Source organism: Manis javanica, chromosome 17 (assembly GCF_040802235.1).
Source record: "Manis javanica isolate MJ-LG chromosome 17, MJ_LKY, whole genome shotgun sequence".
Taxonomy (NCBI): Eukaryota; Metazoa; Chordata; class Mammalia; order Pholidota; family Manidae; genus Manis; species Manis javanica.
Window position 1 is genome coordinate 7,555,502 of NC_133172.1, and position 115,885 is coordinate 7,671,386.

Genomic DNA, 115,885 nt, shown 5'->3' on the forward strand with positions numbered 1-115,885 from the left:
AAACAGAAAAGACCAACTATATGACAGAAAAAAATCAAAATATATCAGTAATGACACATACATTATACCGTCCAATTAATGTGCAATAGCAGATTGGGAAAAAAAGGATGTATTTTATTTATCCCTAATACAGAAAAACACAGAAACACATGTATGATTTTGAAATAAAAGAGAAATTTAAAAGTGTGCAGGTGTAACTCCAGGGAGGAAAATCCTGGGGCAAAATATCTTTGAAACCAAAATCAGTCAAAGGGAGAAATAAAGTGGGAGACACCTGTTTATTTCTTACAAGCAGTCGTCCACTTCTGCTCTCCCGTGTCTCTGGTGACCCAGCTGCAGAAGAAGGGACCCCACCCAACCTCTCCCATCCAGATAAGCCCTCCCTGGCCCCTGTAATCACCCATTGACATGGAGATGGTTACTTCTCTCCACCCCTTGGAAACACCTATTGATATGGAGATGCACTAAGGCCAGGGGAGAGATTCTGGAAATATTGCAATTTTACCCACAGTACCTCACAAAAAGAATCAGAACCTGACATTTAGATTCTACCATTTGACCCTGCCATTTTATATCCTTCCCAGCTCTCTCTTGATCCGTGTTTGCATGGAGTACCTCTTTCTATCCATTTACTTTTAGCCAACTTATTTCGTTATATTTGAAGTGAGTTCCTAGAAGATAGCATATAGTTGGGGCATTTGATTCTTTTTTACCCATTTTGACAATCTCTGCTTTTAATTGTGTGTTTGGCCATTTACATTTAATATAATTATTGATGTTAGAGTTTAGCCTACAGCAGCCATTTTCTTTTCTTTCTGTTTTTTCCTTTATTTACATAAATAATGTAGGGGAGATTTTTACATCAAATTTGGTGGGGGGTGCTTTTTTATTGAAGGATAGTTGACATGCAATATTATATTGGTTTCAGGTATATCCACATTATTAAATGTTCACCCCAGTAAGTGTAGTTATCATCTGTCAACATACAAAGATATTACAATATTATCCACTATACTCCCTCTGCTGTACTTTCATCCCTGTAACTCATTTATATTATAATTGGAATTGTGTGTTTCTTTATCCCCTTTAGGAATTCTTTTAGAGAATATCTCTTGACTACAGATTCATTTAATGAATCTTCTTCATCTAAAGATGTCTTCGTATTACCTTTACTTATGCAGGTATTTTTTCTGGATATAATGGCAGTTCTTTTATTTCTGGTTTCCATGGTTCCTAATGAGAAATCTGCAATCAATCAAATTGTTGTTTCCCTATAGGTAATGTTTCTCTGGCTGTCTTCAAGATTTTTCTTTAGTTTTCAGCAATTTGATTTTGATATATCTGGGTATATATTTCTTTGGGTTTATCCTGTTTGGGATTTAATCAGTTTCTTAAGTTTGTAGGTTTATGTTTTTCACCAAACTTGGATATTTTCAGATATTATTTCTTTAAATATTTTTTTTCAGCCTTGCATTTCTTTCTCCTCTCTCTGGGACTCTGATGAAATAGTTAGATTTTTGTTGTTATCCCATTGGTCTCTGAGACTCTATTAATTTTTTTCCCTATCTTTTCTTCTTTCTGTTGTTCTGAATGGTTAATTCCTACTGATCTGTCTTCAAGTTCACTGGCTCTTTCATCTGTCATCTTTATTCTTCTAGTGCATCCATTTGCTGAATTTTAAATTGTGGTGTTTACATTTTTCAGTTCTAAACTTTCCATTTGGGTGTTCTCTATATTTTCTATTTCATATATTTTATGTTTCACATATTTTTATATTGTGCAAATGTGTTAACAATTGCTTGTTAGAACATTTTTTAAGTATTTCCTTAAAGTCTTTGTCAGATAAACTCCCTGGAAAGGGAAGAAACCGAAGAAACTAACCAGCGTACATCCAAGATAAACACGTCTGGAAGGAGGTGGTAGTGTGGTGTATTCCCACTGGGAATAATGAAATTTCTTGGTGTTTGTGAAAGAAGAGGCAGTGGTGCTACCCTGCTCTCCTCAAGAGGGGGCTCCCCAGTTGGTCTACACAAGAGATGGATATGGTTGTGAAGGGTCCCCACCAGTAAGATGGCAAACTTCCGGCTTCTCTTCGGGGTCCTCAGTTCCCGCCGGCGCCACCTGAAGCCCAATCACCTCTCGCCCCCCTCCCAATCCCAGCACCTAGCCAACAGCCACCAGCCCCGTAGAAGTGACACCTCAATCAATTCATGCCCCCTCCTATATAACCCAGCACCTTTCCCTAATAAAGCAGAACTCTCCGGTGAATTGCTGCTATGTGTCGCTCCTTTCCTTTCAGGTTGTACCAAGGTCCTGAACCCAGCATTCTGCACAAGAGGCCCCAGATGATCCCTGATTGGCTTAAGTCAATCATCCCTCGAGTGAACCCATAGTTGTGATTATGGAATGGAGTGTCCTTGGAGGACTGGCTCTCTTGATGTGTATAGGAGGTGTGAGGAGGGAGTGGATGTCGGAAATAAAACATGGGTACGTTCAAGAAATGGAATGGAGATGAGTGCTATGAAGACAACCAAGAAATACCTATCACCGAGTTCCAGGTGTTGAGCATCTGCCTCTGCCCACTGGAATGTTAAGTTTCATAGTAGCAGGCATCTCATTCATTGCTGGAACCTCAGCACGTAGCACAGAACAGGCTGTCATGAACATTAGCATACCAAACTAAAGAAGGAATGAATCCTACCAACCACTCCCTAAGAAAAATGGATGTCCCAACTTCATCAATGGGTTAAAATAAATTAACTTGAAAATTAAATATTACATATGGGTCCAGTTGGCAAATACCTGTAACCATAAAAATAATATCATAAAACCATTGTCCGTCTCCCATTCTCTTTCTCTTCCTACCTGCCTGTGTGGGCAGTCTGTCTTTCAGGCTGAGCTGGCATTGTCCAGATCACCTCGCTAACCTTCTGCCTCCTGGGTAACAGGGATGAGATGAGCAGTTATTTTATGGAGGTGTTGTAAGGATGAAGTAAGACTATGTATAGAAAGCATTAGCAGAACTCTAGACTGGTGGGGTGTTCAGTAAACAATGGCAGCAACAATAATCATTGAGATCTGATTCGTTTGATTTCTCAGCAAACATTGATCGAGCACCTGTGTGGACCTGGCCTTGTGCTGGGCACTGGGGATGCAGGGACTAAGCCTGGGCCCCTCAAGGAGTGTACAGACGCACAGGCCCACAGTTATAATATCGTGAGATTACACCCTATACAGAGATGTGATGCATGATGGATTAAAAGCAGAGAGAAAGGACCCTAAAGTTTCCTAAATTTCCCTAAGCCATTATGTTGAAGCTAAAGGGTTTGGGTGTGTCCAGGAAAGGAGCTGAGGGGAATTCTAGATGCAGAATACAGCAGGTCAGTGTTGCTACAGTAAGCAAGGAGAAGCCCAAAGGTCATAACAAACTCATGCATTATTCTGTAACAAAATCGCTCTCTCTGAAATTTGCTGACCACTGGTTCTACCTCTCTAGCTCTCCCCCTCTCTCTCTCACTGTATAATTCTATTCTCAAAAAGATAAAACTGTAATGATGGACAGATCAGTGGTTGCCAGGGTTTAAAGGTGGGAGAATGGTGTGTCTATAAAGGCACAGCATGAGGGAGATTTGGGGAAAATGGAACTGTTCTATATCCCGACTGTGGTCATATAAACCTATATATACATGATATGCTCATAGCACCATACACTCAAGAGTCAGTGTCACTGTATGTTCACTTAAAAAATCTGTTAAGACACTGTATGTGTAGAAACAATTTACTCTTATGTCCTGAAGCACCATTATTATCCCATTTGATAGAAGAGGCAAATGCACAGAATGGGTAAGTAACTTGGCCAACATCACAAGCCACAAGCAGCCGATCTGGGATTTGAACCTAATGGTCGGCCTGCAGGGCCCGTGGTCTTAACCACTTCAGAGGGGACCACCAAAGCAGGTTGGAGATGGTGGGGCTGTTGGAGCCACTGCTTGTCCTCCCTGAGCCCATGGATGAGCTAGAACAGTAGAGTTCCAGCAGCCAAAGGGAGGGTGTTGCTAACTATGTCTTGGGCAACGTGGTGATTGATATATGGCTTATTTCTCACGCCCATCCTCAACTCAGTCCAGAGGTAACTCAGTTCAGGACAGGGCACAATGCCCGTCAGAGCTGATGACATCCTCTTCCTCTCCTGGCCACTGGAGCCACAGGTCCTGAGGCTGAGTTTTAATATGAAGAGGGCTCTTCCCACCCCATGGTCTCCATTAATTGGAAGTTGGTAATTTTGAATTTTGTACAGACTGAGGCAAAGTTTAAGTTGGAAAAGTACTGATCATATCCAGAGAGAGTATTGCAGGAGGAAGGGGAAGGCTCTAGGCCTTGGGCATCCATCGCAGTAGAAGGTTCTCGGCCATGTCCAGGATAGAAATCGAATGTGAGCCAGGTACGGTCAGCACGAGGCAGATTTGTTGCAGGTATAGCTTAGACAGCAACGCGGAGACTACTTGGTAGGCGGAGTAGCCCCTCCCTGGTGGAGTACGTAAAGCAGGGGACAGAACAGTCATGGTTTCTCTGGGGAGAGTCCTACGAGAGGGGGTCTTTTCATTATTAGGTCTCTTTCAGGGGTTGTCATGAGAATTGGAAACTGTCGTGGCACTGATGGGCGTCATTTTTACAATGTGAATGAGATTTTAATGAAGTTAGAGGTCTGTTCTTGGGTCAAATTGGATGTCAACTCGGTTTGATCTGGTTCCACCCAGTTTCTACCCATTTTGTTTATCAGTCTCAGGCCACAGTGCCACTGCTCCGTGTCCAGCTAGTTGAGCTGGCGCAGGCCCTGGTCTGCTTCACCCCATGTCCCTTTCCTACCTCACAAGGTACTCACTCACACTTGGTAAGTACTTGAGCAGTTGGGAAGGGGCTGGGGGTGGGGGTAGCCGGACCCTGTATTGGCACTCGTGTAATTTACGACCCCTAAATTTTGGGATGGAGTTTTGGACTTTTGACATATATGACATCTTTGTGTACACTGTAATCCAAGTCAGCTCTTTGGCCTAAGCAAAAGTTCTCAAGGGTTCTCTGGAGACCACTGGGCTGTACAGAACCGATATAATGGCCCCAAAGTGTACTTTCAATCCTGTATAATGTGCAACTCTCGTTATGGAATATACAACTGGTTTGTGTTGACATCCCTTGAGTTAATTAAGATGCGCTCCCAAACTGGCCACAAGGATAATTCCTAACCTAGGATAGATGGAGTGAGGAGGGGAGGGGGGCAGGTTTAAGCGAAAGTGTTTTACAGGCTATTTGATAAATGTTAGCTGAGGCCAGACCAAGAGGTGGGAGAGGGAGAGTGGAAGGTGTTCTGGAAATGTCCCAGGTCACCAGGAAGATTGCAGCTCCAGGGACCTCAAAAGAACTCCTCATGCCGCACTATGTCCACAGGGTGACCCCTCCAAAAGCAGATCTGGGAGTGGGATGTGAGCAGGTGGAAGGCAATGATGTTCTGAAAAATCCTGCACACTACCCAGGAGACGTCTTCAGCACCAGCAACATGGTACCCGGGATTTATTGGCTTTAAAAAATACCACCCACCGAGCTGGTCTCAGGGCACGGTCCAGGAGAGTGTCCCCATCCGAAGTTGAGGTACATGGAGTTGATGCTGGGGTGGAGGGAACACTGCAAATGATCTAGAAAGGCTTCAAACCATCACACACCGATCTACCAGATGGGGCCCAAGAAGCGGTCGGTTGGAGATGGGACCTTGCAGGTTGCACCAACATCTGGAGCAAAACTTGACTGTTCCTCAAGTGCCAAACGCCATCATCCGGAGGAGCTCAGCACCAGTGGTTTTACTGTCCTAGGCCTGCAGGGACAAAACCCAATGAGGAGAGTCACCCACACAACTGCCAATATCTAAAAATGCAATGAGCGCCATTGGGACGGCCTCAGCACCAGAGGTCTCTGTGCAGGTGGTGGAGCAGGATCCAGAAGTGCTCCTGGATTCAGGAAAGCCTCCTGCAGCAGCCACCTGCCTTTGGGGTTACCCAGATGTTCCCTCTGCCACAAACCACCAGCGGGAAGTCTCTGCTGCAGGATGACCTCATTACCAATGGTTTTGGTAGAGGCCATCTGCAAAGTCCTTCTCAGGAGTATTTTGTGGCTCATGTGGGCATGCGTGGCAATTCTTCAAATGTCACAAACCACTGCTGGGGACCCCTCACCACCACTGACTGTCTTCATGCCTCAGACCTACGCCATCAGCAGCTAACCATTTAACTTTAAGTCAGTTAAAATTAAGGAAGCTTCAAAATTCATTTCCATTTTGGTGAAGTCTGAATAAAGTGTGTACCTGAGTTAAGATAATTGATCCTGACACGAATTTCTTGATTTTCGACAATGTCTATGGTTATCTAAAATATTATCAGTGGGGGAAGCTGGGGGAAGGGTATATGGGAAGGCTCTGTGCTGTTTTTGCAACGTTGTGTGGGTCTTAAATTGTTTCAGAGTAAGAAGTTACCAAAAAAAAGAAAAGAAAAAAACGGCAGTGACGCTAGTCATGATTCAAATGCAGGAGGACCACATGGCCCGGTGCTTAGCCAGGACCACATATGGGGCAGCACAAATTGATAACGTTCTATGGGACAGTGCTGCCCTAAATAGGGCCTCAACTGGGCATGGGTACCCCTCCTTCTGCAGTCCCGATTCCAGCTCCAGGGTACCAGGCCCTCCTTGGTCCCCACCGCCCGGCCCTCAGCCCTCACCCATCGCGGTGTGCCCTCTGGTGCTGCAGCAGGTTGCTGGGATGTGCGAAGCCCTTGCGGCAGACGCTGCACTTATACGGCGTGTCCCCCGTGTGCACCTTCTCGTGGACAGCGCGGTAGGCCAGGTCCTTGAAGAGCTTGGGGCAGAAGCGGCAGGCATAAGGGCGCCCGGGGCTGTGCACGCGGCGGTGCTGCAGCAGCAGCGAGGGCCTGGAGAAGGCCTTGCCGCAGGCGTCGCAGGGGTAGGGCCGCTCGCCCGTGTGCGCGCGCTGGTGCACCGCCAAGTAGGACGACTGCTTGAAGGCCTTGCCGCAGGTGGCGCACCCGTAGGGCCGCTCGCCCGAGTGCACGCGGCGGTGAGAGGCCAGCGCGTTAGACTGCTTGAAGGCCTTGGCACACAGCGGGCAGACGAAGGGCCGGTCGCCCGTGTGCACGCGCTCGTGCACCCGCAGGCTGTGCCCGTAGGTGAAGCGCTTGCCGCACACCCCGCACTCGTGGGGCTTGTCGTCGCAGTGCTGCCGCCGGTGTAGAAGAAGGGCATGCCCGGCTGCGAAGATCTTGCCACAGTCCTGGCAGGTGAAGGGCCGCGAAGGCGCGTGCAGAGGCTCGTGGCGGTGCAGCTCGTAGGGGCTCTTGAAGCGCTTCGGGCAGGACGCACAGGGGAAGGGGCGCTCACCGGTGTGGATGCGCCGGTGCTCCTGCGGCCGGGGAGGCACGGTGAGGCGCAGAGGCTCACTCTGCAGGCCTCACCTCCCCAGGGAGACCCCTCCCTCATATCCGAAGGCCCCAGGCAGGTGCCAAATGGAGGTGCACATACCATATGTCTAACCGTTTTCAAATTACTAAGTCAAAGTGCTACCAACTAAGTATGCTCTTTCTCCTTTGACAAATAGACCTTCACAATCACCTGGAAGGCCAGGTTCAAATCTATAATATTTGTAACCCTCGGAACCTGGTGCCCCAGGAGAGCTGGCCCGGGCCTCCCAGCCCTCGGAGGATACCGCAGGCACAGACAGGCAGCCCAGCCCCACGCCCAAGCCTCCCCGCCGCCCGTCCAGCCTACAGTGGCCCCGTGGGTAGGGCAGAGAGCAGCCTCGGGATGGAGCTCTGGAAGCAGCCTTGGGGCTCCTTGGGCAGGTAGTTCCAAGGTCTCCTGCCCTCTTGGCCACACGAGGGGCACCAGGAGAGGGTCGGGGCAGCACCCACAAAGTGAGGGATGCGGGGCCGGCCTGGAGAGCGCAGCTGCCGCCCGGCTAACGCCAGGCCTCTCCTTTCCCTCCCTCCCGGCCCCCAGCACACCTCCCCGCCCCTCCTCACCCACACTGCCTCCCTTTCAGTTCTCTCTCCTCCAAATCTGACCCCCTTCTCCTTCCTACCCTCTTCGAAAACCCATCCCCATTTTCTATCACCTCATGACCATCCCAACCGCATGTCCCCCCGTGGCAAGTCTTTCTCTAGGCCTCCCCCCATCACGTCTTTTCTGGGACTCTCCCACCTCCCGGCCCACCTCCACGCCTCCAGGCGCAGCCCTGCTCTCATCCTCGCCCTCCCACTCCGCCTCTCCCACCCGCTCCACTCACTTTTAGCGAAACCGTCAGGTTTACCTATTCCCAGGAAGCTCCACCCCTCCCTCCAGGCCCCGCCCACCTCTGGTACCCCGCCCTCTTCCCGCAGACCCCGCCCCACATCAAAGCCCCGCCCCTCCATCAAACCCCGCTCCCCGCAGTTACCCTGCGTTGCCCGCTTCCCGCAGGCCCGCCTCTCCTCGGCCCCGCCCCCCGCCGAAGGTCCCGCCCACCCTCGGTTCCCGGCCCTTCCCGCAGGTCCGCCTCTCTCCCGCCCCGCCCCGAGCCCAGCGCACCGCTCTCCACCTGCAGGTTGCTGGCTCGCTTGAAGCGCTTGCCACAGGCGTCGCAGCCGTGGGGCCGCTCGTCGCTGTGCACCAACCGGTGGCTCTTGCAGTCCGAGTGGCGCTTGAAGGCGGCCGCGCACAGGCCGCAGCGGAAGGGCCGCGCCGCGGTGTGCACCACCTCGTGGCTCAGCAGCTCCCACGCGCGCTTGAAGGCTTTTCCGCAGGTCGCGCAGCCGAAGGGCCTGGCCTGTGCCAGCCCCTCCGGGTCCACTGGGCCTTCAGGGAACGAACCCGGCGCCGCCCCTTTGGCGGAGCGCTCGTCGGGGACCAGGCGCGCGGTCGAATACGCCCCGTGCTCGTCGATGAGCTGCACCAGGACCGGAGCCTCAGCCTCGGCTCCTCCGGGCGCCTGGGAGAGGAGGGTGGACTCAGTTCCCGGGTCATCCCCATCCCATCGCTGCCCGGCCGTGTGACACTGGGCTTGGGGCCGCAGCTGCCTCATCTGCAAAATGGGGGGATAACGGGACCTTCCTCCTGGAGCAGCGATACGGCTCAAATAGGTTAATACCGAAATGCTGATCCTCCGCCTCCCCAGCTCCTCCTGCCGGCTTCATTGCAGCACAGGGCAGCTCCTTTCCTTCCAAGTGCTCAGGGAAAGAACCTGACCCCTCTGTGTCACACGCCTTCATGCAATCCCTCAGCAAAACTCTTTGACTCTATCTTGAAAATACATCCAGTGTCCAAGCACTTGTCACCATCTCCACAGCCGCCACCATCCTCCTCTAAGCCCAAATCCTCTCTCCACTGAGCTGCTCAGTTGCCTGCTGTCTGGGCTCCCTACCTCGCCTAAGCCCTCCACGCCCGCAGCGTATTCCCCACGGGCCACCAGTGTGCCTGTTAACCCCGGAGTCAGCTCAGCCATCCCCCTTTTTCTCTAACTCAGAGGAAAGCCCAAGTCCTCGCCACGATGCAGGCGGCGCTGGGTGCCCTCTCCCATATCTTCTCTCCCATTCAAGCCCTGGCTCTCACTGGGCTCTGGCCACACTGGCATCCTCACGGTTCCACACCAGCCTGGGCGCCTGGAACCGTCTGGGAGATGGCCGCTCAGCTCGTGCTTCACCTGTGCCACGGCTTTGCTCAAATATCACTTCTCACAGAGGTCTCAGGCTACCCCTCCGACTCACCCTACCCTTCCTGTCTGTTCTCAAGAGCACTTATCTTTGGATGTGAGCCTGCAGCTGTCTGTGTTCAACTTCTGCACTGCGTTGGAAAAATCAGCCTAGCAGTGAAATTGTCCTAGAAGCAAAACAGCTCCAAGAGAAGGAGAGACAGCTTCTGGATGAGCACCTAGATCCAGATATACCTGAAGCATCATCTCCTCAACTTTCTGGTTAGGTGAGGCAGTTAACAACCTTTTGTTGCTTAAGCAGTTTGAGCTGCGTTTGCTGCTCTGGGGTAGGCTGAATAATGGCCTCCAAATGCATCCAGGTCCTAGATCCTTGGGACTTGTGTTACCTTAAATGGTAACAGGGACTTTTCAGATGTGGTTAAGTTAAGGATGTTGCAATAGGGAGATTACCCTGGATTATCTGAGCGGCCTCAAGTGTAGTCACATGTGTTCTTGTAAGAGGGAAGCAGAGAGAGATTTGATGCAGAAGAGGGCAGTGTGACCATTGAAACTGTCCTGCTGGCACTGAAGATGGAGGAAGGGGCCAGGGACCAAGAAGTACGAGGCATGCAGCTCTAGAAGCTGCAAAAGGCAAGGAAATGGTCTCTCCCCTCAAGCCGTCCAGGAGTACAGCCCTGCTGACACTTGGATTTTGGCCTAGTGAAACTGAGTTCAAACTTCTAGTCTCCAGACTGTAAGAGAATCAAGGTGTATGGTCTTAAGTTATCAGGTTTGTGGCAATTTACTATAGCAGCCACAGGAAACTCATACGTACCTTTTGCAGCCAAGACTGAACACAGAGGGGGCACTGTGAATGAAAACAGCTGATACGGAATTTACTTCGCCCTTTCTGTAACCAGCCACCATCCTCAGTGCTCACAACACCAGACAGAGAGACTGAAGGTCAGAGAGGGTGAGTCACTTGCCCAAGTGGAAGAGTCAGGGTTTGAATCTGGAAAGCTGGACTCTGAAGTCCGCCCTCACAAGTCTGTACTCGCCCACTTACTTGGGATATTCACAGAATTCTATGTGATGGTGTTAGAGATAATGTTATCAGCCAGGATGTATTGGACACTTAGAGGTTGTGGGAAGTGTTCTGGCAATCATGTGGATTAATCATGTGGATGACTACCGCCGCTGCCAGATGAGAAAACTGAGATATAGAGATTAAGCAATATCTGGATAAGATCACACAGTTAGTAAGAGGCCGAGGTAGGATCTGACCCTATTATATCCTGCCCTCTGTAATGATGAATCCCCACTTGATACATAGGGACCTGAAGGCAAAGACAGATGCGGGAATGATTCCAACATCACTTAGCAATGGCTGGCTTCTCCTGGGTTGGGACCCAGGCCAGGTTGCTTCCACTGCTGTTGATGCACTGTGTGAGCTCAGGGAAGTCAAGATTCCTCTCTGGACATCAATTTCCTCACCTGATAAGTGAGAGGGCTGGGCTGGAGCAAAGTGAGGTCCTCAGGGCACCCCCATCAGAATCACAGGGGAAGCCTGGTGAAACATATGGACACATGAGTGCCACCCATAGCAGATTCCTGAATCAGGAGCTCTCAGAGAGGGGTCACTCTGCTCACCATTCAACAGCCTGGCTGCCGGCCATATGCCATGCATACAGTGAACCACACAGGCAAAACTCCCTGCCCTCTACTGTGGCCCAGCAGGAAATAAACAAGTAAAATACTGAGTGCATAGACCACACAGGCAAAACTCCCTGCCCTCTACTGTGGCCCAGCAGGAAATAAACAAGTAAAATACTGAGTGCATAGGATGAGTTTTCATCAAGACTAGTTTGAATGCAACAGTTTTCATGAGTACTGTCTTATGCACAATGACTTAGAATGCGCGATATCCAACAGTTTTCTTTGAAACAAGTTTGTATATCCAGAGTGTTCACTAAAACCATCTTTTACAGGAGTTGTGATGAACCTGAGCTAATATACAACTTTTCCACTTAAGATAGCATATGCAGATGAGTTTTTATGAAGACCAGTTTGAAGGGAACGGTTTCGTTAAAAACAGAGAAGGTAAGTGGGAAAAGGGGAGGGGAAATGCTAGGATGTTACTTTAGAGGGGCTGATCTGGGAGGGCTCACTGAGGTGACACTGAAGCAAAGACCTGAAAGATGTACGGGGAGGAGGAAGTGGGTGTGTCCTCATTTTCCCAAATGCCTCTCAAGTGTGAGCGCCAGCAGGATCATACCTCTATCACTGCCTCCTGTTCTAGGTTCAAAAATAATGAACACATCTGTTGCACAATTGCTCTGCATCAGCACCATCTCTTGGATCCTCACAACAGGAAAGGTGCCAGTTCAAGGAAGCAGAGACTGAGGCTCAGAGCAGGGTGTCTGTGGGCCAAGTCACAAAGCCAGGAAGTGGTAGTGCTGGGACTCAAACCCACAGCTGCCTGAATCTCTATTCCTCCTGAGACACGACTTCTGGGGCGGGAGCGGGGGGCTCACCTCAGGCTCCTCAGGGTGCATCCTCAGTTGAGATGGATCAAACCCCTGACAGTCTGGGGGGTCTCCAGGCCCCACTTCTCCATCTCCCGCCTTCATGGGGTGGGGTCTGTCCCTGACCCGACCCTTGGGCTCCGGATGCCAAAGTGAGGGTGTGGCGCCTGCTGTTGGCCAGCTCCAGGTGAGGGGGCAAAGGAGACTGAAGGAGACAGAAAGGGAGTCTCATGCTGCTGGTTTTGGTATCTCCTTCCAGGTCTCATCTGCCCAAGCGGCCTGGGGAGGCCATCTCTCTCCCTGACGCTTCCGGAGCGGGGGTAATGATGGATATTCCCATGGTCTTAATCATGAATTAAACACTGTTCTCTCCATCCCCACAGCCCTGAACCCAGCTCAAGTGTGTCCTCACCAGTGTCCTCTCTGGCCTCTCTGTCTCCAGGTTCCCCTCTCCAGTCTATTCCCCATGTGGCCCAGAGGAGTCTTTCTATCCTCCAAGCTGCCCCGCTCCTTTCCTGTTCACACTCCTTCCATGGCTCCCTAGCACCCCCTGTAGAAAAATGAGCCCCTCTACCTGGCATTCAAAGCCCTTCCCAATATGACCTCTTGAACTGAACTTTGCCTTCTTCATGTGACTTCCCTCCCCGAGTTAGCTCAGCTACTTTCACATGCTGAGGACCGATTACAGCTGACAGTACCAGGACCTCCCTCCTGAGCTCCGTGGATGACGTGGAGGCCCCTCACACTCACAACACCTACACTGACTTCAGAGTCTTCCTCCAAACCCATTCCTCTTCCCAGGATCCCCATCTGTGCGTGGCCTCATTGTCCATCCATCACTCAGCCAGATCTCCAGGAAGGTTCTCCCCCTTGCCTCCTACTCCTCACTACCTCCTCCCCAACCTGCCGTTCCGCAGGCCCCACCCCTCCTGCCCTTTATCCTCCCCTCTGTCCCCATGGCCCCTACCCCGGCCCAGGTCTCCTCCTCTCTCCTTGGATCATCACCCCAGCCTCCTCTCCGGCCTCCCCACTCCACCCATCCCCCACATGGCCGCAGACGGGTCTTTCTTCACCCAGATCTGATCTTGCCCCTCTCCTGCTCATAGCCCCTCCCATGGCTCCCCAGCACCCTGGGACAGCATCAGGCCCCTCAGCCTGGCAGCCCAGGCCTCTGCATACTCTTCAGCCACATTCTTGGTGTATCAGCCTGTGAATCTTCCGTTCCTGTGCTGTATTAGCCTGTGGATCTTCATTAGCAGCTTCCCTTCCCTCTGCAGGGAGGTCCTTAACTCGTCCGCCAAGGGTCATTTGCACCTGTTGCTCCCCCACATCTGACATACCCACTCAGAGCCTCTATGAGAATCCAACTCCCCCTTCGAGGCACAATTCAAACCTGTCAAACCACGCACAAACTCAGCCGGACCCTTCCCATTCTCACGCGCCAGGGGTCACGATGCCCGAACCTCCCCATACAAACGAGGGTGTCTCCTACCCAATTTCATCTTCTTCACTTGGACACATAATAAACTCGCCCACCCCAGCCTCCCACTTCCCCACCCAGCAAAACTCTCCCATCCCGAGCTCCCCCTTTCTTTTTCTGACAAAGGTTTCCCAAGCCCCACTCCACGCATCAAACTAGTGTCTCCTGAAGGCCTCTTCTCTTCCAACTGTTTGGCCCACTTGACAACCTCGCTCCACTTGCCCCAAATTTCTGTGACAATGGTTCCGCCCGTTGAATGGTCCCTTCGGCACCCAGGTCCTCTCCCCCATCCCTCTGTTGGAAACTTGGTATGTCCCGGAGTGGCAGAAGAGAAGGGAATCGGGCGAGACCATTCCCCAAGGAGGGGGCAGGAGGCATGAAGGGAGCCCCTGTTCAACTAGGGACTGACCGGACCGCTGGCTCCCCCGGTGCAGTTCAGATTCGATCGGTGTCTCCCCAGATTCCGCCGCCTCCCCACAAGCTCCCGCACACCCACTGAGGACGGTGCACTTCACCATTCCGGACAGGTATACATCCGGTTTACAGGAGTCGCCCCGGGGTTGGGGGGAACTCGGGGCAGCAACTCTTCCGGCCCCCGAGTGCGCATGCGTAATGCGTTTGTGGGCCCAAAACTGGTATTGTTAGGATGACTGGGTTTAACGCAAATGACGAGAGACCCTCTCCCCGCAGCGTCATCAAATTTCCCTCAAATGTCAACCCGCAGTTTAAGTCTTTCAAAAAGGAAAGGGGAGGGTTTATATGTAATAACAAATTACTGATATGCTTAGCATGTGCCAGACAGCATAAGCATATTATTTTCAATTCTTAACACAGCCCTAATGAATTAATATTGTTCCCATTGCCTGTATGAAGAAACTGAGGCTCAGAGAGACGGAGCCTCGGCAAGTGCGTGACAGAGCCGTACTGGGAGCCAGTTGTGTGTGACTCCAGCACGCATTTTGCTAAAATTAGAGCATTGAAAGTGCAGGGGCGGAGTTTGGGGCGGGGGAGGACTCTCCTCTGCTGTGTCCTTAGGCAAGTCACTGAACCTCTCTGATTTAATTTCCGCATCTGGACAATGAGCACAATGCCCACTTCCCGGGGTGTTTGGGGTGGTCATATAGTCAAACTATCTGGCACAGTGTAGTTCAGGGCTAGTTAAATGTCAGCATGGAGCGGGTTTGGGACTGATGAATGAAGGCTGCTGGGGAGCTGTGAAGATGGAGTTCTGTGCCATCTGCACAGAAGGGCTGCTGCTGCTGCACATCTGCCAACTGTTGCCACAAAAAACACAGGCCCAGTGTAGCCAGATAATCTGTCTTGAGACGACCTGCTTCAGAGTGGATTTCAAACCATTTTTCAGAACCCAAGGGCTCTTCCCAGTTTCAGAGAGGCCACGTAGGGGCACTGGATGAGGTAAGGAGGTAAGCCTATGTACGCCAACTTTAATAATAATTTTCATGATTGGCAGGCAGTGCTCTAAACACAGTCCATGTGTTTCCGCATTTGATCCTCAACCAAACCTTTGAGATAGATGCTATTGGTATTCCTGTTTTACAGATGAGGGAACTGACGCACAGAGAGGGTCAGTCACTTGCCCCAGGTAACAAAGCAAGTAAGTAGCAGAACTGGAATTAGAACCTTGGTCATCTGCGTTTAATTCATGGCTGAGTTGCACTTTATCTACCTCTTTAAAACATGTATTTAATGCTAATCTTCCCGCATGGGACTTGTGTTTCTCAGAGTGTCCTGTGCATTCTCCCTCCAAGCATCTCTTGAATCCACATGCGTCCCTTTATCCCTACTAGCACTGCTACCTTACTTGAGGGCACCATCATCCTGACATCTTGTAAAGGCTTCACTCCTTTCAGGTTCCTGGACTGATTCCAATGTGTGTGTTGGCGGGGGGTGGAGGACTGCTCTTCCCATACACACACCAAGCAATTCTCGGACACCAGCATGGTGTCTGAGAATTCAACTCAATTCTCAGTTCTGATGGTATCTGCCCAGAGACAGCACCAGATTCTCCAGGTTAAGGGCTCTGTCCTATAAGACTGCCTGCCCTCCATCCCCGTCAACTCAGTTCCCTGTGTTTCTGACCTACCGGCTACAGATTGGAGCTTCCCCTTAGATTCGATTAATTTGCTAGAGCGGCTCACAGAACTCAGGAAAACACTTATGTTTTACCAGTTTAATAAAGGATACCATAAAGGATACAGGTTAACAGCCAGATGAGATACATGAGGCAAGTTCTCAGATAATGGAGCTTCTGTCCCTGTGGAGCTTGGGGCCTGGCTTGGTGGCACGTGGGAGCATTCTGTTCCCTAAGCATAGAGATTCTCTCTCCTACAGAGAAGCAGGACCCAGGAGAGAAGAGAGAGAGAGAAGCTCTTCTCAGGGGTTTTTGTGAGGGTTTCCTTACATAGTCATGATTGACTAAATTATTCACCATTGGCTGATTCAACCTCCAGCTCCTGCCCAGGGTCCAAAAGTCTCTCATTAACATGACAAGAAACCCATTTCACTTTTAAGACTCTGCAGTGTTTTCAGGAACTGTGGATGGAGACCAAATATACCTGGGAAATATGTATTTTGTCATATGCATGAGCAAATTTTTATTTCTTATGACCCATTATATTGCACATCTCCATGAAGAATGCCTGTAATGGCCTTCTCACTGCTTCCAACCTTACAGTCTGTTCTCACAGAAACTTGAGGGGTGTTCTTAAAAGCAGGTTATCCTTGCATAAAATCACCTGACTGCTTTGCAAAATATTTGGAATAATGCCCAACTCCCTACCTTGGCATGTGAGATCCTGCACAGTCTTATATTATTATCACCCTCTCACTCCAAGGAAGTCATACTGGCCTTCTACCAGTTCTGTGAACTTTGACAGACCTTCTCTGGGTTCCTGGTTATTTCAGTTATCTGCTGCTATGTAAGAAATCACCCCCAAAAATACTCACTTAAAACAAGTTTATTATGTTTCTAGATATTATGGATTGGTAGATTGGCTGGGCAATTCTCCTGATTCATGAAGTGCTGGACTGTGTGTTGGAACAGTTGGAAGGTCCAAAAAGACCATACAAAGCTACTAGTTGGACAGCCGTTTGGTTAGGGTCTCAGCTGTGGCTCAGCCAAGCGGGACTCAGTCCTCCATGTAGGCCTTTCTTCAGGGCTGCTTGGGCTTCTTTACATCGTGGCAGCCGAGTTCTAAGGAGTATTCTGAGCAGTGAAGATGGACGCTGTGCACCTCTCCAGGGTCCAGCTTTGAAGTTATGTAGCATCATTCCGCTCTAGTCTTTGTCAGAGATGCAGGATCAGATACCAGGGGAAGGGAGATAGACTTGGCCTGATGGGAGGGGCAACCAAGAGTCTACAGTCTTTAATCTACCACTTAGGCCTTTGTGTGATCAAAGCTGATCGCACGCCCAGCTGGGCAATATGTGACAGAAAAGTGCTCAAGGGGCTGAAGAAAAGACACAGAGGCAGCGTATGAGACATGAGAGTTTATTGGGACTTATAGGGACTTAAATTATATTTAATAATGCTACAATAATTTCCATAGACCATCTGTTACTGGCTGAGATGCTGTTTTTCTTAGGATCTTGTCTTAGAGGTGATGAGGAATGAAACCAGCAGATAAGAATGTGGAGTAACTAGTAAAGATTTCAATGAGAACTGAAAAGAAAGTGACTCTTGCTAATCGGGCGCGGCTGTGAGGGAGGATGCTGTCAGGGATGTAGTGCTTAGGGTTTATATAGCTTCCTGAAGTGACTGGCTGCATGAGGTTGTACACTGCTCCTATGAGCAGAGGGGGAAGTGTTTATATGGGGTAAAAGGACAAAGACTACACATGTGCCAGGAAAGGGTATATGATTAATGACTGCTCTACGTATTAATCAGAACAAGTTGTTCTTGTGTGGCCAGCACTTGAAGGACCCAAGCCTTCATCAGAGGGGCCTGGCATTTCTTTAATCAATATGTTTCCATAGAAAGGGAGAAATTCTGGGCTGATTAGATCTCAACTATTAACATATCATACACTTGGCTAATCACCCATAGGAAAGGGACATGGGAACACATGGGTAAGATAGCACAAAAGGTTACCAGCGGACAGTGTTGGTTCCCACAGCCTTTGACTTTAGTGTTTCTTCTGCTTGGTAGGCTCTTCCCCAGATCTTCCCATGGCTAGCTCCTAATCCTAGAGGCCTCAGCTCAAATGCCACCTCCTGAGGGGTGTGCCCTACCTACCTCACCTAAAGCAGCTTTCCTCAGTCATGATTTCATTACCCAGTTTGCTTTCTTCCTTCCATGCATGACAGTCTTGCTCCCCTGTGCCTGGCACAGTGCTGGGGATGCAGGAGGCGCTGCATGACAAGCTGAATACGTCTTAGGCTTCTCTTCAGGTATTTTAAAGCAGAAGCCAAAGAGGAACAAAATATTGCACCTCAGTGCTCCAAATAAGGTAAACAAACCAATACTGTCTTGAGGGAAATAGTAGAAGGTGCCAAAGAAAAAAAAGACCAGAAGCATGAGGGTTCCTTTAATACTGGTGACCATAACAAATGAGTAGGTGGGAAAATCAGTTTTGTGAGTTGCCATTTGTATTTTATATCCTGCCGACTATCCCCCGACAGATGTTCAGTAAGTATAGCTGGTGAAAGGGTGAATAAACGAAGGGGCAAATACCATAGTGAACACTTCCTATGGGCAGCTCTGGATTCAATGGTGGGGGGGGGCAGGTTAAGGAAAAACTAAATACACATTCAAAGAGCCACTGCTCTAAGCAAGATCTGGTTTGGGGAAAAAAAAGATCAAGAAATTCAAATTAATTGACCACTGACTAAATACCAGATCTTTGCATAGTTCTTTCAGTCTAATCCAAACCACGATCCCCTTACTCTTTTGGCAGTACCTGCCAAAGACCTTAATTATCCCAAAAGATCTTAACTGAACAATAACAGCACCAGCAATCACGTTTATTTTAATCACGTTTATTTAATAAAATAAATTATTTTATTTAATTAACTAGCTAACATGAATACAGTAGTTACAATGTACCAGGTACTATTAGAAATATAAATTTATATAATCTCCATAATATGCTTGTGAGACAGATACTAACTACTTTTAACTTATTTTACAGATGAGGAAACTGACGTGTTGGGAGTTTAATAATGCTACAATAATTTCCATAGACCATCTGTTAATGGCTGAGATGCTGTTTTTCTTAGGATCTTGTCTTGGAGGTGATGAGGAATGAAACCAGCAGATAAGAATGTGGAGTAACTAGTAAAGATTTCAATGAGAACTGAAAAGAAAGTGACTCTTGCTAATCGGGCGCGGCTGTGAGGGAGGATGCTGTCAGGGATGTAGTGCTTAGGGTTTATATACCTTCCTGAAGGAAGAAGTCTTAGCTCTATTGACTTAATAGACAGTTGAACTAATGACATTGCAACGCACTCCTGATTGGCTGAAAGTACAATGCTTCATTTGCACAGAGCATAATTTATCAGAGCTGAGGTTTATCTAAGTGTGCTTTTCAATGGCTGATTAGATTGGTGCTTTTTAAAACTTATAAGGGCTGTGAAATTTACAGGAGCTGTAAACTCCATCTGTTTGCTTCTTACTACCACTTGCTTCAATCCCAAATCTTCTACCACCCCTCACTCCTTTCCATCATCTTTCTTACCCCTTTGTGCCCCAATTCCTCCTTCACCAAATTCCTGGTATCAGTTCCAATGTCCTCCCAATAACACCCCAATCTTCCCTGTAATATCACTAACCTCAAATTCTGACTAGCCTCTATTTATTTAATCAGCATAATTTATGGAGACTCTCCTCAGTGCCAGGCACTGTTCCGGACACTGGAATTTTCCATGGTGAACAGCACTAGGACTCCCCCTAGTGGGGAAGATGGACACTTGAAATGTAAATGATGAATGAGATCATTGTAGGTACTGTTAAGATTTCTGGAAGAATACAGGAGGATGGGATAGTTGCTGGTGCTGCTGCCTTAAGACAGGGCAGTTTTTGGCTGATTACCATAAAGTATGTTAGGCATCTTACCTCCTAACTCCCTTTCTTCCAGTGTGTGTACTTTTTGCCTGAAATAAAACCTTCTCACTGCTCAACTTACTGGGTTTTGTCTGCGCTCTCTCAATGGTAAATGTCTGTCATTTTGCTATTTCATCCAATGTTCTAGACTTAAGCACAAGTCTTCCCTCTCTCTGTCCTACTTCAGACAAGTAGGGAAGGGCTACTGAGCTCTCTGATTTGGGCTTGCAAGTGCCCGTTGCCTGGGGGACCCGGACAGGACTGCAGTTGTAGGATCCATGCTCTTTAGCATCTTGTCTGAAATATCTTTTCTTTGCTTTGGGAAGTTCTCAGAACATAAACTCACTCCACCCAGTGCTCTGCAGCTCCCCCAAATCCTGGGGGTGGTAGGGGCTTAGTTCCCATGCCATGCAGATTGAAGTGGACGATGGATACCAGGTGATCCTGGCTTCAGGAGTTGGCAATGGATTTGACCTGTGCCGAGCAGGAGTCCAGTGAGCTTCCCTTTCCTCTCTCTGCTCTTTCTTGCTCTCTGCTGCTTGCACGGCTGCTGCCATCCACTACTACTCCTACTTCAACGAATTCCTTCCTTACCTACACTCATCTGACCTCTGGGGAATTGCTCCTCCTTCAGAGTCAGGAACCCTCCCCAGACACACACTCCCACTCCTTCAAAGCACTAAAATGCCCCAACTCCCCTGATCTCAAACCGATTCCTCCATCACACTCTCCATGATCAGACCAGCTCCCTCACTCCACCCTGGCTGTTACTCTAATTCCTCCCACCAAGTTCTCTGAACCCCTTCCTCTCACCCGCCCCACTTCCGCTCTAGAGTTACTATGGCAACGCCCACCTTTGGCTTCCCCTCCATTCCTCCCTCAGCAATTCCTGAGCACAGAGCCTGACCCGTCACCATGGAAACGGCTCTCCTTCCTGCAGAGATAGCGGTCCTGGGACACACCCCCCTCCGATCAGGAGAGCCGGGAGAGATAAGGACGGGGGGCGGGGTGCCTCACTACGCTCAAAGAGCAAAGGGCCCTCCTTATTCCTCTGCACCCGTACAACAAAGCACCCTGCAGCCTCGGGCCCAGACAGTGGATTCTACTGCGCAGGCGCTAACAGGGAGGCGCTGGCGGCGCGGAGCCTTCTGGGAGTTGTAGTTTTCTGGCGCTAGAGCCAGTTCCTCACGCTGGAAATGTTCGAGCAGGCTCGATTGTCGCCGTAGCACTAGCCCTACCAACCAGTCTGCCATTTACGTCTTATCTTTCTTACTCAGTGCTTATTTTGCACCAAGCACTGTTTTAGGTCCTGGAGATACAATGGGAAACAAAGTTTATGTTTTGGTGGTGGGAGACTATGAGTAACACCGGTGAACACAAATCAGTGGACAAAACAGCATGTTAATAGGTCATTAAGATGCTTTGGGAAATGCAGGCAATGTGAGAACATTGGTGTACACGCGAATTCATCTATCCACACGAGGCTCTCCAAGATAGGTACTATTACTGTACACAAACTAACATAGATTAAGCAACAGGAGGGCACCTAGCAAGTTAGTGGAGCTGGGATTTGAACTGAGAATGTCTCCATACTCTGAGTTTAACCACAGTGCTAAACTGGCAAAGAGCTACATGGTGTAATTTCCCATAGTAGTAAGTGTGAAGAAAAAAATAGAGAAAGGGGATGGGGTGACTTTAAATGGACTATTCAGGGATGGCCTTTAGGAGAGATGACATTTGAGCACAGGCCTGAGGGAATTGTGCTGGGCTTGTGGGACAGGTAGAGGTTCAAGGGTCACTGACCATTGTTTCTTTTCTCTCACCTTCTTAAAGGGCAAAATACTGTTACATAGGCTGTTCCCTCTGCCAAGAAGCCACTTTCCCATTCTCCTTTCCTGCTATAAACACATCCTTTAAGATTCAGTTCTGTGAAGCACGTTTTCTGTTTTGCTCACCATAAATCTCTTTTTCTGGACTCACATGTGGTACACTTGCCTCAATTCAGCTGCCCGGGGTGGTTCTATTTTTGTACATCCAATCAAGCCATGTCCCTGCTTTCAAATTTTTGAATGGCTTCCCAAAGGACTCACCTCCTCCTGTACCTGTAAGGCCCACTGACGTCACTATCCACATCTCTCCTCCTCTCACATGCTGACCCACCTCCACTGGCCCTTCTTCAATTTATATTATGAACCAGGTTCTTCCCTTCCCAGGTACCCTCCCCCACCCACTGGAGAGGTTTTGGATGTTGGTCTGTGCTGAACCCCTGTTGTGTTTGTCTGCCCAGGATTCCTCCTGCCTGCCTTCTTTGATGACCCTCCCCACCAATTCTCTGTACTCCTGTACATTCTGTCTGCCCTGTCCAACTGTTACAGGAATGGGTATGTGTCCAGAATGACTGATCAGAGCAGCGATTTTCCAAGTGTGGTCTTTGAACCAGTATCATCAGCATCAATTGTGAACTTATTAGACATGCAAATTCTCAGACCTTACCTCAGACCTATTCAATCAGAAGCCCAGGGAATGGAATCCCCCAGTCTGTTTTAACAAGATCTCTGGGTAGTCAATCTCCTGAGGTTCACTCAAGTTTGAGCACATATACCGTCAACAATAAAAGACAGAAAAACAATAAATGCTTGTTGCTAAATACCTTTGTGAAGTGTTAAGGTTGTTACACAGCACTAGTGTAACCATAGATAACCCGTACACTTAGTAAATCCAATCTGCTTCTTCTTTGAGATTTGATACTTGGATGCTGGTAGAGAGGTCTTTCTGGATCAAGATTTGAGGATATGAGGTTGGGGCTTCAAGTAGCTCCTTCTCAGCAGAAAGGGAGCTTTCTTTTGAAGGAAGTATGACACAAAGGGCAGGGGCACAAGGGAGAAACCTGACATTGAAACCCTCGATTCAACTGGACTTGAAGGCTTTGATTTCCCAGGGTGTCTTTGAATGGCTGAATGACCTTAAACTTCTTTGTTGCTGTTCAAAGTGTTCTCCACAGCACAGCAGAAACTGTATCAGAGAGCTTTCTAGAATTTCAGGCTCCACCACAGATCTACTGACCCTCAGTGCTGGCTTCATACGCACACTCTGTCAAGACACTTGCAAGCGGGTCTGGTCCTGACTGTCTCCTTCTGGGGCTTAGGATTGAGAGAACCTTTAGAAGCTTCCTGTCCTGAGCAGACCCATTGGCCAGGATCAGGTCACAGGCCCGTTCTTAAGCCAACCCCTGGGTGGCAGAGATTCTCATGGACTCAGCATTTGAGGGTAGAAACCAGAGATGTTGGCAAGTTGTCACCACGGCCTTGGAGGATGCAAGGTGGCCGGGCAAAGGAGGATGAGGTCTGAGCTGCCATGGAGATGGATTCATCTTGGCTCCATTCCATCTGGCTCCATTAAGCCTTGTTGACAGAAATAATGAAGGAATGCTGGACCATTTCCATTTCCCTCCGGCTCTGGGCCCCCCACTCTCCCCCAGAAGCCAAGCACACAGCACAGAAACCAAAATAATACTGTTTTATTCCAATCTTGAAGCACAACAGTCGGGACGGCTTCCCTCCCCACTGCAGAGCCTGCAGCCCTTCCCAGCGCCCCTGCTTGTTCTGTCTTTTCTGGGAATGACCAACCAGAAGGCCAAGGGGAGCCAGGCCTCCAGGCCTTGGAGAAGTGCCAAAACCACCCCCCCATTCCTTCTCTCTCCGTCTCCCATCCCTCTCTTCGCTGTGTCTTCTTCCTTCCCCTTACCCCATCCTCACCTCCTTCTCCCCCTCCTTTGCCCCCCTCTCCTCTTCTGCCTCCCCCTGCTTTTCCCTGTTCCCCTCCATTTCTTGCCTCCATTTCTGGCCCCTGCTACCTTTCCTCCCTTTGCCTCCCCTTCATTTCCCCTTGACTTTCTCCACTGTTTCTCCCTTTGCCCCCGCACTCCCTGGACCACCCATTCTGCGCCTGCCTGGCTCCCCCCACCGACCTGCGTCTTGCCCTCCCCCTCCTTCCTTCTGGCCCTGCCTGACTCGATCTGCCCCTCTCATCACACACGGTCCTCTTCGAGGGAAGCCCTCAGCATCCACCCTGGCCACTACCACCATCCACTGCTGCGGCTCCAGGACTTGAGACCACCGCTGGTTTCCCCTTGGGCCCAGAGGGGCAAACTGCCCAGATGAGGTCTCTGTACGACCCAGGAGGCGGCCCGAGGGACCTGGGTGGCCTCCTTGGCCTCAGCCCTGTTATCTTTGGGATCGAAGAAGGCCCTCCCACTCTCTCAGCGGAGGGTGGTGGGCGGGGACCCGAAGGGTCAGGGCTCTGGGGCTCTCCCCCAGCAATCCCTGAGCAGGTCCATGTGGAATAAGGCTGCCCCGGTGAGGAGGCGCGCTGCAAAGAGGTGACGGCAGGGCAGACGTCGGGCCGCGTGGATGGAGCAGCTGCAGCGCGTCAGGGCTCCGTCCAGGAAGAAGTCCGAGGTGCCGTCCTTAAGGGCAAAGCCAGCTCCAGTCCAGTGGAACCCCCGTGTCCCGTGCTGCCTGGCAAAGGCCAGCTCCTCGGCCACCAGGTCTGCCAGCTCTGGCCCGCACGCTGCTCGGAACTTGGACAGGGGCTCCCAGTCCAGCCCCTCCTCTCTGGGCGAGCAGCAAGGCCTCTTGGGTTCCCTTAGGCCTTCTCCTCCCCCTTCCTGCAGGTTCTCCCCCACAGCCAGGTACGCTCTCCTCGCCACTGCCCACTCGGGGTCACCCTCAAGCCCAGTCCCCATGGGGGTGCTGCACATAACTCCATTCCCGGGCTCTACACACCTAACTCCTGGGTCCCCACACTCCACCACTTGCCCGCTTCTGCTCTTGGGGCCTGCAGAACGGGCTCCGCCTCCCCCTCCATTCTCCAGGCCTGTCACCCTCGTGTCCCCCAGCTGGACCAGGATTACATCCTCCAGGTCCCTTCTCTTCACTCCCAGCCTCACTCCTCTCTCTTCCCTAATCTCTGACCCTCTCTGCCTCTCATCTCTCCACTGGGGCCCCCTTTGGTCTCCGTTCTCAGGGACCAACTCTGGGGGCCTCTCCAGATGTAACACCCGCCAGTTTCTCGCCTCGGGTCCCCTTCCCTTTTCGGCTTCCAACTGAGGCCCCTTCCAATCTCTGGATTTCAGTCCACTTGCCCTTTCATCGTGCAACGATGCCCCCCTCCAAGGGCCCCCTTCAAGACTCCTGGCCCTGTCACAGTCAAACGGGAGCCCCCTCCGGTCTGTGGCCTCCAGCACCCTAATCCTTCCATCCTCCAACTGGGTCATCCTCCAGGCGTACCCCTCCCATCCTCTCTGCCCCTGGTCCTCCAGCCGGCCTCCTCTCCAAACACAACCTTCCAGCCCCCAATCTTTCTCACCTTCCAGTGGGGCCCCCCTCCAGTCCCTGATCTCTGGCCCCCTCAAGTATTCCTTCTCCAACTGGGATCCTCTCCGCACACTCCCTTCCAGCCCTCTTACCTTCTGGCTCTGCAGATGAACCCCTCTCCAGTCTCGGATTTGCAGGCGTCTCTCCCTCTCCCTTTCTAACTGCGCCCCTTCCCGGTCTCTGGTCTCCAGTCCTCTGACCCACTCTTTCCCCAGCTGGCTGCCTCTCCACATACTTCCTTCTTTTGGGACTCCTCCCCAGTCCCCGCTCTCCAGGCCCTTCACCCTCTCGTTCTCCACCTGCGCTCCCCTTTTTGGTTCCCCCTCTAGCCAAGGTCCTCCGCCATCGGAGACATCAGGCACCGCCTCCCCGGCCGCATCGGCCCATTGTATGGCCACGAGGTCTCGAAGGCACTGAGCAACGCTGCGCGAGGGGCTCAGGCGCCGCAGCAGACGCCGGCGGTGGCCGCGCACCAGGGCGCACGCGTCCAGGTCGCGGGCCGCCTCGAAGGCGCGGAAGCGCACCCACATGTCGCGGCGCGGCGCCCAGTTGCGCTCGAAGTAGTCGACGAAGGCGGCTGGGCCGTGGGCGCGCAGCTCGGCCAGGGCCTCGGCGTAGGCTGCGGGGGAGGACGCGCCGGCCAGGCGGCACAGGCGCGGCCACAGCCCCGGGTCCTCGCGGCCGACGCCGCCCAGCTCCTGCGCTTTGCTGAAGAGCGTCTCGAGGCCCTGCGCGCGGCAGATCTGCACGCGCGCGCCCGGCAGCAGCTGGCGCACGGCGGGCAGCTGCGCGGCCACCTCGGGCCCGGCGGTCAGGCAGCGCACGCGGCCCTTGACGTCGGGCGCGCTCTGCAGCAGCGAGGCCAGCGCGAAGCGCAGCAGGCTCGGTGTGCCTGGGCGCGCCACGCAGCAGGCGGCCTGGCGCGCGCGGCCTGCGCCGTCCACGCACAGCACCGCCAGCAGGTCCAGCGCGCCCTGCAGCCCGGGCAGCCGGTCCACCAGGAGCATGCGCGGGAAGCGCCGCAGCAGCGCCCGGGTGCGCGATGTCAGGAAGAACACAGTCTCCACCACCGCCTGGTCCTCCACGAACACCAGCTTCACCTGCGGGCCGGACAGGAAGGCAAGGAAGGAGGTCAGAGGACGCCGGGGTCGCCCGCCCAGCTCTCGGATCGCGGTTTCCACTCTGGGGAAATGGGAATCCATTTATTCATGGCGTACATGCATTTCTTCTTTTGACCGGCAGGAGGCGGTGCCTGGGAATGGTTACAGATGCAAACAGGAAGCGGATTGTCTGGGTGTGAGATCCCGGCACCATCATCTAAAGGCTGTGTGATTTTTGCACACTAGACGACCTCTCTAAGCCTCAGTTTACCTACTGGGAACTGGGTATTCACCCTTTCATGCACTGAGACGCAGTCCAGGACAAAGGCTCTCAGAGTGTAGGCCCTGGCCCAGCATATCCTCAGGCCCATCCCAGACTTGCTGAGTCTGAAACTCCAGGGGAGAGGCCCAGCAACCTGTGCTTGACAAGCCCTCCAGGGGATTCCTACGACCGCTCAAGTCTGAGAGCCCCGGGTCCTCCGGTAAAGCGCATAGACCATGGAGCCAGGTTGCCTACTTTTGAAGCCGGGTCCCACCACTTTCTAACCTTGTGACTTAACCTCTCTGTCCCTCAGTTTCCTCCTTAGCCTCCTTGTTCCCCAGTTTCCCCATCTGGAAACTGACTATTCATTCCTTCATGCCCAGAGAGCCAGGTCCGGGCAGGTCATCTGGAGCCAGCCTGCCTGGGCTGAGACCCTGGAGCCCCACGTCCTGGCTGTGCGCCTTCCACCAGCTTCCCTGACCTCCATCTTATTTGTGAAATGATGGTGATGAGAGTATCCCTGTGACTGGAAGGCTGTAATGAGTTAAAGCATTGAGAACATTGCCTGGCACAAATACTACTGCTACTACTCAACACTCCCTTAACGAATGGTGCTCTCCAAGTGTTACTGCCATAATTACCATCCCTGCACATAGACCACGTCCTCATAAAGATCTGCTCTGACCATCCCATCTAAGCAAAAGTCCCAGCTCTCCCACACCGCTTTTGGCCATGGCACTTACTACCCTGAGGCACATCACACCTTTCCATGCTGATTTGCCTACTGCTTGTTTGCCCTCCTGAAGGCACAAGCCCCATGAGGTCAGGGATGTTGTTATTATTATTTTTTGCATCCCTGATGCTTTAAATAGCACCTGGCCCAGAACAGCAGCTCCATACATCCTGAGTTAATGAATGCATGGTGTGTGCTGCTATCCATTGGCCAAGTCTTTGGAGTGGAGGTGCAAGGAAGAGTCACACTAGCTGTGTGACTCTGGGTGAGTGACTTTCCCTTTCTGAGCCTCACTTCCCTTGTCTGCAAAATGGGGATAATGTCTATTTAACAGGGTTGTATAAGGCTCAGATGAGATCATGTGTGTCCAAAGCTTGGAATGATGTCTGGTATGTATCAAATCCCTACTACCACTACTGCTTTCCTGGAACATGGGTCTCTCTTGGCTTCTGTCACCCTGAAAAGTCCTGGCTTTCCTTCTTCCTCAGGCATCGCCTACACAGGGTCCTTTGCTTGCCCTCCCTCCTCTGCTCCGCTTCTCAGTGTCACTGAGCCGCAGAGCCTGTCCTAGCCTTCTCCTCTCGCCTTCGCTCTCTGCAGGCTCTGCCAAGGTGAGCTATCCAGACACATGGTCTTCACCACCTCTAGGCCAGTGACGCTCAGTTCTGTATCCTAGGCTCCAGGTCCACCTACTTAACTACTTGGATGGCTCATGTGCCCCTGGAGACTAGTGGCCTGACGTCACACCCGGTTCTCGCTCCCACCAGCCTACCCCTCCTTGGTCGGTCCATCCCCAACAGTGGCTCTACATCCAGTCTGTAGCTCAGGCCCCAGCCCTCCTGGCTAATTCTTGGCGTCTCTCTTTCTCCCCACTGGCATGCAATCCATCACTAGCTCCTAGAAGTGACCTTCAAAATAAGGCCACAATGTGACCACTTCTCTGTACCCCTGTGGCCACTGTCCTGGTCGGAGGCACCACCACCTCTCACTTGGATTATTGAGCCACCTGGGCTTCCTGTCACCATCCAAGCCCCCTTGTCTGTCCCACCAAAGGGGCATTTTCAAAACTCCAATCAGATCATCCCACCCCTACCCCTACCCTCCTTGAAAACCTTTCCCAGGACATCCTGTCATACTTCCCAGAGTTCACACCGTGCTATGGGCTGGGTGATCAGGCACTTGAACTTCATCTTCTGTCCCTCTTGTCCTCCTTGACCTCAGCCCCTCTGGCCTCATTACTATTGCACAAAATCCACTTAATGGGGCAGGGACATGAGCAGTTCTGAGCTAGGGCCCCCTCTCCCTGGCAGGCAGCCTCCTTCAGCCAGTCCCTGTCAGAGCTGACCACAGCTGTACAACCAGGATCTGAATACCGTTTAAGCACAGATTTCTCCACAAACCATTCTGCCATAATCCAACCTCATCCTACAAGACTGGTTAAAACTCACTGCAAGATTCTCAGCTTTCAAGGGGGAAAAAAAATCCTCTGTTAAAAGAAAAGGCCTAGTAGAGTCCAAATAGAACAAAGAGATTGCTTTGCTAACCCCGAAATCATACACCCAGTACCTTAAATAGTATTGGAATTCACTACATTTTATGAAAAAAAGGTATTTTTTATCTGAGAGGATTTTTCAATCTAGAAATGCTCTGTCCAATATGGTAACCACTAGCCCCATGTAACTATTTAAATTTGAATTAAGATTTAACAGTATATAAAAATTGAGTTCCTCAGTCACACTAGTTATATTTCAAGTGCTGAGTGGCCACCCAAGGCTAGTGCCTTTTCTACTGGATGTTGCAGATATAGGACATTTCCAATATCACAGAAAACTCTATTTGATGGCACTGGTCTAAAAATTATCAAAAGATAAAATTTGTAATAGGTGTAACGGGTTAAAAAATCTTATGCATTTCCAAGTTCTTATTTTTTTCTCCTTGGAATTCAGGAATAGAATAAATGTAAATGCAGCACAGTGACTGCACTGGGGTATGGGTGGGGACTTGATAATATGGGTAACTGTAGTAACCACATTGTCTTTTCATGTGAAACCTTCATAAGAGTGTATATCAATCGTACCTTAATAAAAAATTTTTAAAAAATGTAAATGCAGCAAAATGTATTTGCCCTGAGACTCCTCCAGGGCTGGCAAGCACTTGACTAATTAGAAGTTGACTTCCATTCTTGAAGGGACACCTCTGATTTCTGATCTTGGGTTTTCTTCCTACAGAGGGCACAGAAACTTTCCTGGCACCGCGATTTGTTCATTAAACAGCATTTATTGAGCACCTACTGTGCGCCTGACGCTGTGCTAGACCTTGAGGAGAGAGAAGGGACTGAGGCAGTTCTAAGGCCTGCCCTGTTGTACCGGCTGAGTCTCCATGAGCAACAGCATAACCGTATGGACGGGGTAGTTAGGTGTTCCTGGATCCTTCACTAGGGATCCAAGCCCAGCCCCTTCCTCCTCCTAGCTGTGTGAGTTTACACACCAGCTGTGTGACTTAGAGTGTCTGGACTCCTCTATGCCTCAGTTGTCCCCATCTGCAAAGGTAGGGAGGTAATGGCACTGAACTTGTGAAACTGCTGTGAGCATGAAATGGGTCAGCCTGCATGGAGCAGGTGCAATGGTGCCCGGTCAGTGGTCACCATTTATTATCAGCTGTTGATATTATTATTGTTACCTGAGAGTGAAGGGCGTGCTAAAAAGAAAGGTTAGCAGAGCCGACTCACAGACACCGAGAAGGGACTAAGTGATTACCAAAGGGAGTGGTTGGGGAGAGTGGGCGGGGAAGGAGAAGGGGAATAAAGGACACTGTAATTCGCAATCACAGTGTAGGTAGGTCACGGGAAAGGCAGTGCAGCACGGAGAAGACAGTTAAGGACTGTATAGAATCTTACTGCACTGATAGACAGTGACCGCGACAGAGGGGATAAGGACTTGACAATATGGGTGAATGTTGAAACTACAGTGTTGTTTATGTGAAACCATCATAAGATTGTGTATCAATGATACTTTAATTAAAAAAAAAAAAGGCTAACAGGACGACTAAACTTTGTGTAGGGCCTTCTGATTGAGTGAAGGGTATTGCTGAGTGGGAATCATTATTTTCCAGATATGGAAACTGAGGCTGGGAGAGTCCAGGGATGCAGAAGGGATGTGCCCAACAGGGCTAGGTTGTCCAAACTGCACATTCCAAAGAAAGGTTCGGCTCTTGCCCAGCTCCTGGGTGATAGCCTTTAAGTCCTTGGAATCTTGCCCGATAAAGAGTCACTTGTTTATCGGTGGGGGGCTTGGGCCATGTGGAAGCAGTTTAACTTCCAGAGGGGCTGGAGACACAGCTTAGCCGCTCAGGCAGTCAGACGCAGCTGTGTGACCACCCAATAAAAACCCTGCCCACTGAGGCTCAGCTGGGTGCCCTTGGTTGGCAGCCCCCCGTGGTGCTGTCACACATCCCTGCTGGGAGAACGTCATATTGTCCATTCAGCCCCACTGGGAGAGACAACTGGAAGCTCACACCTGGCCTCTCCTGGACTCCCCCCCACGCACCTCTTCCCTTTGCTGTTTCTAATCTGCATCCTTTCACTGCAATAAGCTGTAGCCGTGAGCACAGCAGCTTTGCTGAGTCTGTGAGTCCTCACAGGGCCTCGGGGTGGTCCCAGGGACCCCAACTACACCAGTGGCATGACCTGCCAAAGGCCATATTGCTAACATGAGTGGCCTGGAATCCAAGACCAGGTCATTAAGAACGATTGAAAAAAATAACAAGGAGGGGAGGAAGATGTGTGGGTGACACTGAGAGGCTGTGGTGGCATTTGATTGGGGTGGGTGACATTTGATGAGGGTGCGGGACACATCAATGAGTGGATTTATCTGCCAAATATTTACTGAGCAACTCTGATGTGCCAAGCGCTGGCTCAGGCCCGGAGAAGTCAATAAGACTCCTCAGAGTGGGAGGTGACACCTGCAAACCAAGGTAAATATATGCAAGATGATTCAGGTGTGTGAAGTGGTTTCTCCACGCCAGCACAACTCTGAGGCATTAACTCTTTCAATCCTCACAGCGATCCTGTAAAATGGGTAGTATTGTCACCATCCCCATTTTCCAGACGGTAAGTGGAGGCACGGTTTCTTGTCTGGGGTCACATGGATAGGGAGTAGCAGAGCTGGGATTTGAGCCCAAGCAGTTTGGATCTGGGGTCCATGCTCCTGACCACTCCTCTCGCATGGCTTTGCACGAAAGTATCACACAGGCCTGACTCAGAGTTTTCTATCTTGAACACACGGCAAGAGGAGATGGGGCAGATCTGAAGACCTGAATGGGCGCGGGTGTCATCCCAGACACACAAATGGGTGGCACTGGGATGCATCAGCCATAGATGGCGGGTTCTACAAGTGTGGACATCAGAAACCACGCCACTTGACGCTTTCCGTCCACTCCTCTGCCTGTATGTGAGCACACGTCCTCCTTTATCACATGATCGGAGTAATACTATGCTCCAGGCTACCCTGAAGAAAAAATTGTGGGGATAAAAATAATATCTTAATAGCTCAAACATATAGGGCATCCTACTTTCCGAGCACTGTTCTTCACACACACACTCAGACACCCACACATTTAATCCTTATAAAAACAACCTCAACAGTCTTATGAAATAGTATCCATGATCATCCCATCCCCATTCTACAGATGAACAAACTAGGGGTTGGAGAAATTAAGCAACTTGTCCACAGCTTATTGAATGCCCCACAATCAGAAAACTAGAATTCTATACAAATTCTAGGCACAGCTAGAATGTATATAAAGCTTTTAGCATATGGCAATATAAATAAAATCAAATTTTTAGCTGTTAACTGCAGCACCCCGAAAATGGCTGTCTTGATGTAAAAAGAGGCTCTGGGCATAGAGAAGATTCCCTTTGGGAGCCGGGACAAGAGAGAGGATAGAGAGGTCTGTGTCACCACATGGTGGGGACATGAGATTGAGGCAGGGCTCTGGAAGACCCGGGTGAAACGATCCTCTCTCTGCCTGTGGCCCTTTCGCCCTGTGCCACATAGTCGCAGCTTTCCCTGTCTCAGGCACCTCTCTGCTCTCTTGCAGTTAGGAAGGGACATGTGACTTGCTTTGTCACACCAACTGCGTATGAGTGGAAGGGACCTGGCCTGGTGAGTCCCTTGTGGGCAGAAGCCTTAACAGCCCTTCCCGACAGGCATGGCGATTACGCGGGGATGGATCCCCCACCTTCCTGGGTCCCTGGGTGACTCAGATGAGCAGTACTTCCCCCAATGACTCACGGTGGGCATGGACCATGGAGCAGGAGCAAGAATGAACTCCAGCGAGGTATGGCACTGAGATCTGAGCGCTGCTGTTACTATGCCAATCCCAGGCCTCCCTGACCGACACAGTCTTAAGACACTCTGTCACTCACCCCTCATTTTTCTTTTCTAGAAACAGATTGGTGTGGCACATTGGGAATACTGTCTGTTTTTCACCTTTTCTTTTAATGTGGATTATTGGAATGTGCAAAAATCCACAGGATCCAAAAGTCAAATCCTGTACAGCTATATAGCAACAAGGCCCTCTACCCACCTGCTTTCTAACCACTCCGTTCCATTTGCAATTCCTACACCCATCCACACCTCTCAGTATTCTTCTAGAGTTTCTTTAAGTGAATATGAGCAAGCACACCCTACATAATATATCACTTGCTTAGTCTTCTTTTCTCCATTTCATATATAAAGCAACATATATTATGGACTGTTTTGCATCTTGCTTTTTTTTTAACTTAAGATTCTATCTGAGAGATCCGTTCAGGTCAGTTCCTAGAGTTGGCCTCATTCTTGTTTAAGGCTGCATAGTATTCCGGGACTAGATGGTCCACAGGTTGTGTAACCATTACCCATTGGTGGGGATTTGGTTATTTCCAATCTTTTGCTTTCAGGACTGACCCTGGTTAACCTTGCACGTGAGTCATTCTGTAATCATGGCTGCAGGATAAATTCCCAGTGGCGGGAGAGCAGGTCGAAGGGTGTGTTTTGGCCATTTGGACAGATATTGCCGAACTGTCCTTTGTTGAGGTTGTACCAGTTCTCCATTTAATATTGTTAAAAGTAGCACCCTCAGATCAAAATTCACTTTTCTCAGAAGGCAATGCAACCTTGTAAGAAAAGGCGGCAACTTTTCTGTGCGAGGCCCGTCTCTGCCCAGAAAGCTGGCTGGCTCGCTTGTTACCCTGGAGCCTGGCACAAATGAGATAATGGAGACAGGGTTGGACACCTCAGCCCCTCTGCACTGTCTCGGGCTTATTATTAAAGGTCTTAACACCTCACTGGTTGAGTAACCACTCAGTCTTGTCCACAGACTATGGCTGCAGCTTTTGGGGACACTCCTCTTGTCTGATTCCCTCCCAAGACTAAGTGCGCCACCTCAGGGGGTCCCAGATATTCAGCTTTTCAAAGTGATCCCTCCTTCAGGAGACTGCTGGGAAGAGAAGAGAATAAGTGGGTGGTGGTTAGCCTAGTCTTGGGATGAGGATAAAGAATCCTTTATTATTTTGAGATATTCATAATACAGAACTCTTTCAATATATCCTGTAAGTGAAAAAAGCCAGGTGAACCCTCTATTTATGTGACAGGCTGAACACACCCCTTCAATTTCACTCTTTCCTGAGCCTCAGTTACATCTGCAGAAAGGGGATTTGTTTATTTATTTATTTAAGGGCAGAGACAATAGGAAAGGAGACCGTGGGAACCAAACTTTGGAAGCTGGAAAGCAGATGGACAAGGTGACCTCTCTCCACAAAGAGAGAAACGGCAGAGTGCTCGAAAAGAATTGACAGGCCTAGGCTGGGGAGGTTAAAACAGACAAATTGAGGGCTGTTTACGAAGCAGTTAGGTCTGTAACCCTTGTTTCCCTCCCCCTCAGATGGCTGGAGGCTGAGTCTATAAAGACGGAAAAAAAGAAAGGGTCCTGGCTTTGGGGACACGGGGCCCACTCAATGGGGAAGCTCCTCAGCCCTCTCCCCACCACGCAGCTCCCAGGAGCTGGTGGCCCGGCCTCTCCCCCTAGGCAGGAGGTTGGCGTTTTCTCAAGGGGATCTGCCCAGCCACAGAGGAAGCTGGAAGATGCTGACACCTGGCATGTCCCCGCCCATAAATCAAGATGCAAAAAAGGATGTATAATAAGCTCCCTTGTTGGAGGAGGGGGCAAGGGGAAATAAGGTTAAAAATAAAGATACATACATGTATCTGAATACATATAGGGCTGTGCTGTTCAATACAGAAGCCACCAGCCACAAGGCGCTGTTTAAATTTCAATTAGTGAGTTCAACTGAAAAGTTAGCTCCTCGGCTATACTGACCATGAGAGCCTGGGGGCTACTGTGCTGGATGCGGTCATTCCCATCATGACAGAAGGTCACGGGATAGCACTGGGCCCGAGGGTAGAAAGATACGGAAGCTGGGAAGCTGGGTAAGCCACTGACGCTCTGGTGGCCTCTGAGGAGGGCACTCGGGGGACAGCAGGTGACAAGGGGACTTTTCATTACATATTCCTTTGTACCTGCTGATTTTAGAACCATGTGAATGTATTGCCTATTCAAAGAGTCAGTATTTAGATGTTAAAAAAAAGTATAACCCATTTTCTAGTCTCTCTTTTGGTTTTCCAGAACGCCTTCCTCATTTGTAAAGTGCTAAGGTGGACCAGAACACAGCCCCAGGCGCTGCGCTTGGTTAGCCTAGGTCCCCTGACAGCCTCTAGACTGGAAGCCACGAGGACAATCCCTCTGCCCCTGGGGGCTTTCCTTTCTGAACTTGCTGGTGTTTCCAGGGAAGACAGAGAGGTTTATTTATTTCGTGGTGGAGGTTGGAGAACAGTGAATAGCTCAGCAAAAACCAGTGGGGTGGGGGGTGCCTGTGTGCATTCTCCCACTTTACAGAGCAGCAAACTGACTTGGGTAGAGCCCTCAACTCTGCAGAGACTAGAGCTGATGGGAAGGGGCCCAAGCCTCGTTGACAGCATGGCCCTGGATCCACACTGCGTAGGTCTGAAATCCAGCTTCATCATTATGTGGCTGTGTGACCTCCAGCTAGTTACTTGACCTCTCTGTGCTTCCAGTTCTTTGTTTATGAAATGGAGATGAGAATGGTGGCCTTTTTCCTCACAGCATTCTGGTGAGATTTAAGTGAATTACAATACAGAAAGCACTTAAAGGTGGGGCCTGGCTCATATAAGTGCTTGATAAACGGTAGCTAATGTATTGTCGATATTACATGTGTGGATAGAGGCTGGGTTTGGTGATTTGGATGAAGGCTGGTTACCGAGCATGAGATGGAGATGGGGAGAATGCTCCAGACCTGATTCTGGAGAGTGGGTTCACATCTCATCGTTACCTCTTCCACACATGAGCGGAAAGCACAGCCAGTGGGGGGAAACCAGTCTGCCTGCCTTCCTGCTTTCCTTCCATCCCTCCTTCCTTTCAAATTCACCCGGGCCCTGAAGCTGGATCAGAACTGCAGAAAGATTCCTCCTGGAGGAGCAGCATTCGCACTGTTGCTCCAGCCTCTGAACCTTTGCACTGGCTATTCCTTCTGCCTGGAACTCGCTTTCCTCTGAAGACAGAAGGGGAGTCCCCTGCTTCCATTCTCTCTCCTCTGATTCACCATTTCCTTAGAGAGACCTTCCCCCACCATGCAAATTAAAACACCCTTACAACTAACCATTCCTCTCCACGCCCTCACCTTTAAAATACTCATTTCATCACATGATGTAACACAGCACCCTCACGTCTAAATCTCGATCTGGGTGGAGGGTAAGGGATGTTCTCACTTTGTGGACATTTATCAAATGATATACTTCTCCTTTGTGCATTTTCCGTCTGTGTAGTTCAGTTTAAAAGATGTTTAATGCACTTTCCAGCACTTGAATCCTTTTTCCCAGCTGCAGCCCTCTTCACGCTCCCCTTTGGATGCCTATTGGCTTCTCCCACTACAGCTGCGAGCTAGTTCTAGCAGTTACCTCTGCAAGGTAGCCCACGGCCCCAAGTGGCTATTTAAATTTCAGGTAGTTAAAATGAAGTGCAATTAAAAATTCAGCTCCTCAGTTGTACTGGCCACATTTCAAGTGCTTAGTGGCCACGTGTGGCTGTGCGCTACCACGTGGACAGCACAGAATCCCAGAGGCTTTCCCCGGAGGGAGGAAGCACTCCTGGAGGTGCTGCCTAGCAGGCGAGCTCCCTGCGCCGGGACCACACGCGTCCGGGAGGCAGCTGCCTCCCCAGTGCCTCCGTAAGTACTTATGGAAGGAACGCACAAGGAATGAAGGAGAAAGGAGCGCATGGATGAGTGGGCGGATGAATGAATGGGTGCCCCGGTGTCTTAGGCGTGGCTCTCCCCCGCCCCAGCACTGCCTTTCCCAAGACCCCACCTTGGCCTCGGGGTCGGTGCGGAAGAGACCCTCGAGCACGTGCAGGGCGTCCAGGACGCCGTGGTCGCGGCCCTTGCAGTAGGAGAGCAGGCGGCGCACGTCAGCCGGGGCCACAAACTGCTTGGAGATCTTGTTGGTGGTGCGCACGGGCAGGCAGGCGTTGGCTAGCAGGTGGCCCGGGCGGAAGTAGTAGGCAAACTCCAGCGGGCAGGCGGGGTGCGAGTGGGTCAGCTGGCACTCCGTCACCACGAGGCGGTCCCGCAGCGGGCTCAGCTTGACGATGATGAAGGCCGGGCAGCCGGGCTGGGGGGGCCTGCGGGAGGAACGACCACCGCAGCGGTCACATCAGCCTGCTGCCCTCTTCTGCCTTCTCTCTCTTCTTTTTTTAAAGCACTTTTAAAAAATTAAGGATTGTTCCAAACACAGAGAAGAGAGAGGGCTTTGAGAATGTGCCAGCTATGTGACCTTAGGTGAGTCACTTCAAGTCTCTGTGCCTCAGTTTCCTCATATGTAAAAAGGGAGGTAACAATCCTAATACCTTTCTCATAGGCTGTTGTGAGGATTGAAAGAGTTGATATATGCAAAGCACTTAAAAACTGTGTCTGGAAGATCGTGAGTGCTATGTTTGCTATAATGCTGTATTTACCACCCCAATCTCTATAAAAAATGAATGGTTTATTATATTTACTCAATTTAAAAAAATAAGACACTTCAGTACTCTTGCATGCATTTCTGATTTAGCAAAACACAAGTCCGAGCCCTCTGTGAACTGCCCCAACAAAGTCTCCAAAGTTAGCTACTACACAAATAGTGTGTTTAGCATGACTGCCTCTGTTTCCGGTAGGTTCCTAAGTTTTAAAACTTTGTGTACATGAAAAGGTGTTAATCACAAAGGAAATACAGATTAAAACCCTAAGGAAATGCCACTACACACCACCAGATGACCGAGTAAGAGAGACTGATAACATCAAGTGTCGATGAGGACTGGAGCAACTGGAACTCTCATTTATCCTTGATGGGAATGGAAAATGGTAAATCCCTTTTGTAAAACTGTGTGGCAGTATCTCCTAAAGCCAATCACGTGCCACCTGATGATGACCCAGTATCTCCCTTCGAGACAAATGCCTGCAGATGGTCACCGAAAGACATGTACTACAGTGTTCACAGCAGCACTACTCATATTGGCCCAGTACTGGAAACAAGCCAAGTATTGAACAGAAGAGTACGAGAATAAGCTGCGCCACCCCCTTCGAACACGATGTCGATCAACAATAAGAATGAACGAACCATTACTGTCCCTAACAATGCGGATGAATATAACGTGGATGGACACAAACCTGCCGTGTGAAAGAAGCCAGACACAAAAGAGGATGAACCACCACATGGTTCCCATTTATAGAAACTTCAACAAGAGGCAGCATTAACTTCTGCTGTCAAGAGACTAGATAATGGTTACCTGTTAGTGGTTAACCTTATGAGGGGGCCAAGGGGGCCTCTTGGCACTAGGCATGTTCTGGTTGCTGGTTATATACGCATTTTATTTTGGGAAAATTCATAAGTTGCACATGTATAATAATGTGAGCACTACTCTGAATGTATGTTACACTTTCAAAAAGTTTAACTAGGAAAACTTTGCTTTCTAGCATATGATAGGTGGAATAACAGCCCCCCCAAGATGTTCGTATCCTAGGTGCTGAACTGTGCAATGTTACTGTATACGGCCAAAGCGACTTTACAGATGTGATTAAATTAGGATCTTCCGATGAGATCATCCTGGGTTATCCAGGTGGGTCCAATGCAGTCACAAGGACCTTAAGAGGAAGGGAGAACAAGAGGGTCAAAGTCCAAGACAGAATGAAAACTGGTGCCGGCGGAGAGGCTGCACACCAAGGAGTGTGAGCCGCTTCCAGAAGCTGGACGAGGAAGGAAACAGATTCTTTCCTACAGCCTCCGGAAGGAATACAGCCCTGCAGAAACCCCTTGATTGCAGCCCAGCAAGACCTGTGTTGGACTCCTGACCTTCAGAGCTGTAGGGATCACACAGCTCATTGTTTCAAGGCACAACATTTGAGATAATTTGTCAGCAACAGGAGACTAATACAAGCGTGACAGTCACAGAAACCTTTGCGGTTTTTCACTCATCAGCTTTTCGAGATTGTTTCGTTCCTCTGGCTGCCTGATATTTCACTCTGCAGCTCTGCCAACTGTTAGGTTGACTCCAGTTCTCTCTTCTTACAAACAATGCCTGGTGAACACTCTCTTATACATCTCTGTGTGCAAGTCAGTCTGGGACAGTGGTTCTCAAGCTGCAGGGCAGGGCCTAACTACCTGAAATCAGTTTAAGGAGTTGCAACCAGCATTGTAGAAAGTGGAAGAGAATAGACAAAAAAAATCACAGGGCATTTCCCCGTTAATGCTGCTTAAATTGACTTTGCTTTCTAAAAAGGGGGTTCCGTGTGTCTCCATGGCTTGGGGGGCAACATCAGCACTTCTGGTAGGAGGTTTTTAGGTTTATAGACAAGGGATCAGCAAACTTTTTCTGCACTAAGCCACATAGTAAATATATTCTGTTGCTATGTTGCAAACACAACCATAGATAATATGTGAATGAATGAGCATGGATGTGTTCCAATAAAACTTTATTTACAGAAAATAGGCTGCAGGGTGGACTTGGCCTAAAGGCCTCCTAATTTGTCCACCCTTGTAACATAGACTGTCCAGGGGTCAGCATGTAATTAAGAAGCCTGACTCCCAGGTTGTAAATGCCAGTAACACCCCCGCCCCCAGCCAAAACGCTCCCACGTTGTTTCCAAATGGCCCCTGAGAGGGTAAACCTCCTCAGAACCCACCCAGAGGAATTCTGGTATGCGTACAGAGAGAATTGTTTTTGTTAAACCAGAAGGGGATCCCTGACATGCATTTCCTCCTCCTTGCACGAGGTAAAGTAAAACCCGGCAGCGTGCCAGATTTTAAAAATCTACATAAAGGGCTTGAGGCTTTTTGCCTTAATGTAACAAAAATAACGCAAATCTAGAAAAATTCTAAGTGTACAAATCATTAGAAATACAATACAAATGCAGAACCACCCTGGTGGTATCAGGTGGAGCTCAAAGAAACCCCTGATATGCAGCCATTTGTGAGCTACCACCTCAGCAAGTTCACAGGCTCCCACAACACCCATTTCCCTAGGATAACCCCTGGGCTTCTGATCTGCTCTTTTGGTCCAGGTGTTTTAGCTCCTGGAACAAGCCCTCCAGTCAGGGGTGGTCATCCGTTCTGTGAACCCATCCATCTTGCCAGAGACTAGCATATCCCTTCTGGGGCCCAGTTATCTCACAGAGCTGTCTACTGCAGCCTCCACATGCCACTGCTGCGACCTCTCTCTACCTAGCTGGGGGAATAATGCCACCCCCTCTAAGTGTAAACTCCACATGGGCAGGGTTTCATCCATTTTGTTCACTGGTGTATTCCCAGCACCTAGAACCGCCCCTGACCCCTGGCAGTGCTCAGTAAATCTGTGATGAATGAATGACCAAATCTCTCAGTATGAACCACAGGCACCCAGGCACTCCACTCACCCACCTAACCACTCTAGTCCTCCCCGATCGTGCCTTCTACACTCGCCAGACCATCCACTTTTTCCTATTCCCATGGCCACCAACCTACTCTTAAGTTCTTTCCTTCATGAAACATCCTTCTCCCTTCTTGTCACCTAGTTAACTCCTACTCATCCATCACACATCAGAGCCCCTGTCACCTCCTCCAGGAAGCCTTCCCCAAGCATTCCTGGGCTAGGGCAGATTTCATCATGCCTTGGGGTGATGACTGGATTGCCGCCCATCTGTAATGTGGGCTCTCCACTGAAGGGGCAGCTCTTCCACTGAGACCCCAGCATCCAAAACATATTCGCCTGCACGTCGCAGTGCTCAAAACAAACCTCTTGGATACATGGACACATGGCATGGCACCTAGGACCAAAAAATCTTTAGGGTCCCGTTACATTCCACTCTGATATTGGTAATCCATGACTGAAATAAGGATGAGGGGAAGAGGAGGAAGAGAGAGAGAGGGAAAGAGAGGACAGTAATTCAAATTTGTGATTGACTGTATAGTCCAAATCCTGTTTTCCCTCTGAGCTGTGTTCTCTCTCTCTCTGTGCCTCAGTTTTCGCATCTGGAAGTTGGGGCCAATCATAATAATACCAACCCCACAGGTTCATTAAGAGGCCTAAATAAGAGGATAAAATTATGTAAAATAGTTAGAAAAGGGCCTGGTGCATAGCAAGCACTTAAAAAGTGGCCACTCTTTTCACACTTTTTTCCTTCTAAAAGTATCACTGCCACGATTTGTTCTGTAATCTCTGCACCCATTACTTCTTGATTTCAGGCTCTCAAGCTCTCTGTGTCTTCTTCACAGGCTGGCCTGTACTGGGCAAGGGTGAGCAGTCCCGTTCTGGTGAGGGAAGTATGAGAGAGGCCGGGGAGGGCGCGGGACAGAGTGAGAGAGGGGAGGATGCAGGTGGCGGCCTGGAGAACGTGGCTGTGCAACATCTGGGAAAGGGGGGTGGCCAGGAAGGAGGCCCTTGCTTATGCTCTCTGGACCCTCAGCCCCAGCCTCCTCCCCGGCCTCTTGTCTTTCTCCTCCAGTCCGTCACCCACATGGCCCCAGAGGGGCTTCCTACCCCTCGAGGTGACCCTCCTCACAGCCCTGCCAGCGCTGCCCAGCACCCCCAGGATGAAGTTGCAGCCCCTGGACTCAGCCCTGTGGGTCCAGACCTTGACACCCCTTCAACCGCATCTCCCCCCTTTTCTCACACCCTCGACCCCGGCCTAGGACGTTGCTGTATGTGCTGTTGCTGGGCTATGATACCAGAGAGGCCCTGCCTGAGCAGCTGGGGACACAGAGGGCCTCAGAAGCGATGGGCCCTAAGTCATCACCCCGAGCCATCTCACCAACCACCCCCACACCCGGGCTCCCCATCTAGCGACCACCCACTCTTTCCCCAGTCACCAGGCCCAAGCCCAGGGCATCCTGCCCACCCCCTCCACCGCCTGTCAGTCCCCCATCCTGCTTGGTCCCTGGCTCCTCCTGATATTTGTAAAGTGCTTGGGGCAGTGTCTGCAGATAGCCAAGTGCCATGGGTTGTTTTGTCAAAAACTTAACATATATAAATATATAAACAAATAAAATCCTTGAAGATTCTGCCTCCTGATCACCTCTTCCAGGAAGCCTTCCAGAACCATCAGCTGTCAGGTGGAACCAAACACTCTTCATCCTCCTCCATCTCTTTCTTCAACCTCTCTCTCACTACTAAATTGGGCTGCTATTTCCAATTTTTTATCTTTGTCTCCTCCATTAGGTTCTGAGCTGCTCAAGGGCAGAGACCAGCTCTGGGCTCAGCAAATGCCCAGCAAAGAGCATGCCCACAGTAGGTGCTTAATAAGTGTTTGTTACTTTGAATTGGGTTCAGTTAACAAAGGGATTCCAGATTGGGCCTAAACTTCCTGCAAGTTCTCATGTTCCAGATTTCTGTGTGAGGATATGTGTGTGATGTTGTTTTGCTTCCTGACCTCTGGGTCTGTTTCTGGAATAAGCAGTGAGGAAACGATCATACATAGTCATCTCACAATAAATGTCTAAGTAATTACTGGTGATAACTGCCGTGAGAAAGTACTCCATGCTGGATACTCTTCCGCGCAATTTGCACGTTAGCTCCTGTAATCCTCACAAAACCTATGAGGTCGCTACTCTCCCACTTTCCAACTGAGGAAACTGAGGTCCAAAAGGTGAAGTCACTTGCCCAATGTCACTGGCTAATCAGCAGCAGAGCCACGGTTTGCACCCAGGCTGCGGGCTCCCAAGTGTGTGCTCTTCACTCCTGTAACAGCTGTCATTTACCCAGATGCCCTGTGGTTCAGGCACTGGGTAAGTGCCTTTCTGTGCACGACCTCACAACAGCCCCACAAAGCAGGTGCTGCCATAACCCCATTACAGAGATGAGAAAATCGAGGCTCAGGGAGGTGACGTCTGTTGCCCAAAAACTCCCACCCAGGAAGTGATGGTGCCCGTCTCAAGCAGCCTGAAGGCAGAGCCTGTGCCGTTAAGCACTCCACTCTTGTCTGTGGCTCCCCTACTGAGGGTCTCACACTCATGTACCTATGGGACCCAGGTAGGAGACAAGGACGTGGCAGTGTTACGTATGAGGTGGCAGAGAGCGGTGGGGTCTGGGGGAACAGGAGCGCCAATGCAGGGTCTAACTGGAGTGGCCGTCTGCCGCACAGGAGCAAGGGCTCAGCCTCTTCCCATGTCTGAAAGGAAGCTAGAAAGCAAACAGTGTATGGGGAACATTCCTGCTTTAAAATTGGAGTCAATTAAAACACCCTTGGCTACCTGAATTGTTTCTTAGCTCTCTTTTGAATTTTTCACTTGCCCCTTGTAGCATTATATTTGTAGGGAACTATTTGTGAGCTTGTTCACATGTCAGTCTTCCTGTCTAGTCTGAAGGTTCCAGAAGGGCAGTCAGTACCTTTGTCTTGATCGACATCTCCTCTTCCCCAGTGAAGTGTCCTTAACCCCTGGCATGGGACCTGGCCCTGTATTTACTGAGTGGATGGATTTTTCTCTCTGTCCTGTGGCTTTCCCTGCAGCCCAGTCTGTCACTGACCTCTTGTATGTGGCTAAACCCTGGCTCTCACCTGTTTTTCTTGCTCTGTCTTTGGCTCTGTCTCCATGTTCGAGAATGTTCTTTTTTTTTTTTTTTTGAGGGGTGGGATCTCTTGGACATGTTTATTTCACTCTGCCTCTGGGTGGGTCTCGATTACAATCCATTTACAGTGTAAGCAGAGCCCACCCTGTCCCTCACCGTGCGCTCCTGCTCCCTGGCTCTGTCTCCCTCTCTCACTCAGTAAACTCCTCCTCGACTCTCTTGGCCTCACGAGGTGTTTTTGGCTGTTTCAGTTGGCGTGTCCCCTCCCAGTCACCGGGGGGCTCTCTGCCTCCCTCTCCCACTTGCTCCCCCGCCTCCCAGCACCCAGCAGGGCAGCCGCTCAGTTCACGCACCCCACGGCAGGCCGGCTGGGCGCGCGCACGTCCTTGCACACGAGCCGCACGTAGCTGTACTTGAGCACGTCGATGAGTGTGTAGAGCGGGGGTGCGCTGGCCCAGCGGCAGCGCGCCAGGTGCATGGAGCTCTTGACGAAGAAGAGCGCCAGCCGCTGCTGGCACCACGCGTCGAAGAAGCGGCTGAACTCGGCCCAGGAGAAGAAGGCCCGTTCCCGCAGCTCCTGCTCCTCCTGCCCCGCCGCCGTGCCCGTGCTGGGTGGGGGCTCCATGCTGGGGCGCCTGAGTGGAAGGGTGGGGGACATGTGGATATCAGACCCATCCCCACCCGAGGTATCCCGCTTCTTCCATTCTGGGCCTCTCCGGCGCTGGCGCCTCTCTCCAGCTGGGACCTGGGGCGGGATGCTCCCCTGTCAATCAGTGGACATGAACCCCCACTTCATCTTTGGCCTCCTCCCACCCCCTGCATTATTCCTTGGGCAGTTGGAGCCTGTCATCCTGATCCTTGATTCCAACTCTGGTCCTCTCCTCTGTAGATGCGACTCCTAGGTACAGTTGGGGCCTCTCTTCCAAAATAAAACCCTTAAGCTCCCCTGTAGACACTTCCTCAAATGTGTTCCCATTTTTCGACTTCCTCCCTCTCCAGATGTGTCTTCCACACTTGATGGTAACCTCTAGTGCTTCCATTCTTATGGGACTCCCCCTTCCGTGAGTCTACACCTGGCTCTAACTGACATCCATCTGCACCCCCCCGTCTAAGGATGTTTCATCTCCCGATGTGCTCCCACATCCACTTACAGGCTCCTCATCCCCAGTCATGCTCTTCACGTGCCTGTGGCTCCTCCCTCCTCAAATGTGTCTCCCATATGCACCTGTTGCCCCTTCCCCAGACGTGACTACTATGGGTCGCCACATCCAGCTGCGATCCCTGCATCCCAGAGACGCTCCCACATCCAGATGTCCGCCCCACATCCAGTGTGTACTCTTTGCTTACAGGTGTGTGTCCCATTCACTCGTGGCCAATTCTCAGAAGTGTCACCAATATTCCTCTGTGGCCCCTCCTCCCATCTACAGCTATCATCCACCCACCCCATATGTGTGTCCCTCGTCCTCAGATGGGCTTCATTGCCCTATTTACTCCCCAATGTCCGGCTGCGCCTCCCCTCCTCATACAGCCCCTTCCCAGCCCGCTCCCGCCTCCCCAACCCCTCGCAGCCCCGCCCGCCGCTGCCCCACCCATCTCCACGGTCCCACCCAGCTGTGCCTCTCCCCTCCCCCAGATGTGCACCCTTCCCGCCCCTCCCCACTCACCTACCCGCCCCGGAGCGGCGTCCACCTCCCACAATGCCCCGCGCCGAGTCCGGCCAGGCCCTTGTTCCCGGGATGCCGCGCGCGGATTCCCGCCTCTCTTCCCGCCGTGCCTCGCGCAGCGGCTTCTATCGAATCTTGCCCTTTTCCCGCTAGTCACTTCTCGGACCCACAGCCAAATCCGCCCACCCAGAGCGAGGTTAGGCTCGGGCCGTTTCCCGGCGTGCTCTGCGGGAGGGCTTGCCTCACGTCATCCCCTTTCCTGGACGCCTGCCGTCGAGAAGACTACAACTCCCAGCGTCCTTCGTGAAGCTGAGGCGGCGCGACGTCTCCCGACCCCTGCAGTCTGGGCGCGAATTCCGTGGCGCGAATTTGAGACTTCAGTCGAGCGCCGAGCGGTTCCGGGTGTGACGCCCAGGAGAGCGGCGCACGGGGCCGACAAGAGGCAAGTCGTGCTGCCCGCGAGGGTCTGAGGGGCTGCGCGCGTGTTGTACGCTCGGGGCCCATTATACGCTCGGGGCTCATAGCATGGCTGGTTGGCCGGCTGCAGAGGCACGGGCGTAAAGGACGCTGAGGCGGCGGGGAGGGAAGAGCGCCGGCACCGGGCCGCTGGAGCGGGCGGGGGCATCTGTCGGAGGGAGAGAGCCAGGTAGAGGGTGGACGAGGACAGGAGCCAATTGAACCAGACAGGGTTTGAGAAGAGGCCTGGAGGAGCGGTGGCACTTGGAAGGGGGCGGGGTCCTAGAAGGATGAGGGCTGGGCCAGGGTAAGGCTTGGGTGGGCGGGGCCACCGGAAACTGGAAGACCGGGGAGGCGGGCCTACCTGGAAGTGGGTGGGGCCAGGGGAAGCGGGTGACGAGGTCGCTTTTAAAGCGGAGGCCCACGTGGACGGAGGTGGGGCCCAGGAGAGACCGCAGGGAAGATCTAGGGCTTGGCAAAGGCAACCTGGAAATGAAGAGGTCTGCCCTGGTGTATGCCTGATGAAGGGACGGGCTACACTTCTTGGTCGTCCTGAGAAGGGGTGAAGGGGTGGGGCTATAGAAGTTTTGTGGGAATGGGGCCTAGGAGAGTAGTGATATATTTGGGTTTTATGTTGCCGTGAGGGTTACTGGAAGGACCAAAGGTGCCAGGCGAGGGAAGCGAGAAAGATGTTGAGGTCCTTCGTTAAGGGGGAAGGAACTTGGCGGGGGAGAAGGGAGGGGCATTTGTGCTGGTGTGTAGAGGTGCGTAGCGACCACCACAATCAAGGTGCACAGAAGTTAAATCACCCTTAAAAATGTGTCTCTCTTTGGTAGTCAACCCTTCCTCCGGGCAGCCACTGACCCTCTCCATCCTTGTAGTGTGTTAGTAGATGATTCATTTTGCGCATCTGCGAGTGTGGGACCCGTAAGCTTTTTCAAGAGCAGGTACTGGATTTCCTTTATTATTTGTCCCCAGAGACCAAAAGTCTTAGGAGATGCGTTCAGTGAATTCTGTGCAAGGTTCTGTTCTGGGTGTGGAGATGAATGCAGGGACTCTGACTGCTGGGAAGAAAAGATCCCACATTTGCAAATAATTAATGTGCAGGATAGATGATAACTTTCTGAAACGAGAGGCTCATACCAATACTTGATATTTTTGAGGGGGTTCATTCCCTACATTACTGATTTTCCTGAAGTCTGACCTGTGAGCTATATGCTCAAATTATATTTTTATTCCTAATTAAGTTACTTTTTAAAAATTTGATTTATAAATATTTTCAAACTTACTGAAAATTAAAGCAGCTAAGATAATACTATGTCATCATTTTGATTTTGCAACTGTTAACTTTTTTGCTATTTGCATAATCTAATTTCCTGGAAGAAATTTTTATGTTGTAGAAGTTTTAAACATAAACAAAAGTATATTGAATCCATATGTATTCATTACCCAACCCCAGGAATTATCAAAATACATTCATTCTTATTTCATCTATATTCTTCCTTCCCCTTGAAAAAAAACCCTGAGTTATTTTAAAGTAAATTTTAGGCATATGCTGAAATATTTTAAGTAATTGTCATCATGACATGACATTTTGTCCCTATTTATTTCAGCGTGCTTCTTTAAGCAATAAAAGCATTTTCTGTATGTGTTTCACATGTAAAATTACCACATACTTAAGGAAACTTGAAGTGGTGTGTATGGATATGACATTAAATAATATAACTCATAATAAAGTAATCCCTTTGTCATCTTTTTCAGTTTGTCTTAAAGAGAAAGGCTCAGTTTGGTGCCAAGGTGCCTTTCACGTCTCTCCAGCACTTGGCTACTTACCACTTTGAACAGAGAGCAGCAGGCCTCAGCTCACAGTCTTCAGCCCCCAACCCTGTTTAACTAGAACCTAATAATTCGGCTTTGTTCCTTTTATTTTTGTGGCTGTCTCTTATGATAAGTGATGCTGTCCTTCTATCAATGGGAGTGACAGAAATGGGAGTGTGGAATGCCTAGAACCTGGAGCCAGGTGGTCTGGATTTGGGTTCCCCCCTTTGCCACCTGTGAGCTCTGTGATTCAGGGCAAGTGATACGACCTTTCTGTGCCTCAGTTTCCTCGTTCATGAAATGGGGATAAACAGAAAATGCTTGATTGGGTTGATTATTGTTGTTACAATTATGTCAACACCCCCACGGGGCCACCTACATACTCCTCAATCCCAGTACAGACAGTCCCCTACCTTCCTCACCTTTAGAATAGTTAGTGGTTAAGTTCATGGACTTTGGAACCAGGTACTGGGCTTTGGATCCTGGTTCTGCAATCCAGTAGTCTGGGTGACCTTGAGCAAACTACTTGACCTCTGCTTCTATGGCCTCATTTGTATTATGAGGTCAATAATGAATTGTAATGAGTTTTGCATGAATTAATTTGTGTGCAGCCCTTGGAATAGTGCCTTCAACCTAGTAAGCACCCAGTTAATAAAAATTTGATTCTTTACCAGGAAAAACATTAAGCGAAAAAAAAAAATTCAAGTTTTACATAGGTGGGGTGAAAATTGCAAAGGTGGTATGAAGAATATGTGAAATCTGGGAAATAATTTTTGGAGACAGGAGTGAATCAGGCACAGCCCATTGCGCCAAGGCTCCGAATCTGATTGGAGAGAGAAACAATTGATCAGGAGAACACAGGACAGGGTCCCCGCAGTGTGTATGATGAGGGAAGTACCATTGACCACCACAGCTGGGGCCCAGGGAGGCATCCAGGCATTTCTTCCAGTGCTCAAAGGGAGCAGAGGGGACTGGCTGCTGGGGGTGGGCAAGGCCACTCCCCAGGGAGCCTGGGGGAGGGTGGGGCCTGGGTAATAAAGTTAGAAAAGTCTGTGGGAGAAAGGCAAGTACCAAATGATTTCACTCATCAGTGGAGCATAAGAACAAAGCAAAAACTGAAGGAACAAAACAGCAGTAGACCCACAGAACCCAAGAATGGACTAACGGTTACCAAAGGGAAAGGAACTGGGGAGGGTGGGCGCGAAGGGAGGGAGAAGGGGAATAAGGGGCATTACGATTAGCACACATAATGTCGGGGGTGAGGGGAGCACGGGGAAGGCGGTATAGCACAGAGAAGACAAGTAGTGACTCTATAGCATCTTACTACGCTGATGGACAGTGACTGTAATGGGGCATGTGGGGGGGACTTGATAATGGGGGGAATGTAGTAACCACAGTGTTGCTCATATGATTGTATATTAGTGATACCATTAAAAAAAAGTCTGTGGGGCCTAGATTTACTGTTTAAAAACAAAATTGAACAAGTAATAAATATGGTTATTTATTATGCATGGTTCAAAATACAGTCAGGTAGAGGTATACACTGACCAGTCTGGTTCACACCCTACTCCAGTCAGCCTGCTCTCCCCCAGCCACTTTTGCCGATTTCTTGACTGTTTTTCCAGAGCTCCAGTTTGGTAAATACAAACGCTACCAATGAACCTTGCTTTTCCATCTTACAAAGTGGGTAGCATGCTATACACACTGTTCTGCCTCCCTTATTATTATTATTATTATTATTATTATTATTATTATTATTTTAACTGTTACTGAATATGCCTCAGATTTCTTTCAGTATGAGTAGAGTGTCTTCATTCTGTTTTGTTTTTTGCTTTTTATTTTGAGTTAGAGACTGACCAGAAGTTGTAAAAAGAGTACCCATCTTATACAACTGTAGTTCAGTATCAAAACCAGGAAGTTAGAATTGGGCAGCACTGCCGGCTGGGCCGCGGGGCTTGTTTGGTTGTGTGTCTGTCTCAGACATTGGAACCACCTCGAGATCTGTACCCAGCCCCACAGTCAGGATTTGGGACCACAAAGCAATGCCCTGTGATACCTTTTTATATTCCTTCCCCTTTATCCCTACCCTGGCAGCGCTCACTTCGTCCCCTTGTCGTGTTGTGTCATTTTGTAAACGGCATCATGCGGCATGGCGCCCTTGGGAGTGAGGTGCTTGCTCCCCGTGATATTCCTCCCTTCGGTTCAGTTAACAGTATACCTTAGGAACTGTCCAGGGCTGATTTATGTATGCCAGTGGATATGTGATTTAATGAACTGTACGTTTTACAGTCGTTTAGGATATTATATAACCACCTAGAAACAATTTTTCGCTTATCCTAAAATTTAACTCCCAAAAAAAAAAAAAAAAGCCCAAATGAAACTGAAAATACCTTCAGGGCTTCAGTGTGTTTTCATGTGAGACAAAGAGCAGGCCGCATATTGTAAAGGAGGCTTCTTAACTTGTTCTCTGACTTGGAACTCTTTTTTGTCACTAATGAATCTCACTAGCAAATTATTTTGGTCCATGAAAACGGGAGTGTCTTGACAGGGCAGCTTGTGTTTCTGACTTTGTGAATTTCTCTTTCTGAAAGAAGGAGGATTATGTGCTTTGGTCTCTGCGCAAGCAAAACCCTCACCGAGTATGCGGGTATCTGTTTTAGGAACAGCTGACAGAAGAGGCGAGGAGGAAGGGAGAATCCAGACGCCGTCATGCAGCGAAGCATCATGTAAGGACCCCTCCCAGCCTTACACTTCATGTTCTCCCTGCTTGCTGACTGTGCCTTTTCTCCCAGCAACTCAAGTTAGTCTTCAAGGCGGAATTCCCAGGATTGAGCAGTACAGAAAATGGGGAGTGGGGTATGGAAAGCGGGCAGTGTGTTAACCAAAATGTTTTACTTGCAAGGTTCAGGAAACCCTAATCCCGTGGTTCTCCACCGGTGGTGGTTTGGCCCTGCAGAGAATATCCGGCATTGTCTGGAGACATTGCTGGCTGTCCTAAGCTGCGGGGAGTGGAGGATTGCCATTAGCATCCAGAGGGTAAAGGCCAAGTGAGTACTTGGCTTGTGTGGGTGAAACCTTCCGGAATTAATGGCCTCAGGCTTGGCTGGATCCAGTTGCTAGAACACCATCCTGGGCGTCTGTGCCGTTGTTTAGCTCTGTGTTCTTCGACGTGATCGGGCTGCCCAGCTCTCTTCCTTGGGCCTGCAGCACCCTAGAGTTAGCAGTCCCACTGGACAGAGGGCGTCTCGCTCCCATCTGTCCCAACAGTAGCTAGAATCAAGCTTCACTGGCCCCGCCCGGGCCACGTGCCTGGGCCTGGGCCAACCTCTGCAGCCCTAGGCATGCAGGGCTCTGATCGGCAGGCCTGGGGCATTGGCACACCCCTGCCATGGATGAAAGAGCAGGCCCCGCAAATCAGAGATACTGAGAGGATTTGGGGGAAAGGGGCAGCCCAAGAGGAAAACAGAGGGGTTGTTCCCAGAAGGAGGGAGAAGGATTCTAGAGAGACTCAGACCTGGATGTCCACCGTGGAGGCCTGGGAGGCAGTGGCCTACACAATCCCGGGCTGCATTTTTCTCACATGATAGAAGCTGGGGATAGTCTGTCCTGGGCTGATAGCGCCTTAGATGGTTTTCTGCCCCTTGCTTCGCTTTATTTATTGTAAGATAAATTCTAACTGAAATAAGCAGGCGACGAGAGGCAACAAAGGGCCAGGCAGTTCATTCGAGCGCAATCCCGGGCGAGGCTCACCAGTCTGTGTAAATGGAGGCTGGAGAAGTCGCGCCCAGCAGGGCAGGCAGCAAGATTTTAAAGGAGGCAGGGGAGGCAGAGCAAAGGTGTACAGTGGAGGGAGGATCGCTCGCCTAGGGTACGTGGGGTCTCTCATTGGCCTTTAGCCAGGCACTGGACAGTTACCACTACTCGTCTAGCTTGGGGGAGGGCTCTAGTTCGGGACTCCTGGAATGTTGTCAGAATGGAACCTGTTGGTCTCTTCGCCTTGCTTGGTGAGGCCTGAGCTTGTCCAGCAGGCTCACTCCTTCCCCTGGTGCCTCCAGCCTTACATTTATTTATTTATTTTTAAAGATTTGGTCAACTATTTATTTTGGAATGAGTTTACATGTACAGGAAAGTTGTGGACAGTACAGAGAGTTCCTGTGCACTCCTCACCCAGTTTCCATGGTGACATCTTACACTGCTGTGGTCCTTTTGTCACAGTACGGAGCTCACGTTGGTGACTTAGTGTGAACGCCACACGCACCCGATCAGGGTCTCAGCCGGCCTACCTGTTGATGTCCCCCTCTGTTCCGAGGTCCAGTTTGCAGTAGCACGTTCATGTAGTTGTTCCTCAGTCTCCTCTGGGGGATGGTTTCTCAGACTCTTTGTCATGATACCGGTGAACTGTCCCTTGATTTCATGTGTCTGATGTTCTCAAGAGTAGGTTGGGGTGTTGGGCAATGAGGTGAAGAGTGTTGGTGAGGTCTCTTTGCCACCAGGCCCCAGGTGTTCCCTCTCAGTGCTCTGGAAGCAGCAGCCCAGTGTAGCCAGTGAAGGAGCCGTGGCACCTCACTTTGTCTTTTTCAGAGCACTTAACACCTCCTTAAGAACACTGTATACTTTGCTAGTTACATTTTCCTCCTCCACTAGAGTGTCAACCCCTCAAGGGTGGGGACTGTGTGTGTCTGGGTCTCTGCTGAATCCCTAGGGCCCCGGATAGGCCCTGGCACCTGATAAGTGCCAACTTAATACTTGCTGGCTGAAAATTGGGAAGTTGGGACAGAAAAATAGGCAGTGTTGCTTTCTCTGTCTGAGCCTTACTCTTCTCATTAAGACGGGTTGTTTGAAACTCTCTGTTATGTGCCGGGACAGGAATGGGCATCTGGAGCTGCAGGGTATGGCACTGGTCAGAGGGTTGCTGGTGCTGTTATTATTCCCCCTTTCCATCCCATTCCTATGCTCCCCCAGGTCTTTTTTCCAACCCAAGAAAGAGGGCAAAGCGAAGAAACCAGAGAGGGAGACATCCAACAGCATCAGAGACGCAGAGTCCCCTCCCAAGTGCGTAAGTTTGTTCCTTCATCAGTCAGGACTCTGCTACAGCTGTTTCAAACCCACGTCCAAATGTGTGGGGCCCCTAAAGGGAATTTTGACTCCAGTAAGTAGGAAGTCCAAAGTAGGTCCAGTTTCAGGTACAGCTGGATCCAGAGCCTCAGAATTGTCAAAGCGGGTCAGCCAGGCCAGGTGCTGGGGCGAGCAGCCCGGAGCAAGTCGCATGCATCAGTCACACCACTCCGCCCTGTGGGTCAGCATCTATCATGTGACCATACCTAGCTGCAGGGAAGGTTAGGAAGTGTGCTCCCTAGCTGAGTGGCCACGTACCTAGCTTAAACTTAGATGCCTGTATGACTGAAAAACTGGGTCTACAAATGAATGCCGGAAGCCAGTCTCTGCCCTAAGCTGGGACTCCCATCTCCTCAGCATCACTCGCCCCAGGGTGGGTGGGCACATGGAAGGCCTTCAAAGGAGACTTGCCGTCAAAGGATGGATGGATTATTAAGAGTATATACCATGGTTACGTAAGTGTAAATGCATGCCAAAATGCACTGAGCTGTATACTAAGATTTGTGCATTTCATTGGTGTACCTAAATTTTTAAAAAAAGGGAAGTAAGAGTAATGCCAAGGAATACCCTAGAAAAATGTTCATTGAATGCTGGGTGGGAAAGGAATGAAATGTAGTAAAGGAGCTGGAGTGTTTGGGCAGTGTCCCCACTCTGCCTTCTGGAACACCCCCATTTTCCCACCTCCCAGGGTGGCACTGAAAGAGCGGAATGGAGTGGTGCCCGAGGGTGACTCTCCTGTGAAGCGGCCAGGGAGGAAGGCGGCCCGGGTCCTGGGCAGTGAAGGGGAGGAGGAGGATGAAGCCCTCACGTCCCCCAAAGGCCAGGTAGGTCCCCATCAGCCTGCCCATTCGCAGCTCTGGAGACGTGACCCAGGAGGTGGAAGGGTTTAGTGGCTGTGTCCCAGAGCAGGCGGATGGCCTGGACTTTGTGACTGTAGCCCTGGGACCTGGGGCGGCCCCTTGATCTCGCTGTGCCTCGGCTGCCTCACCTGTACCATGCCTCCTGGGAAGAATGATGCCTGCCGCAAATACAGGGCTTAAAAATAAGTCCCGTGTCTCCTGTTGTTGGGGGCTCTTCACCTTCTCCAGTGACACTGGTTCCTGCCTTCCCTTGTTTAAGCCCTTGAGTGTGTGTTTGCTGCTCTGTGGCGCATGTCCCAGTACCGTGCTTGTCCGTCTGTTGGTGGGGAAGTCAGATCCTCTTTGCTCTCCTCAAACTCCCAGTGTTACCAGCTCAGGCTGAAGCTGGGCCTTATGGGCCCCCATGAGGCATCCTCCCGGCCCCCCTCCACCTCATCCACAACTCTCCTTTGGCTCACTCTGCCCCGCTTTCTCAGGTCTGCCAGCCGGGCCTCCTCCCTAGAGCACACACGGCCTGACCGCGCACTTTCTTCATGGCTTTGCCCAGATGTCACCTCAGTGACGTCTGCCCTGACTACTTGCATTAGTTTCCCATTTGCTGCCATGTTTTGCCAAAAAATTTAGGGGCTTAAGCTGACCTAAGTTTACTGTCTCATGTTCTGGAGGCCTGGAGTCTGACGGGTGCCCCTGGGCCTAAATCACGGTGGTGGCAGGGCCGTGGTCCCTGTAGAGGTTCCACAGAGAATCCGTCTCCCTGCCTCCAGCTTCCAGAGGCCACCTTTCCTCTATTGTCCAGGCTGCTCTGTGCCTTTCTTCTGTAGTCACATCTCACCCTGCCTCCCTCCTGCACTTGTTAGGCCCTTGTCGTGGCACTGGGCCCGCCAGGACAACACAGGATAATCAGCCCATCCTAAGGGCCGCTGATTCACCACCTTAGTTCCCTCTGAAGCCTCAGTTACCCTTTACCACGTAATCAAACATGGCCATGGGTTCTGGGGACTGAGCAGGACGGGGACGTCTTTAGGAGGTTGGCCTTTTTGCCCACACTGTGGCTGCTGTGGAGCCGTGAAACAGTTCTGAGCAGGAGAGGGACAGAAGAAGCTCTGGGTCCAGGATGGTCTTCAAAGCATCCTCTTGGGGCCCACCAGGGTCCCAATAGGAGACAAACCCCATGAGTGATTTGAACAGAGTTTAACAACAAACTGTCAACGAGGTGTGCAGTTATTAACGAGCTAACTAGAGGCGTAAAAAGAGCGCTCTAAGGCATCATGGAGGTGGCAGCTGCAGGGTGTGGAGCCAGAAGTCAGACCTTCATGGTGGAGATGCTGGCTGGTGGGTGCTGGGGTCTGTGAGCTTGGAGAAGGTGCCCTGTGGGCCTGGGACTCAGTGTTCAGGAAGTGGCCCTGGGCAGAGGGGCGGGTGATGCTGGTGTGTCTGAGGGGGCACCGCATGGCAGGCCCTATGACGGTTGGAAATACTGTAATTGGATACAGCTCTCACAGTTCCCTCTAGCGCCCTGTATTGGTGCCACCTGACCCAGAGCTGGCTGCCAGAGCAGGACAGGGGTCTGCAGAATCCCAGCATCACAAGGAGAGTGGATGGGTGGGCTTGGAGCTGAGGGACAATTGCTCAATAACTGGCACAGGGCCCTGTAAGAGAATTAGCTAGTAGTTGAAACCAGGATGCAAATAACAGTGACTTAAGCAAGGTGTGAATTAATTTCTCTCTCTAAGAGCACCGGAAGTCCAGGATTCATGGGGAAGTCTGACAGTGTTAGGGATCCAGGCTGCTTCCATATGTTGCTTTTATCATAACCGAGATGCCCTTGTTGAAGTGAATGTCCACACTTGCTAGTGAGCAGAGCAGGGCACTCCACTGGCCACTGAGTGAAAGTGGTTTGAAGGGGGCAAAGTGTGCATCATTTCCCCCTTCTCATTGCACTGTGTAGAATTGAGGCCCCTGCCTGCCTGTAGCAGCAGAGGAGGCTGGGAAATGTGGTTTTTAGTTGGACCACAGTCTGCCTGGCTAAAAATCAAAGATTTTGTGAACTTTAGGAAAAAGATTTGCTGTTGGTGTCCATGGTGGGGAGAATCTGTGGCCATGAAACTACTCAGGAGGGTGGAGTGATGGCCTGGTAAAAGAGGGCAAGGCCTGAACTAGGGCTGAGTCTTTCTCTACTCTCAGCTGTTTGGGAAATGACCCAGCTGGGTGGGCCATCTCCTTCCTTTCAGTCTAGAGATCCTCTTTCTTTCCCCTTCCAGAAGCCTGCCTCAGGCTCTCCGCAAGCCTCCCCTCCCAGTCCAGTTGCATTTCAGAAGAACAGCCCTTCCCACTCGGACACTTCCCTGGTGGGCATCTCCCCAGCAGGGATCCTGAAGCGCCGCACAGGTAAGAATTCCTGGGCCCCTGCCTTTTCTGTGCTTGCCCTCCTCCACGTGGGGATTTCTGTGCCAGGTGGCCATCCTCATGACAGCTCTGATTTTAGTGTTGTGGTTAAGAGCATGGCTCCACCATCCCCTGTCTGTGTGACCTTGGGCAAATGGTTAACCTTCTCTGAGCTTTAGTTCTTGATGATAATTACAGCAGAGGGCTTTGGTGGGTTGAAAGTGAGCTGGGTAAAATGCTTAGAACTGGGCCTGGCGCATAGGAATTGCTTAGTAAATGTTGGTTATTGTAATGGTGAGCATGTGTAGTGATGGAGGCTGCACAGCTTACTGTGGGAGCAGAGGGGAGGAGCCCTGACTTCAGGGAGACTTCAGGGAGGGGGCTTACCAGCTGAGCCCTGAGGGCCAGAGGAGCGGACAGGGAACGGGGGGAAGAGAGTGCCAAGCAGGGGGCCGGAGGGGTCAGGAGGGCCCTTTGGAGCACCGGTGGCCCGGTGTGCTAGTGCTTGGGCTGCGGAGGGAGGGCCAGCCTGGGGAGCTAGCGGCCCCTCTGTTCCCTGGGGGATTGGGGCAGGACATTTTGTACCAGGGAGAGACAGGTGAGAGAGCCACACGCTGTGCAGGCTGATAAATGGGGCAAGTGTGACTGAGGAACCAAAGTCTAATGTTATTTTAATTAAATTTTAATTTGAAAGCTGACACAGGATTGAATTATTGGAGGCTTTCAAGATATATTTGGAGTAACCTGGATCCGTGATTCTATATTTTCAACTGTAAATTGTATGAAACCTAAACACGGATAAGTGTTTCTGATGAAAATTTAGCCCCCACATGAGATGTGTTCTAAGCACATTGGACGTTGAAGCCTTAGCATGGAAAAAAGTGTTAATGACTTATTTTAATAATTGAAAACATGTTGGAATCATAGTATTTTGGCTACATTGGGTTAAGTAAGCTATCTTTCTAAAATGAAGTTCACCTGGGTTTTTTCTTTTTCTCACTATAGCAGCTAGAAAGTTTTAAGTTCATGTATGTGACTGGGTGGTGCTGGTGTAAGAATCAACAATAATTGTGGGAGCTTGAATTGAGCCGGCCCGGAGGAGGTGCTGTCAGAGCTGGGTCTTAGTTGGAGTGGCTCTGTTGAAGAAGGCCCTGCAGCCAAGAACAGCATATGCAGAGGCCTCCATGTAGGAGCAGCAAGGCATGTTTGGGAATCCCAAACCCTCAGTGTTCCTAGGACGTAGAATGCAATTTGGGGAGCAGGGAGAGTCTGAGGGTGGTGTGCAGTGAGAAAGAGTGGGGCTGGCTCCCACAGAGCATTGCATGCTGGGCCAGGGAGCCTGGGCCTTGTCCTGTGGGTGCTAGGGAGCTGTGGGATGGCTGTGAGCAGGAAGGGCTGGGTCATGTGTACAGAGAGGTGGTCATAATGAACTGAGTGGCTCAGGGCACCCCCTCAGGGCTGACACTAAGATTGGCCCTGTCAGAGAATTCTACCTAGAGGAAGTGACATCTGAGTGGTCCCAAAGGGCCACTAAACAGCATGTGCAAAGGCCCAGAGGTGTGGCACAGCGTGGTGTGTTTGGGAACAGTACCCACTCAGCGATGTTGGAAAATAAAGTGGACTATGTGGAGAGATTGGCTAGAACAGGAGGGTGTCCAAAGAGTTTATCCTGGAGTGGTGGGTGGGGAAACGTGACTGGTTTTGCTGTGCAGAGGAAGGTCAGAGCCAGCAGGATTGGTGGTAGGGCCCTCAGGCCCTGTGAAGGAGCCACGGGGCTGGGAGAAGATGGGAGATGGCAGTGAAAATGATTGCCGCTGCCTCTCAGTTCAGCATGTGTTAGCATCTGAGTACCGAGTCCTCTGGGAGCTCTGGAACAAGAACTCAAGTGCAAGTCGTTTCTTGGGGAAGTGCAGAGAACACAGTGATTCAGGGATGGCGAGGTTGCCACTAAAAGGCGCGTTCTTTGGTTGGCTCTGCATTGGGCAGTTGGAGCCTAATTCTTTGAGAACACTTTGGGAATGGCATTGTGTGTGCCTCAGAATTATCTGCCTGAGGTGTGCGGAGCCCGGTGTTTATACACCAGCTCTCTCTCATCAGACACCAGGGAGGGCTGCTCCCAGGGCTTGTTGGTTTCCAGCCACTTATGGACTGCTGAGGGTCCAGAAGAGCTGTTCGGACACACGCTGATATAAGATCCTGGGGCTGCAGGTGGGGCTCTGAGAACATCCGTTAGAGTTGGCTTCTGGGCTGAGCACATTCCATCAGTGCTTCCTTTGGGGATTGTTTCCATTCTGCAGATTCAGGAGAGTGAGGCACAGAGTGATTGAGTAACCTACTCACAGTCACACAGCCAGGAAACAGCAGAGCATGAAGGATGAAGCCTGTGCTGGGACAGTGGCTGTGGGCAGGCAGAGACCGGGAGGGGCCCCAGAGCTTTCCCAGGGGTCCTCACCTCATCATCGGTGGGCCCGAGCTCACTGGGGCGGGAGCAGACTGACCACGTGGTCGGCCACACCAAACCTTCTGCCCTCCCAGCTCGGAAGCAGCTTCCTAAACGGACAATTCAGGATGTGCTGGAAGAGCAGAGCGAGGACAAGGGCAGAGAAGCCAAGAGGAAGAAGGCGGAGGACGGTGAGGAGGGGGGCGGGCGACGTGGCCTGTGGCGCGGGCATCCGGAGGGGGGGGCCTGTCTGAGAGGACAGGGTGTTGGGGCCCCCAGTCTGATGCTGATGTCCCTGAATCCCCCACACCAACACTGTTATGAAAGCATTTTGGAATACCCTCACTTGGCCGTCTTAATTCAATATTAATTCACATGCAGTTTTCCATTTTTATCTTCTGTTTATTTTATGGAAGATGTCTTTCTCTAAATGATTTATTTTCCTTAGAAATTTTCCCAGAAAGCAGAGGTTCCCAGCCTTCCACAGAACCTTTAGTGCCTTAGTAATTGTTTCCTGGTGTCCCTAGGCCGATACTTTAGCAGTTATGTTTATTAAGTAGCTGTGTACAAACAACTGTTTATGTTCTAGCAACTTGGGCACTTGAGAAAATAATACACATACACTGAAAAATAATATTTTATTTCCTTCTTAAATAAGCACAGTTAGGTACTAACAGGATGTCTCCTGGGTGCTGCACAGTTCCTCAAACCTTGGAATCCAGTTGAAAACTGCCACCCTCCTTCCCTGTCCCACATGGATTCCCATGCAGTGTGTGGCTTCTATCACAGCAACCAGTAAAAACCCAGCTGTGCAGAACTATAATGTCAGGAATTGCAAAGAATGTGATCTAATAATACTGGAAGCTAAAATACCTCAAGCTAGTAGTTCATACAGCGTCCGACAGAGGACAGACACCAGTTTCCCTTGAAAATGTAAAATACTCTGCTGTGTCCCTGTGGGTCCCCTGCATCTTGGTGCACACGTGGGAAATGCAGACGTAAACATCTGATCTGTTGATCATTTGGGGCCTGGATGAGATTCTAACAATTGCAGCCTTTGCCACTGTGAGTGTTTGTTTAATCAAAGGTCCTTATTAGACCCAACTTTGCCAGGACAGATTTTAATTTGGTTGAGATGTAATTTCCTGTTGGCAATTTTTAGTCTGTAGCAAATTTTACTGTAAATTGTACCATTTCAGCCATTGTCAGTGTCTGAGGGGGACAGGGATAGATGGCTTAAGGCAAATTTTTCCCCAGTTCCTTTATGCAGTTTTTATTATTACCCTAGAGGATTTTTTTTTCAGTCAGTTTAAAATAAATTTTATTTTTATCTATAACAAGTTACATGCATTTGGAACCCTGTCCAATTCTATTTTGCGGTGCGTAATTTTAAAATAATAGTTTATAAGAAAACACTGGCTGTTTATTTCTCAGCTGCACAGGCAGACAGACATCTGGCCGGTTTCCCCCTGAGGTCCCCCCCTTCTTGGGGTTGCCCAGGAGCGCATTCTTGCACCTCCCATCACGCTACAGACATACTCGATTGGCACAGTGTCTTGGAGTTGAAATGTCCTCAGGGGTGATAGTGATTTTTTGCCATCTGACTTTTCTGCCTGTCGCCCAAAAGCAGAGACTCCAACAGAGAACCTCACAGAGCCTGAAGTGGCCAGAAAGCAGGAAGCAGAGGAGGAGGACCGGCGCACAGCACCCCCTGCACACCCGAAGACCGCCAGTGAGTTTCTGACCTCCTCCCTGCGGCTCACGGCTCAGATATTCTGGGGGACAGTTAATTTTAAAAAAGATTCTCAAATGTGTTGTTTCAACAGGAGTTCTAAGGGAACATAGGCTTTGTTATTGCTCTTGTTTTTATTGTCACTGCTTTTCTTCCATGTGTGTTAGAAAAGAAGAGCCAGTCAGCCTCCCACAAAACATTTATAGTTACAGAAATCCCAGGTACTGTTATTAATTGAGCAATAAATTATTCAGGTAGATAACCAGGCCGAGTTACAAGATTTTAGAGGTGAAAGTTACCCTCACAGCCGTAGAATAGCCTCTGCCATCTGGGTGTCCATGAGACTGTTAGAATCAACGCCATGAGGACATTTTTAGGCAGAATATCTGATATTCTGCCTGCAGAAGTGGGGACATTGTCTGCTACTTGTCCGGAGATTTCTTTTTACCGCTGTCTGTAAATCTCCACAATTTCAGGCCAAATGCTCAAATTCCGTTAGTATTAATGACAAAACATCAGGCCCAAGAGGCTCCCTACTCAGACAACAGAAAATGAAAGGGCAGAATCGATTACATTTTCCATCTGTAGGGTCAGAATGACCATGGGGTCAAAAATAAAGCCTGGGGGTGGAAAGTGCGCGCCGCTGTCCCACTTTTCTTGCTGTGGCCGCAGAGCCTGAGGCGGCTGTGAAGCAGGACGCAGGGGAGGACCAGGCGAAGGCAAAGGCCCGGCCCAGAGCTCCCAAGACACTCAGCAGCTTCTTCAGTGAGCTCCCCTCCCTCCCCGCCAACCTCCCAGGCCAGCAGTGGGGGGCAGGTGGGGCTTTCTCTGGAGGGCGCGCTGAGAGTCCCTGGGCCGTCCCCCCCACCTCCACAGGTCTCCTCACTTGTCCTGACTTGTCACCTTCTCCCTGGGCTCTGGGCGGCGGGTGGTTGGGAGAGAGTCCCGCAACTCCCTGGCTTCACTCCCAGCCCCCCGGAAGCCGACAGTCAAGCAGGAGGTGAAAGAAGAGGGATCTGGTGCTCCGGGAAGGGAAGCGAGCAAAGGGTGAGTCGGAGCTGCTGTTGAGTGGAGGACAGAGGGTGAAGGGGATAATGCAGTGGGTCCAGAGTCCCTCGGATTTCATTTTAAGCCTCCAAAAATGAGACAGATAATCTCAAAAAATTCTTCCAGGTTTACAATCCTGTGATTTTTTAATTATTCTAATAAAATGTTCTGGGGCTTCATGTCAGTTGTGTCCCCCAGTTGAGACCTGTTGGGTGGATGGCACCATTTCAGCATGTGTCTGCACTGTGGGTGCAGTCAGCTGCTTGTGAACACCTACTGCGTGTCAAGGGTGGTGCTAAAGGTTTCATTACACTTTTTTCCTCCATCCTCTGGAGGAGGCAGGCACTTTAGCCTTTTCACCCATGTTGGAACTGTTAGCCCAGAGAGGTTAGGTCGGGCCTCCCGGGGTCACACAGAGAGGTGGAGGTAGGGCTGGGCTTTCTTACCATTGCCTGTCTTCCTTTCTGGGTCCATGTCTGTGTGTACGTATTTATAAATAAGTTTCTCTGACAAAATTACATATAGTCTCCTACTGTATGTAAAATTTTATGTCCTGTTATTTATGTCATGTGACACTGGTCATTTCTTCCCCCTCCTGATCTCTTGGCCATCTCCGGCCTGCCTCCGGAAGACAGACAAACCTCCAGGGCCTCCGCTTTCCTCACCTTTTAAATGGGGACAGCCATGACAGAAAGCACGCCCTCCACCCGCTGCTGACGAGGTGGGGAGCCTTCCATGCCCTAATGCCCTGAGTCCTCAGCAGCGCTGTCTGGAGAGTCGGTTGGTATCCCCATTTCACAGGTGTGAAAAGTGAGGCGTGGAGGCAGGGCAGTACGGCAGAGTGGTTAGAAGGCTCCGCTCTACTTTTGCCAGCTGTGTGACCTTGGAGAAGTGCCTTGGCCTTTGTGTGTCAGTTTCCTCCTGAGGGTTTGAAGCGTTTAGAGTAGGATCTAGCCGTGGCCAAGCTCAACAAGTTGTAGCTGCCATGATGATTATTGTCGTTTATTTTTAGTGGCCTGCTTAGGTCACAGATGGGGAGTGTGGTACAGTTGGGATTTGAACCAGGCAGTCTGACTGTAGAATTTCTTACCCACTGTGCTCTGTGCCCTCTCACTGTACCAATGATAGGATTGACCAGAAGAGCAGCCACTTATTAAATGCTGAGTCCGCGTGAGTCACTGTGCACCTCTGTGCACATGGTTCTATGGCTGTGCCAGCCATGACCCTGTCTTTGCATCAGAATCAGCTGAGGAAAGTCCCGAGTCTTCTCTCCTACCTTTTGTCGACCCCACCTGCCATTGTTGAGTTTTGGTGTAGATACAGGCCAGAGGCTGGGGAGTCAATGTTTTAAAAATGCTCCCTACAAAATGCACCAAAGAGCGGGAACCAAAGATGGCTAACCCATTATCTCTTCCCTAACCCTCACGTCAGTGACACGGTGGGGGCCCCTGGCAGGTGCTTTGTGCAGATGGAGACCCTGGGGTTCAGAGAGGGAAGCCTCTTCCTCAGGATGACACAGCTGGTCAGTGGTGGAACAGGGATTTGACCCCAAATGAGGGTGACTTCAGTGTCTGGACTGCGGTGGCTCTAAGGGGCAGTGTGATAGGGTAAGGCATCTCTAGAGGCGTTTATGACACAGTCTCTGGAGCTGTGCTAGTGTACTAGCTGTGTGACTGTGTGAGAGCTGCTTACCCACTCTGTGCCCCAACTGCCTTATCTGGGAAACAGTGAAAACAGTCCCTGCCTGTAGCACTGATGGCTAACTGATGTAGTGTTCTTAGCACAGCGCCGGACACGTTGTGTGTGGCTGTACCTTTTCTCCTGCTGTTCCACCCAGGGAGGCAAAGGTTGGCTGAGCGGCCTGGGTGGGATGTCCTTGGCCCCTTGGAGTGGACACTAAAAGCATTCAGACCAGGCTGCCTGACTTCAGCTGCCTGATGCCTTCTCTACTCCCTGAACATGTGAAGTGTGTCTCTACCTCAGGGCCTTTACACCTGCTGTCCCTCCTGCTTCGAGTACTCTTCTCCCTGATGCCCACTCTGCTCACCCCTCAGGTCATTCTGCCCCTCAGGCCTTCCCCAACCTGCACCTCCCATGCTGCTCCCCTCACCCTCAACTTGGTTTTATTTTGCTTTCTGAAATATTTTTTAATATCCAAAATTGTTTATTTGTCTATGTGTCTTTTGTTTGTCTTTTTCCTCCCCTTAGTGTGTGAGCTCTGGGGTAGCAAACTTTGTTTTCATTCACTTCTGTGCCCATGTGCCTAGACCCAAATGGGCACGTGGTAGGTGCTCAGTAAGTACTAGTTGGAGGAGTGGCTTCCTGTGACCCGTGCATCTACCCAATCTAATCTCCCTTGTGCCTCCACAGACCCCTTGACCCACCCAGCTACAATCCTGCCAAGAACAACTACCATCCCGTCGAAGATGCCTGCTGGGAGCCAGGCCAGAAGTGAGGCTCCTTCTTCCCCCAGACTGTCTTATTTTGTCCGTCACCAGAGGCCTTAGCTGGAGGAAACTGTCTCATTTCTCCCCTCCTTGTTGTGGGGACCCAGCAGCATTGAAACTGGGAGCAGGTGGATGGGGGATAGCCAGGCTGTACATGTTGCTCTTGTGCCTTTTTCCCTCCCCCAGGGTCCCTTATATGGCCGTGGCCCGGACGTTTGAGAAGATAGAGGAGGTTTCTGCTCGGTAATGACCAGGCCTGCTTGGGCGGGGTGGGGGCTCTTCCGGCTGGGGTCCTTCCCAGCGGGTGCTGCGCCTCGAGCTCCTCATCCTTTCAGCCTCTCCCCTCGCAGCTTCACCCTCACGCGTGTGGGCCTGGGGGTGGCTGCAGGTCCTCCTGAGGCCAGGAGCCCATGCCCTCATTTCTGTTGGTCAGAGCCAGGCAGGGTGAGTCCAGATTACTGGGGTGGGGAGAGCCTCCCCCTGATGGCAGAAACTTGACTTACACCAAGTGATCAGAAGTAACCGCAGCCTGGCTGACGTTTCTCAGCGTTCGTGAGGAAATGCAGGTCTTGGTTATAGTGAGAACCCCACTCCACTCCCAGCGATACCCCGGGTCACAGGGCTGCCCGACTGGCCCTCCTTCTCCTGTCCCCCCACCAACTCCCCTGTGCCTTGGTTTATATCTGTTATCGTGGGGCCCACCTCTTTCTGCCTCCTACTGGTACTGTCAGCATTACTTCCAGAAGGTCTCTCTGCACCTTCAAGCAGGTCAAAGCTTGTTTTAACTGCTCGTTAGAGTTCCTTCATTTTCATAAGGAACATGTCATTTTCCTCTTCTCTAACATTAGTGGAGCATTCAGGCTGTTTCCACACTGCATTCTTAAACGTATGTGCCTTCATGGACATCAGGGAAACCTCCTCTGGGCATAAACCCTGCAATGGAATTACAGGGCACAGAGAGTGCAGGAAGGGCCTTGAATGCTGGGCTGAGGGGCTCAAGCACTAGCCTGTGGCAGCTGCACAGTGAGGGCCAGGTTAGCCAAAGCCTTTTTGGGGGACGGGGTGAGCCCAATTCTGCCACTTCCTGGCTGTGTGCCTGGGCAGGCGGCCTGACTTGCTGAGTTCTGGCCTCATGGTTAAGGTGATGCTCGTACATCTCAAATTTGCTCTGAGCTGTGAAATGGAAGCATGGCTGGTGTTTAGTTTCAGGAGAGACTGTCAGAAACCCCTGAAAAAGCTGCAGGTGATTGTCCAAATTTGGAGGGTTTTCTAATTTTTTTAAACTCTTTTGAAATATGTTCAAACTTACAGAAGACTTATAGAAATGGTACAGCCCTCACATACCCTTGACCAGCTTCCCTTAGAGTCAACATCTCATGCCAACTTAGGGTAGTCACCGAAAGCAGGACACTGACATCAGTGTGTGCTGTCACGTAAGCTGCCCCTTCCTCTGTGTTCGCTGAGTCCCCACTTGTGTCCTCTTCACTGGGCCGGGACCATCCGGGACCCACCTGCCCATTGCTGTCAGTTTCCTGTCCTCTTCATCCCCTTCATTCCGGACAGTTCTTCAGTCTTTCTTCGTCTTTCCTGAAGAGTCCAGTGATTTTGTAGACTATCCACTGGAGTTTGTCTGATATCGCCTGAGGAATTGATCCAGGTGCTGCGTCCTCCGCCAGGAAGGGCAGGGCACGGAAGCAGTGTTGTCTCACTGCATCCTCTGGGGTGTGTGTGCTGTGGCCAGTGTGGGTCCTGGTTACATGGCTTTGGAGCTGTGTACTGGCATCTCCACTCTACAGTTGCCATTTTCCCTTTGTAATTAGCAGGCATCTTGTGGGATTCACTTTGAGTCTGTCAGGATCCTATTTCTCCTCACACTTCTGCCCACTAGTAGCTTTCTGGGGCTGCTGAAACAAATAACTACCAACTAGGTGACTTAAAACAACAGAAATGTGCTCTCTCACAGTCCTGGAGACCAGCAGTTGAGAATCCGGGTGTGGGCAGGGTTGGCCCCTTCTGGAGGCTCTGAGGGGCCTGGCCCACGCCTCTCCCTTGTGTCCTGGTGGGTGCCAGTGTTCTTGGCTTGTGGACCCGTCACCCAGTAGTCTCTGCCTCCATCCGCACAGTGCTGCCCTCTGTGTGGGCCTTTCTGTGTTTTGTAAGGGCACTCTTAACGGATTCAAGGCCCCCTGAATCCAGGGTGGTCTCATCTCGGTCCTTCCCTACCTTATTACACCTGCTAAGACCCTGTTTGCAAGTGAGGTCTCATGCTGAGGCCCCTCGGGTTTGGGTGGGTGCCATTCTACCCACTGTCTCATCTGCAGGTGGGGCTTACCCGAAATAGTTACGTCTGTGGTGTCTGCCCGGTGGGGGTGTCATATGTCTCTCATCCCTCCATTTGTTGAGCGGGCTTCCTCTGTAAGAAAGCCGAGCTGCCCTTTTGTCAAACACAGATGTGTGGCAGAGACGTTTCACTTTCTGTGGCAGCACCACTCAGGCTCAGAGCACGGGGCCTCCAGCAGACGACCTTGGTTTGCATCTCAGCTGATACTAGCTTTCTGACCTTCGGCAAGTTACTTAATCTTTCGGTGCCTCAGTTTCCTCATCTGTAAAATGGGAATACTGGTTTCTGCCTCACAGGGGGCTGTGGGAATTCTGTGAATTAGAGCGCTTAAAGCCAGCACCCTGCCTCTGGAAAATGCTCCATGCATTCACCACTGTCCCTCTGTAGATGCCATCACTGTCGTCTTCATCCTTACCATCAAACAGTTACTCTCCCCGCCCCAGCAGTCTGTGATTGTGCCCGTGGCTCAGGGCGCGTGCCTGGGAGGGACTTGAGTCCCTTCTGCTTCTCCTTTCCCGGGTTCCTTTTATTTGCCCCCGCCCCCACTTTGACCCTGGAGCATCAGGTGGTCACCCCCTGTCGCCTCCTGCAGGCTCCGTATGGTGGAGACGCTGAGCAACTTGCTGCGCTCCGTGGTGGCCCTGTCACCTCCAGACCTCCTCCCCATCCTCTACCTCAGCCTCAACCGCCTTGGGCCGCCCCAGCAGGGCCTGGAGCTTGGCGTCGGTGACGGTGTCCTTCTCAAGGCAGTGGCCCAGGCCACGGGTAAGAGGGGCTGCAGTGGAGGTCACTACAGGAGGGGGGCCCAGGGAAGACAGTGGGGAGGTCGGGAGGATCGGAGAGATCACCCCAGGGCAGATCAGCAGGGTGTGGGAGGCAGGGGGTCAGGTCAGGAGCACAGGGGGCGTGGACGGGGCCCTGGGGAGGGAGAAGAGGCATCAGGGAAAGGTGCTGCTGGCAGAGAGTGGGACTTGGGGGTGGGGCTGAGGGAGGCTGTAGAGCCTAGAGCCTGGGGGTCCTAGGGGAGAAGAGGAAAGAACGGTGGGCAAGGCTGGCGGCCTGCAGGGGCTGAGCCCCCAGGGCTTATGGGGAGGCTGGTGAGGGGGGCGGCCCTGCCTGCCCACCAAGGACCTCCGGTGCTTGGTGTTTATTGTGAGGGTATCAGAACCATGGAAGGATCATGAGCAGGTGAGGAGAAAGGCCAGTTCTGGGCTTGTGTGGAGGATGGACAGGAAGCCAGGAGTCCAGAGAGAAGGCTGGGGTGAAGGTCCAGGCAGAGGAGAAGCTGGGGCCAGGGCTGTAGGGAGCAGAGATGGGGGACCAGAAGCTTCCAGGTTTGGGGGTTGGAGGTGTTACAGAGAATGCCCTGGGGGTCCCGCTGGATGACTCGGTGGTGGAACCACTACTGGGACGGGACACTGGGCTGGGCAGGCACAGGCAGGGGCAGTGGATTTCAGCCTGGGACCAGGTGCGAGCCGCCTTTCTATGGGGGCCTCCCAGGACTGGAGAGATACATGGGTCTGAAGTTCAGTAGGTCAGGATCAGAGACCGAGGTGTGGGGTCCCCTGGGAGGGAAGATGGCAGGCGGGTTCATGTTTGTCCAGGAGGGGGCGTTCAAGGAGGAGGAGGGCTTCAGGGCTTGGGGGCTTGGGGTCAGGCCTTGGGGAGCGCCTACACGTAAGGAAGCAGGGGGTCATGGGACGACAGAGTGACCGAGGAGAGTCGATGGCGGTGGATAGCGGAGAGTGGTGGAGTCACGAGCCAGAGGGGGTGGGATGCAGAATTCTCCACCCGCTCACGGAGGCTCCGACCTCACCCCAGACCCCCTGCAAACTGCAGCCCTTGGGGTACTGAGGTGCAAGTAACAGACAGCCCAGACACCGGCTAATCAGAGGAGGATTTATTTCTCACATACCAAGAAGTTGAGAGTGGGCAGCTGCCCATGCTTGTTCCCTGCTCGGCGACGCTGCGGGGCCAAGGCCTTCGCCCTCAGCTCGTGGGTGCTCCCACTCCCACACCTCACTTCAGGTCTCCTCCTGAGTCTCCCCACGCAGTGGCCCAGCACTGGAACGTGCCATCAGTTACTTTCCCTTAGCTTGATGTACACGTTAGAGTCGGGGCGTTGGAGTGGCTGTGCTGGGGCTTACACCATCTCTGCTTTTCCTCAGACGGAAGAGGGGAGACCCAGAGTGCCTTAGCGCTCATGTACCAAGGGTGGGAGCCCCAGTGCAGGGACAGCCTGAGCTCTGTAGCCTTGCCGGGCAGGGGAATCCGCTTTGCAGCTGCCCGCTCCCCACTTCTTAGGGTGTGAGAACTGCGGGCCAGACCTGCTGCAGTGGGCCAAGTCTCCGCCTCCAACTGCCTGCTCATCTGGCGAGAGGCGCCCATGGGACCTGGTCTGGGCAATAAGGCCAGCACACACTCGGTGTTTAAATCAGTGGACTTCAGAAAGAGTAACCCAAAAAATCAAAGTCCTATAGGTCACTGCCAGACGGTGTTAATGACCAACGAGGGGACAGGCAGAGGGTCCCTCGGCCACCTTCTGTCTACACTTGCCCCTTGGTGATCTCATCCCACCCCAGCTTCAAATCCCATCTATACACTGAAGACAACGCCCTGGACATCTCTCCCAGCATAGACACATTTGTCCATCTGCTTACCTTTCTCCATGTGAATGTCCAGGCTCTTACACCTGACGTAATTGGAGGGCAGCAGTTAATGAGTTGGTTCAAGTGGGTGAGCACTAGGCACGGGGATGTCCGGGGCTCACCGCAGCACGCGCAGCAGGAGAAAACACCCAGGCCCCAGAGCAGGGAGACGCACAGCCCGGCTCCCTGCCCCTCACCGCCAGCCTCTCCTCCCCCACCCCGCTAGGTCGGCAGCTGGAGGCCGTCAGGGCCGAGGCCGCTGAGAAGGGCGACCTGGGGCTGGTGGCCGAGAACAGCCGCAGCACTCAGAGACTCATGCTGCCGCCGCCCGTGCTCTCTGCCTCCGGGGTCTTCTCCAAGTTCCGGGACATCGGCAGGCTCACCGGCAGCGCTGTGAGTGGGGCAGGGCGGCTCACCCCAGCTCCCCAGACCCTGTGCTCTTCGCCTGGGGCTAAAGCCACGTGTGTGGCCAGAGGCCTCCTGGTTAGGCCCTCTGGGGCTTCGGCTCTGCTTGTGGGGTCAGAGCTGCCTTCCTCCCACCCTCAAGGCCAGGCGTCTCCTCTTGAGAGTCTAGCGCTTGATACGCTGCTGCATGACAGGACTCAAGACCCATTTGCTGAATAAAGTTAGGAGGGCGCAGGGGGAGCTGGTCCTCCCACTGGCAGTGGGGCCATGGGCTTGGGGAGGGGCAGCGGCCCCCCAGGCAGCTCAGGTGGCCAGGAGGAGGGGGTCCTCCCTTCACCCCCAGCACTCACTGCTCTTCCCCCACCTCTTCAGTCCACCGCCAAGAAGATGGACATCATCAAAGGACTCTTCGTTGCCTGCCGCCACTCGGAAGCCCGATTCATTGCCAGGTGAGTATGGGCTGGGGGGAGGTGACAGCAGGGAGGGTCTGGCAGCCAGGATCCCTGCTCTGAGGATGGTGAGCAAGGGCCTAGGCCCTGAGTGGGAGAAGGGAAACAGGTTTCATCTCACCAGCACCTCTTCCCGGTGTCTGCCTGGAGGAGGGGGCCTGAGCTCAGGTGCCGGGGTTGATGAGTGATGTCTGCCTGGGCCAAGGCCTGTGCTGGACAGCATGGGGCTGAATGGTTGCCAGGACAAAACCATTGCAGCCCACAGCGTGGAGTTTTTCCTGGGTGTCCAATGCCACATGCTCCATCCCATCAGTTCCTCCCTGTGGCTCTGCAAGGGGGTCTCTGATCCTCACCCAAGTTTACAGAAGGGGAGGTGGGGACACAGGGAGGTTACTGACTCCAGGCAAGGCCTGTGCCGGGGGTAGGCCTCACCGTCACGCTTTTGGCATCACGGGGGTAGGCTTTGTTCCGGGTTCAGACCCAGCTCTGCCCCTGACTTGCCTTCCCTGAGCCCCCTGTTTTCTTAAAGGGCTGCGGAGATGCCTGCAGGCCCCCAGTTCTGCCCCAGGAAGTGCCAGTGGGTGTAGATGTTACTGGTTGGCCTCAACTTCCTTACCTGTTAAGTGGGGCTCTGATCTGGCACCTTCCAGCTCTGAAGATTGTTCTAGTTTGAGGAGAGGTCTACAAAGCATTGGGGTGGGGGAGACTAGAGGAGGCACAGGCAAGGCTGGAAGGTGCAGAGAAGCCCATCCCCCTCACTTGCTCTCTCCCCAGGTCCCTGAGTGGTCGGCTGCGCCTCGGGCTGGCAGAGCAGTCAGTGCTGGCCGCCCTCGCCCAGGCCGTGAGCCTCACGCCCCCAGGCCAAGGTGAGCACACCACTTGAGTTCACCGGGGTGGCCCTGCTCCTTTCCAGAAGTCCCTTCCCCATTGGTTTCTGCCTTCTGCTGCCACTCCAGGCACCGACGCTGAGGAAGGTGTCCCAGCAGCCTCGTTTACAGTCTGTGCTGTACAGCACGCCACCCGCTGTAGATGCTGGGGTAGCTGAGGGGGGTCGAGCCCGTCCCAAAGCCTCTTCTGGTGGGTCTTGTCCTAGAATTCCCCCCAGCAGTGGTGGATGCTGGGAAGGGCAAGACAGCAGAGGCCAGAAAGACCTGGCTGGAGGAGCAAGGCATGATCCTGAAGCAGACATTCTGGTGAGATCTGGGGGTCACGGGCAGAGTGAGAGGGGCTGGGGAAGCCCGAGGGCGGTGGACTCAGAACCAGGGGTGCGGGTGACATGGGAGGGGCCAGCGGCTGGCAGGCACCGTGACCGTCACCGGGCTGGGGACAACATGGGGTGGTGAACTAGGCCAGCTTGGTGCTGGGCACAGGGATGGTGACAGAAGAGGAAGGCGGCAAGCAGTGAAGGGTCAGTGCTGTGGGGCAGGAAGAGGCAAGGAGGGAGACCGCAGCAGGTGAGAGCCGCAGGCACCCAGATGTTTTGGAGTTGCAAACAGGACTGTGCACGGGGGCCTCAAGAACCAAAGGGGCTGGTGACTGGTGCACAGTGAGGGGCCAGGAACCCCTGGCGTGATGGTGAGGGCTGCAGAGAGCCAGTGAGGAGACCTGGCCGCAGCCAACCCAGGCTGGCCACTCAGAAGTGACTGCCCAGGGAGTGTCGGCGTGGAGAGGGCCGGTGACTCCAGATGCCCGCAGGGCACCCGCTCTGGGCTGAGCCCTCTGGGGTGGCACAGGGCGGAGAGCAACCTTGCGGAGCCCTGGGCCAGGCCACAGTTTCCACTCTGCCTGTGCATGGGGGTCTCGCTGTCAGGCCCCAGAGCAGTTAAGCCAGCATCTTTGGAGGTGGAGCCTGGCCTTGAAGAAACACATACAATACATCCTGGAGTGGCTGTAATGTGTAACCTTGACCAGAGACTCACTGATCTCACGATGACGGGGGGACGGCAGGCCTCGACCAAGGGAGCAGGAATGATGCACAGTGACGCCGAGGGCACCGTGACGGAGGCAGCCGGAGGCGGGGTGGCAAGGAGCCGGGGGTCGGGGAGCAGACCCAAGGCCGAGGGGACAGGCCGCAATGGGTCTTGGCAGCCGGCGAGTGGTTTCCAGGCTGCCCGAGTTCTGAGACACCTGCCACCGTGTTCTCCCCAGCGAGGTGCCCGACCTGGACCGGATCGTCCCTGTACTGCTGGAGCACGGCCTGGACCGGCTCCCAGAGCACTGCAGGCTGAGCCCAGGTACGAGCCCCCAGCGGCCCCGCAAGGGTCTGACCGCAGCTTCTCCCCGGGCAGAGCTGGCTCCCTGGCTTCCTTCCCATCCCACTGCTCCCGGCCTGGCTTCCGCCCTCCAGGGCACCCCTCTAAGGACCTGCGGGAGCCTCTTCTCTCCACCCAAATTGAATCCTGTCCCCTGGTGCTGAAGCCCATCCCTTTCCTCCTCGGAGTCCTTGTCTGTGGTAGGTAGGGTGTCGGTGAAGCACAGGTACCCCAAAAGGCAGAGGATCCAGCCAGGCAGAACCTCTCACACAGAACAGCCCAGAGGAAGACAGGTGTGCACAGGGCGCCCCAGGCATCACCTGGGCCCCGGGTCCTGCCCCGTCACTCTGTCCTCCCCAGGTGGTCGACCTCATGTGCATGACCAGAGATGGCTCATGTGTCTTTTCTGGACTGGTAGAAGAGGGGGCACCGGACTCCTTGTGAGGATGTGACCCACCCGTGTGCACAGCCTAGTCCCGTTGCCTCACCTAGCTGCAGGGGGCTGGGAATGCAGACCCGGGCCAGAAACCCAGCGCCCTTCCAACTTGGGGTGCTCTTAGTGACAGGGCAGGACAGCTGTACTGGGCGCAAGTAGCTGTCTGTGCCACACCCACACTCAGTTGTCTCTGTGCCACACCCACCCTAACCCACTCCCTCTCCTCCCCTCCCAGGGGTCCCCCTGAAACCCATGTTGGCCCACCCCACCCGGGGTGTCAGTGAGGTCCTGAAACGCTTTGAGGAGGCAGCTTTCACCTGCGAGTACAAATACGATGGGCAGAGGGCACAGGTATGGGGGTGGACCCGCGCCTTCAGCAGACAGGGAAAGAGCAGGGGCGGGGGGCAGCCAGTCGGAGCTGAAGGCCAGCTGCTGCCATGGACTGCTCGGGCGACCTTGCACATCTCAGACTTTAGTTCCTACCTCCATGCAATGGGTATGTTAAAACCCACCTCACTGGCTTATCTGAAAGTCAATTTTATTTGATAAAATTGTCAAAAAAAATTCCTGACCCTCAGAAGGGGGAGTTCAAGAAATGTTGGCTCCGCCCATCCCCTGCTTGTGGCCTTGTTCTGTGACAGCCATTCTGGGAGGCTCCTGCATAGCGCTCAGTGCCCTTACACGGGCATGTGTCCTGTGACTGGGGCCAGAGACATCCTCAGCCAGGTTTGTAGGGTGCCTGTGTGGCTCTGGCCCGGTGGGGAGTCGGAGCTGTCTGGCGTCCATGGCCTGGGGCTGGATGAACGTGCGCAGTGGGCGCAGTTACAAGCTGCAGATGTGGTCACTTAGCATCACAGTGCTTCAAAATTCAGTGCTGAGAAAAGATGAATAAAATGATTTACAGAAGTGACAGTGATTTTTAAAATATGTATTTTTAAGTCATTTTATATCATATAACTTTCTTGAGATAACACACATGTAAGATGGCACATATGTAGCTCTGCATAAACAGCAGACTATATTAAAATAAGTCAACAATAAAAAGCAGGATGATACTTAGCAGCGTAACAACATCCAGACACATCAACATTCCGAGCAAGACACTCAAGCTTCTGGGGAACAGCAAGGATGGGAATGATGAAGAGAACGGTGGCGAGGCTTCCACAGATTGATGGGAGGTGCTGTTTGAACGGAGGAGTTAATTTGCTCAGGTTTCTGCCCCAGTTTCTCCTCCAGAGCTTCCAGAATCTTCTGCCAGTGAAGGTGGGATCAGGAGAGAGAAGAGGGGCTGCCTGGGGGTGGACTGGGCTCTGATTTCCTCTTCCACTGCACAGATCCATGTTCTGGAAGGCGGGGAGGTGAAGATCTTCAGCAGAAATCAGGAAGACAATACTGGAAAGTATCCTGACATCATCAGCCGCATCCCCAAGGTGGGCATCTGCTGCCCGCTTTCAGTGTGGTGGGAGCTGCAGTTTCCAGTGCAAAGAACAGAGGCTAGTCCGAGCCAGCCGGGATCAGAGGGACTTAGGGGGAGGAGACTGGAATGCATTTGGCTGCAAATAACAGCCCTCACAGTGGCTTAAGCGGATATTTTTTTCTCGAATCTGGCAGTGGGTGGCCCTAGGCTGGCTCAGCTATGTACCGAAGCCCTCCAGAAGCCAGCACACTTCGGGCTGTCATCTGCCAGCCCTGGCTGGTTGGTTTTTCACCCAGTGCTTCTCTTCTGATCATCCCCAGATAGCTGCCTCGCTTCCAGAGAGAGATGGGAAAGGGAGGCAACTTCCAGCTCTACCGTCCCGCGAGGAAGTCAGGCTTTCCCGCATACCTCTCACTGCCTTGCCAACTTCATCTTGGGGCCCCTGCCCAGCACGGGACCCCATGGCTACCCAAGTGCAGCAGAGGCCAGGAAGGCGAGAACCTCACTGTCTGATGGGTCAGGACTTAGAACGAGGGTGGAGAGATTCCGTCTGCAGATTGGCCTCATGGTTGAAACAGGCCGGGGCCTCAAGGGCCTCAGCCTGGGCTTCTCAGCCCCCAGGGCGGGTCTTAGACCTGCTTCAGGGGTCTTTGGTAAAGCCCCTTCCCCTGCCTGCCGCTAACTAACTAGGAAGCTGGCTCTTCCCTAAAGCAGCAAGGACAGAAGTATGTACAGTGTGGGCTGTGGAGCACTTAAGGGCCAAGCACTGGTTTTTAATGTCAGTTTTATTAATATGTAATTTCCGTAAAAGGTTCTGATTTTAATGTGTACAGTTTGATGTTTTGATACGTTCATACGCCCATGTGACCAACATAGAAAACATTTCCATGTTTCTGTCACGGAATGTTTCCTCGTGGTCCTTGCCAAGCAGCCTGCCTCCTCCGCCCCCGTCCGCGTCTCAGAGGCAGTAACCACTGATCTGCTCCTTTGTCCCACAGGTGCTTGTCTGTGCCAGAGCCTCGTGTGAGGGGTTCCATGCAGTTTGGAGCCTTTTGTATCCAGCTGCTTTGGTTCATTCATTCCACACGTACCTGGGTGTCTGCTCCACGCCCTGGCTCTCCCACAGGTGCTGGAGGCTGGAGGTGTAGCACAGAGGAGCCCGTGCGGTCTCCTTCCTCACTGGGCTCGGACCCAGCAGGGCAGGCGGACCTTCCTCAGAGGCCCACTGTCGGCTCAGTCGTTACACGTGGAGATCAGGGTTCTGAGGGAAAGGACCCATTCCCTGAGCCTCTGTAAGAAGCAGGTTTAACTCAGACTTGGTGTCAGGGAAGCGGGGCACAGTATGAACGGTGCCTCTTGCAGTTGTGCACCAGCTTTCATTTGAGGAAAAGAAGTCTTCCCCACTGGGTCGAAGGGCAAGGACAGGCGCTGTAGAGCAAGCTGCACGTGCAAAGGCCAGGTAGTTGAATGAGCACAGCCCCTTTGGCAAGCAGAGGCCAGTGTTCTGAGTGAGTTTGAGGGGCCAGGTGAGGCCAGGGAGGGCCAGGGGCTGACCAGGCAGACCCCCACAGCTTTGGGAGCTGTGCTGCATGCTGGTTTTAGCGGGGATGCCCTGTGATAGATGGGGGTCTGCCAGGGACACACTGACTAGTGTGAGGAGAGTGGGCTTGACCGGTCAGTGCAAGAGGGGGGCCTACAGGATGACACAACCTAGGCTGGACGGGGCCCGGTGCTGTCTCGGGGATTGCCAGGGGGGAGGCAGGCAAGTCTCCTGGGAAATTGAATGTGAAGAGGGAGATGACGGAGGCTGCTGGAGTTCCAGCTTGTGGGACCAAATAGTAAGTCCTCAGGAGAGTTAGTTTTTCCCTGTCAGTGGGGAGAGGGAGAAGTGGATCTGTGTTCCTGCGTGTCTCTGAGGCTGGCATCAGTTTGCCTGTGGATCTTGACAACTGAGAAAGGAAAAGGAAATTTGCTTCTGTGTCTTATCTTTTGGCCTCATACCCTGCTTCTCACCAACCCTGGGTCTCCCTGTTCACCTTTCAGATTAAACTCCCTTCGGTCACATCCTTCATCCTGGACTCTGAAGCTGTGGCTTGGGACCAGGAAAAGAAGCAGATCCAGCCATTCCAAGTGCTCACCACCCGCAAACGCAAGGTAACAGCTCCCCCACCACCTGCCAGGGTCCCATACTGCCTCACTGTCCTCCCAGTGCTGCCCACTCCCCAGAAGAACCCGGTCAGTCAGGATGTGCTTCTTTCAGCCTTTTGCAAGATGGCTGCCCCAGCTCCAGCCATCGCATTCTCATCCCAGTATGCCACATAGGCAAATGGAAGTGGGTGGCGGGGAAGGGCTTATTTCCTACCTCTGTTTTATTAAGAAAGCAGGTCTGTTCCAGAGGCCCCCACAACCTAGAACCCAGCAAACTACTTTTCATTGTCAGAAGTGTGTCTTGTCACCACCATTAGCTCTAAGGGAGGCTGAGAGAGCAAATCCAGTGAAAGGGAATGACGTTGGGGTTAGCTGAGAGCCATTGAGTTAGGGATCAGTGCTCGGGGCCGGCAGCATTACTGCCCTCCCAGGTGTGCCACCTGTTAGCTGGGGAGAAGGGGAGAGTGGAAGGTGGGGGCGGGGTCTGCCTCCCGCCGATGGGAGGGGACCCAGGCGGGCAGGCCGGTCTCCATCTCACCTTCCCCAACTCCTGGTCTCCACTCTCCCTCAACCCAGGAGGTGGATGCAGCAGAGATCCAGGTGCAGGTATGCCTGTACGCCTTCGACCTCATCTACCTCAATGGAGAGGTGAGTCCAGCATCACGTCAGAGTGCAGCTAAGAGATGACAGGGGTGGTGTGTGAGCTGGGGAACCAGCGGACTGAGTTGCATTTCGGACTTGCACGTCCCTGAGCTGGGAGGGCACACTCGGCGGCAGTTCCCAAAGTGCAGAGGACCACTATAGCTCCCAAGACCCTTTCAGTGGAGCCAGTCTGTGAAGCCCTTTCTTTTCCAGCTCCACCTCTGAGGTGGATTTTCTTCATGTATTGCAGCCAGAACTGCACACTGCAGCCATCTGTCTGCAGAGGCAGATACGAATCCTGCCTCTACTAAGCTGGACATTAAAGAATTAACAAAAATGCAAAATGCCCTTCCTCTCCTGTACTATTCAAAAAATACAGTCCTGTTTCATAGAAATATTTTGTTGGGTTAACATACTGGATTTACTATTTTTAAGTGAACTAATATAAGTGTTTTAAAGATCTCTTCTTTTTAATGTGGTATTGTGTGTTACAACAATTAACATATCACAAATATGGTGACTACCGAGAAATGCCACCCACATGCACAAGCTCTGCGGAGTGAGTCCTCGGTGAATGTCAGAAGTGTGAAGAGTTCCCAAGACTGGGAAGGTTGAGCGCTGCTGCCCTGGGTGTGAGTCAAGGGTCTTGGAGCCCGGCTGCCTGCATTCGTACTCGAGGTCTCTCTCCCTGGCTGTGTGGTGCAGAGGAGGGACTCAACCACTCTGAGTCTCAGTTTCCTTATTTGTAATGGAGCTGAGAGTAGCACCTGCTCTGTCTGTTACCCGGCAGGACATGGGCATGGAGCGCAGTGGCTGGCACGCAGAAGTGTGCTGTAAAATCAGCTGCCATTTCCGTCATCACCCGGATAATTAGTCTTTGGCGATCTGGTAGCTGGACAGTGACATCTGCCCTTAACACTCCGTAGTGAAGTGTGTCTCCAGACTTGTGGGCCCCCCGTGTTTGTCCTGTGACTTGCCCACTCGTGACTGGCTGTGTACTGGGCTCTCACTAGTGTCTTTCCCATCCTAAAAGTTCCTTCTCTAGGAGGCTGATTGGCACTTTGCCGGGACAGAGGAAGCCAGGTCCTCATGCTGAAAGGCGCCCAGTACCTAAACCACCCACCTTAAGATGCAAATGAAAAACAGCACTTAGTCTCAAAGCATAATTATGGGGAGACCGAGACAGTTCATGATTTTGGGGGTGGGAGGCCGGGGGCATATCAAGTATTAGATGCTTTGTCTTCGTGTTTGAATTGTCTCTGCTCTGCTGGGCCCTTTGTGCCGTGAGTGTTTTGAATGTTTCTTCTTTGGTGTTTGCCTTTAAACTTTGTGGGTGGTCTTTTTTGCTACGTAGAACTTGTTTCCAGTTGCTGTTTTTATGTAGTCAGATATATCATTTCTCCCTCCCTTAATTTTTGGCCCCAAGAGTAAAGAGAAAAAAAAGGTCATCCCTCCTTAAAACAAATGTTCACTTAGCTTTCCTTCTAGAATCTATAGTTGTGTGTTTTACTTTGAAACTTGTATGCCAGTTGGAATCTGAGCAGGTGTGTGTGTCAGTCAGGAGGTGGGCAATCCGACTCCGTGTAACAGATGACAAGTCAGTTGTCTCAATATGCTATTTATTGACTGAACCTGGCTTTCTCCACTTTGCGTCCTTTTCCCGTTGTCCACTCAGTCCCCGTCTGTGTCCAGCGTAGCTCTCGCCCCTCCCTGGTTGCACTGTAGACATTCCTCATACTGGTTCCTTCACTGTAATGATTTTAAACTACTTTCACTACTTGCCCTCCATTTAAATGGACATGCAGACTTTTTCCATCAACAGTGAGCTGTAAAACTGTCCCGAAAACATTTTGTAGCTAAAGCAGTCCTCCTTTCTTCAGCTCCTCCAACTGGCCCACCCCCTGCTCACCCCCTGCCCTGCCTGCTGGATGGTTTGCAAGGAGAAGGCTTCCTGCCAAAGTCAGCTTTGCATCTGCTCAAGCGGTTTCCAGCAGGGCTCTGCCCGACCATCAAGAGAACTTAGAGCACATGAAAGGTCACTTCGGTCAAGGCTAATAAGATCAGAAAGAGCGGGTTAATGTCCACAGGATCGCTGAGTTCGGTGTGTGATGTAACAAGCAGCGCTTTCCCACGAACTCATTCTGTCTGACTCAGCGCTCAGCCCATGAGGGCCTGTGGCTCGATCTGTCCCCCCGCCTGGCTTTGTATAGAAAGCTTAATTGGATCACAGCCATACCCATTGGCTTCGTTGTCTGGTCACTTCTGTCCTGCAACCGCAGAGATGAGCAGTCTCAACAAAGACCAAGTAGCCCGCATAGCTGAGAATATTTACTGTCTGGTTCTTTCTAGAAAAAGGTTGCTGATCCGTGGATTGAAATAGAAAATATCCTCTTAGAAACGTATTTATGTTCTATGATCCTCTAGTTGGCTCTCTTTTGCCTTTACTCAAACCAGTCATCAAGAAAAGGAGCCATAGTCGTGATGACAAGGGCATTCAAATCCCAGCAGGGCCGCGACTCCCCTTCCCTTCCCCCGATGTCACTGGATTCTGATGGTCTCCAGCCCCCTCGCTACTGAATAAGCTGGTACTTTACATTCTCAGAACCCTGCTTCAGCCTGGTTCTTCCCCTCGAGGCTTTCTATAAGCTGTAAGCTCTGTGTGACCTGTGACCCACATGCTCCCTGTTTCTCTTTGTTTGCACAATGACTTCCCTTCCTCTCCCTGCGCCCTCAGTCCCTGGTACGTGAGCCCCTGTCCCGGCGCAGGCAGCTGCTCCGGGAGAACTTCGTGGAGACAGAGGGCGAGTTTGTCTTTGCCACCTCCCTGGACACCAAGGACATGGACCAGATCGCAGAGTTCTTGGAGCAGTCGGTGAAAGGTGAGGGCACCCACTGCCTCTCCGCCAAGGTCTGTGGCCTCCCTGCCTCCTGCCCTGCTCCGGCCCCGGCCCGGGCCGCCCGGACCATGTGAGTCCCAAGGGCTTGTGCCTGTGTCTCCTTCAGACTCCTGCGAGGGGCTGATGGTGAAAACCCTGGATGTCGATGCCACATATGAGATCGCCAAGAGATCGCACAACTGGCTCAAGGTGCCCGCTCCCCGCCCGGCCTCCCGCTAGAGCCCTGGGTCTGGGAACCCTTCCCGGCCTCCCGGGCAGTCTTCTGCCAGTCTCCCCACCCCCACTCTTTGAGTTCAGGAGCCCTTTCTCTGTCCCTCCTGCCTCTGTTGCAAAGGTGTCCCTCTACAAGTCCTTGTTAGCAAGTCCACCAAGAGGTGGTTGAGAACCACCTGGCTGAGCGCAGTAAAGACAGGCTGGAAAGGCGGTGAGGCCTCTGTTGTCCCAGAGCTGGCCTTCCACGCCAGGTGAGGCACAGGCAGCACGAGACCGAGTCAGGAGGGAAGAGCGCCCAAGAAAGCACCAGGGGCTGGCAGTGCTCTGGGTGATTGGCAGAAGCCTCTCCAGAGGTGACGTTTGGGTTGAGACATGATTGACAGGAAGGGGTTGGCCACGTGAAGTCAGGGGCACAGCCTCTCGGTGAGGCAAGTGCAAAGGCCCTGAAGTAGGAAGACACTTGGGTGTGCAGGGAGCACGTGATGGCAGTGCGAGGTGAGGTCAGGGTGGAGAGAAGGCCCCAGATCACAGTTCTTTGGGGGCCATGGTAAAATAGAATTGGGTTTTCCTCTGAGTATTTTGGGAAGCCAGTGGAGGTTTTAAGCAGTAAGTCACATGATCTGGTTATCATTTGCACAGGTCCTCTGTGGATGGTGGGCAGGTAGTGGAGGTGCTGGGCAGAAGTGGGGGCAGCTGGGCAGGGGGCAGTGAAGAGGGGGCAGCAAGTGAAGGCAGGAGGCCCAAAGCAGGAAGTCTTGGAATTGAGCCATCTGGGCCTACGACCTGGATTTCCCTGGGTATGTGTCCGTGGTCTGTCTGCCCCAGACGGTAAGCAGCTGTGACAGCCCAAACCTTTCCTGTCTCAGGAGATTGCCACTGTTGTGTCCCCAAGGCCGAGCTGGCTGGCACTTGGACCCTTGGTTAATGTTTCTGGATGAATGCTCTGTGAGGGAGTGCGGGGAGTAGCTCTCCATGCCAGGGGAAGGGGGAATCCAGGGTGACCCTGTCTGGCCCATCCTCCAATCCCTCCTGCCCTTCCCATTGCAGTCGCCTCTTTCCATTTGCTTTTTATGCCTAGAGGCCCATCCTGAGTCTAGTCTCCCTGCCTGGCTGTCCTCAGAATTCTTTGTGGGTGTTCTCAGACTCACCCGAGTCCCTGCTCTGCCCCCCGATTAGCCTCCGTTAATGAGGCCCGCACCGGCGGCCCCTCACCTGCCTCTCCTCCTCCCAGCTGAAGAAGGACTATCTCGACGGTGTGGGTGACACCCTGGACCTCGTGGTCATCGGCGCCTACCTGGGCCGGGGGAAGCGGGCCGGCCGCTACGGGGGCTTCCTGCTGGCCTCCTACGATGAGGAGAGTGAGGAGCTGCAGGCCATATGCAAGGTGCCGGGAGCTGGGCTGACTGCAGAGGCGAGAGGGAGGGATACCCGGCGCAGCCCGCGGAGGGCCTGGGCCCGGAGGCTTTTGCATCTTCCCTGTGAGGGATTATAGTTCGTATTTACTTTTTGATCCTGTAACTTTTGCTTCATATAGAAAAGTGGAGTCGTATAGAAAGATGAAGGAAGCAGTTTCAGTTTGGAATTAATTTTAGCTGCAGATAATAGTGACTTAAGCAAGAGGATACATTTTTCTCTCATGCACTGAGAAGTCTGGAGGGCAGCAGACAGCTCTCTGGTGTCATTAGGGACCCAGGCTTCTCTCTTTCCCTATAGTAATTCTTGTCATGTGCTTCTGGCCTCATCTTCACAGTGTGGCTGCAGGAGATCCAGCTATCTTTGCCATGCATGCTCCAAGCTCATGGAGGAAAGCTCATGGGCCGAGGGGCATGACACCTGAGAGTCTCAGCCAGTGAGCACCTTCTGCCTAAGTTGCATTGGTCAGAACTTTGCTCCATGGCCCACCCCCATCTGCACAGGATCTTGAGAAATGTAGTGGTTTTTGTTTTTGTTTAAAGCTGCACATATAGTTGATCCACTGGTAACATTTGAGGAAATGCTTTATTTATATTTTTACAAAGGTACAGTCCTCCTCTGTGAGTAATTTTCTGCTTTTTGCCCTATATTTTTTTTGCCCTGTAAAATACTGTTATTTTAAATGCTGTCCGATGTGTTTAAGTAGTATAGTGAGAGGAAATGTTAGAGCGTTTTCACTTGCCATTTGGGACTTTTATAAACATGACTTGAATGCTTGCGTAAGAGTTCAGGTAGACGTGTCTCATTTTCCTGCACCAGCTCCATGTGCGGGTGGTGTTGCCAGCGTTGGTCTTACGCGTAAGTCAGCACTGCACATACGTTAACCCACACAGTTGGTGGTAGAATGATGTCACAATTCACAAGTATCTCTGGGCCCCAGCTGTCACCATGTGACGTTATTTATTTAGATTGGTTGTCTGAAGAGCCATTGCTGGGACAGATGAGAGGCTCTTTAAGGTTCTCAGGACACAAGGGCTTTCCAGTTGAAATTTTCTGTCAGTAGTTTGAAGGTGTCCATCTTGCTCTGCTCGCTGGCGGTGAGTGCTCTTGGAGCCTTGCCTGTCTGGTAGGTGAAAGAACTCTTGACAATGTTAAGATTGGAGGTGACAGCCAGTTCCGGGGAGGTGGGCTTATGGGGGAGCCCGAGGGAGCGACTTCCTGGGCCTCGGAGAGGGAAGTTGGGGGAGCAGGGGATCGTGGGGGGCCGTTGGGAGTACGGCAGGGGGAGCTGTTCCCCGTCTGGCTCTGTGGAGGGTTGGCAGACCCTCAGCGCCCCAGCCCTTCCTCTGCGGCTTCCATGGGTACTGCTTAGGCTGCAGCTGGCGGGGGGCCTCCAGTGTGCACAGACCGGATCCTCAGTGGCAGGGGAGGGACGGCCTGGCCGCACCTCTCACCTCCGCACCCTGCCCACAGCTTGGGACTGGCTTCAGCGACGAGCAGCTGGAGGAGCATCACCAGAGCCTCCAGGTGAGCTTGCGGCCTTCCCCGCTCTGTCCCGGGGAGCCTCTCGGTCTCCACCGTCTTGTGCCTCAGGATGCAATGGGGTCCGCGGGCAGTAGAGTCGGCTTTGGAGCCCAGCACATCAAGGTTCAAGTCCCAGTTCTTCTGGCCACAAGCTGGTGACGCCAATCCACGAGCCTCATCTCCTCAGCTGTGAGGGCACAGGGAGCAGGGGCAAGGCACAGGGCAGGGTGGTGGTGCCAGGTCCCCTGCATTATCCTTGCAGGGCTAGTGGAGCCCCGAGCGGTGGGCAGTTGGCCGTCGTAGTCACAGGCGCCAGGGGTGTGACTGTATTTCCTGTGTGTTGGTGTTTCCAGTCCTGTCTCTGTCTCTGTGTCATTCTTTGGTTCTCTCTCCCTGCCTGTTGTCTCTGCCTTTCATTTCTTTCCTTTTCCCACTTCCCCTCACCCGCCACCCCCAACTTTTTACTTTAAGGGGTGTCTATGTGTCTGTCTCCTCTCCCCATTTTCCTCACTCCCCAAGCCCCCAACTCTTGGCCTCGACTTGAGATGTGAGACCCTCTCTTCCTTATCCCACCACTGGCTGCAGGCCCTGGTGCTGCCCACCCCACGCCCCTATGTCCGGGCCGAAGGTGTGGTGGCCCCTGACCACTGGCTGGACCCCAGTGCCGTGTGGGAGGTGAAGTGTGCCGACCTCTCCCTCTCCCCAATCTACCCCGCTGCCCGGGGCCTGGTGAGTACCGAGGACCTGGGTGAGGCCTAAGGGGGTCCAGGTGGGAGGGTGTGGAGGGGGTCTTGGAGCCCAGTCTGTGCTTCCTGGGTGATCAGGAAAACTTGAGCTTCCATTTCATTTGAGTGTCAGATAATAGGGTCAAAGTCTTTTTTTTAAAAAAATAAATTTCACAGGAGTAGAAAGAAAACTGATACTTTTTCCTTTCATATAATCCCACATGCATCTCAGATAATTTTTGCAAACAGTTCTTTTAAGTAGACCTTTAGGACTCTTGCTGCTGGGCATTTACATCAACTCTGGCATTTCTCTCAACTGTAATTAATCTCCATGCTACCAAGTTTTAAAATTTCTTGGCTAATTTCTCTTGCTGGTGGTTCGGTCCTCAGCACCAGGTAACACGTCCCAGGGAAGATACCACCCACGACCAGGACTGGGCAGCAGACCAGAAGTCTTCAAATTGTGCTTCCTTTGCCATTTCTTCTGATCCTTCCAACTCTAGCACATGCTTTTCTGATTAGAAGCGGACTTCCACTTTAAGGCAGAACTTGTATTTTTTATCTAACTTCTTTTTTGAAATTTCTTACTCATGTCACACTTAGAAACTCAGAGTCCCTGGTGCCAAGTGGTGGGAACAGCGTTTAGCAAGCATGGGAAGTGGGCATTTTGTGATGAGCACATAGCTTGCATACACTCATCCCCCCAACACTGACACCCCCATTTTACAGATGGCAAAGTGAGCCCCAGGGGGCTTAGGTAACTGGCCCAGGGTCACACTCCTCCTGAGACGGGGAGCTGGGACTTGACCCTGTGCTCTGCTTCTGGCATCCACACCCTGACCCTGGGCTGTTCTGCCTCTCGGCCCTCGTAATAGGAGCAGCATAAATAGCAGCTGGCGTTTCTGTCACGTACCAGGGACATCCTTGGCTCCTGATGACCTCATTGAACCCTTACAATCCTTTCTTAGCCCCGTGGTGTGGATCAGGAAACAGGCAGAGGTGCAGGGGGCCGGACCAGACTTTGGACTAGGGGGTTGCCGTGGGCTGGGCCTCGGAAGGCCTTCCATCACGGCCCGTGCCTCCCCAGGTCGACGATGAGAAGGGCATCTCCCTTCGCTTCCCGCGGTTTGTGCGCGTCCGGGAAGACAAGAGGCTGGAGGAGGCCACCACCAGTGCCCAGGTGAGGACCTCGGAAGAGGGGCGGGTGCCCCATCGTAGACTCTGGCCCTGGGGCCTCTGAGCCAACCACCTCCACCTCTCTCCTCAGGTGGCTTGTCTGTACAGGAGGCAAAGTCAGATTCAGAACCAGCAGGACTCAGACTTAGACTCTGACCTGGAAGATTTCTACTAGGCCCCTGCCCTCCCAGGGGCGGGGCGCAGGCGGGTGCCAAGGTGGAGGGGACCTGGGGACATCACTTCCGCTGTTCAGAACGTCTGGTGTTGCAATCTATGTGGGTTTTGAGAGTCGGGTGTGTGTGGCAGGGGGCACGGTTCAGGCTGGGCTTTGGGATTTATTTGGTCTTTTTCTTCAATAAATAATTATTGAACACCTATTCTTGTTCTGAGGTCTGTGCTGGGCTCTGGGGTTGCAGATCTAATAGCTCATCCTTAGGTCGTGTAAGCTAGCGCCTTCCCATAGAACTGGCTGCACAATAGAAGTGTTCTACATCCACACTGACTTACTGCAGTCTCCAGCCACGTGCAGCTGCCAAACACTTGAAATGTGGCCGGTGCTGATGAGGACTGGAATATTTTATTTTAATGAATTTTCATTTAAATAGCCACATTTGGCTAGTGGCTCTTGAATTGGACAGTGGCAGTCTAACGTCTGTATGTAAACACGTACAGCGCCCAGCAGTCCTCCTGGGCGGGCACTGTTGAGACCCCAGGCTTACTGCTGGGGACAGAAAAGCACTGCGAGGGAAGTGGCTTATCCAGGGCCGCAGCCGGGGTCCCACCGCCAGGGCAGACTCAGCAGTCTACCTCTAGGCCCCACACCTTCCAGACATGGGCCCCACCTCCTCGGGAGACACGCAGTGACTTGTATGAGACCCAGCTCTGCCACCCACAAACGGGTGACCGGGCCTGGCCTCAGAACCCTTGGCACAGTTCTGTTTTTTCATCCTCATATCCCCAGCTCCCGGCACAATGTCCTGACTGTATAGTTGGTGCTATTTTGCATGATCAAAAAGGAGACCTGGTTGTGGCAGCCCTTATTTTCTTTCTGTGTTGACTCTGGATATGATGGTTGGAGCTGGGGGTGCCACATTGTGATCATGAAGAATAAGCCAGGAGAGTCACAGAGCAGAGAGCCCTGACAGCTGCCAACTGGTGAACCAAGGGCAACAGCCGCCTAACTTGGCTTCTTGTCATGGGGGTGGGGGAATAACTAACCAAATCCCAGTGTGATTACACCACTGTGAAAATGGTTTTTGTTTCCCAAGATCTACTTTGAAAGACTGGGGAATTAATGTGCATCCATATTTTTTAAGTTCAAATAAAACGTTTGAAGCAAAGCAGTATTTGATTAGGTAAATATTGTATGTCTGGGAATCCCTGTACCTGTCTGGCCCATGGCCCCTGTGTTCTTTTAGGCGTAGAACCTGGTCTTCCTGAGGAAAGCCAGGCCAAGGACACAGTCTTCCTCCTGGGCAGGGAGGGATGTCCTCGGTCATCAGTGACCCTCGGAGCAGCCCCACCAGGTAAGTGTTTTTATTATCCCCATTTAACAGATGAGGACACAGGCATGGGACGGAAGTTACTTTCCCTGGTCCACTACCTAGGACACGGAAGGCCAGTGTTGGACCGGGCAGTCTGCATGGGGCCCTGCCCTTGCAGCCACTAACTGCAGTGCCTGTAGCCTGTGTGCCCCCGAGAGGAGGTGGAACCTTACCCTGCAGGCAGGCAGGTGACTGTAAGGTCTGGGAGTGAGAAGCCATGCTTTTGGCAGGAGTAGGCGGGCACCGAAGAAGTGAGCCTGGAGATGGAGGAGCAGAGAGACCACCTTCCCCCTGGTGAAGGCCGCCTCTTCTAAAACTTGATGGAAGCCATCCAGGAGAGGCGACCTTGGGCTCTGGGCCGAGTGGGCAGGAGGGCAGTGGAGGTTGGCAGGAGCAATAATTCACGGTTCCAGACAAACCCAAATGCATCATTTTGATTTGTCACATTACTGGTGTTTATTCATTCATTCATTCATTCATTTATTTATTTATTTGGTGTTTATTTTGATAGTTTGATTAAGGTGGTGTCTGCCATGTGTCCCCCACTATAAAGTGACACTTCTTTGGAGTTAGTATTTTGTAGAGGTACTTTAAGCAATATAAATAAATGCTACCAAAATTTCCACCTATCTTTTCATTTACATCTGTATGAGCTCCTGGTTTCCTATACAGTTTATTATTATTTATTTTGATTTTCATGTTGCCCCTAATATGGCCAATGAAGATTCTTCAAGCTGACCTCTGTGTTCTTGTGACATGTCCCCGTAACTCTGAGCATGTTCTTGCTTTATGGCACAAGATAATTTAGTCTCATACTTGTCCTGCTCCAGACATGGAATCAGCCATTTCTCCTAGTGTCTTGGTTACTTTGAGTGGAGAATGGTTCTTAGAAGTCAAGATCTGGATGCTAGAGGTGTTCATTAACATGAGGCTGTCACTCCTTCTGTGTCCTCTTAGCTAGAGGACGTAGTATATGTACCGATGCCCCTACAGTGACATTTATGTTCATATCCCTCTGTATGCTGGAATCCGCAAGTACCGGTGACCTCAATTCCAGTCCAGTCCAACAGTGGGAAACCTGCTTACCGTTATCTTTCATACAAGCCTTGTGTGTAACCAATCTCCCTCCTCCATTGCCATCCCCCCCTCGTGGGACACCTCTATTGCCCCAATCTGGCTGCAGCGCCCCACCCTGTGCTGCCCCCCAGGGAGTAGACATGTTCAGTGCAAACTCCACCCCAGGCAGCGTGGTTCCTGCAGGAAGAAATCCTCCCTCTGCTCATGCCACGACATCCCACCGTGCTTTCCCCCTGAATTAGGAAGAAAGGAAGGAAAGGATGAGCAGAGGAAGAGCAGATACCAGCCTTCTAATCACCCGGCACGCCTGCTTCCTGAGGTCAGGTTGTCATTCAGTCCTTGCGTGCTGCTCGCTGGCACGCGTTCCTGACTTCCTCAGGAGCTCTTGAGGCCAGAAGCCGTGTCCTCCCTATCTTCACGCGTCCCAAGGTCAGCAGAGGCCAGGCTTAGAGTGAGCACCCTGCATGCTTGTGGAGCATCACGTGAATGCATGCCCTCTGCTCTAATCCTCATTTTTGAAACTATCTTTCCAATTCCATTCTGGGGATAAAAGGTCAGAGCCTGAGACTGGCTCCCCATCCATCTCACTCAAGCCAGATGGGGAGGCAGGAACAGCTCTGATCCCTCCCCAACCTGAGCAGGCATTTCCGACCCAGCTGTCACAGCTGTAAGATGCAGGGACCGAGGGAGAGGCCAAGAGAGGCAGGAAGAGTTGGCGGAAGAGTGCTAAGAGGAGAGGAGGAGGCCGATCCTCCAAGGGACCCGGGAAGGAGAGGGAGCCTACCTGAGACGGTGACCCGTGACCCCTGCCCCGCCCCCTCCATGCAGTTTCCCATGGGCCCCGCCTGCATCTTCTTGAGAAAAGGCATCGCTGAGAAACAGCGGGTGAGGCGGAGGATTACAGGGAAGGCTGGTGGGCAGGGCAAACGGAGCTGGGAGGCAGGGGAAAGGGGGCGGGATGGGCGTAGTGGGACAAGAGGGAAGATGGGGGGCAGCGTGACCTGAGAAAGTAGAGAATCCCAGGGCGCCTTCTGGGGACGTGGCCAGTGAGATGGGTGGGTGTGAAATCGGAAGTCAGAAGCAAAAGGGTGATAGAGGAGAAATAAAAATAAATGGGGACCTGGGGTGATTTCATCATTGGTGATTGTCATTCTTTTCTGTGGGCGCCCCCAGTGACGACAAGGCTGGCGATAACAGCTGCCACTTCGCGAGTCACTGCTGTGTGCCCAGCCCTGTGCCTAGGGCTTTGCGTTCCTCCTATCATTTAGTCCTCAGAACCAATCAGTAAGGTTGTAGTACTTTGATTCCCATTTCACAGATGAGGAAACTGAGGCTCTGAGTCATGAAGTCCCTTGCTTTAAGCTTATGCAATTAGAAAGTGGCAGGGCCAGGCCTGTTTGATTGCAGTGGGGATGCTTTTAATTGCTAGGCTTTAAGATCATAGAGCATTTATGGGGGAAAAGGTCATAAGAGAAGTGAGGAAAGGTTCCAAGGAAAAAAGGAGATGAGGGGGTGAAAGATATAAGAGGTTGGTGGAATTTCCTCAGTATCCAAGCCTGACCCTCAGGTATGTCAGGAGTGGGTAGTGTGATCAGTGATTGGGAATTCTTAAAGGTTTTAGGAATTGGTTGTGCTGGCAGTGATCGTCCCACCTGGATGAACACTAGTCCCACGCAAGGGGATTCCAACCCTTGGGAGAAAGGGTGGGGATGGGGGAGAAAGGGTGGGGATGGTGGAAAAAGAATTACTGGGTGTAGTGGATGGAATTGTGACCTGGACGTCAGGAGCCAGGCATTCAAATCCAGGGCACACTGCACAGGACTTCCTGCATGACCCCGAGGGAGAGAGTTAATATCTCCCAACCTTGGGATCTGCCACTTAGGAGCTGTGTGACCTTAGACAGGTTCTTAACCTCTCTGTCCTTCTGCTTCCTCTTAAATGGGATGAGAATATTAGGCTCTACCTCATAGAGTGGTTCTGAGGTTTAAATGAAACCATCGGGGCAGCCGGGCACTGAGTCAGCGCTCTGAGTGTGTTAGCCGGGGTGCGAAGCCTCACCTTCTTCATCTGGAGCACAAAGGACCGGATTCCGTGGCCTCTGGGATGGATGTCTATTTGGGAAAGACAGAGGGAGAGAGGAAAGGAGAGAGGAAGAGGGCAGGAAGCTGAGAGCCGTGGAAGAGGAGTCAGGAGATGGGAGGAGGAAAATGAGGGGTCCCGAGGAGCAGGGGTGGGAGGGGAAGCAGGAAAGGGGGAGGAGTAGCTTGGGAGGATAAGGGGGCCTGTTTGGAAAGGCGGATGCTGGCTCCCTAATCCCCCCTGCAAACCGCCTCTCCCCTGCCTGCATTCCTCTCTAGGAGCGACCACTGGGACAAGATGAGATTGAAGGTAACACTCTCCTCCAGATGCCCCCACCCTCCGCCCACCCACTATCCCGCTGTTCCTTTGTGCATTTCAGGGTAAAACCCTTCCCATGAATATTTTATATCCCTCTCGCCACTCAACAGTGATTTTGTGGAACTCTTTCTCATGGCACTGTAGGCACCTCCCAAAGTATTTAGAAGGCATACCCATCCCCAAATGTCTCAGAGACCCCAGAGTGACAACATGAATTTTAAGACGCATCAAAAATTGTTGGTTCTTCTTTTGGTGGTTTTGAGGTTTCCCATAACTTTACCCCAAAATCTGAAAAACCAGTGCTTATCACATAGTGGTCTCAGGAATCATTTCTCTTGCTAACGCAGTCCAAACTTTGCTCCTTTTTGAAATGTTTAAACCTGTATTCTCCTTTGAAGAACCTATAGTTGATGCCTCATTAATGGTTTCAAAAAATGCCCCTCTTCCCCATTGACTGTTTCAAATTCCCCCAGAGTTCTCTCTTAACTTTCAGAGCTTCGGGAAGCATTTCTTGAGTTCGACAAAGACAGAGATGGGTTCATCTCTTGTAAGGATTTGGGGAATCTCATGAGGACAATGGGTTACATGCCCACGGAGATGGAACTGACTGAACTGGGCCAGCAAATCCGCATGAACTGTGAGGCTTGGGGCAGGGAATGATGGGTTAGGGGAGGCCTAAGGGTGGAGGTGGGAAGGATATGGAGGCAGAGAGTAGAACTGGAGATAGGGAAGAGGGTAGGAGGGACTGGAGGTCTGGAGGGAAACAGTTCAGACTGTACTTAGTACATCTGGCTTCAAGTCCCTGTTCTATTATTTACTAATTTTGGCCATGTTGAAAAATGGAGTTAACCCCTACTCTTGAGTCTCAAGTTTTCCCATCTGCCAAGTGGAGATGATATCACTCCTTACTTTGTGAGACTGTGAGAAGGAAGGGGTAAAGGTGCTAATGCAGGCAAAGGCTTAGCCTCCAGTCAGTGATTATTAAACATAGGTTGTAAGATTACAACTGTATTTGATTTGGAGTTTGAGCTAATGTTGGTGAAGAGGGTGTTGCAAAAAGGGTGGATTTTTAGGTGGAGACCAGAGCTGATTTTGAGATGGAAGCTGGGACAAAATTGCCATTGGGTTTGCTTCTGGGCATGTTACTGAGCAAACAATTCAAGGACAAGACAGGATTCATATCTGGGAGAGATCTGGTGCTCATTTTAATTCATACTGTCCCTTCTACAGATCTGTAGACCAGGGAACATAGATCTGAAGCAAGAAAGAGATCTGTTCAAGGTTACTCAGACAGTTAGCTATCTCCACCCTACCACGCACTGCCCACCCCATTCAGATGAGAGGGTCTAGAGGGCTTGGGTTGGCTGAGAGAGAAAGCTCTTAGAAGGCAAAGAGATTGGAACAGGATTTAGTTCTTGAACAGGCTGAAAGGTAAAGTGAGGTAATGGAGGGATAGGGATATGGAATCTCACTGGACCTGCCTCTTCTGTTCTCAGTGGGTGGCCGTGTAGACTTTGAAGACTTTGTGGAGCTGATGACCCCCAAATTGCTTGCAGAAACGGCTGGGATGATTGGTGTCCAGGAGATGAGAGATGCCTTCAAGGAAGTGAGTTAAGAGTTTCAAAATGTTGGAGGTAGTTGAAGGAGACCCCAGAGGCCTACGACTCATCTTCCACCACGTATAGAGCCTACCTAAACCAATTTTTTTCTAACTGTGGTGGGATATTTGGGGTTGGAAAATAACATATTCCACTCACTTGCAATGGACAAGGTCCTCTACATATTTTATCTGTTTAGTCCTCACAGATACAATAGGAATAAGCAATTGATGTCAACCATGCATATGAGGAAACAGGCTCATGGAAATTGCAAATCTTATCCAAGATCCTGCAGTCTCCAGATTCATGTTAGGACCTCTAATGTTCATGCCTATATAGGAAGAAGGCATCCAAGAATTTGAGATCCTAGAAGGAAACTCAAAGAAATAATCTCTGGTTTAACCCACTTGTAGAGATGCTTAAGAAATGAGACCAGGGAAGCGTCAGGGACTTGCTGAAATTCACTTACATTCCCCTGGTGCTTTTCTCAGAGAGCTCTTAACTCCCTGGGGCAAAAATAAAAAATAGTAGTGTTTGAAGGAAAGACTCTGGGGCCAGGCAAACAGGGGTCCAAATCCCAGAGAGATCACCTCCTACTAGCTGTGTGATTTCCTCTCCCAGCTTCATATAAAGATCGTGAGCTGACCGTCCAATAGAACTTCCTATGGTCATGGAAATGTTCTGTCCACAGTGGTAGCTATTGGCTACTTGTAGCCACTGAGCCTTTGAAATACAGTGAGTGTGACTGAGGCACTGAATTTTTAATTTTATCTGATTTTGATTCTTTGCAGTTAATTACTTCATTTCCACTTATATTCAATTCAATATAAATTCAGTTCATTTAAATGTAAATATGAATCCTCAATTCAACTGTTGGAAAACAATTGTTTGGAAAAACTTGGATATTTGACTCTTTTCAACTAAACTTCTTATGAAATCGAAATACAGATTATTGCTGAGAACATTTAGTGTCTGAACTGAGAAGTGCCATAAGTGTGAAATGCACCCTGGATTAAGACTTAATATCCTTAGCTTAAGAGTGCTTACATGATGAGTATGTTAAAAGTACTTAGTAGGTAGTGCACTGAGTCTTATGAAAGCCTGTGTGCACAAAAGAATGTAACGTAGCTCATTAATGATTTTTAAATTGATTACATGCTGAAATCGTGTATTTGGGATACAGTGGGTTAAGAAAAACCAATTATTAAAAGTTAGTTGCACTTGTCCCTTAAACTTTTTTTTAATGTGGCTGCTAGAAATTTAAAAATTACTTGAAAATTAAAATTTTACAATTGCCGATGCTTGTGCCGTCTTTCTACCAGATGGTTCTGCTCTGATGGAGTCATAGTCCAGGTTGGGGAGGCAGCAGGTCCAGATGCTGCGAGGCAGGAAGGGATACCTGAGGATGAGCGAGAAGCCGGGCAGTTTGGAGAGGCTTGAGCTGGAGAGAGGGGAGCAGGAAATCAACAAGGCCGAAGTTGCCGGAGGCAGGGCCCCTTCGCGAAGGAGTCTGTGTGTCCCGCAGCGCTGCCCTGGAGTGAAATAGGAAGCCGCTTAGGAGGATCTTCAGCAGGGGAGTGACAAGATCTGATTTATATTTGAAACGAGCATGAGTGTGAGGCCCTAAACTGGACAACAGACGGTAGAGGATCATGAGGGGAGAGGAAGTCAGCAGACCAAGCAGGCGGCTGCCGTGACAGTCCAGGCGGGAGGTGATTGTGGCTTCAGCCAGGTTAGGCATCACCGTGGCCAGCAAAGGATATATTTTGGAGATAGAACCTAGGCGACGTCCTGATAGATTGCCTAAGAGTGTACAGTGCAGAGGTTCGGAGGTGGTTCGTTAGTTCAACATTTACCCAGTGCTACTGTGTGGAAGATGCTGTTTTGGTGACCACGCGCGGAGCAGTGAACCACACAGCCAGAGTCAGCTGCCTTCAAGGAGCTGACATTCCAGTGGATCAGTGCAAACGCTCTTAGCTGAATTCTTGACTCACAGCAAGTGATCCGTAAACGCTGCTACTGTCACTGCGGCACTGCTGACCTGAGCCCCTTCTGCTCCCATTCAGTTTGACACCAACGGGGATGGGGAGATCACCCTGGTAGAGCTGCAGCAGGCCATGCAGAGACTCCTGGGAGAGCAGCTCACCGCCCGGGAGATCTCCGAGGTGGTTCAGGAAGCCGATGTCAACGGAGACGGCACCGTGGACTTTGAAGGTGACCTTGTGTGGGCGCAGCCACTGCAGGATCCACCTCCCACTCCCCTGGGGGGCCTTCCGAGTCAGCATTCCCCCCCACTCTTCTCCCAGATCAGGTCTGAAGTGTGGGGGAGGCAGGGCGGTAGGTTTTTGGAAGTGTTTGTTCCAGCCCTTTCTGCCCACGTCGCTTCCAAGCACTCATGACTCACAACCCGCCTTGTGTCTGCACCTGATGCTCCTTGGAACACCTGGTCCAGTGGCCCATCCCTTCCCACACTCAGGCGGGGCTCCCGTCCGCCACCCCCACCCCTTCCTGTTCACCGGCGCCTTTGTCCTGGGAACAAAATGTCCCATCAGAAGAAGAGGGGACTAGTCGGTAGGTGGGACGCAGGTCAGATTCACGGGGTTCAAATTCAGGATCGTTTTTTAGGAATCACGTGGCCCTCTCCTGTCTCTTACTTGCCTGAAGTGCCAGTTTGCACACCTGGAAAGTCAGGGGAGCGATGACATTTCTTTCTCCCAAAATTTTGGAGAAAACTGCAAGAAGTCACACCCTCAGCGCCCCCAGTCTGTCATCCCGCACGTCAGTTGTCCTGTCTGGACCACCCTTTCCCCTTTCCGCTGGCTAACTCTGAGTGATGCTCCTAGAAGGAACCCCCACGCTCTCAGCAGGCTCAGCGCCCCCTTCTGTGATCCCCTAACCCCTACGCACGCCTCTGCGGTGACACTGACCCGTGACGTCATGATCGCTTATGATAGATTGTTACCTGCTCCCCTCTGAGGCCACCGACTCAGTCTGTCATCACTCCATCTTCAGTGTCTAGCACAGAGCCCAACACATGTATGTGCATTGAACAACTGGATAAAGGAGACAGATTGGAGTCCTGTGTGGATGGGAGCGCACATCTTTTTTATGGGAGGCATATAAGGGCTCGTCAGGTTCTAATGGCGACGCACTCTGGTTCAAAAATCTCAGCCTCTAACTGCTGCCTGTATAAAACCCCCCAAATTCTCAGTCTGATACTCAAGTGATTCAACCCCACCTCATCTTCCACAACCACTCTCTGAATTTTGATTCCCTGGTGCAGGCGTGGTGCCTGCCCCATGTTCTCCAACTTCTGTTCCCTCCTTCCTCAGGCCCCTTCCACGTAGCACACCTTTGCCGTGCAGCCAGCACCTCTTCAAATCTCCGTCCCCCAGTGCGGCCTCTGCTAGCGAGCTTCCCTGCATCCCTAGCTGGGTGTTTTACTTCCAGCTGGGAGGCTCTACAGAGGCTTGTCGCTTCCTCTCCAAAGGAAGTGAGCACTGTAGACCTTAGCTATGGAGTTGCCTCCCACGCTGTCATTTCCTGGAAGGCAGTTGGAGACCTTCTCGGAACCATCCCTGCTCAGTGATGCCCAATACCGACACTTAGCAGACGTTTGTTGCATGGCTGTAACTCCCTAACTGTGGGCTGGATGCCTGCTGGGTCCAGCCAGGCTCAGGTGCACGGTGGGTGTCAGCGAGGATCTGAAATAGGTAGGAGACGGATCTTTGAGGAGACAGATCCTTGGGGCAGCGACAAGCAAGGGAAGGATGGATTGCCCCCTGAGCCCTGGGCAGGGCCAGTAAGTCCATCTGGCATCAGACCCAGGAGGCAGGCCGGTGTCCCCTCCATGGCCGATGCACCATCCACAGGCCCCCAGGCGTGCTGGTCCACCTCACTGGCCTCAACTTGCTTATCTGTAAAATGCTATTTACCCCTCTAGGGTTGATTGAAAGATGAAATAAGATACTCACGATTATTTATTTATTTAACTTAATGTGTCTAATAAGCATTATATTGTTTAACCATCTTAAAAACCACAGAGGGTAAGTGGCAATCCTGTGGTTCCCAGTCTGGAGATGCAAACTGCAGCGTAGACGGGTCACGGCCCTTCCCAAAGGCTGTCCGAGGCTCCCGACACAAAGGAAGGGCCCAGAAAAGTATTGTCAACTGCTCAAGTAGGCGCCTCACCAAGATCTCTCTTTGCAGAGTTTGTGAAGATGATGTCTCGCTGAGGAGGTCCCGGAAGCCCCAGTCATTCGGCACTCAGTCACCACGGAGCGCATGCGTGGGAAGGACCCAAACTCCGGGGCCCTTCAAGGAGAGTGGGAAGGTGGGCATCTGGGGGGCAGATGGACTGAGGTCAGACCGAGCGCAGCACCTTGCCTGGATTGGAGGAGGGGGTGCGGCTCTAGAATTAGAAAAAGAAAGGGAGTCTGCGTGGGAACGTGAGGGGTGTGGGGGTCCCACTGCCACTCCCAAAATACCACCAGTTAAGGACGTCTTTTGACTCCATGTAATCCTCAAGCCCCATGACCTGCCAAGCTGCCCCACTACCTTCCCTTCACTCACCAAACTGTCCAAAAATTCAGCACACAGCCTAGCTTCCTCCCTTCCTGCCTCAGATCCCTTCCGTTTCTCTCATTAAGGGAGAGCTTGTTGATCACGAGCCAGAAACAAGGGTCTTGCTAAGACAGGGCTTGGAAATGGTTAATTAAAGAGGCATGAGAGTCAGCTTACCCGGGTTTTCTTGATTTCCTGGAAATAGAGTCTTTTTATTCCCCTCTGGCCTCCCACGCCCTTCTTGCTATGTGAGATACTCAGCCACTGAATTAAACCACAAATCTGGATTATCAAGGTTTAGGGCAAGCTGATCCCCAGGGAATTAATCCCTCCACAAAAGGTCATTATGCAAAGAGAGGGTGAGGTCCTCCAAATCCTCAGCTCAGCCGGGTGATTGGGATGCCTTTCCCAGAAGCCCCCCCACTTCTGTGTCTGTCTGTCTATTCGCCCTGGGCTGCTCGGGGAGACCGTAAGACGGGCAGCAAGTCCACCCCTCACCCCCCGACACCTGTCTGTGCCGTGCAACTGGAAAGACCCTGTCCCCCTCACCTCTGCCCGCGGACAGGACATTTTAGTAACACAAAGGTCCCCACTCGAAAGACTTCATGCCGTGCCTTCTGCCAAATTCTTCTCACCTTTTATGTCCACTGAGTAGTTGTGTAGAACAGGTCATCTGGTCCACCAGCCTCATTTCATCAACAATATTTTAAATTGAAAGAAGTGGGACCAGAGGATTATTTCCTAACCTCTTACTGGGGCCACACCCTTTTGTCCCTTGGCACTACCCCGAGTCCCATTTCCTTTTAAGCTGCACGTCCCCTCCTCCTTCCTGCCCTTCTTTCCATCATTCATTCCCTCCTGCTTCCTTCATTTACTCAGCAGCAACGTGTGAAGTGCTTGCTGTGTACAGAAGGCAGTCGTCCAGGCCTGGGGCTGCAGCAGTGAATAGAATAGAGCAAAACCCCAGGCCTGGGAGCCTGCATTATAATGGGAGAGGACAAGGTGGATGAGTGAACAGTATTTGGACTGTTAGAAGGTGGTAAGAGATCCCGAGGAAAACCAAGCAGGAAGGGGGTTTAAGAGGCCCTGGGAACGGGGTGGGGAAGGTGCCATTCTATAAAGGGACATCGGCATCATTGAGCACCAGGGACATTGCTGGGAAGAGCGTTTCAGACACACCGCAGAGTGAATGCAGAGCTGGCTGTGGAGAAATAGCCAGGAGACCAGGGTGGCTGCAGAGGCGTAGGGGGCAGGGGTCGGAGTGGATCGGCTGTGAAGTCATGCAAGTACGTTCTTAGAGGCCGTTCTGGGGGCCTTGGAGGGTTTTGAGCAGTGGAGTGACATAACCCAGATCACCTTTAGATAGCAGCTTCGGCCACCTCGGCTCCAGCCCATCCCGTCGTCGCCCCCACCCCTCCTTCACTCGCCTACACAGCGGAGCATTTGCTGAGTCCCTGCCCCACGCAGATCGCTCGCCCCAGCCAGGCAAGTCCTTTGTTGACAAGGGATCTGGTGGCCCGTCCGTCTCCACCACAGGACCTTTCAGCTGTGTGACGTGAGAAGGAGAGGAAGGGAGGGCGAGGGGGCCGAGACGCCAGCGCGAGCAAGGCCCGCAGGCTGCAGGGACTTGAGGGTGGCGGGTGAGGCGGGCAGTGGTGGGGAGTGGGATGAGGGAAGGAGCTGTGGGGTCGGGGGCTTCCTCCGGCACGTCTGTATGTGACGGAGGGAAGGTCTGTCCTCTGCTTGGTCCTGAGCTAACGTGAGAAAGACCCCCTACTGAGTCTTCAGGCTTCTCATGGATCTATGCAACATCGTTGTGATTTGACAATCAGATTGGTACTGAATGAGGCTGAAGGGCTCCGGTCTGTTCCTGATGTCCGGGTTCAGTGAGGGACAGTGGGAGCAGTTGCTCAGAGTGTTTTGGGGGAAGAGGGAGAAGGGCAACATTGTAAGGCTGCATCTGGGTTCACAGGGAAACAGATTCTGTAATCAATTATTGATGCCTGATACATGCACGGAGATGGGAGAGTTGGAGCAATCTTGCAATGAACTTACTACCCTCTATTTACTTACTAATTTATTTATTCATGATTTAATAAGTACCTACCGATGCTTGCCCCCAAACCTGTGATTCCCCAGAAAGAGATGGCAGGCTGCAATTACTTCTGAAAATCTGATCTCCCCGTCATGAGGCTCACCCCCAAGTCGCTACTGTTTCCTTCACCATGCGTTTGGATCCCTAGCCATCTCTGTCATTCTAGAAATCACAAAAGGCCGCCCCCGTGTTGATTTTGGGCTCCTTTACTGATGGTCACGCTGCGCTTTGCCGCCTCCTCTTCCCAGAGGGCCAAGTGATGAAGCAAAGTGGCGGACGGGGTGATTCTAAGGGTGATGACCTCAGCTTGAAAGATGCGACGAGAAGGACAAAACAGCTTCCAAGATTTAATATGTCAGTCTTGCTCTGGAGATGTTTCTCCTCCCCTTGAAAATAGAACTAAAAGCCAGTGTTCAGTTAGTAGGTATGACTTAAAATGTAGCGTGAGTAAACGTGTGACTTTGTCTTGATTTTCAAGACTCAGGCAGAATAAGATGAAGTCAGTCAGTTAGCAGCGAGTACCTCGACCGCACCCCAGTCGTAATGGCTTTGGTGGGAGAGGGACCTGCAAGAAGCTAGTTCTGCCCCAACAGATGGAAGCTGGAGGCTGGGCGCTAAAACTGCTCTTAGTTCCGGTCACAGACTGGGGACCACTGTGGGCAATTTTTAATACCCACCCTGTTAAGATGGCACCCAGAGACCCAAACGCACACCTACTCTTCTCCTCTCTCCAGGGAAGATCATTTTTGCTGCCAAGCCAACATTCAGGAAGAGTCACTGATTTAGTGTCCACCGTAAGCCGCACGCATCGTAAGGGCAAATACCGCTAGAACCGCCAGAGTTGTCCACACATCTGATGAAAAGGTTTCTGTTTAATTTTAAATTCTGAAATTACAGTGATAAGTCAGCCAATCCCTGCAGGAGGGCTAGAGAGAATTTCTACAGGCTTTAGAATACTGAAGCCAGAGGAACAGATCAGAGAAAAGGAAGGGATAGTCGGTAGCTTATAGGTTGAAGTGGGGGAGGGGCTGGAATGGTGGGGCAGAGAAGCGAGCCCCATCTTTTCCTTGGACAATGATGGGGATAATGGATCGACAGCGTGGTGCCCTGGCTTCTGGGGAAGTCTTGGTTATCGCCTTTCAAGTTTGTCTTTTTATCTCACACTTCAGTTTGAGAAATTCCAGCTCCCTAATCTTCCACACCCAAAGCCTCCCAGACCTGACGCTCGGAATGATACCTTTTCGGGTCTGAAAGAGTTCACCCACCTTCTCCCCCTACTCTCCTGCTCGGCAACAGACATCCCAGTTTCTTCTAGCCTCTAATTTGGGAAGTTGTCCAGTCATTCCCCTGCTCCTTGACTCCGCCTCTCCTGGTCTCTGGGAAGTGGAGGTCACCTTGCTGGGAACCTCAGCGAATCATGTTGGAACAGATCTCACCCTCTCATCAGTGGTGCCCCAGGTGTGGTCCTTGACCTCTCCTTGACGTCAGCAATGTCCCCAGGTGTGCTGTCTACCTGTTCATCAGCGGTGCCCCAGGAGTGGTCCTTGACCTCACCTTGACCTCAGCAATGTCCCCAGGTGTGCTGTCCACCTGTTCATCAGCGGTGCCCCAGGTGTGGTTCTTGACCTCACCTTGACCTCAGCAATGTCCCCAGGTGTGCTGTCTACCTGTTCATCAGCAGTGCGCCAGGTGTGGTCCTTGATCTCACCTTTGCATCAGCAATACCCCCAGGTGTGGTCCCGGCCGTAGGTGTAGGAGATTGCACACCATAAAAGGTTCTCCTTCGATTCTGTGTTAGTGCAGTTAAAATAATTCTTGTTTTCATAGTTGAACGGGAAGTGGCAGGGAGGGCCAGGAGCCAAGGAGGGAATCCGTAGGAAGGGAAAGGGGACATGGCAGGGGTTACTCCCATGCCTTTATGCTGTCGGGGTGGCTTAGGCTTCAGAGCCCACCCTAAAATCAGAATTAAGGGCACAGTGTGTCCTGTCGTGTGGGCGCTGCTCAGAGGCTCTCGGAGGAGCAAGACGCTGGCTTAGACCTTAAAGTCAGAGGAGGTTTCCTCTCTCCGAAGCTACTGAGTTTAGGACTTGCTGGGGGTGGGGATGGTATCAAGGAATGGATGGGGATGGGCCGAGGGGAATGGGCAGCACGCATGGGACAGATGGCAGGGAGTCCTCTTTATGCGCACATCCCGGATCTGCTAATTCATCTACTTGCTACGACTCATTTGGAATCCCCAAATCAATACTTGCCAGGCTTCTGCCATCGTCTGTGGACACACAGAGAGGTGAAAATTTTGGAGTCGCCCAACACCCACCTTCCTCACTGAAGTCCTACAGACAGAGGCCTGTCTGGTGGTTTCAGCTCCCATGCCGGTCACAAGGGTCCCCCAAAAGCAGTCCCTCCGTTTTTGCCTTTTTTTGTTGGTGATTTTTAAAATGGTCCCAAGCATAGCACTAAAGTGCGAGCTAATGTTCCTGAGCCAAGAGGCCTTGTGATGTGCCTTTGAGGAGAAATACATGTGTTCAAAGGGTTTCTTTCAGAGACCAGCTATAGCGCTGGTGGCTGGGAGCTCAATATGAACGAACCAACACTATACATGAGGTAAGGTGCTTTTTGGCAGAAATACACCTAAAGCACGTTATGTACTGATCAGTTGCAAAAAACGTGATCACAGGCTCCTAGGAACCTGGTTTCCCCTAAAAACTGTGGCTCGCTTTTCGCCAGTTTGGTTTTTGAGGTGACTTTATAGAACTTAACTCTTCAGGAATGAGAACGGATTGCATCTTCCAGTGTGAAGCACTCCCGGTCATACCTGTGGACGACCCTCCATCCCACAGCCTGGATACTTACAGGACCCTGAACAGACTTGGGTAACTTAGGAGGAAATAAAGGTGTGAAGCGACAGCCTTATTCCTGGACGAAATGACCCCCGAACGAGACCTGATCGTTGCCCGGGCTGGTGAAGATGCATTGCCAGTATTAGATTTTCCCCCATCACCCACCAAATTTATGTTACCAATCCTCTGTGAACGAATTATCCGAAACTTGCAATGGGGCCAAAAGATGGCTGCAAGACCTTTTCATGTCATCCTGGAATGTGTCTCTCAGTCCCTAAGGGGCTCAGCTGGTCCTTGTAGGTCCGTGTCAGCAAACTTTTTCTGAAAAGGGCCCTATAGTAGATATTTTCGGCTTTGTGATTCGTACTGTCTTTATCTATGAAATTTGAATTCCAGGTAATTTTCACCTGTCACAAAATACTCCTTTTGATTTCAAAAATGTAAAATCTACTCTTAGGTTGGAGGCCACAGAAGCATCGGTCTGGCTGTGGCCCCCAGGCAGGATGGAGTTTGCAGACCCCTGCTTCAGGGAAATACAACTTTGTCTGAGTTACTATTGATACCTTGTGAATAACTTCTATTCAAATAGAGATGCCAGTACTTTCTACTGGGCAGACAAGATAACATTGAAGGTTTGGCTGCCCTGTGGATGTTCAGGGATTTTGCATCCCATGCAGCAATCTTGCTTCAGCTCAGCATCCTCTTCTTCACCAACTACATATATTTCTCCTAACATCCTTTGAACTGGCTTTACTATCATTCCAGTTCCCTTTTTCATGGATTTATTTAAACCTTAGCATGTACTTTGTCTATATTTGTATGAGCTTTAAGTATTTAAGGTTCGGATAATTTTCTGTTGCCCCCTTTCTCCGGGGTCTTACGCAGCCCGCATTCTGCCTGTCACAGTGTTGCATTCTGCTCTGGTCAGCCGGCCCCCGAGGGCAGGACTCTGCCCTGTGTGTCGCCGTATCCCCAGTGCCCAGCACAGTGTCTGACACACAGCAGGTGTTTGTGAAACGAATGATGGAGGAATCCACCCCGGCCCACCTGCTCTTCCCCGGATTATTGGTGTCAGCCCAGAGACTCCACTTTCCATCCACGTCCATGTTCTCCGCGCTGGGGCACCACAGCCTGTTGCTCGCATCCTCCATGCATGCAGAGATCACGTTATTTCTGTAGTGAAGGGGAAGATGCGGGGCTTGCTGAAAAACTTTCCCGCATACTCTGAAATCAATCATGGAAAGGGGACACAAAGATGGTGAAGAGGGCTGCCGTTTACCACACACAGGCAGCGTGCCTGCCATACCTTATCTCACGAAAGGCAGCCTACCATCGAACACTCCCAAACAAGTCCCCGGGGATGTTGTTATTTCCACTTGGCAGATAAATGAGAACCAAGATCATCCGCACCCACGCAGTTTACTATCTACATTAGCAAGGCTTTACCGTTCCGCAGGCTTCATCAACACCCGCTCTACTGATCTAGGCAATTCTTGCCCAGGAACATGAAAGGTACAAATAACTCTTGTTACTTAAGGAATTTCCTACAAAATCATTTCTGTAACAGCAGACCTTTCACATTTCCAATAGACTGCATTGAAAGACTGTCGACTCTCCAAGTGAAATCCTTGTCAGAAATTTCATCTGCCAGTGACCAGCTACTCTAAATCATTATATTATGATCCCTGCCCAATCCTAATTGCATCCCCACATTAAAAGAACCCAAGTCCTCATAAATATCCTAACTTTGCCCTCCCCCTTCCCAGACGCAATTAAGACTGTGGAGGCAGTTATGTCCCTTACTTTGGTAAGCAAAAAAAATTCAGCATTGCCCGATTAAGCAGGCTGCCTGGGTGATGTTTTAGGGGAAGCAAGAATTTGACTAAGGGGATAAAGGTTTAGAGACAGTAACCGCTAGAGATGAAGAACACAATTTCTGAAGCTTAGACCTCCCAGGATCAAATCACAGCTCTGCCACTTAGCATCTGAACTTTAGTGAGCTTCAGTTTCCCCATCTGTAAAATGGGGCTAATAATCAGATTTACCGCCTAGGGGTTGTGATGACAGATCAATGAGTTATCGCGTGTGAAGCATTTAGAACAATGCATGGCACATAGCAAATACTTACTACAAGTTCACAATGTTATCATAGGTACCATTTTTATTATCAAACGTGTGCAAGATGCAAAATCTAATCTGTTGCTCTGTCGGAATTGGGTCTGAGAAGGTTGGATAGCATGAAGGATAAATAGAAGTTTAGCTATTAAGGTTAGAGTTAAGTTACAATAATATCTGAGATGGGCTTGGAACTATACAGGATATTATGATATCATAAAATTGATATTTTAATCCATCTATTCGGTTTATGGTTTAGGGTTAAAAAATGCCTTAAGATTATAAGTGTGTTCATGATGGAACCGACTCAAGAATGGAGATGGAGAAAGAATTGGACTTGGCTGGAAAATTAGGTTAAGCCAGAGGACAGAGTTATGGTGACATTTAAGGATCAGTTTGAGGGATAAGGACACAAGTAATGGATAGCTAGGGCTAGGAGAAAATGAAGGTTTTCCATGGGATTAGGGCTTTTTGAGTGCTAAGGGAAAACATTAGGTTTCACACAGGAATAAGTGCTCAGCAATAGGGGACTTGTGTTCATTTCCATCTCTGGAGGCAACAGTGCTTGGCGAGAAAGCGTGGGAGTTGGAGACCCGTGAACCCGAGTCCAGTTCTGACTCTGACGTCACCTAGGAGTGTGATGGGCAGGACTGGGACCATTGACTGAATGGGGAAAAAATAGCATCTCATGGTTTCCATGGGGAGATTCAATGGAATATTGAGGTCCTGGATCAGAGTCCAACACAGAGAGGACCCTAGCACGAACAGAGGTCGTTCTGGGTTAAGAGCAGGTGCAGAATGGAGATTAGAGGCTAAGCCGCTGTGACACGCAGGTAGGATCCGGTGTTGGGTGAATCTGGTTATTGTCACATCTACAAACAGAAATGCTTGGAAACCAACATCAGGACTACAGGCCACGGCTTTGGTCCTCAGGACAATGAGTCTTTCGTGCTGGCATTGGGGACGCAGGAAACACGGCCTCGGGATCTCCCTGTCTGTTGCGGCTGTCACCGTGTACCCTCCGAGAAGACGCTTGGCTCCTGGAAGTAGTTGTCCTGGTGCCCTGCTCTCCACCGCGCCCTCACGAGGATCTCTGCCGTCCGTCCTCCTCCCAACCAGGCACCGAATCCTTGCTCCGGTGCCTCACCATTTACTTCACAATATTTCCACTGCTGCTTCCCCTCAAAGCTGGAGGTGACAGCACCACAGCTTTCCGAAGAGGCTGCTTCCCTGATGCAGCTGATACGGGGCCTTCCTTGGAAGATGAAGGGGAAGGGTAATCTGTACGGAAAGGAGCCCATGAGCGGTGGACTTGAGTCACTCACAGGACAGACTCGTTTGATCACCAGTCAGCCAGAACAGCCACAGAGCACAGGCAGACATCGGATTCGGGGAGATTTTACTCATTCATCTCATGAAACATTTCGTAAAGAAAGCCTGCTCTGGGTACTCTCACCCTCAGAGCCTCCCCAGGAGGGTTCCTGATCGCAGGCCCCGTCCGTGGAACAAACCCAACATAGTTCACATAGCGACTCAAAAACGAATCTGCTATAATCCTCAAAAGACCTGTAGGCATCGAGTCAAGACAAAGAATTGGGATGGTTTATGAACAGCAGATGAAATCAAGATCTTGATGTACAAAAAAATGTTGAGATTACAAAAAAGAAGTCAAATGTCAGTGAGGTCAAATATAGTAAAACTAACGTATGGGCTCTGGTGCCTTATGGCAACTTCCATAGACCAAATTTCCCATCACAAACGTTGCACAAAAAAATACAGTTTCTGCCATTCTGTATAAGTGGGCGGATTACCTTACATGCAGTGAGAGAATCGGGGTGGTTTGGGAGTAGCGGAGGGGAGTCATAGGTGACGGGGTGAGGGAGGGCTTCCTTGAGCAGGTGATTTGAGAAGAGACCCGCCCAATGTGGAGAAGCCAGCCATGCAAGAATCTGGAGAAAGTGAGTCACAGTAGAGGGAATAAAAGCGTGAAGCGTTCAGAATATCCTAGAAGCATGGTGACCACCGCAGCCACGCTTCAGCAGGCGAGGAAGTGAGGAGAGGACAGAGAAGGGCAAGGTCACGTAGAGCTTTGCGGACCAAAAGGAGGAGTTGTCCTTTTCTTTTTTTCTGTTGAGTTGTAGGAGTTCATTATATATATTGGATATTAATCCCTTATCAGCTATGTGTTTTGCAAATGTTTTCTCCCATTCTCCAGGTTGCCTTTTCTCTTCGTTGGTGGTGTCCTTTGCTGTACAGAAGCTTTTTAGTTTGATGTAGCCCCACTTGTTCATTTTTTATTTTGTTTCCCTTGCCTGGTGGGGGGGAGGTGTTCATAAAAAAATCGCTCATGATTATGTTCAAAAGATTGTTGCCTATTTTTTCTTCTAAGAGTTTTATTAGGTAATGTTATTTTTAAATTTCTTTTCAGAAGAGTAAAAAGGGTGTTAATACTTACTATAAAAAGAGGCCATCTGATCTCACAGAGTCAAGAACGGTGATACCAAGGCCAAAAAAATCTTAAATAATCAGAACCAGGTGCTAGCAGGAACAACTTAAACAACAGCCCAACAATAGGATGTTGGTTAAAATAAACTAAGTGTCTTTTGTCCTGTGCACAAAAATTGAAATCACGTAATTGTCAAAAAATGTCTTGGGCTTCTGAGAAAAAGTCAACAAAATCTCTCAAGTCCCTTTTCTTTCATACTTTGTTTCTTTTTTCCTTATTAAGTTAAAAAATTAAAGAAAAAGGCAAACATACAATGGTTTCATCTGGTCAGCTGGTCTTAGAATATGACAATGGCTTCTTTCAGAGATCACCGTTTTGGAACACTATCATCGTTGACCTTGTTACCCTTTATCAACATTCAGTGTTTAGCCTCCCAGAGCATTTTTCTCTTCACACATACATACTTGTCTGCAAAAATATCATGTCACACACATTCGCACATTCTCTTTTGTTATCCTTCATTTTAAGAAACGTGCTGTTGGGACAGTGGGGTCCCATTCACCTCTACGGAGCATTGCTTCCACTGGCCATAGTAAACCGCTTGGGTTGCACACCAAGGGGAGAGGCCACTGGTCTGGGTGCAAGGGAATTAAGTAGACCCCTTGCAGACGAAGGGAAAGACTCATGCATCTTTCTTTTCTGAAGGACAGGAGGACAACACGCAGGGGATCAGTCACAGCAGATGAGCCGAGGACAAGTGTTGGTTTGGTTATCCTGTTGGAAGACTGTGCGTGTAGCCTTAGCATCCAGCTGCCTAATGACAGTTTCTGTTTGGCCCAAGAGTATTGGGGAAGTTTCATAGGCAACCAAGATACATTGTTCCTCCATACACTGTTTCTCAGAGTGGACACACATTAAATAATTTTGAAATACAGGCTGTAAACCAATTTCTTTTTTCAGCGCTCTTTTCAAGCCTTCTGATTACACAAAAGAGAAAGCTTCCATTTAATGCTAATATTTCCCTACCATGCCTCTCCTACTTAATCATCTCCCTTTTTAACAACAAAAAAAAGGAGGGCAGGACTCAGGCTCAGAACCTCATTGGACAATAGTATCCAGGAGAATTTAATAACAGGATTTTGTTTTCGGAATATTTCTTTTTGTTTGTGCTTCCTACTTATGGCAAGGAGTTGTGCTTTCATAGATTACAGAATTGACGTTAACTAGTCTCCTAAAATAAATGTATTAAAGTAAAGAAAAGTGAGCACATTTGAAGAGAAGTGTTGAGGAAATAATAGGGCTGGTGGCACGCAGAGGGGGTGATACTTGGACGAATTGAGTTTAGGAGACATAGTCCTTGACCTTTTCATTCTTCCTTATGAGGATAGGGAGCCTTTTACACAGTCTATCTTCAGGAACTAAAATAGTGACTTGCTCATAGTAGATGCTTAGGAAATAACACAATAAAATAAGTTTGGAAAGTGCCCTATGAAATAAACTTCAACAGGTTTCTTTAATGAGGGACTGATCAGAAGAATCAAACGGGAACTGGAGTAGCTTATAGTTTCCTCCTGACTACTCAATAGCACCAGGGACTAATGGCCCCTGAAACACATCGGAGGAAGGAACGCGGACACAAGGTAAGGAGTCCCCGCACGTTAACACCCTTTCTGATCAGAACCAGGATGAGAATCTGGAGTCTTCATCTCTGAATCCAGGATCACAGGAGTCCCCCCGCCTTCTTCTGGCCATTTCCACCTTCTTTCCCTTTCTCCCTCCCTCAAAGAGACAATGATGGATTACCGTGAGCAAGAGGCTCTGATGGCCTGTTTGTGGGTGCGTACACACGTGTATGCACATCTCCCTGCATGCATGTGTGCGTGTGTGTGTCAGCTCATGTGCCAAAGATGGTGAGGCAGAGGTTCCGTGTAGTCACCAAATCCAACCTCCTTTCCTTCCTGGGCTCACAGGATCCATTTGTCAGCTTCTCGTATAGTGAGGTGGGGCCGTCTGACTAAATTATGACTTGGAATGTGAGTGTAAATGATGTCCACCATATCCCGGCTCGAAAAATGTCCCAAGCAGTCCTCCCTGCCCCCCTCTTCCCCTGTCTGCCAGCCGGGTATCAGGCAGTGGTTCTCAGTAGGGGAGAAGGGGGTGTTAGACAACGTCTGGAGATGTTTCTGGTTGTCACAACTGGCGGGGGGCAGGACGGGCTGGTGGCTGGCTGCCGGAATCTCCTAGGTTGTGGATGTTGCCACATGCACAGGACGGCCCTCCAGCCCAGAGTCATCTGGTCCCAAATGTCAGTAGTGCCAGGTTGACAAAAAGGACCCTGCAGAGAATGCTGAGGCCCTAGGGGATGGTGGAGTCACAGAACAGAAGGATCCCGGATCTGAATCACAGCAAAAGAGGCTTCCCACCAAACACCCGCACTGAGGTGTTAGCTGAGTTGGACTCGATGCCCTGTTGAGTTCGATTGCTGACATCTGGGAGTCGTCTGTTTCAATGGTTAGTCCGCTGCTAACACAGAAGGACAAGACCCAGCCTCTGTCTTCAACCCAGGAGCCCCATGGCTTGTTCTGGCTCCGATCCTCACTCTGAATAATCTGATATAAGCCGTCCCGGGGATGAATGACGTGTTGAGAGAGCAGAAAAGGCAGCCCCTCATCGTTGGGCCTCACCAGTGTGTTAATGCAATGAGGGACCTTCAGCAGCATTGCATTTTGCACCTGGGTCTCCTCTCAGTCTTGACACTCTTTGGTTCTTGGCTTTGTAAAGTTTAAACGAGGTGATAACTGGAAAGTGTTTCGAGGTGTAGCTGGAGCATGGCTGCTATTCAACAAGCATTAGCCACCCTCGTCTTCATCCCCGTCCTCATCTTCATCCCCATCCCCATCCTCCTCATCAATGACCTTCCTCAGCCATGGACACTGCTGAGCACGTGGGAGGTGGGGGTGCAGGCAGCCCCCACACACACAGAATTAAGGTTATCCTTGGGAGTTGTTAAGAATAAACACCTAATAGGTACTATTAGCCATCTGCAAAGCCCTCCAGCAGATGGTCTAATCTTCTTAACTGGGTTAAAGTCCTCCACAATCTGGGCTCTGCTGACCCCTCTGCCTGATTAACATTTCCTCGACCTTCCTCCGTGTTCGTTCTTATCTTTGGGGTTTTGCTCCTGCCCCTCATCCTGCCCTGAATGCCTTTCTGCTCTGCCCAGCTGGACTCCCCGCTACTCATCCGTTAAGACTCAGTTCGGTCGGGGTTGATACCCTTGCTCACTCTGGCAATTCTCTGAGCCAGTCTCCCTAACGGTGCTCACCAGATTTTCAAAGCACATAATTACCTATTTATGTACCTAACACTCCTGTTCACTGTGAGGCTCTAAGAGTAGGTTTTATTTATTGCTCTCTCTGGCCCATTGCACACGGCCTGGAGCTTAGGGATCACTCAGTGAATGTGAATTGAGTAAATTAGCCTGTAAACACATACACAGGAGACTTGGAGATACTGAGCTTCACCACAGGAATGCAGGTGTGGTCTCAGGAAAGCACGAATGGAACGAGACAATAACTAAAATAGCTGATGCTCCATCAGGTACATTGTTCCTTGTCCCAATAAACTGAAACCCAGAACTTCTCTCTAGGAAAATGCTCATATGCCCTTGTGGTAGCGACTGCTGTGTTTTCACTAAAACCAGCTTCATTTTCCTCCCCAAAGCACTGCTAAACTACATTTCCCAGACTCCCTTACAGTTAAGTAGCATGCATCTTCTGGCCAATGGAAATGGGAGAAAGTGATTATGTCATTTCCTGGCCTGGCCAGAAAAAACTCTTCTCCAAAACCCTCCAGATTCTCTTGGTCCTCGTGCATCAGCTAAAAGCAAACAGTCCACAGAGCCCTCTGCAGCCCAATGGGATGGCAGAGCCCCAGCAGGGAGGGAGCTTGGATCCCTGCTACCCAGGGGCACCCTCACTGGACTGTGTAGGAGCAAGAAATAAAATGTTACAGTGTTAAGCTCCTGATAGTTTGGAGTTTGTCATTCCCACTATCCTGAGAAATGCACACCCTTTTTATACAAATCCACGGTTTTGTGGGCTCTGGTGCGTGCTCAGTGGTCTCAAGTTAGGAATCTCTGGAATAAAGACTGTGGCCATTGAAAAAGGACTTGATGGAATCAAAATGCATGAATATGGGAGTTTTCCTTGAGCCTTATCCAAGCAAGAAGGACTTGTCAGGCCAAAGAAGGTTGTGATTGTGGAGAATGTTTCACCACAGCTTGAGTGAGCTATGTGTAGCCAGGTCTCTCTGTGTTCTGTTTCTGTGCTTACCATACAATCTTTGGGTGGTTAATTTAGATGCCTAGTTACATGAAGAGTATAGTCTCACACCCACTAGAGTGGCTACCATTCTTAAAAGGCAGAAAATAACAAGTGTTGACAAGGATGTGGATGAATTGGAATCTTATTCACTGTTGGTGGGAATGTGAAGTGATACAGGTGCTGTGCAAAATAAAATGGCAGGTCTTCAAATAATTCAAAATAAAATTACCATATGGCTGAGCAATTCCACTTTTGGTATATCCCTAAAAGAACTGAAAGCAGGTTCTCAAAGAGCTATTTGTAACACCTGTATTCATAGCAGCGTTATTCATGAAGCCAAAAGGGGGAAACAATCCACGTGCCCATCAATGGATGAATGGATAAACAAAATGTGCTGTGTGTCTATATATACATATATGATGGAATATTATTTGGCCTTCAAAGAAAGGAAATTCTGACATGTGCTACACATGGATGAACCTTGAGGACAGTCTGATAAGTGAAATAAACCAGTCACAAAAAAAATGAATATTGCATGATTCCCCTTATATGAGACCCCTTGAGTAGTCATATTCCTAGAGACAGGAATTAGAATAGTGGTTGCCAGTGGCCTGGGGGTGGGGGAAAGGGGAGTTGTTTCACAGGACCAAGTTTCAGCTTTGCAAAATGAAGAGACCATTGGAGATGGGTTGCACAACAATGTGAGTGTAAAAAGAGTGTAAAGGGTGTGTCCAAGTGGGGGTCCGAGGCTTCGGTCCATTGGAATCACAGAGCCTCCTGGTGAGTAACATACTTGTATTCCCTTCCACGTGCTGAGCATTATGAAGATGCTTGCGTCTGTTATTCTATTTACTCTTCAAAATAGAACCGTGAAGTAAATGCCATTATTTGTCTTTCACGGGTTGGGAACTGGCTTCAGAGAGGTGCCATTGCTTGACCAAGGTCACACAGAGAAGAAGTGGCAGATCTAGGGTCCAAACCCCAGGTCTGCCCAAGAGTTCCACCAGGCTTTCTCCTCCATTTTTGGGTCCAGGAATCTTTATTTTGCCTCATTCGTTCTTTCTGATCTCCTGGTCCTCCCCATCGTTTTCCAGGACACTCACCCCACTCGCCTAACAGGAGTACAGAGGAAGGTCGTCGTCCCGGCAGGGGACTGGACTGTTGTGTCATCATGGCTGCCTGCTTCCTTCTGGATTGAAGGAAGACAAATTTAGCCCCTTTCTCTTCTACTAACTCCCCTGACTTCTAGTTCTCCTAACTTCCTCTTCTACTAACTTTGATGTCATACATGCCATTTCTCATTTATCCCCCGTAATAAAGAATAACCTTTTCTCACAGAAAGAAAAAAAACATACATACTGTGATAAGGGAGAGCTGGTGTGATGGGAAGGAGAGATGGAGCATTTGTTGGGCACTTACTAGATTCCAGTCTCGGTGCTCAACACACTTTATTCCACTTGGTTCTCACAAATCAAGTGATAGATATTTTTAATCCCCATTTTACAAATGAGGAAACTGAGGCTCCGAGAAGCCAGCCATCTTACCTGCTGAGTTGATCCCACGACGAGGAAATGGCAGGGTTGTAACCCTGCCCCCAAAGGCTTTCCTCGTCAGCAGAACATTAACTGTAGCCTTAAATCCTCATGCAACACGCCCACCTCCTGGGCTGGATATTAAAGAACCTTAATGTTCAGCATTTACTATCCTTATCAACCTTAATTTCTACTAGCGTTTTGCCTCCATGCTGTTTCCTCAGTGACACATCCCTGTGCCATTCTCAGCAGAACCCACATCCCATTTGGAACGGGTAGGCTGAGTCTGTCTTGAGGCTCTGCCACCATGTCCACCTCTACTACTGGCTACCAGTGATTAGTGCCTCCTGGACGCCCGATGTTCTAAGCTTTGCATCCACGACTCAAGTTTACTCCTTGTAACAACCTGAGGGGCAGGCATGATCATCTCTGTTTTACAGAAGAGGGAAACTGAGATTTGGGATGTTAAGTAAATTTACCCAGGGCTGCAGATGCTGAATGACAGATCTCGGCTCCAGCTGCAGACCAGCATACACCGGTGTCAGGGTTCTTAAGCTCCATACACCACTTCCCCTCCATGGGCCTTTCTTTCCTCACCTGCGGAAGGTACGTTAATAATTCCTGCCTCTCAGGGAGCCTGGGAAGATCCGGTTAGACCCTGATGTGAGCCTGCTTTTCAATTACAAATTGTTGGCTGCATTTATGAATAACTAAGGCAAAGGTCAGGGCAGCTCAGGGGAGACACCAGATGACACGAGCTCCTAATATGAAGTCCAAATAAAGGACGGCGAATCAAAATCCCTACGCCATTGATTCAGGTCCTCCATCAGGTAGGTGGCGCCACTGAGCACCTGAGCAGGAGGATGCACCCATTCAGCACTTGGCTCTCCAGCCACATACCAGAGCATCTTTCTGATTTCTCTTATTATTCTGAATAAGAGCACGCAATAACCGCAGCATACCCCTCATACTTTTCCTGAGTGAGATCCCGTTCCCTGCCTACCTGCGTGTGACTTGAATTCTCACTGGTGGTTCTGACTCTAAGAATCGAACCCATTTTTGACTGCAGAGAGGAACCAGGATGTGAAAAAAGTCCAAGATGGAAAAAAGCTAGATATATGCAAGGAACAAGTCAAAGTGAAGTTTCTGGGGCCATGAGCAAGGAGGAGTGAGGCCAGAGGGCTGTCTGGTGAGGTGAATGGGGGCAGACCCTGCAGAAACTTTCTTATATTCTAAATGCAACCTGGAGCCACTGGAGGGATTAAAGTAGGGAGAGGTGGCATCCATTAACTCAATATACTCCATCTCATTTATAATAAAATCCATATTCCATACCCTTGAAGCTCATTCCTTACCACTTTTTCCCCCCTCTGACCTTCCCCAGCTACACTAGCTTTTTTACTGTTTCTTGAACAAGCTGAGCTTGCTCACACCTCAGGGCCTTTGCACCTGCCCTTCTCTCCACCTGGAATGCTTCCCTGTCCCAGGTATTTGTATGACTTGCTTCTTTGTGCCATAAAGAGTTCTATGCAAACACAAGGAGTTGATATTGACTGATGTTCTGGAATGTTAATGAATCTACTTGGATCAAGTCATGGATATTATTAAGAGAAAATATTCTGGGGTGGTTCAACACAATGATTGAACTAGGAAGCAAGACTTAATAGCTAGACACCCACGTCTGGAACATTCAGGTTAGGATCAAGTTTTTCCTCAGGTCCCCAAATGTTCAAATGCTTTGGAGCACACTTTGTCCCAGGCTGCAGGGTAGTTGGTCTGGCATCCAGCCACTGGCACCATATCATTGGCTGATTGGGAAGAGGGTGCTGTGGCTTTGGAGTCAAACCACAGTCAGACGTAGGCGCAGTTTTCTCAGTCATCAAATGAGGAAGAATAAAACCCACCTCAAGATACAATCAATGCACTAGATGCTGCAAAGCACTTTGCAAATGGCAGAGGGCATACAAGCCACATACCAATCACTGTTTATGGAGACAGGAGAGAGGCACATTTTGCCACTTTCTCTAAGCCCTTTACCACCAGGTTTCCTGCTCACTGTCTGCCTCACCAAGACCCCAGTATCTATACCTTAGTTAATTCACTAAGCTCAAGCTTTCATTGACCCCTCTTCCCAAGACTCAAATTCAATTAACAATTTTTTGCCTATATACCGATATCCAGAGAAGCGGAATACTGTAATTCCCTTGTGACATTTTGGTTCTCACTCAAACAAGAGGGTAAACAAGTCACTTTTCATTCCATTTTCTAAAGATATGTCAGTTATAGGAGACCACAGTGTAAAAATGCAAGTTCCAGAAGAGAATGTATAGTGTGATTCCAGTTGTAGGTGAAAACATCCATGTGCATTTTGGATTCATTAAAATATTCATTCAATTATTTGCTAAATATTTTTTGTGCACCTACTACGTGGTGTCATCCGTGACCTGGACAGGTGAAGTTCCTGCTTGTAGGAAGCTAATATTTTACCAGGGTGGAGAAGACAGAAAAAAGGCATGGGGTTTCCATGTAGGCTGCTGAGAAGGTTCTGGAACTAGATAGAAGTAGTGGAGGTACAACATTAGAATGTACTTAATGCCATTGAACTGCACACTTTAAAGTGGTTAAAGTGGTCAGTCTTAGGTTACATGTATTTTACCACAATAAAAAATAATCGAAATAATTTCAGAATGTGGTAAGTGCAATGAAGAAATAAACCAGGCGATGTGATAGCTGGGGCTTGGCAGGGATCCCTTTTAGGTGGTCAGGGAAGTCCTCTCTGAGCAGATGAGGTTTAAGCCACAACCAAGAGTCAGACACACACACACACACACACACACACACACACATACAAATGCACACACAGTGTAGGAATGAGCATTTCAGGCAGAGGGAAGAGTGAGAGCAAAGCGTGGGGTGCAGACAACAGGGTGGGTTTCCCAAGCGCCAGAAGGGAGGCCCACGTGGCTGGACCACAGGGCGCACCATTGGTGCATCTGAGTCACCGACAGCTAGTTCCTGACGAGACGCTGCAGTTGTATTCTACATGTGCAAGCACAGAAATTCTCCCGAGTGGCTGCCTGAGAAGCAGGTAGCATTCGTCACCTCGGAGAAGTGGGAATGAGTGACCAGGGGCAGACAGGGGGCTCCACGTGAATGTGTTCACCGCGATGTGTATGCCTTTCAGAATGAAAAACAATAATCGCGTAGGTTCATCTACACGTGCTAATTATATGGACATCTATACACAGGTACACAAATTTGCACACACCATATACACATATATACAGGTGTATGTGTGCATGTGTGCCCATGCAAATGTACAAAGAGTGAACACTGGAAAAGGAAAGTAGAAGAGTAGGCTACATAAAACACCGTGAGGCAATTTTAAATTGCAAATTAAAAACCTACATGGCTGGCTGGCTCAGGAGTGGAGTAATTTTATGAAGCAGCTATTATGTACCCTATCTGTGGAACACCTACTGAGCAAAGCACAGGGCTAGGGGCCTCCTGGTCCGACCTTCCTTAGTGGTGAAGAGCCTGTGCGGGTGCTTCCCCGGCCACTGGCAGAGTGACACGGACCGAGGTGCTTAGCAGCTTGCCCATCTCTAAAATGGGAATGTTAATAATCATACCAAGTCCACAGAATTGTTGGGCACATGAAATTAGATAAAAGAGATAAAATACTTAGCACAGCACCTACTGTAGAGGAAAGTTCCCAATAAATGTTGGCTATTAATGATCACGAAGATGACATCTAGTCTTCTCTTCACCATGCTAGGGCTGCAGTAATTAATTAATTAAGCAAACTTATTCAGGGTATATTCTGATTTTCTTGTTTCTTTGACGTCTTATTTATTATTGCCCAACTTTTTCTGAAAATGTGAGCTTCCAGGATATGCTTTCCTTTGCTTAAAGATATTCTTCATTGTTAATATCCATCCATCTTCCATCCATTCCTCCATCCAATAGGTACCCCAGGACCCTACCATCGGCGTGGATCTGCGGCAGCTCCCAGGAGGAGTTGGGCGTGACCTCTGACCACAGCCACCATGGATAAGGCAAGGGCACCGAGGTCTGTGGCCCAACACGGGGGGTGAGAACAGGCAGGTCAGGCGGTATGAAGGCGCTGGGAAGGGGGCCTGGGAGCAGCCTCTGCTCTCTGGTTCTCTTAAGCCAAAAATGTCACAGCAGTAAGAAGAGAATGGCGCCCAACCCAGGTTCGGAGCCCACCTCCGCCCGGTTCGTCTAGTGGCCGGCCCCCGGAAGGTCACGTCACCTCTCCGACCTCCAGTTACCAATGTTCTCATCTGTTGAGTGCAGTTAATACCCGGACTGTGGCAGCCATTGTGAGAGTAACAGGAGGTCTTGGGCGTAAGGTCACTGGGCTGCAGTGTGCCCTCAGAACGCTGTCCTGCACCTCCACGTCTGAAACCAAACCTCAGTGTAGGACCCTGTCCACACACACACACACACACACACACACACACACCTCTTCTACTATGTATTCAGGCTCCTTTGGAGGGAGTCCTGCCGGGCTCAGGAAGCTCTCTTTGGCGCTCAGCCTTCTCCTTCCTAGAATGGCGGGGACGGGCCTTATCTTGAAGGGTCAACACAAAGTCGTGGAGCCGGGAAGACGGTAGTTCCACTACTGGGAATTAACAGGCAATCTGTCCAGGCTGCTCCCCTTTTCTTCCACTATTTCCCCCAAACTTGGGATACAGGCAGCCTTCCTTAGCATTACCTTGTTCCTATAGTCTGGCTTCAACCACTCTCTGAGTTTATTCACAGGAAAGGAATCTGCCCCCCAAAGCCCCCTTCCCCAGACCGCCTTTCCTCCCCAGACCTCCAGACCCGCCCTGTCGGACGTGTGTGGCCACCAGCCACTTGCGGCTCTGCGGTACTCAAAATGCAGCGAGTTCTAATTGTCATGTGTTGGAAGTGTAAAATACTGGACGTGCTAAAGGTGAAATAAGAAAAGAAAAGAGTTTAACTATGTCCTTAATATTGTTTGGTGTTGCTTGCCTGTTGAAATGCTAATCTTGTGGCTATCACGTTTCAACAAAATATGTTATTAAAATGAATGACATCTTACTTTTTTTTAATGTGGCTATCACCAAACCTACAGTGACATATATGTGGCTCATGTGAGATTTCTTCTAGTGGACAGCACCGCTCTAGGCCCTCCCTCCCGGCTGGGGGTCCCTCAGACCCCTTCTCACAGCCTCCCAGGCTTCTAGGTTGAGGTGCACCTTTGGGAGAGTCCTTCTCGACCTCGGCTGTCTCCACGAGCCCTCTTTAAGGTCCTGCTCCCAAGATCTCTG

The 115,885-nt window shown here is 50.9% G+C and overlaps 5 protein-coding genes across 9 annotated transcripts; 2 read left to right on the top strand and 3 right to left on the bottom strand.

Annotated features, from left to right (window-relative positions):
* Positions 1-5,530: 5,530 nt before the first annotated feature.
* LOC108385078 (uncharacterized) lies at positions 5,531-14,269 on the bottom strand. Its single transcript, XM_037005992.2, has 5 exons — positions 14,136-14,269; positions 12,256-12,451; positions 8,633-9,022; positions 6,762-7,459; positions 5,531-5,863 (listed from the first exon to the last, which is right to left on the bottom strand). Exons 2-5 carry the CDS (start codon positions 12,349-12,351, stop codon positions 5,821-5,823), a joined length of 1,227 nt encoding a protein of 408 aa, XP_036861887.2. The 5' UTR covers positions 12,352-12,451; positions 14,136-14,269; the 3' UTR covers positions 5,531-5,820.
* A 9,332-nt stretch (positions 14,270-23,601) lies between these two features.
* ZSWIM9 (zinc finger SWIM-type containing 9) lies at positions 23,602-45,199 on the bottom strand. 2 transcript variants are annotated; one of them, XM_037005908.2, is made up of 4 exons: positions 45,047-45,199; positions 43,736-44,017; positions 36,677-36,989; positions 23,602-26,262 (listed from the first exon to the last, which is right to left on the bottom strand). In XM_037005908.2, exons 2-4 carry the CDS (start codon positions 44,005-44,007, stop codon positions 24,079-24,081), a joined length of 2,769 nt encoding a protein of 922 aa, XP_036861803.1. In that variant the 5' UTR covers positions 44,008-44,017; positions 45,047-45,199; the 3' UTR covers positions 23,602-24,078. The 2 variants fall into 2 exon arrangements, with proteins under 2 accessions (XP_036861803.1, XP_036861804.1); XM_037005909.2 differs by having other exon boundaries at positions 45,051-45,180.
* Positions 45,200-45,348: 149 nt separating this feature from the next.
* On the top strand, positions 45,349-84,422 carry LIG1 (DNA ligase 1). 4 transcript variants are annotated; one of them, XM_017642360.3, is made up of 28 exons: positions 45,349-45,488; positions 49,981-50,046; positions 52,283-52,372; positions 53,124-53,259; positions 55,557-55,683; positions 58,216-58,311; positions 59,748-59,852; positions 60,525-60,617; positions 60,824-60,899; positions 63,270-63,350; positions 63,533-63,589; positions 66,280-66,452; positions 68,562-68,728; positions 69,113-69,189; positions 69,964-70,055; positions 70,283-70,382; positions 71,338-71,423; positions 72,113-72,228; positions 73,212-73,307; positions 75,338-75,448; positions 76,019-76,090; positions 78,819-78,963; positions 79,088-79,170; positions 80,426-80,578; positions 82,081-82,134; positions 82,717-82,860; positions 83,944-84,036; positions 84,124-84,422. In XM_017642360.3, the coding sequence occupies exons 2-28, from the start codon at positions 50,030-50,032 to the stop codon at positions 84,205-84,207; spliced, it is 2,724 nt and encodes a 907-aa protein (XP_017497849.2). In that variant the 5' UTR covers positions 45,349-45,488; positions 49,981-50,029; the 3' UTR covers positions 84,208-84,422. The 4 variants fall into 4 exon arrangements, with proteins under 4 accessions (XP_017497849.2, XP_017497851.2, XP_036861805.1 ...); XM_017642362.3 differs by having other exon boundaries at positions 59,751-59,852; XM_017642361.3 differs by lacking the exon at positions 45,349-45,488 and adding an exon at positions 45,887-46,002.
* A 2,062-nt stretch (positions 84,423-86,484) lies between these two features.
* CABP5 (calcium binding protein 5) lies at positions 86,485-95,378 on the top strand. Its single transcript, XM_037005911.2, has 6 exons — positions 86,485-87,538; positions 89,011-89,041; positions 89,544-89,687; positions 90,547-90,656; positions 92,715-92,862; positions 94,858-95,378. Exons 1-6 carry the CDS (start codon positions 87,326-87,328, stop codon positions 94,881-94,883), a joined length of 672 nt encoding a protein of 223 aa, XP_036861806.1. The 5' UTR covers positions 86,485-87,325; the 3' UTR covers positions 94,884-95,378.
* Positions 95,379-99,021: 3,643 nt separating this feature from the next.
* On the bottom strand, positions 99,022-103,562 carry ELSPBP1 (epididymal sperm binding protein 1). Its single transcript, XM_073226368.1, is given in 4 exon segments — positions 99,022-99,179; positions 101,213-101,326; positions 101,329-101,370; positions 103,409-103,562. Coding segments are annotated over 4 exon segments (468 nt in total).
* Between the last annotated feature and the right edge of the window lie 12,323 nt (positions 103,563-115,885).

Bases quoted from the DNA above. Each gene is read 5' to 3' on its own strand.
- ZSWIM9 (XM_037005908.2), bottom strand. From the start codon at position 44,007: ATGGAGCCCCCACCCAGCACGGGCACGGCGGCGGGGCAGGAGGAGCAG. The intron at 36,990-43,735 runs GTGCGTGAACTG...TTCCTCCCGCAG, and splicing joins CCCAGCCGGCCTGCCGTGGG to GCCCCCCCAGCCCGGCTGCC. The intron at 26,263-36,676 runs GTGGGGTCTTGG...TCCGGCCCGCAG, and splicing joins GCACCGACCCCGAGGCCAAG to GTGAAGCTGGTGTTCGTGGA.
- LIG1 (XM_017642360.3), top strand. The intron at 69,190-69,963 runs GTGAGTATGGGC...CTCTCTCCCCAG, and splicing joins GAAGCCCGATTCATTGCCAG to GTCCCTGAGTGGTCGGCTGC. The intron at 71,424-72,112 runs GTACGAGCCCCC...CTCCCCTCCCAG, and splicing joins GCACTGCAGGCTGAGCCCAG to GGGTCCCCCTGAAACCCATG.
- LOC108385078 (XM_037005992.2), bottom strand. From the start codon at position 12,351: ATGAAGGCGGGAGATGGAGAAGTGGGGCCTGGAGACCCCCCAGACTGT. The intron at 9,023-12,255 runs GTGAGCCCCCCG...CTCCTCTCCCAG, and splicing joins TGCACCCTGAGGAGCCTGAG to GCGCCCGGAGGAGCCGAGGC. The intron at 5,864-6,761 runs GTGAGGGCTGAG...TTGTCCCTGCAG, and splicing joins CAGAGGGCACACCGCGATGG to GCCTAGGACAGTAAAACCAC.
- CABP5 (XM_037005911.2), top strand. From the start codon at position 87,326: ATGCAGGGACCGAGGGAGAGGCCAAGAGAGGCAGGAAGAGTTGGCGGA. The intron at 87,539-89,010 runs GTGAGGCGGAGG...ATTCCTCTCTAG, and splicing joins GCATCGCTGAGAAACAGCGG to GAGCGACCACTGGGACAAGA. The intron at 89,042-89,543 runs GTAACACTCTCC...CTTAACTTTCAG, and splicing joins GGGACAAGATGAGATTGAAG to AGCTTCGGGAAGCATTTCTT.